General features: G+C 44.3%; 2 protein-coding genes across 2 annotated transcripts in view; one reads left to right on the top strand and one right to left on the bottom strand.

The window, feature by feature from the left end:
• Positions 1-1,669: 1,669 nt before the first annotated feature.
• On the bottom strand, positions 1,670-62,151 carry LOC102576134 (opsin-3). The gene is made up of 3 exons (XM_019478701.2): positions 61,791-62,151; positions 35,944-36,272; positions 1,670-1,936 (listed from the first exon to the last, which is right to left on the bottom strand). The coding sequence occupies exons 1-3, from the start codon at positions 62,149-62,151 to the stop codon at positions 1,670-1,672; spliced, it is 957 nt and encodes a 318-aa protein (XP_019334246.2).
• Positions 62,152-142,789: 80,638 nt separating this feature from the next.
• Positions 142,790-144,179, top strand: part of LOC109280967 (G-protein coupled receptor 35-like) — a 6,787-nt gene continuing 5,397 nt past the window's right edge. The window contains exon 1 of the mRNA XM_019478703.2: positions 142,790-142,980. The gene's annotated coding sequence lies outside the window, so the exon portion shown is untranslated. The remainder of the gene's footprint in view (positions 142,981-144,179) is intronic.

Consider the following 144,179-nt stretch of genomic DNA (forward strand, 5'->3'; position numbering starts at 1 on the left):
TTCCTATAATGTGTCTTGTTTTGGAACTTTGACTAATTTTCTAGCTGTCTTTTGAATCCTTTCCAACTTTTTAAACACTCTTTTGATAGTGTGAACACCAGAACTGAACACAGTTTTCCAGTAATGGTCTCAGGAGTGCCTGTCATAGGGCCAAAGGGCCAAGAGCATGCTAAGATATGCCCCTGTAGCATAAGGGCAAGTGCCATCAGAAAGATAACAACCTGGAAAATATCAGTACTTTGGAAAGATGTGGTTACCTACTCTATATACTAGGTGCGAGTAGTTCTACATTGTTAATATGTTGCTGAAGTGATTTTTTTTTGGCAGAAAACCATGATCAGTGTGGCAGAAGATGCATGTAGATGTGAACTCCTGACCTGTTATGCAACAGGGCCAGAATTACTGGGCCAGTGTTAGAGCAAAGCTGAATTGTCTGAATGGAGTGATATTTCTTTGCTAAATTTCCCAACAGCCAGCGAGATCCTTGTTGAATCAGTTGTATGCTACCACTTCTAATACTAATATGCTGCAATATTGTGTGATCTCAATTAAGTTATCACATGAAAATTGCCCCTCAGGGAAGGGGGACCCCTAGCATGCTGTATTACAAAGGTAATGCCACCCTGCTAATTTCCTTGTCATATGCATGCAAAGTTCACAGTCATTATCTTAGCTATTGCGTTATACTCAGAACTAATTTTCAGCTGCTTATTTACCATGATCTCAAAGGTTTTTTAAGTGTCCCTGAATACTGTCTCCCACCTTGCATTGATGATTTAGGTTCTTAGTTTCTTGTTTGTGTAATTTTTCCTTTGGCTGTATTAAAATGCATGTTGTTCAAATGAGCCCACTTTCCCAAGCAATCCAGATTGATCCCTATAACAGACCGTGTTATATTCCTTGCCACCCCTCCAATCTTTGCCCCACAGAAATTTTTCAGAAAATTTCTAGTGTCATTGAACAGTATTGAATGGAGGCACGGATGCTAGTAGGGCCTGACTAGAAATATCTCAACTGGATTATGATGCCTGATTTACAATTACTTTTGTAGAATGAGAAGTAGATGAAGACAAGAATGGATTTCAGAGGGTGCCTAGAAGCTTGTGGGAGAAATGAGCAAGCATATCATGAAGTGATTGATGAACAGTAGTTGGAATGGAGAAGGCAAGATTCTTTGCGTGATCTTGTAGACTCAATCAAGTTTTAGACTGAAGAGGAGTTCTGAAGAAGCTCATGTAGCTTTTCTTTGCTAAGAAAGATTGCCACTTGCTAATATCTAAATAAAACAAATTGAATTCAATATCAAATTATAATTGACTCAGAAAAAGTTCTAAGCTGTCTGTTATGGCATTTGTTCTCTTTTTAATACTTCCAAGTAATGCATTTCTTGAGGAAGCTGCACTTTACATTCCCTCTTGTACACTTCTGTTTCATGCATATTCCATTTATGACCTCAACATCTTCTCAAAGTTATTTTGTTTTTGCATATTTGGCATTGCTGAGCTGGCTTCTTAGCTGGTGTAGAAGACTAATTCCATTGACTTCACTGCACCTACAGTAGCCAAGTATCTGCTCCATTGTTTTATTCATTATATGGTTATAACCAAACTTCCTCCATTGAAATCCATTGAAAAAGCAGCTATGTCTACAATGGTACTGCACATATTAATTAGAACAAATTTAGGAATATAATTTTACTTACTTGTTTATTCAGAAATATGTAGATGATTGGATTATAGACAGTACTACTCTTGGCAAGGACTGATGGGATAATACTGGCTGATGGGGTAATTAGGCCAGGTTTTCCAAAAGTAGCTACCAGGGCCATTATCCCATATGGCAGCCAGCAAAGAAGGAAGCAAATCACCATCACGACTGCCATGATCAAGACACGTTGCTCCCTTTTGTGGCTCATCCTTTTAGCTATGCCATTCACCTGCAATAAAGAAGACGCATATGTGAAAGCAAGATTAACAAAACCCTCAGCTAGCCATGCAGTGCACAAAAGCATTTACTAGTTGGCATGTCTATACTAGTAGAAAGAAAGAGGAGTGCCCCCTGGGCCTAGTATCCCTGAGGAGCAGCTGTTCTGTAATTCAAATTTTTCTCTGAGCACTAGGCTGAATGAAGTCCTTGCAGGTCTGCTACTCCTCCCTGTTGAATACAGAGTGTGATCTCACCCTTTGGCGACTGAGACCCTCGCGTACCTCATCTCCTTGACAATATACTGCTGTTACTAAATACTTCAATAGAGAAGGGAAACGTATTTCCTGCTTTTCTGTGTAACACCAGGAAATGCAGTTTCTCACTGAGATAAGGACTGTTGTCAACTACTGACATTCATTCAGGCCAGTAAACTGGTTTCAGTTTCTGATGACACTGCTGGGTAATGCACATACTTCAATAAAATATTGTTCACTCTTCCTAATGGATATTATATGCCTCAGGACTGTGGCCCAGGCCCTCAAAATATTTTCGAAGCAGCGAGAATTAGATTCCTAAATACACTTGGAAACCTTGGCCTACATGGTTCAGTCATTTAGTTTTCAGCTGATTGATATAAAGAGTACTCAGTCATGGGCAACTGAGGTTGAAGATTATACAAATGTATTCTTCTTTGGCAATCCCTTCCAGTCAAGGAATATTGTCTTCCATGATTTTCTTACCTTTGTGTCTGAAGATGGCTGATGAGGCCTATCCGGGATCAACAGATTCTGCTGCAGCTTGGACATGTGTTTCCATGTGGGGTGGGTGGCTTGGTTGATTTGGTCCATGACATGCTGTTTCTGCCACTTCAATTTTTTCATCTCCTATTTTTGTTGTGAGGTTTCAAAGTACTGAGATTTCTGCAGCAAACTCTTCCTCCATTTGGGGCGGTACTGGTTGATATTCTCCTGTGAGTTGATATCAATGTTGAATTTTTTTAAGCTGGCCTTGAGGACATCCCTGAAGTGCTTTCTATGCACCCCTCTTAAGCAAGCACCTCGGCTGAGCCAGGAGACTAAAACTTGCTTCAGGAGTCTGGAGTCAGACATCCGGATGACATGGCCAGCCCAGTGAAGTTGATGTTGGATGATCATCACCTTAATATTCATGGTGTTTGCTTCCAGAAGGATGCTAATGTTGGTGTGTCTGTCTTCTCACTAGATTCAGAGGATCTTCTGCAGGCAACATTGATGATACTTCTAAAACAACTTGATGTGTCACCTGTATATTGTTCATGTCTCAGCTCTGTACAGCAAGGTGGAGATTGTGGCTGCTTGATAAATCATGAGCTTTGTTTCAGATCTCATGTCACAATCTTCGAACACCTGTTTCTTCAGGTGCAGAAAGGCTGCACTTGCACATCTGAGATATGATGTTTCTTTGTCAATGTCAGCCTTCTGTGAGAGGGAGCATCCTCTAGAGTCTCACTGTGGATTGGGATTACTGCAGCTGGGGACTGTTCATTAGGAGTTTGTTGATGGAGGACCTTAGTCTTCTGAATGTTAAGTATCAGTCCCATTTTCTTGTAAGCCTTGGTAGAGATGTCACTGATTGCCTGAAGGTCTGCTTCAGAGTGAGTACACACTACATCAGCATCTGCATACTGGATCTCAATGACTGAGGTTGGGGTGGTCTTGGTTTTGGCTCGGAGTTGGCTGAGGTTAAACAGTTTACCATCCATCTGGTAATTTAGCTCCATTCCAGCTGGAAGTTTGTTTGTGGCCAGGGCAAAGTTACTTCTTGTAGAGGGCTGTGCAGTAATGTAAGTTAAAGTGGCATACTTAATTTTGTACCAGTTTGCTCCCCTATCCAGTTTAATCTTGGGGTAGGCATTTGCTTCCTGTCACAAAGTGCTGTAATAGTGTCTACTGCAGAGTCAAGGTGGGCAAATTGATTGTATGTCCATTTTGTACTAAGGGGTAAACTTATTATGCAGTGAAATATGTGGTAAAGTACCTAACACTCTGTGTGTGTGTGTGTGTGTGTGTGTGTGTGTGTGTGTGTGTGTGTGCGCGCTCTCAGATAAATGTTCCATCTCTGTGAAAGCTACCTTATGATTGTTGAATTAAATGAAGACCCTTGATCAGAACCCTGAGTGAACCATGAATTTAGGGAGCAGTGTCAATTTAAGTCATTTCAAGATCTGGCCTCATCCATTTCTCTTTTAAAATGAATTCTATTAGTAACTTTCCTTTATTTTCCTCCTTTTATTTTTAAGCGATCACTTTATTGGGAAGTTAAACACATAATTTGTATGAATGCTGTTTGGTTTATGCTGATTAAGACTATGTGATGCAAGGGGTTAAGGATTCCCTTCCCCTTATTATCTTAAAAATGTACAAATGTTTCTCAATTTCAGGACTTGCATCAGCCTTTTTCCCAAAGTGCAAGACTATTGAGCTGAGAATTAGATTAGTATTGCTAATAAATGGCAAAGAACTGTGGCAGCTTGTTGGCTGTATAGTGCTCATTAACTCAAATTAGAGTGAGTAACACTGGTGGTGATTTTAATTGCTAGGATTTACAGTGTATAATACTTTAGTAACTGTATTGATTAGAACATGGTAAGGAGTTTGCTAAATTTGACTGAAGGATGTCAGACTTTCTCTTGAGTCCATGTTCATATGATACAACAAGTGAATCTTTATAACTGTTTACTATATGCAAGATTGAAAGCTTCATTTTAGCTCAGCTTTATCCCCTATCCTTTTCTGTGTTGAAAAATTACCAAATAATAACTGTGCTAAATTCAACATGTACATTCTTCTTTAACTGTCCCTGAGTAGTTAAGCATGAAGTAACAAAAAGATGTACATGTCCAGTCAGCTAGACCTTACGAGGCTGGGAGAAGCCAGAGCAATTTTTTTTACATAACTCTGGGTAGATTACTGGTGTTGTGGTCTGACCAGACTGGCTCAGAAGAGAATGGGAACCAAAGCTACAATCCCAGTAACGAAATAGGCCCAATATTGAAATGCAGGTCAGAATGAAGTGCATTTCTTTGGGGGATGTCTTTACTTCTGTGACATGCCCTCTGCCAGGGTGCACTGCAAGACTTCTGATAAGTACGGTCAGTCTTGCCCAAGTAGCATGGGGCACGGCACATCTTGAGAAATCCCTATTGCCATTTTGTGTGTCCTCCCAAGAACTGTGACCAGCAGCTAATGGTGCTTCTTTGCCATTGGCCATGTACACATACCAGCGTTTTATCTGTTGTGGGTACACCAGCCATAGTGGACAAGGCAGCTCCACCACACTATCTACCCTAGCAGGATGTAGTTTTAGGTCATTCCCCAGGACCAGGAACCTGCTCCATCCCTATAGTACCTACCCTTAACCACTAGGCATTCTGGGAGGAGCAGCTCTGGCTGGGCAATGTTATTCCAGCAGCATCCCTACAGCAACTGCTCAGCTCTGAAGGCCTGGATTTATATTGAGGCGGGTCAGCCCCATCCTCCAATTGGGGAGCTCTCCTGTGGTCATGTGACCACCTTGTTAGGCTGCATCACACCTGCCGGCTGCTCCACAGCCTGCTCAAACCTTTTAAAGTGTCAGGGAAAGCGGCAGGTAGCTTCTGGTGTCAGGGAGCATGTCCAGTTCTGGGTCCAGCACCCAGACGCTTCCTGCCAGGTTCCCAGCCTAAAGGCTACTTTTCAATGCGTGGCTGCTGGGCTGCATTCCAATCAGGGACCGGCCCTCTGGCCACGGAGCAGCAGCTGCGCCACTTGTGGCCTGGCCACCTGAGCTGCCACACTGAGGTAAACTGCGCGGAGGCCTGCCACAGCTTCATTTCAATCAAATTTTTCAATGTGGCTGAAAAAATTACAATTCGGAAATCTCATTCCCCAGAAAATTCAAATTATTTAAACTTCTTGTTCCATTTCAGAATGAAAACAAATATTGAAGAGTTTCATTTTTCTGTGGGACTGGAATTCTAACGTTTGCTCAGTCATGTCTTTATGGGAGGCCTGATGTTTGATTGCTGATAGTGATAATCTAATTGAAGGAATTACCCTCGTTACACATGGAAACTAAAATGCTTTGTAAGCCAGAACGTGGCAATCACCTGGTGGTTCCGTGACCATGCCCTGCTCCACACCTAGGGCATCTTCTTGTCTCATCTGCCACGCCGTGATGGAAATATAAATGAATAGGGAGGCTTCCCACAGGCCTTTGCAACACCTCAGGCCAACTGGACCCTGCTCTGTCTGTGCCCAGGCCCCTCACTGGGCTTCACTGGCCCTTAGGCCCCTTGCTGGGCCTCAGTTTGTAACTGTGCCACCGAAAGGCACCTCAAGCCTGCATGGCTCCAAATCCTCCCTTTTACCATGCCCCATGCTCCACAGGTGTTACTGCAGTGTTGTTCCCTGTGTGGGGCTTTGGCCTTCTCAGCCTCTGACCCTCTAACCTCACTAGGCCTTCTAGCCTGGGCCCACTGAATTGGACCTAGTTTTGAGGCTCTCTGTTTGTCCCTTCCATAATCAGGCCCCAGGCCCCTGTCATTCAGGCTTCTGACCTCTTTGTGGCTGCCCCTTCTCTGGTGCCGGGCCCCTGGCCCGTGTGGCTTCTTCTTGCACTTTCTGCCCACTATGGCCTCAATAAGTGCTTGAGCCTGCCCCTGGCAAGGCTCCAGGTGTTTGCATGCCCCTTGGGCACTAATGGGACCTCCTGCTGCCCCTATAGCCCCAACCCTAAACTGCCAGTACAAATATTAAAGTAAACATAAACCCTCAGCCTATAACATAACAGCAACAGAGAAAGCAGCCCTCTGTCCCTTTAAAAAGGCAAACCTTCTTTACTCTTGGGCTGGCATACCTCCAAACCAAGCTCCTTGTGTGCTCCCTGAACCTTGGTGTTCTCACAGGCAGCAAAGCCATCAAACAAGTGTCCCTAAGAGCCTCTCCTGGGCAGGAGGTCTCCTAGCCCTGGAGTGAGCAGGGCTAAACTGATTTTCCAGCCCAAGCCCCAGGTTTATGTACTCCCAGGGCTCTGCCTACTTCTGGTCATGTAAATGCCTGGGCTTGCTACTAATTGCCTCATTAGGCCTGTTGCCCTGGCAACTGGCAGCTGCTGCACCTGGCCGGCTCTGCAAAGCTAGCTGGCTGGGCTGCTTTTATCTTAATGTAACAGGGAGTCCCAAGCTTTCTGTTACGGGTCAGAATAAAAAGAACCCATTAGAGGATTATTGTAGGTTCAGCAAATGCATTCTCTCTTTCGAGTCCCAAAGAACATGGAAATGCAATGAGAAAGTGAGAAGTGAAATGCAGATGGGATAGCAAAAATGTTATTAGTTATGCTTTACGATGCAAGCTTTAATCAGAATTCAATATGTGGATTTACTGCAAATTTGTTGTCATTGAATTCAGTCTGCCATTAGGATGACCATTTGTCTAGCTTGATTAGGAAAAGATCGTGAAGAACTCCAGACAAGGTTCTTTGGGTAAATGTAATATCTTTTATTAGACGAACGAAATAGTTGGAAAAATTGTTCTTTGCAAGCTTTGTTATGCCCCTTGCACAAACACACTTCTTCAGGCATATGGAGAGTCTGCTGTTGTTTTGTGTTCTCCTGGAAGCCAATATGCAAAATTCAGGTCCGTGAAAATACAAGTGCATGGTAGTGAGGTTCAGAGGCCATGGGAGACAATAGGTGTGAGACAGGTAAGTGGGGGTGGGAGGGAAAGGAGAGAATGGTGACCTGGTGACAGAATGTAGGTAGTAAAATATAGGTAGGTTACTTGGGGTTATCAGAAGGCAGGCAGGTTATAATGTGCCATAAATCCAGTGTCTATATTTAGTCCATGATTTTTTGTATCCAGTAGATTTATGAAGTGAAATTCATAGGCTCGTCTAGGAAAGGTGTTTTGTAAATTCCCTTGGGAATCAGAACTGAGAGATTGGAGAGAGTGTGCACCCACAGGGAATTGGATATTTTTATCTTTGATAGATTTTTGGTGTGTGTTCATTCTGGTGCACATTTGTTATTGGTTTCTCCTACACATTTTCCATCAGGACATTTAGTGTGCTGGATGACATATTACATTTCTGGAGGTGCAGGTGTAAGATCCAGGGATGGTGATGGTTCTGTTGTGGGATGCGGTTTTTGTGGGAATGGTGGAGATATGTTGGCAGGTTTTACATTTCTTGTCCCGACATGGTCTGGAGCCATTCGGTGTGATTTGGGCCATAGGAAGCTTGGTTCTGGTGATGAGACTGGCGAGGTTCAGTGCTCATTTAAAGGTTAGGATAGGTGGTTCTGGGAAGATCTCTTTAAGAATTGGTCTCTTAGAATAGGTTGCAATTGTTTGAGGATTTTCCATATTGGTTCCAGGGAAGGATAGTATATAATAACTAATGGTGTGCAATTCGTGGGGTTTTTCTTTTTTGTACTGCAGCAATTCGTCATGTGGTATCCAGGTGACTCTTTCAAAAGTGCCATCTATCTTTCTAGAGGAGTGTCCTTGGAGGACATAGGACAATTTTTCCAACTATTTAGTCAGTCTAATAAAAGATATCGCAAATAATCTTATCCGCCTTTGTCCTTAGATGAACATGGCTACAGCCAACACCCCTGAAAGAGCTCCAGAGGAACTTAACTAATCGTGATAAATGTTATCACCTAACTGCTCCTCCCTTCCTCCCACCACCAATAAATATTTATTTAACACTGGTGCTTGACAGCATCTGTGTTACCCCATTCTTAATTGTTGTGATGAGAGTTAGAAAATGACTAGCCTGTAAGTTCTAAGGGCAATTCATAGTTCAGTACATATTTGTAAGCTGTATGACAAAAAGGGATTATTTAAATAAGAAACCCACTTATGAAAGGTTCCTCTACCTGTAATTACTTAATGAGGTCTATTGACTATAATGTTCGTTTATAAAAGTTTGATTGATGAACAGTATTCAGCATTGGCTTTTTATGATGTTCAAACATAATAATAAAAAATGCTGTAGGTCAGTTTTAGAAATGAACAGTGTAGGAAGCCAGTGTCTGGGAAGCCAGTGAATTTATCTTCCCATTTTTCTATTTCCCCTTTATGTTTGCTTATTTCCCAGTTACTAGGTTTCTTGTCTTATTTAGCCTTGACAACACAGTAAATTGGCTGTAGTTAAGCCTGAAATGGAACTCTTTTGCAAAAGTAATCAAATTCAGCAATCTTGAAGAAATGGGGCCAGTTAATATAGATTGGCGATACTGTAAGTCAGTGGAAATGGAGTTACATCAGCTAGGACCTGGCCCACACAATGTGAATTTACTGTCATTACAGAATCCCTGTATTGATTATTATTATTATTATTGATGTGCAAACTGACATAAAAATGGAGCAGTTCTAGGTGGGGAAATGACTTTTCAAATATGGCCTGGGGTTGCTTTAAGTTAATTGTTAGTCAGTGAGTTCCAGAGCAAATATGTTTTGTTAGTTTGTTTGCTAGCCCTGCAAAGCCAACCTAGAATTTGAAAATCAATCTGGGTTCTTTCTGGCATATGCATCACTAATGATGCAGATTCTGCAGCTGGAATTCACCTCATGGTTCTCTTCACAATGGATGAGCAGGTACAGAGTTGAGCTCACTGTCCCAAAGTGAAAAGAAATAAAAAAATGTGTTTTATGTCAGTCACTGGAGGTTTCTTGCATTCACAGGCCCCAAAAATGTAAGTTTTGTTTTCTCTACTGGAGGTTGAGAATTTGCTTTTCCAAAAAGTGCCCTTTCCCACCAGCTGTCTCATATAGTGTTTTATTGCTTTGCTTTGTTCCTGTTCTCCTAATTATAACCCTTATCTTCTAAGTTGCTGTGTATTCCACAAGTGATTTAATATGCTATTGGGTTTTGGGGGGGGGGGGGGGGGGGTTGTTCCTGCCACTACCAGGCCCTGAAATAGGATATCAGGTGATGACTTTTTACTCCAATTATATATAGAAACTCTTCCTTTGGTGTAATGGTGATAATATATGAATGTCATGGTTTCTAGCTGGATCTGTGGCCTTAAAATGCAACCCACTTTAAGGAAATGGGGGTGGGGGAAGGATGATGAAATGAAGGAAGTCAGCCACTGAAGGATAAAATAAGAAGTAAAAATAAAAATAAAAATAAATAAAGAGGAAGTAAATTAAAGAATATTTCAAGCTATAGTAAATTGGGGTATGGGAAGTGCTGGTCTTTCTTCCTAAGGTGGCTGGGAGGTGGGAGCAGTGAGGCAATGTGTTTTTAGGGGATCTACTTCCCCTGCCCCAGGAAGGAAGCCTTAGCTCATGGGGACCTGATTTGGCCCCCTACCTTGTTTCTTGACCCCCCCTCACCTTAACCCCCACCCCAGTCCTGAACCTGTCCATGCCCTGAGACATGGCTACTTGGCATGTGCTCTGCAAGTTGTTTGCAAGGGGTTGCATACCTGCAGGTAGGAAGTTCACATCCCTGGGGGCAGGAGGGAGAATTCGTTTGGTGCCAGCGTCATCCCTTGGACAGTAGAGTTCAGGAGCTGGAAAGTTTGTCCAAACAGAACAGGAGGGTGGGGGAAAGGACACTGCATCATGGGATGCTGGAGGACTACACTTGAGTGGCTAGTGACTACATATTAACGGAATATGAACTGGGTAACACAGGTCAGAGATAAAGTTGCCCTGGTGTAGCATACTTTTAAGCCACCTAAAATGTGCTTAAAACGTGTTTCAGATGTTAATGTGTGGACAATGTACGGTTAAGAGCTCCAGGAGCTGGCTAAAATGAATGTGTAACAAGGTCCTGAGCCACTCCATTGAAGATGGTGGGAATAGTTACCTCATTTGCCTAAAGCAATCTATGTCCTTTGCTGAACTACTCCAGAGTTTTCCACGCTTTTCAGGGCCAGGTGCTGAGTGCCTTTTGGACATGTCTCCCATTGTCGGTAATGGGAGTTCAGTAGGTAAAGCAGGGTGTAACAGGGCACCAATCCTGAGCCCTGTTATGGTCCAGAGAACCTCTCTGGATCTTAGTGTACTGGGAGACTCACTGAGAAGCAAAGGTATCATTGGTGTGACAGGGAGAGTGGAGACGCTGACACTCAGACATGGCAACCTCTGTGCCTGCCGCACAGAGAAACTAGGTCATGGGACCTTGGAGCTGTCTCCTGTTGGCCAAGGGGAGCCTGGCCAGAAGATGAGGCTGCACCAGTCCAGAGAGAGTTGCCCCGGAGAGGGGGAAGCACAAGCAAGAGAAAGTTAGTGTGAGCCATGTGGAGGCGCAGGACTGATAACCAGAGCCAGACTAGCAAACCGGAGATGAAGTGGAGATAAATGGGATGCCGAGGACTTGAAAACATCCCCTGGTAATGATGCTTGAAGTGTCAGCCATGGAAAAGACTTCCAGAACTGGTAAGGTGAGAAGTTTAAAGGGGTATATGCCTACGATACCAAACTTGACATTGAAGTATGGGCCAGTGAGTGGTAGGCTTCTGCTAGTTAGGGCCAGCCTCTGCCTAAGTCTACATAAGACCTACCAATTTGATGAGTAATACAGATTAATCCCAGCTGGTCAGCTGGTTAGTTGATTGGACTGTTAGATAATTGATAAGTAAAATGCAGATGGACTTTGTAGCTTGGCATTCATGGTATGAATCTCCTGAGAAGACGTTAATGACCGTAATGTGACTTGATTTAATTGATCAAACTGGGGAGGGAATATTGATTAATTAATGTAGTTCGAGAAAGAAAGGTGCTGCCACGATGAAGGAGTCCAATTAGAGGTGTGAGCCTTCAAGTGACTGCAGGAAAGAGTAAGCCAGGTAGCCACTAAGAAGACGGCTGGTTCGTGATCTAGCCTTAATATCATGTCCATGGGACAATGAGGCCCAGAGCTGGCCACAGGTCAACACCTAGCTGGATATGGTACAAACAGGGTATAAGGAAAGAGGAGCCCTGTAAAGGAGGATCGCAAGACACTCTACTCAGTACCAGTAATGCACATCTCACCTCCTCTTATTCTCCTTCTTCTGTTCAACATCAAGGCATGGTGGGCAAGCAATAATGGAGGTGATCATGAGTAAAGAGCAGGAGCAGCATGTGCCGATGCTGTGCCGGCTCTTAAAGAGTTTGTCAATCAAGTTCAGCAGCACCGGGCTGATGACGTCAGCCTCTTGTGCTGCTGTGGGGAGTTTAAAAGGCCTGGCTATTGCCAAGCAAGTGAAGAAGGGGATGCAGGGTGGATGGACCCTGGGAGTTGAACACCCTGGGATGCCGAAGCTGCAGAGCAAGTCCGGGAGAGCCAAGCCCTGTTGGAGCTGAAGCGGGGCCAGCATAAAGAAGCTGAGAGCACCCAGATGACAGGGCTGCTTCTGGCAGATTAGCTTCCTTTTACTTTAGTTTGCTTTTCCAGTTTTGGGTTATAGCCAAAGCAAAGGGAAAGCTATGGGGCGAAAAAGGGCTGGCTGGAGCCTTATAGCCAGACCCATGCCTCAGTGGTTTAAGGTTTAAATCACTTAAGGCTAAAGAGGGCCTAGAGTCCAGATCTGCTACTGCTTTAGTGAGTGCTTTTATCTCTATACCATTGGGCAAAGCATGGGTGCAATGGCCATCAAAGGCAACAATGCTGTTGATTTCACTCGGGTGTGGTATTCCTTTAGGCTGAGCCTTGGAGGGTCTTAAATGCCACCATTACCGGTTTGGATTGTCACAGACTTTCTGGTGATCCTAGGTGTTTTAGCTGGTCAAATTAATTTACCCTCTTGAACAAGGAGCCTGATACTTAGGCATTGTAATGCTTAATCATAGGCATATCACAAAACAATTTGAATCTAGGTCAATATTTTGTTGAAGCAGAGCACTACAAGAGAAGTCCAACTGTCACTAGGCGAGGAAACAGATGTCTTTTTTACTGGGAAATAATCTTGTGTTGATTTGTTCCATAATTTCTAACTGTGCTTCTCATTATCATCATCCTCTACTCATTCCTTCTGTGGTTATGCCCTCATCAGTTGCATTAATTGAAACTGGTTAATTTTAATCCAGTGTAGAAATGTGCAATCAGCTGTCAATTAGGAGCTCTTTCATTTTGTAATGAAAATTTCAAATAAATCTGATAACACATTCTTATTTCTTGCTGAGTCCTGCTTTTAACCTAGTAAAGATACCAGTGGCAAGTATCTGTGCATTTAGTATGGGATAGCATTCCTGATGTGATAAACCTACCTGTATACATGTAATACTAGATCCTAAGGGAGTTTAATCAAGTTAGATCGAAACAAAAGGTAGGTAAGTAAAGTACTCATCTGAGACAGTAATAAGTAAACTTTGAAAGTATATGTACAAAAACACAGGTAAAAGTCTTAAGGTCTTATTCAACAGTAGGCTTATAAGATGACAAGTATTTTGATTATAAAAGATTCAGGCAGTGAACTTGTTCCCCCTCTTAGTATCACTAGCATAACTCAGGCATGACAGCCAGGGCTGTTGGGATCCATGTAAAACCAGATTATAAGAGAAGAGAATCAGACCTCAATAATTATTAGGCAAAACACAGACGGCAAAGTAACAAAAACCATGGAAATAAAATTTAGAATAATCACCCTGGCTTTGCACTCTTTGTAGAGAAAAAAATCTCATGGACCAGACACCTTGCAGTTCTAAACCAGCAAAGCCATTTGAAGTAAATGCAGATATACCAACTTAAATTGGATAATATTCTTCATATTTTCAAATCTTATTTCTATCCAGGTTTTTGAAGCAAAACTGTTGAGTGTCTTGATGGTTTCATCAAGCTTTTTCTTTAAAAAAAGAATGCTCAAGGCATTTTTTTCAATGTTATCAATGTTTTTATATATATTGAGTTGGCTGTTAAAAAATCTTTCTTCAGATAAGCGTACAGGCAATGGGATATCATGGAAAATAAATGTTAGGAAATCATGTTATAAGTTTTTAAGAGGGCTCCAAATAGAAACAAAAATATAACATGGAAGAGGATATTTTATCCTTGGAGAGAACAGCAGATTCCAGATTTAAAAGCTTGTTGGTTTGTTCTGCTAGAATTGTGCCTTACTGTGGTTGTTCCTAGATTATTCAAGTTGTGTCTTTCAGCACCAAGGACAGTTCTCTCAAACTTTCTTCATCGCCACTTGTGACATGGGGTGTGGACACGGGTAAAATTAAAATATTTTAGGCTCTTGAAACATTTCAAAGGATCAGCTGTAGACATGTGCAAGCCCTTGAAACATTCTAAAATGGTTGAAACACTCCAAAACCACTTGCCTACCTTTTCTTCATGGTAAGGGTGGCCAAAATTTGGAATGGGCTTCCAAGGGAGGTGGTGCTGTCCCCTACCTCGGGGGTCTTCAAGAGAAGGCTGGATAGGCATCTGGCTGGGCTCATCTGACCCTAGCACTCTTTCCTACCTAGGCAGGGGGTCAGACTCGGTGATCTGTTGAGGTCCCTTCTGATCCTAGCATCTATGAATCTATAAAACAGTACCTCTTTAAAATAGGTGGTATTTTGGAGCATTTCACTTTTTGTTACATCTAGATGGAGGAAGGTGGGAGAGTGGGTAGACAGCCTGCCAGCTCACCAGGTCCAGTCACCGGGTCCCAGTCCAAGTCCTGGAGCACTGCTGGGTCCCCACTAGGACCCCCTACCATGGCTAGAGCCTGAACTGGGCTTACCCCCTACTCCTTACCAGACTGCTGCCAGAGCCAGGCCCTTCAGATCCAGTGCTCTTTACCTTTCTGTTGGGGGTGGGGCAGGGGGGATTGAAGGCAGAGTGCCAGATTTCCTGTGACAGGTCTAGGGAGTTCTTTCAACAATCCTGCTGCTGTTTATTTCTCTGCTGCACTCTTTCCCATCTCCCAAGTACATTATTTGTGGAATACTGTGTTTGATTGTGAAAACCTGCCCATTGAGCATCAGTGAGGATTATTTTTGAAGAATATTCCTTTTAATACAAGGAGGCAAAGTGGACAAGATTACTTGCCTAATACCATTTTGATAGCCATGCATAGCACACAGCACAATTAAAAAGGAATTTAGGGCTTGTGGAGTGTCTTTTCTCTCCTGTCCCTTTTTCATGGCATAGCTATGTCTGGCTGTAAGAGTGAGGTTCAAGGATTCTTCAAACAAATCCTAAATTCCATTGAATTGTCTTAAGGAACCCATCTGTAAAACCCCAGGTTCAATGCATTCCCCTCCAATTTCTGCCATACATGTTTTTCAGGTAGTTCAGTCTTAAAGTGAATGAGAAAGGAAAGGCTATTTAATATTAGATTTTCTCTGTGTTTTTTCCTGGAGGGAGGGAGGGAATAATGGATGGATATTGCCTCCTCAGCAGGAAGATAAAGATTCTGTGATGAAGTGAAAGTGATTAGATGTAGTGATTCTATGTAGCTGGAGATCAGGAAAGGAGTTAATTCAGGTCAAGAGGAAACAAAAGTGACCAGCTGAAGCCAACTATGTGTCATTACAGAGAGAGTTGGTTATTTGGTGTCTTCTCTGACTGCAGAGGGAAGGAGAGCTTTGTTAAAAGGACTAGAAATGATGGTATCACAGGATCTGACTAGTGGTATAGTCAGATGCTCAGAAGACTTGGTTTGGGCAAGTGAAGGCTTGATATGGAACTACTTTTCTTTTTGCAAGCCCTCCCCAGGTGAAAAGGTTCTTTTGTTAATAGTGAAGAGCTTTGAAAGGTCACTGCCATAATTATAAAGATCCTCAATTCCCATCTACTTCATTACGTTGTAGTGTGTTATAGACAAACTTGATTGAATGGCTTTAAGCTTCTGCAACTTGCTGTAATGCAAAACCCATTTCCATGCTTCCTTGCTATTATTTTTAAAAGCCTTTGGTCAAAATGCAACCTTTTATTAGAACACTTAATATGTTTAGGGTAGTTATAAACTGGCCTGAAAGTCCACTAGAAAACTCTAGAACTTCCTTGGAAGGAACCGGAATTAGATTTCCAAGTGGGAGCTGGGTAAAGGTCTGAGTGTATTTCAGGTTTGTCCGATACTTCATAGGAACATAATGTATGTTTTATATTGTACATACTTCTAACTATTAGAGAATCTAGTAAAAATAACTTGGGAAAACCACAACAGGTCATTATATTTTCAACACTGTGGATTCCTTTTTGAAGCCTCTGGGTTTATTTTGTGAATTATGGGTAGTTGTTTGCACATCTACCAGTACTACTGTTGCATGGTACCTTAAAAAAGGATCTTGTGGTACTCCAGGTTGCTACAGCATCCTGGTTGAAAATCACTGCCATAGAATCTTTATAAAGTCTCCATAGGCCATGGTGTCTTGGTGTTGCAGAAATTCTTGATTTTAAGTACTATTTTCAATGAGGAACTAGTACAGAGTGGGATCTGTACATCTAGAAGCTAAGGGTTATCTTTCTGGATTTAAGGGAAGATTTCAAAGGCATAAAACAGATGCCCATCTTTTACCTTTGTCTCAGAAAGTCTATTCGGTAGTTTAAGTATTTAATTTTAGATTTTTTTTCTATTAAATTATATGTCTTAAAGTCTCCAGATTCAATTACATCCAGTTTTAGATCTAATTATCTGTTGTTCCATTTCCTTCCAGTTAGTACCATGAAGGGATAAAGGTTATTTTTTATAGTGAAAACTCTCCAGACAGAGCATTGCATCTACCTTCTAAAATGAATGTTTATTATGATTGGAGGACAGTAAAAACAGCCAAAATGCTGAAATGACTTTCAGCATCTCATATAACGTTAAAGCAGGACATTTTGTTTTTGATATTTTTTTAAAATTGAAGTTTGCTATTCATTCTAATTTCAAATTTCATTTTGTGTCATGGGGAATATGCTTGTTAGGGGTACACCTGTGACATCAAAGATGATTTGCAAGGCGAAAACCGCCTGCCACTAATGCATTCTGTTCAAATGCCACTTAATATATTTTTATACATGAGTGTATAGATGAAACAGTTAGTTACATCTGAAAGGATTTTTATTATTTTATAGTACAACATAATCAGGTCCCTTCAAGGTTTTGTGCAGCTAAATTGATTTATTTAAACCACAAAAGAAGCTGACCTCAGCTCTGAGAATCTGACATCCTATAAGATACCATCCATAACAATAAAAACAAAGTAAACCAGCAGTAAATCTTGACTGAGCAAAGAAGCACTAAGAAACCAGACATTTACAAAAAACTCCCCTACACCTCAAAGTCCAACAAGCCCCCTGCTTCAGCCCCTCCCCAAATGCCTCCCCCTAAATAGCAGCCCTAAATAGATGAACCTGCATTTTGAAATGGGTGAAGTGGATGCTTCAGAACAGAAGACAGTAAACTATGAAGGTACATGCATCACATCTCATATTTCCATGTCTGCATGTACTGCTATATCAGTGCAAGTTACTATTTCTCTAAAACAGTGGTAACTGTTTGATGAAAGCACTAATATAGGATTTTTGTTACTTATGTTAATTGTCTAGGCAATAGAATGCCTGTAATAGCAATGATTCATTCCTAAATTTAGGGACTTTTTTTTCTATTTTATTAGACCAACTCAAATAGTTAGAAAAATTCTTCTTTGCAAGCTTTTGGGTACAGATACCCTTCATCAGGCTGAGGAAGTGATGAAGGATATTTGTATCTGAAAGCTTGCAAAGAAGAATTTTTCCAACAGTTTGAGTTGGTCTAATGAAAGATATCAGATTTACCCAAAGAACCTTGTCTGCCTATGTCCTTAGATAAACGCAACTACAATCTATGCCCACAATGAAGGCCTTCAACAGTGTTAGCTCATGGGGAGGGTGGACTTTTTATAGAACAGTATTTAATAATTCCTATATTATGAGCTGCATCTGACTGAAGGGCCTGGTGACAACATGGAAGAGCTGCTCATGGTGGGGTAGCTCTTATGAAACGCTACAATGTTGCAACCTCCAGAGTAAGGTGAGTACAGCGCGACTCAAAACCCTAGCCCCCCACTGCCTTGTGGGCACTCCTTGGAGAAAGGCTAAGGGACATCACCCTAAAAGACATACACACTCACTGAAGCTTTTGATCTGGCCTTTGGATTCGGTTTCAGTGGTCTAAAAGGGGGATGCTAAGTCTTGGGCAGCCTCCACTCCTCCATACTCATGCCTAAGTGTATGCGTCAAAGGCCTTGGTGTGATGGTCATAGACCTCTTACACGTATACCATGATCCAGAGGATCGATGGTGGCCTACGCTGCCACTCTTGGTACACAGATCAGCATATTGCTAAAGTGTAATTTTTTACTCTTTTCCTCTTAAAACTAAGATTATCAACTGTGTTGCATTATCAACTGTGCTGTCTCAATTAAAATACTTGTCAAGGAAGCAAACTGCTGGAATACCCCTTGGCTTCTGTAGAAAACTGTTGTCTTTGAGAGAGTAGAGTTAAACATGGATAGTGAACAGGAGGTCAAGCTGTTAGCTTGCCTGGTACATTTACTGAGCTACAATAAAGATGCCCATTTTAAGAGGATGGATATTGATTTTTCTGAAGATGGATGTTTAGCATTTTCTGAGAAAGTTGAAGATAGTTTAAGTAGGATAACAGGAATCAAGTTGCCAGAAATCCTAGCCACTTTTTAAAAAAGAAATCTGAGATTTGTGAGCTTATTTAATATTTTACAGTAGAAAAAAATGGAACTTATTGTTTGGCTTATGCTGATTTAAAATAAATGACTCCAGTGAATTTTTTTCCTTCATTGTAAAAGATCAGCACCAAACTGATGGCAACTTATTTATTTCAAGAGTACTACATCTTGATATAGTTCTTTCTTCTGAATCTGATTCAGTTCTTAATTTTCATGTTTGTATATAGACTTTATTTTAGCCCCAATAAATGTTTTATGTAGGTAGCAGGGAGAAAAAAGAGAAAAAGAAAAGACTTTATCTTTACACTTTGACAGTAATTTTGTCTGTATAAGAACTGCAATATCAAGTCATTTTTCTCTTGCCATTTTCTCTTGTCAAGAAAGACATTCTGGTCTGTTTTAGTGTTCCAGTAAGTTTTGCCCATCTGGCTTTTAAATTAATTCAAATGGATGAATGAATAAAAAGCTGAGTAATAAGTTTTAGTTGTATAACCCCATGCTATGTCAATGTGTCCCTGAAAATCTAAGGCTGTTTTCCTTCCTTCCTTTGCTGCTAGCAGGTTAGGTACTATAACATCCTTCCTGAATTTCTATCAATAATTTATAAGCCTCAAGGAAAAAAATACATTGAATATACCCCAATGGTCTTATACCAAGAGATCATAAATGTAAAGTGTGTGACACAATAATAGTGCGCAGGCCATAATCAATCTCCATAGAGTAATGCATGCAAAATTTATAAAGGAAAGGTGAGTATAAAGACATTTTTTAATTTAAGGTAACCCAACTTAATTGGACTGTTCTCTCATCCGTTTATAATTTCACTAAAATGATGTATTGTTGTTAACTATTTGAATCATTCCCATCCATTCTCATGTCTTTTACTTGTAATTCTGGTTTAATGTAACTGAAAAATAATCATGCATTTCTGCAGCATGTGACAGAAAAGAGAATGCACCTGGAGAAAGTTACAACTACCGAGTACTAAAACCCTGTTTAAAAAAGAATGTTGCCAGTTACAGAAACTGGTTTAAACCTGTAACAGAACAGACATTCAGCGCACGTAAACTAGTTTCAAAATGGCCAAAACCAGTGAGAGAGAAACCCGGTTGAATGTAGTATCAGACTTAACTGATTTGGCTCAAACTGGTTTATGCAATGTCTGTCCCAGGCCCCTTGCTAGTTTAAGATAAACCAGACATTCCCAGCATCCCAGCATACTCTCTGGGCTGGGCAAGGCTCTCTGCTTCAGCCCCAGGGCTGACCCTGCCCCTCTGCTGTCTAGCCAGAGCAGAGACCAGCCCTACTAGAGACACTAGCCGGCATGGCCCCGTAAAGGCAAAATAGATAGGGAAGAGGTTAATTCTTCCCTCCTTCCCCTCTTCCCCCACCGCACCCAGGGTCAGCCTGTCTGCCCGGGAGCAGAGAGGAAGGGGCTGCAGCAGTAGCCCCTGGAGCTGGTAGACCCAGGCTGCAGGGAAGGGACAGAGGGAGGAATTAACCCTTCTCCTTGCCCCCTTCACCTTAACAGGGCCATGCTGGGTTGGTTGTCCCACAGGGTGGGGAGGGGGGCTCTGTTACATGCTGGGGGAGTGGGGGTAACTCTTCCCCCTCCTCCTCCTCCCTATTGTGCTCCTTTCTCTTTGGGGGTGGGGAAAAGGACTACTGCATCTTTCATCAGCAAGGAGATTGCTGATGAAACCCTCATCTCCTCTTCTGTGTTATATTTGGCTTAGATGAAATGGGGAAAAAATATATGTCCATCTTTCTATCACTTGACTACGCTTTCCCAACAACAATGGAATTGAGCTGTCACATAGGCAACTCTGGCTGCTTATGTATTTTCCAACTTTTCTGCAGTTCCCTAGCTGAAAAAGGTCAAACTGGATTCAGAAGGGTTAGAAGCAGCTTTGCAATGAGGAGAAAGCTGTATGTAATTCTAGGAACTGCTGTGCTGAATCAAACTGGTCCATCCATCTCAACATCTAAAATTTAGGGAATTAATAAGTTACGTGCATGTGAATCTTATTTGCCATGTCCAAGGAACCTCTAATGAGCTTTAAAGGATTGTCCCATCAAGTAGTTGGACTTTTTTTAAGGCACTATTTTGTTAAGGAAAAGAATAACATTTTAATGAGAGAGAATGCAATAAAGTTAAAATGGCATATAATGCAAGTGTCTGAAAATAAAAGACAGTGACTTGCAGTTAATAGCAGCATGGGCATCTGATGTAGCTGGGATTTTAGAATCAAATGGACAAGGAATATATCAGCTTTAATGCTTGGTCCCCACCTCCTGGCCACTGAAATTAATGTACCTCAGAAACCTGGTTGGCAGGTCTGGAAGTTGGACCATTTACAAAAAGGGGTCTGTTTTTCTCAAATGCCTTCCCCCATAAACAGGGTTGTTTCGTAGCTGCCCCAGGATGTGCAGGTCTGGGTATATTCTGTAAATAGAACATGAAAGTAGCTAGACTTCTCTTGCTCCTTTTATAGTCATATAGTCATTGGCACATTTTGGATCTCAACCCAAAATGTTACTGAAGAATTTCAGCTTCCGTTAGTATTAACAATTGATTGCTGATAATCATACATCAATTATGAAACATTCACTTCTATAAAATCAGGTCAGTCCTAAATTTAAGTCAGGTGCTTAAATCCTTTTCAATACTTGTTCATCTCTCACCCTCATCTACTTTGGGGCAGGTAATCCTATTGTAAATATTAGATCATATTGGGCGCCCCTGACTGCGCATTTGGTACTGCACAGTCATTTAGTACTTGCTACACATTGAGTACTTGTAGATGCACTCCCCTACTGCGCAATCCCAATGGTGCATGGTTATTTCTAGATGCTACAAGCTGACTAGGAGATAGAAGGGAAAATGGAATGAAGAGTTTCACCAACATTTGTTTTGATGAAGAGCTGGAAGGCTTATCAGAAAGGGTCTGTCTGCTAGAAGCAAAGATATATGATGTAGACTTGAAGTGGAAAACCATCATGATGGGAGCGGGGAGGAGTCCACTGGTTATTCTTTGTTGGAACAAGTGTAAGTGTTATAGTCAGGTTCTCACTGATAGATCCAGCATGACCACACCAGGCTGGGGGAGATGTTCAAAGAAATGGATACTTAGTTGATCATTGGTTGGGTTCTTCCTGCCCTGATAGAGAGGTTGATGATCTTACAAGTTATGGAAATTAACAGATGCCTCTGAGTAAAGTGCCATGTCCTCACCTCTTCACCCTACCCAAAGACCAGCTCTTTCCTTTAGTGTGTTCTGGGTGCATGCAGATCTCCCAAATGGGGAAAGAGGAAGCTGTGTTTCCAGAGCAATTCTAACTGATGGTGTACCCTGCACTGCCTTTCAACAAATTTGTACCAACCCCAACACTAGCAACCTAGCTTAATCTTGGTCCCATAGTGTGATCTTCTAAACTGGAAAAGGATTGAAAGAAATGTGAAGCAAGGCAAGCAGAGCACATAACTCTAACACTTAATTTTGCTGAGTCTGTATGTGAATTTGCATATGCCTGCTCAAGGCAGAATGAATTACAAATGCTGAGTAAAAACTTTGAGCAGGAAAGATAACAGCATCTCTGCTGCAAGGGTAGGAAGTGGGAAGGGAATATTTTCAGGATTGCATTGGAAGTCAATAGTTCAGTGTATTCAGATAAACTTCCATGAGTGCATGGTGTTTGCAATTATTGATCTCTTTGACTGATTGAATACCTTGGAATGAATGAATAGCTCTGGTTAATTACAGCACAGCTTTAGGGCTTAGCTACAGCTTGAAATTTAATTTGTACCATTATATAAAGAGTTGATTTAAAGTACAATAAATTATTCCTGTATAATGCTGCAAGTTGAATATTCTTATTCTGAAATAAGAGCATCTCAGTCCTCGACATTCTTGTTTCAGAAAAAGCGAGGCATGTCCCCATGAGTGCTTGCATGCAGTTTGCAGCACCACAGACTTGTCTGCAGTGCTGTAAACCACATGTGCGACACATGCAGGTGTTCTCTGTGCTGCTAATTAATAGCATGGTGGGGTTTTTTGACACCAAGAGTCCTGGTATCAAAAAGCCTGTGCCAGAAAAAACGTGTGCACCACGAAAACCAGATCCTGGCTGGCCAGAGTCACACTCCAGCTGCTGGCTAGGTTCCACATGCCTGGAACGCCACTGCTGGAGCCTCAGGAGGCCCCCATGCTCCCAGGTAAGGTTTCTGGGGCCAGCTCAGGTGCTGGCCCCAGCCTTCCCTACCCCACCCAGGGCAACTTGCCGCATGAAAGAGCATGTGTGCAGGGGCATTCCCTGGGGAGAACTAGCAGTGGCACATATTTGTGTCACTGCTAATTGTCCCCAGGGAACACACGTTCCCAGTCTTGGGGATGCACCCATGGGGCATGTCCAGACAAGCGTGCACGTGCCTCTTGCCCTGTCTCAAACCCCTTTGAGGCGACGCAATAGGCATGTGCAGGAATGAAAAAATGTTACCTGCGCTGCATGTTTGCAGCACGGGGAGAAAATTAGACCCCTGGATATCGAGTGCCAGTGAGTAAGGGGTCAGGGGGCTGGATGAGGGGAGAGGGGACCATGGGGGGGACCCCTGACAGCCCCACACACTCCCCCAGCCCCCTGACTTCTGCCCTGGCCAGCCCTTCCCCCTGCCAGCTGCTTGAGACCCCCATTCACTTTTTTGCCCTGCCCCCCCCCATAGTTAAAAAAAACAAAAAAAAAAGCCCTGGCACTTACCGGCAGTTGGAACAGCTATCTGGCTGACTGGGGCCCTGCCTGCACACTGCCGGACAGAGGGACAGCCCCAATGGCCCCAGCCAAGGCCCTGCTGCCCCCCCCCACGCTGTCCTGTGCTGCATAGGGGGGCTCTGCCAGGAGGCCCTGGATCCCCCCCCAGCCCTGCTTCTAAAGATAAGCAGAGGCTTTTTTCCCCCATTTTTTTCCTTGTTTTTTTCTGGTTTTCTTTTTAAAGTGACGGTGCCTGGGGTTGTGGGGGCAGTCATGGGGGCCTGGGGGTGAGAGCTGGGGGGTGAGGATGGGTGGAGCAGCCATGGGGGGGGCTGCAGCAGCTGGTGGGGGATGGGGCCAGGTGGGGCAGCAATCAGGGGGCTGGGGTGGGGGCATGTGGGCTTTGAAGGGGGGGTGATAGCTTCTACAGGAGCCATTTGGCCCCTTGCATGGGGGGCTGAACTCCTTGTGTGGGGAGCCGAATCCCCTGTTGGGGGGCTATAACCCCTGTGTGGAGTCATCTCCCCTGTGGGAGGGCAGCAAAACATGTATTCATTAATTCATGAAACATGTATTTAGAGTTCACTTTATTATTATGATGAGACTTTCTTTAACACTGTAGATATATCAATAAAACATTGTCTGCTTGCTGTCTGTCTCTCTCTCTCTCTCTCTCTCTCTTTATAGTGGTCTTTTGTTTTACTTATGGAGGAACATGGTTTTGGGGGTATTTTACAGAGTGACTTTGGGATTTTTTTTTTATCAGGGATTTTTCAGTTTTCCAATAGGAAACACCAGAATTCCTGCCGGGGAGACCAGTGGCAGGACCCTGCCTGCTCAGAGCTGGCACCTTGGACCCAGCTGGCTGTGGCTGACCTCCTGGCCAAATGGGGCCAGGAGGACATGCTTTGACAGTTCAAAGCAGGACACCACAACCGGAACATCTTCCGGGTAATAGCTGCCCAGATGGCCGGGCAGGGGGCACACATGGCAGCAGTGCCGCACAGAGGCCAACCCTGCAACCACAGTCCACTTGCAGCTGGGCCAGAGGGGCAGATGCCTCTACTGGGTGTGCAGTCCCCATCCGGGTCTGGCAGGTGTGCAGCAGGTCACAGCCAGGCAGCAGCGCCCACTGCCAGGCTGCTGCAGTGGGTAGAGGGTGCAGGGAACTCTCTGGGCTGCTTCAGCAGTCCAGCTGGCACAAGGGGTAGTGTCCCCAGGTACCAAGTGCCTGGGCCCCAGAAGCTCCTGAGAGCTAGTAGCTCTGAGCTACTTGCCAGGGTGGCTTTTTATACTGCTGGGGCCAGGACGGGGAAGCTTTTTATACTGCTGGGGACAGCACAGGTGCTGGCCCCAGGCTCTAGCTTCCCCTGGCTGCAGATCCGGGAGGAGCCAGGCAGGGTTATTTTGCCCCAAGTGGCACAATTTGCTCCACAACAAAGTGCATGTCCAAGCACGTGTGCTGAGGCAAAAAGCCCTGGCTCAAATTTGCACTGCTTCTATTTGAGCTGCAGCAAGCTCACGTGCTTGTATGTGTGGATGCACCCATGGAGTGCATCAAAGAAAAGCAAAGAGCATGACTAGACTTGGTCTTCCTTGGATTGTTGGTCCATGGGTCAAGCACAACATGCTGCTTCCAAATAGTGGAACAGCACTGTACTGCAACTAGCAATGCTCTTGATCTTATTTTCTTCAAACTGGACAGGGAGCTTCAAGAAGAAGCTATGCCTGCATACCACCAGAGACTGGGTGTACAACTCTGCATGTTTGATCCTTCTTGCAAGAGTTTTATTCTAGGAATTAGTATCCTAACTTCTTCCATGCTATGTTTCAGTGCACAAGCCTTTCACTTCTTTTTTCATTAAATTTCTTTTCAAGACATATTCCTATCTAGATGAACCAAAGGGACACCATTCCTAACACACATCAATCAAATGCCTCCTCCAATATTATAAGATACATTTTGGTATAACGATTGATAAAAGGGTAACATTTTAAGTTAATATGGTCCTTTGGCTCTGGGTGCAACTTTTCTTTTCTCTGGCCATTATTGCTCTTTAGTGTACCTGTCAGTAAGCAATCTGAGGGGGACGTGCCTTGCTTTTCCACTCTGAGAGGCAAGGATTTCTTAGGGTGATTTCTTTTTATTGGAACAACTATGTAGTTAGAATAAAGTTAGAAAAGCTTTTAAATGGAAGACATTCCTCATCAGGTCTCCTGTCATAAGCAGTGGATTTCAGTATCATCCATGTTATGGTAGTGTAAGAATGAAGAGACCTGATGAATAATGTCTTGCATTCGAAAGCTTGTCTAACTTTATTCCAGCTACATAGCTGGTCCTAGAAAAGATATTGCTTTAAGCAATCCTAGCCTTTTGCATAATTTCTGGACCATTGTGGCTACAACATCATTCTTATATTCCCACTTAACAAATAATAAACATTAGGAGAAACAAAAAAGATGTGTTGTGAGCATTTGTTACATGCAAGGTTATTCATTTTGATTGCATTGTGAAGAGGAGGGAGAGCTTACCATTAAAGAATACATATTTACACAGGAAAAATATTAGGGCTTAAGTTTCATATGCAGGGTTTCCAGCTTGGCATCTGTTCATTACAATCTTACGTCTGTTAAGCTTCAGAAAATTTCTATAAGCTGGAAACAGTGTTTCAGCTTCAGGTAAGGGTTATTTTTATCTTTCTGTCAAATGCCTCTGTTAAGAGTGAATTGGGCTATTAAGATGCAGGACTTTTTGTGATTTCCATTTATTGGGCTGGCTGCATAGTTGGGAGAGTTGCTGGGCAAGATTTTGAGCAGCAGGTGCCTTCCTCAGGAAATTTCACACCCAGATTTAGCTCTATTTCCTGCTTCTGTTCTTCCTTTAATTTCTTCCTTTATATTATCATGCTGTACTGTGGTAGAACCTAAATACTTGAAGGGCCCATATGCTTAAAATTTGTATTGATTATTGTTATGTGAGATCCCTGATTTACTCCTGCTGTATTTACCAGTAGATACTGTGTTCTATATCTATATTCACTTGTCCAATTCTCTTTGCTTCATTTGCTAGTTGAATATACAAAGCTTCTGTATAATTTATTTTCACTTACAAGCGCTGTATCATCATTAGTATATATGAGGATGTTGTGCTCTCCATTCAGTTCAGCTCCACCCCACATGTTATTTATGTTCCTGATTACTTTACTTTTCCAATGCCAGGTTGAATAGAATTGGAGACAGGCCATCTCCTTGTCTCAGTCCAGTTTTAATTGGGAAGCGGTTCAGTTTTCTTCCATAGGCACTAATTCTGTTTCTTGATTCATGCATATAAACTTTTGAGTTCAGACACTTTGTTGGGAATTCCAAATTTAGTTAATACAGCCCACCGGCTTTCTCTGTGTATAGCTATCATAGGTTTTCTGGAAGTGGTATGAACAGAATACACATACTTTGATTATATTCCCAGTTTTTCTCAGTATTTGTCTTAGAAGGCTTGGTTTGTCATCAGTCTATTCATGTGGAATCCACACTGGTATTCTCCCAGAATGGTAGGTAGTAAGTGTTAATGGGCAATTAAGACAACTGATTAGCAGTTATCTAATTATCCCCAAATCACCAGAAGTGGTGGCCAGACAACTCTAACTAAGCATTGGCCTACAGCCTGGCCCCACTTATCATATAATAATTAACTGGGGAAGCCACACAGAACCACAAAGGACACAAGTAAGAAGGGTAATAATTAAGTATATTATGAACAACAAACCATTTTTAAGAAAAAATAAGAACAACTACATTCCCCTCCTACACCTACCATTTGTCCCACACTAACCATCTCAATTAGTCAGTGTCCCAGCTGAGTTTGGCTTCCCAGGGCCCTCCCTCTGCTTAGATGCACACAAGAGCACAGGAGAGCTCTCACCCAACAGGTTCATTCTGTGCATCCACTCCTGGCTTGGCAATGGCCTTTGGTTGCCCCATCCCTCAGACCCAATACACCGCAACCATTACCTCTGTCCTTCCCGGACGGGGATCACTCACTCACACCTCACACACGCTGCGGGCGAGATCAGCCACAGCCCTAGGCTCTCACTCAAACAGACGCAGAGGACAAAGAGACAGAATACGTAGGCAATGGAGATGAAGAAGGTGATGAAGAGCCAAGACCAACCAGAGCCCCTCACATTATCCGCTTTTATAGCCCTGGCGGACAGGTAACTGTCAATTGTACGAGGCACCAATCAAACACCGGTGCACATGACACCTCTCTGTGCACTTCCCTCTTTTCTTCAGTGCACTTGGCACTCTACTTGTCCTTAAAATTTATCACTTTTAAGTCACTCAAATCACCTCAGAGGCTTCCTGCCCTTTCTCTCTCTGCAAACAGTACCAATCGCTGCATACGACACACCATCTTTTGCTCTCCGCACATTGCTCATCCGTACAGAGCATGCTCACACCTAGGGGGTTCATAAGTTGAAGATGGCCAGAACCTTCCCTTGCATTAGTGCATTAACACATATAAACTGTTAACCAACGCACAACCCCCAGTATCCCAGGAGGTTATGGTTGCACTCAATGTGCCACTTACAGTAAATGCTGTAGTACTTACTGCTAGAAAAATACTTATAGCTAACTCTTAATAGGAGAATATTTCTGTAATTTTAACACTCTAGTTGGCTGCCTTTTTTGAAGATGGACCATATTGAGTTTTCTTTCCAATCATCAGGTAGAATTGATGGCTTCCAGATAAGGTGAACTAATTTATGGTTTTGTTTATAAAGCTTTCCCCTCCATATTTTATCATTTTGGCTGCACATCCATCAGTTCCTTCTGCCTTACTGGTCTTAAGTTCTGCTATATTTTTTTTTCCCACTTGATAAATACATTTTTCTGGCACTGTGTTGGGTAGTTTAATAGTTTTGCAAAATATTCTCTCCATCTCTGTGACTGGTATCTTGTCTGCTAGAAGCCTTCCATTTTTGTTGCTGATGAGATGCTTGATATCCTTGCTTATAGTTTCTGACTCCTTTATAGAAATGTCTTATATTATTTCTACTGTATTGTTTCTTAATATCCTGGAGTTGATTCATCAGTTATTGACACATTTTACTTTTTAGAACTTCCTTTATTTCTCAGTTTCCTTATATTGCTCCCACATTCTGGTTTGAGTTTTGCTGGAGGAGCTTCTGTCTTACCAATTTCAATTTTTGTTTGCCTGCATTCTTTATCATACCTCCTGTTTCTTCTGATTTTCTCTTCTATCGCTACTGTTGTTTCTGTATTCTCTGATGATGACTGCCTATAGTTCCATTGATTGTTGGTACTTAGGACCTGATTGCTATTTCCCTGCATTTCTTCATTCATTTCAAATAGCTCTCGAAGTACCTGTAACCTGTTTTCAGTTTTTACTTGTTATTGTTCACTGACCTTTACTTGTTTACTTTGTTCAGTATCAATTTTTTCTATGTTCTGCAGTACTGTATTTCCTCACATTTCAATCTTGCTACTATTCTTCCTCCAAAAAAAATCCATGTCTAGATTACTGCCTCTGAAACTTCTTATATTTCATATAGAAACAGTATAGGTATATGATCAATCTGATTTACTGATCTATCTTGAGACAACCACATTTTTGTGTGTGGTTTTTGAGCACCTATCAATGATTAATTCATTTTTGGGTCCCTTTGATCTTCAGTCTCTGTTGACACTGAAATTAGTAATTAAAAGTTTTGCCCCCAACCCCTGCCCTCACCTGTCCAATAGACTTTAGTCTATAAAGTAGGCTGGGTGATGGCTAGAAAGCTGTCTGCCGGTGAACTTTCTCTGAAGGGTCCTCTGGAATTCCTTCCTTGTTCCCCTTCTATCTTTTTACACCCACTTATTCCTACCATATTCAAAATCCTGTGAATCTTCCTCTGGCTCAGAAAATTGTCATCTCTGGAAAGATTCAGTAGTATAAGTATGGGCCACAAGGGTCAATCACAATTGACAAAGTACTTTACTCTCTTGTCCAAGAAAAACAGCAGCAGTTACAGCTCCTGAGGATGAACTGCAGAAGAGTGAAGGCAGTTCTTCATCTCAAACCCTTGGCAGCATGTCTGTTGACTACATAATTAATAAAACATTACATTAGGCTACTATTATAGTTTATAAAACTAAGGATTGCTTGCCAATGAACCTGGTGAATACCTACTGACTTAGACTTTCTGGCAACATATAATATAGCATGTAGTTGGGAGGACTCCTTTTGGATTCCCGTCACTGTGGTGTTGTTCATATACATTACCTCATTCTGGCTTTTTCTGTAGTAAGTTTTAGCAGTCATGCAATAAAAGTTACTCTGCATTGGGCTGTACCTACCCAAGCTCTAGGTTATACATAGGTTTGGCAGAACTCAATTTTTATTTTTTAATGATTTTGGTGGATACTAACCATGTGTATTTTTAAGCATTTATTTCAATTTGTATTGATTTGAATTAAATTAACAATATAAAGATCTTCTGCTCCTGTGGCAAAACAAACAAAAAATCAAAACAAAAAAACCAACCCCAAAATGAATAGGCCAAGAAAAGACTGAAACTTGTATCCTTTGTAAATGGAGTCTTTCTCTCCATATACCAATCTCATCAGTAGGCTGTTTCACCTTTTTTAGTGTCTCCCTAGTTCTCTACAGCTGAATTGTCCCACTCCAGCATCAGGAATTCACTACTGCTTCACCTGCCTTCCTCCACAGCCACTGCTTCTAGTCAAGCTAAAATACTCTTTCCATCCCGTACCCCTTCAGGTGGGGATTTAAGTAGCCCATTATATCCCTCCAGCCTGCTGCTCAGCACCTGTGAATGAGCAGCTAATTGCTTAATTAACAAGTCATTAGGTTGCCCACTGTTCTTCTCTTGAAAGAGACCAGCTCTCTATACTCCAGCCTGTGACTCCCTTCTGTTTCTATTTTTGATTATTAATGATGGAAATAATTTTTGTCAGTTATGTGAGTATGACATGCAATCAACATGTGCCAATAAAAATCAAATCCTGCCAAGCCTAGTTATACAGTAATAGTGAATTAATAACTAATATGTTTCAAGAGTTCAACATTTAGAAAGACAATATAATGATGCCAGATTACTTTTAGGGTACATACACTTTCTAATGGAAGCAGCTAGTAAAATAGACATCTAGCTATCTGGGCAATTCCCTCACATTGGATAAATGAGCCAGCCCTCTTATTTATTCATATTGTGGAAGCAACTGGAGTGGACCATGTCTACTAGACTTAGATACTGTATGAACACAGAACAATGGGTGGCCCCTATTTGTTCCCATCTGTTCCAGCACTTAACAACCTTCATAGATGCAAGGGAATTTTCTAACCTAAATCTCACATATTGCAGTTGAAAGCCACTACTTCTTCAGGTTAGATATGAAAAACAGCTGTAGGATTGCTTTCTAATTCAGATTGGGTAAGTGCTTAAACTGTTTACCTAGAGAAGTGGTCATATCTCTATCATGGAAGTTTTTAATTGCATGTTAGACAAACACTTCTGAGGTAGTTTATGTTGATCTTGCTTTGAGCAAGGGGTATGACTCCTGACCTCCTGAGAAACCTTCCATCCCTAACTTCCCATGGTTCTATTATCTAAATGAACAACATAAAGATTAGGCTTGATGTCTTTGTTCTGTCTTCTTTTCTGGGAATACTTCATGTTACATTTAGGTTGCTCATAGTCTTTACAGTTGACACTCCATTTGAGTTGGCTAGTGTCCATTACTGACTTCATCCAGTACACTTGAGGCCATGACTGGAAGCTTGTGGTACTTTAATGTAGACCATTTCTGAAACTGCTGGGCAGTAAAGAGAGGTCAATTTTGGTTTGTAAGTGTTTTAGTTGCCTGAAGACTACATCAAAGAACAACTGAGACTTGTTCAAAAGCATAAATCATAGTCCTTTCCCAAACAGAATATTTAGTCAAGCATGACTTGGAAAACCTATCTATGCATGTTTGAGAAGAGAGATCCTGGTTGGGAGAAACTAATTGAAATAGTCATGCTCAGATGTTTGTCAGAAACCCCCAAGCTATCTGGAATAAACCAGGTTTGCACCTTAAACTCCATACGCTGTGCACAGCTGCCTGCGTAAGAATTCTTGAGTTTGGTTATATTAATTTGTGTTTTCCCCAATGCAACATTTCTTTAATCCTATGGCTGGTTTCCATTCTAAGGTTCTGCCATGATCCAATAGCTGGGACATGGCTTTTACTTTGGTTTGTCAAGCTGAAAATACATTCTCATAAATATCTGATGCTGTCAGAAAAGGATTTTTTCTTGTTAAAAGAAACAGCACATCTTGCTGCTTCTCACTACACCAAAGTTTTAAAACATATATTAAACAATGGGTACCTGTCTAAATATATCAAATAGCTATGTCACGGGTGAGGGGGTGAGAAGGGGATAGGCTGCTTACAGGCATGAAAAAAAATAACTGCAGGACTTTTAACTCTGTGTGCCCCCACACTGAGTGCAGCACATGCCCAGAAGAGGCATTGTGTTAGTTTGACCTAGTTTGCCCAACATCTGTACAGATTGTGCATTTCAGCAGGGCTTTTTGGCACTTTTACCTAATGGCTGATTGAATCAGTTTTAGATAAAATTGCCAAAAAGCCCCAGTGAAATGCCCAGCTTATACAGATATTGGGGAGCTGGGTCAAACTAACGTGCTTCCTCTTCTGATAAAGCACTGGATTTTTTTTTTTTTCACATCTGTCAGCAGCCATAATTGCCAACCTACAATAATGAATTTTATGAATTGGAATGAATAATGAATCTATAATGAATTTTAAATCACAGTAGTTAGAAAACTGAGTAGAATGCACAAGCAGTCTTTGTTTTCTTTTGTCTATTCCAGATCACAAAATGCCAACCCCTTCTCTTTTATCTGTATGCATGCACAGGCCTGCAAACTCATTTCTCAGCCTGATACCCTTAAGTTATTGACGAGACCTTGGTTTATTGCCTTGCTCTCCAGTTTACTGCTGCAACTTCTAGATCTACCTGTACTAAACATCTAGTTTAGCTTCAATGAACTAAATTGATCCATTTCAATAAAATGAAAATTGAACTATTGGCCACTTCCCAGTGAGCACCCTTTCATCTTAAGCAATCATTTTAAGTATCCCCAAAATGTCTGGTATTGTTTCGTTTGATGTGCGTTCCGAGACCACTTCTACTAAGGACTTGTTTTTCTTCCTTCAGGAAATTCTTGAGAGCAACCACTGCATTGCTCTCAAGAACATTATTACTCAACCACAGTAATATTACTGCTGCCCACAATGCATGTCCTTATTGAATCAATGTTTCTTAGTTTTATTTTTTTAAGGGGAAAAATGAATAGGATTCTGCTTGAAAGTATTTAGAATGCAGTAAAGCCAGAGTGTTTCACTAGAATGACTTTTAGTTCATTTGCTTACCTCTTAAAGAGATCCAAATTTGAATTCGTTTTAAAATGCAAACCCTCTCAGCCACCAGGCAGTTTTCCAGCAGTATAATTTAAATGATGGAAAGCTGAACTAACACAGTGCCTGAAAGTTTTCCAGTTCATACAGCAGAAGGGGCCAATATAATCACTGTAAAAATTTTTTTTTTTTCCAGAATGAAGAGAAATGGAAATGCAAATAGCAATCTGTTAAATGGGATTTTCACTGAGAGTTGTTTTAATATCACTAGACTAACTAGGTTTTTATACGCAGTTCAAATACAGGTAGACTCTGTGTTTAAGGAAAAATACCTTTGTGAATATATTCACATAACCTGATGGTATTTCATGTCAACTTCAGGGGTTTACACTGGTTTATAATGGCTACACTAGACTAGCCTCAAATGAAATCCTGAGGAATTTCAAAGCAAAAGGTATATGGGGGGAGTTTAGAGCTTAGTTTTGACTTGGTACCTACAGGTTTGAATCCCTGGCATTCTAGTTGGTCAGTGTGGCATTATGGAGACTAGATCTTCAGTTCAAAAGGATGGAAGGGAATTTATATCAGCCAGGAGGATGACAGCATTGAAGAATCCTGGGAGGATGTTGGTACTCACCTGATTAGTATCTTCCAGCTGCTGAGACATCCTTTTGTTTCAGTTTTTGTGGATTTGAGAGCAGTATATGTCTTCTACTGTGTTTCCTGCTTTTGTTTCTCTCTCTCCCATTGAATGATCTATCAAGTTTAAGTACCACCTCTTTTTTGCAGCAGCAGTGAGTGTGCTTTGCCTTCATTCTCTCTGGTAGCTAAGCCTGTAAGATCTCTTAATTATAGTTTTCTCTGATAATGTGTTGAATGTGTATGTTACATATATTTTGGGCATATAGAATTTTCCTAAGGCATCTAAAAATTGAGCTGCGGCTTGCCTCTTGTTATCTGTGGTTTGCCACAGTCCTTGTGCAATGCTGTATCCTGCATAGCTGTTCTGTTTGTCATGCCTTCTATCTCCAGTCTTACAGCTACACTGGAGGCCCTAAAGAAGTTCCATTTTCCTAGGCCTTCCCATATTTCTCTTAACTAGGTACCAGAATAAAAGAGCTGATTACGCTAAGTGAAGGTACTGACTTACAGGACACAGCTTGGAATCAGAAATATAAGGCTGGAAGGAACCTAAGAGGCCTCTGATTTGAAGCAGGATCATATGTGTCCAAACCATTCCAGGCAAGTGTTTACCTAACCTGCTCTTAAGGGCTAAGTACAGACAGTCAAGGGCTGCATCTATTCAATTTTCGCAGGTTAGTCTAACCTGAGTAGGTTGAATCAATAAGCAAGTGAACAGATGTTCAGTTTTGATTCTGGAAATGCAGCCACTTACCTGCTGTGGCACAGGCCAGAAGCCAGGGGATGCTAGAGCACACCTCCCTGCTCTTCTGGAGCAGACAGCTTAGGCCAAGGCTTGCCCACCCAGCCTGCAAGGGGGGCTTTGCAAAGAAGGTGAAAAGCATCCTGGAATGCTGGGAGAGTGTGACTTAATTTGAATCTGGAGGGGATATGAGAGAGATGTTCAATAAACAGATTTAACCTAAATCAGTAAGTCTTTTACTACATCCATCCAGGATTATCTTAAATGGTTTTGGTCATTTTGAAAGTGGTTTATGTGCACTGAACTTCTGTTGTGTTACAGATTTGAATTGGTTTCTGATCACTTATACTGGTTTATATGTAATATCTGTCCCTAGCCCAGAACTTACAAGGGTAGTGATTTCACATCCTCTTTAGGTTGTTTTTTCCAATGCTTAACCACAGTCAGAGTTTGAAAGTTCCTCCTGATATTCTAAATCCCCCTTGTTGCAACATACACTAATACCCAGAAATTATGTTTCACTTCTCTTGTAATGTGACTCACAGGGACAGCTATGTATTTTGGAGTTTGAAGGAAGCAAGAAGTTGAAGAGGTTTTAAACCTCCAGGAGGGCTCTTCCTTTAAAGCCTTCCCTTTCAGCAAGTAGTGCATAAGAATTTTATTTATTCTTATCTTCCCCAACCAGTGGGGATCCTCTTTCCTAGTATAAATTTCAATTTAAGGTTAAATACAAAGCTCTTGAGTGCTGGTTGTAGAGGTTCTTTCTGTAGTTGGCTTTCAGACTATGTAGGCTTTTTGGTTTGTTGCAGAAACCTCAGTTAGTGTATCTTCTTGCATCGTCCTTTCATCTTGTCTGCCCTACTGAAAGGTCAACCCAAGAACACTAAAAATAACATAGCATAAACGTCTGCATGTGTGGAGACCAGAAAATGAATTGATTTGATCAGAAATCAAGATAAAGCAATGTATTAGTTTACCAAGAAGGCTTTGCACAACAATGAGGAAAAAATTTCTTCAAACCAGTTTTCTTTATCTTCCGTTCAAAAAAGGTTTGCTAATAAGAAGCTTGATTTTGCTTCCTGGCTTAAATTGCATTTTGGAAGGTGTTTTCATCTTCACAGTTCCCACTAAAGAGAGGTTTACTTGAGAAATTGGAAAGTCTTTATATAAACTGAGACATCCTTGTCTTGTTCATTCTTTGTTTTTATCTTACTTTAAATTGCTTTTCACATTTTCACCCTAACTCTTTGGACTGCAGCTCATGTACCCACATACAAGTTAGCTTTGAACTAACTGTTGCCATAGCATTCATAGCAAACTAACTTCCTGAGTGTTTACTCAGCTTTCTGTCACAACTGCTAGCAGTGCCTGAACCAGCTAGTTCAAATCTAGGGAATATATTCAGTTGGCATTGCCTCAATCAGTAATATTTACAAGATGGAAAGTAGTAGATTTGAGCCACTGGGACTGTTCAAATGCTTAAAATTAAACTTAAGTGCTTTGGTGGATGAAATCACAGGAAGAGGATGTTTGAGAGGAGAGAATTTGACTTTCTGATCTTTCTCAGAGGCAAAGGAAATATGTCCAGGGGACACTCAAGTTCTAAATTATGAACATATGCTTGAGTCCTTCGATAAATCAGGGCTCACTGCCAAAAAAAAGGAGTTAAACTGGACTTTATGTGTAATCATAAAATGATGTCACCCACCAACTGCTGTAAAGTTTGACACTGGTCACTTCTTATTTTTGACATTTTAAATAATGTATTTTGGCTTCTGCTCTGACCACAGTGTTATAAATAGTTGTTAAAAATCTACTTACCTGCCTTATAGCACACAACAGCTTCCCATAACAGTAAACAATAATGAAAAAAGGAATCACAAGGCAAAAGATGAAAAGACATATGATGTAGGATACATTATTTGCATCCCTTGAATGCCAGTTGACTGAACATGTTGTCCCTGGTCCTTCTGGTCCATAGCTGCTCCATCCAAAAAGGGGTGGTAAGGTCCAGACTAAAGAGTATATCCATGACCAGAGGATTCCCATCCAGACTTTTCTATAGTTTGTGGTATCTGCTTCTGTAGTTCTCATCATTGTACAGTACCGCTCATAAGAGAGTATGGCCAAAGATGTAAGTGATATGGTACCTGTAATAAGATGCATTCATTTTAATGCCAAGAATGGTTTGATTATTTTTAAATTTTTGCTACTATTACAGCACTGAAAGATAAATCAATGGTTAAATTGGTCTCTGAGAAGAACAGTGTTCTCTGAGCTAGGATTCTTCAAATATAATGGGAGAGTACTGTGAAAGTGTCTCTGTTATAGGGAAGAGGATCATCCTCCTGAGACGTGCAGAAGGGATAATGGAATCATAATGGAATCGCTCCTACACTTAAGTTGGATAACTCATAGTTGGTCTCGAGCTGTACTTTGGTTGTCCGCTATCTGAAATAGATTCTGCCCTCAAGCTTAAATCCTAGTCCCAAGTAAATAAAGGTAAATAAAATCTCCTGTTTGGAGATCACCACAACTTTAACTCTCCTATGAAATGTGAACTTTCATTTCGACCTAGGAGAAAAGATTGTAAAAGTTCTCCTATGCCTGAAGAAGGGTGCTTGTGCCCCAAAGCTTTCAATTAAAGATTTTTTTTTGCAAAATCTAGTTGGTCTAATAAAATATCACCTCTACCACGAGTTCTGATTCCTTTTGCCTCTAGACTAATACAGCTCAAACCTGGATACTTTACAGAAGTAGATGCATTAATGGATTTTCAGGACTTGAACAGGCTTGAATAGAATTGCTCTCATGTGTCCAAGGCCACTTACATGCCTAATAGGCGTGATACAGTCTGGTCCTAAGCAAGATGTCATATTGATTGAAGATCTCATAGAAGTTGAGAGAGAAATTGTGCCACTAACAGCTGTGGGAGCAGGAGCAGATCCCAGATCTGAAGTTTCAGTTTTCTGCCTCTGCCTCTGCTTGTGCTTGTGCTTTGAAAAAAGTATCCCCCATCCACTCCTCTTCCCCACCCTCCTTCTTGAGCATGAACAAACCCCCTAGCTCTTTTCACATGCCCTTCCAACAGTCTCTCACTTTTGTGTGCACGGACACTGTACCATTTACACTTGGAGCCCAAGGGGTCCAAAGCAATTATGTGTACCATTTACAGGGTACCTACAGGGCTGCTTAAAAGTTCATAGATGCAATGTACTCAAAATATCAAAGCTTCTTTAGAAAACTCAGAGGCAGATAATGATTTCAAAAGATACATAAGCAAAGTCTTTACAAAAGATATTTTCATAATCCTTGTACTGTCTGCTGGTGTTCTTGACTGCATTTCAGAGTTAACACAAGTAAAAAGAATAAATCCAACATCCTATCTACCATGAAATAAATATCATTCCTGAGAGAGAAATTCTTTAAAATTTGTTCTATTGACCGCTTAAAAAGAGACATATTGGCCATGTTAGTGAATGCTATGGTGACAATATACTTGCATCACAATGCTCCCTGTTATTTTCATACTTCCGGAGAGTGCCAGATTGACCTTTGAACACTAAATCCTCCATTTATGTTTTTGCCAGAGAAAGGGACACTTGTTCATCTGGTTTCTCCTGTTTACTCTGAGCACGTGGATAAAGTGTAGGTGCCCAACATATTTGAAATGCTAAACTCTTGCTATGGGATTGTGGTTCAAAGCCTTTAAGTCAGTGACCGTCTTTCTCTTAACTTCAACACTCAGGTTTTGTGGCCAGAAAAGTCACTGTCAGTGAGGTAAGAAGAACAGCTAAGAAGGAAATAGGGTTAGGCCTAAATAGGATTCTTGTGCTGGGTGAGACAATTCCATGCTTAACCACATCCATTGCCCTTATTTCTCTCACACATACTGCTTCTCTTGCTTTTTCTGCTGCTCCATGCTGTAAACAGAAGCACCAAGTAAAGGTCTTTAGAAACACCTTTATTGCAGAAGTAGCTTCTGTGGGTGTTAGAGACATCTTGTTAAAAGCTTTTACACTGTTACTTGCATGGAATAATAATCTTCACCAAGGTATGATAGCGTACACCTTTCACTTAGGGTGCCTGTACACATGCGGGACGCTGTCTCCGATGCATCCTAATTAATATGTGTCAGAGCAGCCTCAATTTGAATCGGCTCATGCGTCCTAATTAGAATGCTCCAGCAGCCTCGCTGTTGCATGTATTCAGTGTCCCCACATTTCCAAATGGTGGCAGGGGTGCTTTACTAAAGTTTATCAAATGAGCTTTAGTTAAAGCACCCCTACCATCATTTTGAAGAGCAGGGCACTGAATACACGAGACACTGCAGGCATTTTAACTCTCAAGAGCCACTCTAATTAAAACACCCCTCCTCCCACCCTGGAGCATGTGTGTAGTTGCCCTTAGTGATCTCTACAAAGCTGGGGAAATGTTATTGTCTCCATTTTACAGATAGGATATCTGAAATACAGTGATGTGAAGCGACTTGCTCAAGCTTACCCAGTGAGTCAAAGTCAGGCCTTCAGCTCAGGATTTATTTTACAACAGAGCATTTGCCCTTAGTTCTTCTGAATCTCTCACATACTCAAACTACTAGATAACTGGTTTTGAGAGGAGCAGAACTGGGGAGGGGGGCAAAGGGGGAAGGAAAAGGAAGGGGGAGGGGGGAAGTTAGTTATACTGCATGTTAACAAGTTTGAGGTCTAATCTTTTTCAGCTATGCAAAAATACTCCTCCTCCTCTTTCCCTGCAGTTATGTTGGCCCCTTCCAGTAGGCGTTCCATTATATTTAGCAAACTGTTTTCTTTTTTTTAAGGAGGGCATCAGAATTCTAAGACAGCTGAATGATCTTGTAAGCTAAACATTTTGGGGTGCTTTATCAAAGCCTTTGATAAGGCTTGAAGCACTTCCTCTGCTTCTTTTTGAAAGAAGAATTTAGCAATAGGTAGGTAATAAAACATATGGAACAACTAACCATTCAAAACCTAAAATGTAACTAACCATGATATACTGTGCTCACAGAAAAATTGTATATTTATGTAAAAGAAACCTATGAAGGACAACAGACCTCTTTTTAGTGACTTAAATGGCCTTGAATAAGTTTTTTGGCCGTTTGGAATCTTCATGGCATATCATAAAGGGTTTTTTTACCTTTACCTTTTTAGGGTTCTAATTTAAGGGAAAGGGACACACAAGAACCCAAACATACTCCTACTTTGCCTGCTGCTATAAATGGGTCTTCTATATGTAGGACTATTGACTCAGGACCAAAGATGGTAAACCAAAGGGAAAATGAAAGAGATAAGTGATTGAAAATGCAAATACCTGATCAAAATACTGTATGTTCTCATGTATAACACATACCCTTTTCCCAAATATTATTCTGTGAAAATTAGCATGCGCATTAAGCAAGTAAATATGGTAATAACAGTATCTGTAGCATAAGCCTCCACTTGAGGGAAAGTGAAAGTGCTTCACAGGGCTTAGCATAGTAAGCATGCTAGAATAGGTGCTGACTTCTTTTTTTTGGCAGGGGGGGGAGGTTACCTAAGATGATGCCCCCTCCACCCCATGGCATGGCCAAAGTGAGCCCGTAGCAGGGTGGAGGTGAATGTGGGCTGCCCGCTGCAAGCTTTGGTTTCCCTGCCCTGCCTTTGGGAGCCCCATGCTGGCATCCCACCATGGTGTGGTACCCTCTGCCTGCCCAGTAGTAGCAGGAGACATAACTCTGCATCGCCACCCCTGCTACTGCCATAACGGCACAGTTGGTACAGGGCTCCTGGGGGGAGGACAGCAGGATGCGGAGCCCACATCTACCCCTACCCTGAGCACAAATCTTGGGGACATGTGCCTCCCCATGTCTTCTTCCTCCTCAGGAGCATGCAGAGCAGCAGGGAGTGGCCCCCGCTCCCCACCCCTTGGACAAGCAGCCTGTGATTCTGTCCCACACCCCACCCTGGCCCCAGGTCCCATGCACCACCCTGACAGTGCTCCTAGGCCCAGCCCCTACCCCACTCCTCCCTCACTCACTGTGGGGACCTCAATCTGCTCCAACCCATGGACTTACTTGTAGGTAGCTGGGGGAGCTGCTCTCCATAGCTGCCTGGGGCTGTATTTCTGGCCACATGCATCTGTACACACATGCGCACACATACACATATTGCCCCTGCATCCTGCTCCCTGCAACCCCTTGCAGGCTGGAACTGCCCGTCTGCAAAGGGAAACCGACTGTTTCCACATTTTTCTTTGGTGAATGGAGAATGTATCCCCACTGCATGATACTGGGAATCCAGGACGGATGTAGTCCTGCAGTCATGCAGCCTGGGACCAGGACTTGATGTTCCCATTTTGGGGCTGTCCTGCCCAATTAGGGATGGGTAGTCACCCTACCCTCTTTTTTATGTTTTCAAAAACACATTCTTTTTTCTGGACTTCTGATCTTTTTGCAGTGCAGAACTTATTTTCTTTTTTTTCTCTGTCTTGTTTTCAACAGATGATTGTTGAAATTAGGTGGATGTTGAAAGTCCTTTAATGCAGATTGCTGTGGAGTTTTCATAGACCTTATGCTCTCCATCGGTTGTTGTTTTTTTTCAAATTTTCCAAATATTTCTCGCACCCAATCATGTCTAGTAGGCAAAAATGATTATTTGTCTCAGGTCTGAGAGGTTGTTTACTGTGACTTGTCAGTGCAGTTATTATTGGCAGTTAAAGATTTGGCAATTTTTAGAAACTAATGTGAAGTTACTTAATTATCTTCCTAGTCATATATCTCCTCTGAGAGGGGGAGAAGCCCTGCTCCGAGAACAATAAGCAAGGACTTGCATAGTATTTCTTCTGTGTGGATTTGTGAGAGGTTTTTCATTTTCCTGCTTGGGGAGTTTTGTGAGTCTCCAGTGCTGCATTTCAGGTTTTAGCTTTCTGGACTTCTGAACAAGATGGGTCACTGTACCCCAAGACTAAAAAAAAATCCCTTCAGGCCAATCTGATTTAATTTTTGACAGGGAGACTGGTTTGGTGGATAATGTGAATGTCATAGACATCATAGATGTGGCTTTTAGAAAGGCTGTTGACCGTGTCTCTCATTCCATCTTCATATGTATAGTGGAACACTGTGGCTAAATAGAATGATCATTAGGTGGAAAATAATTTGTTGAATAGTCATAGGTATGTCAGATCAATAGCAGACTGGTGGGAGAGGACAACTTGTATTTCTAAGGGTCTCTTTTAAAACAATTACTATTTACTATATAACATCTCCCCACATATAACACACCCCAGTTTTTGAAAGGCTCCAAGAAAGAAAAAAAAAATACCTTGCAGGTCTGTGGGGCTGGGGGCTGGATACCAGGGCTGGGGGCCATACACCAGAACTGGCCTGATCTGGCACGCTGGCACTAAGGCAACTGCAGCCACCGCTGGGGCCAGCATGCTAGTGCTGGGGCCATGTGCTGGGTTGGACCTAGTATGCCAAGTTGGGCCACAGACCAACCCCGCACACCATCCTGGTTGGGGATAAGGAGTACCCATAGGTCTGGAAATTTGGTGCAGTGGGTGGGGGAAGGGAGTGGTGGCGCCATTAATTCCTGTAGTTCCTAAACTGCAGCAATTAATGCTGCCACCACTCCCCCCTCCTCCCCTCCGCAATTCTATATCCACAAGGAGCCCTTTTCCTTTCATATAATGCCCCAATTTTCCCTAGTTAGTTTTGGGGGCAAAGGTGTGAATTATATGTGAGAAAAAGAGGTAGTATTTTATTAGCATCTTGGAAGCAGTAATAGAGTGGATAAGGAAGAAAAATATTTGCATTGTTACTGCATTTGCCAGCACCTGTAGAGGAAGCTATTACTAGAACTGAAACCAACCAGCCATAGCCTCAGATAAATAAAACTGCTAGGGATATGTAGAAAACAGTTGATTCGTTTATGTACCAATTTATCCTAGATGAAAAAGCGACTCAGCATACATTGGGACAGCAGCTAAGGATGATAGACTACTAGGCATAATAGAAAAGTTACTATATGTCACTCTCACTCTGCTGACCTACTTATTAATTGATGGGAATTTATTATTGCATAAAAAGATTTCACTACTAAAAAAAAAAAAAAGGATGTGAATCATATATAGTTTCATGGTTGGTAGGATCGGAAGGGACCTGAGCAGATCATCAAGTCCGACCGCCTGCCGTGGGCAGGAAAGAATGCTGGGGTCAAATGACCCCGGCTAGGTGATTGTCCAGCCTCCTTTTGAAAACCCCCAGGGTAGGAGCCAGCACCACTTCCCTTGGAAGTTGGTTCCAGATCCTGTCTGCCCTGACTGTGAAGGAGTGCCTCCTGATATCTAGCCTGAATCAACTCTCAGTCAACTTATTCCTTGTTACTCCTGGTAGTGCCGGGGGAACAGGGACTCTCCCATAGCCTGCTGGTCCCACATGGCCAGTTTGTAGATGGCCACCAGATCCCCCCTCAGCCTTCTGTTGTGGAGGCTGAACAGGTTCAGGTCCCATAGCCTCTGCTTGTAGGGCCTGCCTTGCTGCCCCCTGATATGAATCCTAGCTTTCTGAAGAGAAGAGAAACCTTTATGAACTTTTAAAATAAGATCCATAAGAAGAGGCACTAGGGAACCTGCCAAATACCTGTTCAAAGAAAGCGGGAAAACTAGCAATGCCTGGTACTGTGATTCATAACTCCAATCTATATGACAAAACAAATATCTTTAGCAACAGCCCTACAAAGGAAATTAGGTAGATTGTATGGAGCACTTTTTCCTTGGTTTCAGACCTAGCTTAATGTCTGACAGTGAGAACTGTGGCTATTCATGCAATGCTTTACTATACATATCATAGCAATAATGATTTAGATGAGCTAAAACTATTTCCCACTCATGGCTCAACCTCACTTCTTCTGTGCTCTAACAATGCAGAGGTCTTGATCAGCTAGCTAGAAAGTGCAGAAATGTTAAAACAACCCATTTGACTTAGACCTTGAAGCAGCACAGAAGACAAAGTTACAGAATTCATGAAGATCTGCTGCTGTGCTGCAGCTGAAAACATAGAATACAGCAATATTCCAGTATCTGCGAAGCTACTGGCATGCTTCATTGCAGACATAAATAGATATAGGTAATCATTAAACTCTGCACAGAGCGTTTTATAGTAAGATTGTAGTTCAGCCAATGTGCACTGTTTATACCAGGGGTGGGCAAAATATGGCCTGCGGGCCAGATCTGTCCCGTCAGGCATTTTCATCTGGCCTCTGGCATCCCCCAATGAATTGTGCCCCACCCAGCCCTTAGGCTGGCAAAGGTGGGGGTGAGCTGCCCATGTGTCCGACATACCCTATTGTGCCATGCTCTCACCCCCGTGGGTTGAAGGGTCTGGCGTGGCTGGCAGCAGCTTCTGGGCAGGGCTCCTGCTGCAGCCACCCCATGGGAACCTGCTAGCCTTCCTGGAGGTCCAGTTCGCTCAGGGCAGCAGGTAAGGAAGCAGCGGGGCTGGTGCCGGGGCAGAGTGGAGTTGCAGCTGGGTGAAGTGCACAGCACAGTGCAGAGCCCGCACTCAGGGGGGCAGCAAGAGCATGGAGCTCAGCTGGGCAGAGTATGGGTGTGAGGGGGGGGTATGGGGAGCCTCCATATGCTCCCCCAATGGTGTGCACCCCATGCTGCCATCAGCAGGCATGAGGGCTCAGGGCACTCGTGCCTGTCACAGGTGCTGGTGCCCAGCATGACAGAGCTCTGGCCAGTGCTGAGCAGGTGAGGAGAGCAGCCTCCCCCCGCCACTCCATGCACTCCTGCAGCTCCCATGCTCATACTGCAGGAAGCCCCATGCTGGAGCCAGCTGCCTTTCCCCGCCCCCTGTTGCGTAGGTCTGCAGACTCTGCCAGGAGTGCAGGGAGCCCAGCCCCCTGCTTCCCTGTGGAGTCCAGTGTGGGGCTTCCCTGGTGTGAGTGAGCAAGCTGCAGGCTTGCCACACTGAGCCCCTGTGATAAAGGTGGCTGGGCACCCTCCCCCCCCCACCAAACACACACACGCAAGCAATGGCCAGAACTGCACCCAACCAAGCACCACCACCTGAGCCAGGCACAAGTACCCTGAGCCCCCTACCTGCTGCTGCTGCTGCTGCAGCGGGTGCCGTCCGCCATGGGGGGAATGTGTGTGTGGGGGGGGTCCCCACAACCCCCACCCTCTTGTCACAACCCAAAGTTGTGATTTTTTGTTTGTGTGTGCTTTGGCACTGTTAAATTATTTTTTCACTAAATTGCAGCTTCTTTATACGGTGGAGTTTTTTGCTGCAAAAGAGAACCCCGGTGCAACGGAGAATTTTCCGCCAATTTGTAGCTTTTTTTGTATTGTGCATTTTTTTTTTGCATCTAAGAAATGCTCAGTGTAAAGAGTTTCCGCCATTTGTATTCAAATTCGAGCCACATTACTGGTTTACATTAAATTATGTACACGTGGCGGCTAGCGATTGGCTTGCTAGCCGTATAAGAAGCTTGTGTGGTTTCCGCCCAAGTTGGAGGACTCCACGAACACCAGGAGGAGGAGACTTCACGCTGTGTGAAGATCTTTAAGCACTGCGGATTCTCACGGACCCAACGCATTTCTTAAAAGGCAATAGAGGCCTAACTAGCCTCTGGCCTCTCCCCGTCGCCGATAGATTCCTAGACGTATCTCTTCCTGTACAAGAAACAACCAAACCCATGGAGCTTTAACAACTCCTTGGGAAAGAACAAACTTGTCGTAGTCCTCTACGGCTTTAAACTAGGCTTGTCGGGGGGAGGGGAAGATGAGGGCAGGGGAAGCTGTGGACCACCAAACCATGTGGCATCCACAAGGACAGCCCAGCCTGAAGAAAGAGAGCATTGGGAACCTGAAAGCCATGGGGAGGCCAGTACTACGGCACAGGTAAGAAACGAGAAGGTAAGAAACAATGGGCCCCTTGGGACTCGGAGCAGGGAGGCAGCAAAGGCACCAGTCGCAGGGCTCAAGTGCCTATATACTAATGCTAGGAGCATGGGGAACAAGCAGGATGAACTAGCGCTCCTGCTTGCACTAAACACCTATGACTTAGTGGGGCTAACAGAAACCTGGTGGGATTCATCCCACGACTGGGCAGTACATATTGAGGGCTATAGATTGTATAGAAAGGACAGGGAGGGGAAGAAAGGGGGAGGGGTTGCGCTCTATGTCAGTGAGCAATATACATCAACCCTCATCAAGACAGAATCCAAGGATGAGGAAGTAGAAGGATTGTGGGTTAGGCTACATGGGGGGCAAGGAGAAAGGGATTTGGTGGTAGGGGTCTGCTACAGACCCCCACATCAAGGGGAAGAAAGAGATTCGGGGCTCCTGAGGCAACTCTCAGAGACCATAAAAGCTAAAGAGGCGGTAGTCATGGGGGACCTAAACTACCCGGACATCTGCTGGGAGTCACAGACAGCAAAGTCCCACCGCTCACGCAGGTTTCTAACCTGTGTACAGGACCTCCACCTGACACAGGAGGTACACGGTCCCACTAGGGGGAATGCCATACTGGATCTGGTATTGACAACGGGGGATGACATGGTAGGGGACCTCCAGATCGGTAGCCATCTGGGGGACAGTGATCACCTAATAATAGAATTCACCATAAGACATCGAGTGGGTAAGGTAACTAGTAGGGTGAAAGTGCTAGACTTTAGGAAAGCTGATCTCAATGAACTCAGGCAATTAGTCAAGGACACACTGCAGAGTAGGAGTTTTGAAGGGATGGGAGCCCAAGAAGGGAGGCTGTGCCTTAAGGAAACGATCCTTCGGGCACAAAGCAAGATGATCCCTGAGCATGGCAAAAGAGGGAAAGGGGCCAGGAGGCTTCCCTGGCTGACCACAGAAATCCAGGGCAGCATAAGGGCCAAAAGGGGAGCACATAACAAGTGGAAACAGGGAGAGATCACCAAAGATGAATATACCTCCTCTGCTCGTGCTTGTAGGGATGCAGTTAGACGGGCCAAAGCTACCATGGAGCTGAGGATGGCAACCCAAGTAAAAGACAACAAGAAATTGTTTTTTAGATATATAGGGAGTAAAAGGAAGACCCAGGGAGGAATAGGACCCCTGCTAAATGGGCAGAAACAATTGGTGACGGACAGGGGGGACAAGGCTGAACTCCTCAACGAGTTCCTTGCCTCAGTGTTCCTAAGTGAGGGACACGACAAGTCTCTCACTGGGGTTGTAGAGAGGCAGCAGCAAGGCGCCAGACTGCCATGCGTAGACCCTGAGATGGTGCAGAGTCACTTGGAAGAACTGGATGCCTTTAAGTCGGCAGGCCCGGATGAGCTCCATCTGAGGGTGCTGAAGGCACTGGCTGACATCATTGCAGAGCCACTGGCGGGAATATTCGAACTCTTGTGGCGCACAGGCCAAGTCCCGGAGGACTGGAAAAGGGCCAACGTGGTCCCTATTTTCAAAAAGGGGAGGATGGAGGACCCGGGCAACTATAGGCCAGTCAGTCTCACCTCCATCCTTGGCAAAGTCTTTGAAAAAATTATCAAGGCTCACATTTGTGAGAGCCCGGCAGGACAAATTATGCTGAGGGGAAACCAGCATGGGTTCGTGGCAGGCAGATCACGCCTGACCAATCTAGTATCTTTTTATGACCAGGTTACGAAATGCCTGGACACAGGAGGAGGGGTGGATGTCGTATACTTAGACTTCAGGAAGGCCTTCGATACAGTATCCCACCCCATACTGGTGAACAAGTTAAGAGGCTGTGATGTGGATGACTACACAGTCCAGTGGGTGGCGAACTGGCTGGAGGGTCGCACCCAGAGAGTCGTGGTGGATGGGTCGGTTTCGACCTGGAAGGGTGTGGGCAGTGGGGTCCCGCAGGGCTCGGTCCTTGGACCAATACTCTTTAATGTCTTCATCAGCGACTTGGACGAGGGAGTGAAATGTACTCTGTCCAAGTTTGCAGATGACACAAAGCTATGGGGAGATGTAGACACGCCGGAGGGCAGGGAACAGCTGCAGGCAGACCTGGACAGGTTGCACAAGTGGGCAGAAAACAATAGAATGCAGTTCAACAAGGAGAAATGCAAAGTGCTGCACCTAGGGAGGAAAAATGTCCAGCACACCTACAGCCTAGGGAATGACCTGCTGGGTGGCACAGAGGTGGAAAGGGATCTTGGAGTCCTAGTGGACTCCAAGATGAACATGAATCGGCAGTGTGACGAAGCCATCAAAAAAGCCAATGGCACCTTATCGTGCATCAGCAGATGCATGACGAATAGGTCCAAGGAGGTGATACTTCCCCTCTATTGGGTGCTGGTCAGACCGCAGTTGGAGTACTGCGTGCAATTCTGGGCGACACACTTCAAGAAGAATGCGGATAACCTGGAGAGGGTCCAGAGAAGGGCCACTTGTATGGTTAAGGGCCTGCAGACCAAGCCCTACGAGGAGAGACTAGAGAAACTGGACCTTTTCAGCCTCTGCAAGAGAAGGTTGAGAGGCGACCTTGTGGCTGCCTATAAGTTCATCACGGGGGCACAGAAGGGAATTGGTGAGTATTTATTCACCAAGGCGCCCCCGGGGGTCACAAGAAACAATGGCCACAAGCTAGCAGAGAGCAGATTTAGATTGGACATTAGGAAGAACTTCACAGTTCGAGTAGCCAAGGTCTGGAACGGGCTCCCAAGGGAGGTGGTGCTATCCCCTACCCTGGAGGTCTTCAAGAGGAGGTTAGATGAGTATCTAGCTGGGGTCATCTAGACCCAGCACTCTTTCCTGCTTCTGCAGGGGGTCGGACTTGATGATCTATTGAGGTCCCTTCCAACCCTAACATCTATGAATCTATGAATCTAACGAGGATTTAAGCAGAGCTGTGCCTGAAAACTCTCCAGCCTACACCACGACCACCTTTGGTGTAAGTAAACAATCTTTAAATCAACCACTACGCGTCCGTGACTAATTCTAGCTCGCCCCCGGGCTTCTCCGACCCCGCGTGCCCGGGCTGCTGGCCACGGCCCGCGTGCACAAAAGGGCCCGGATCACTCCCGGCCCGCACATGGCGATGAGGATGGGATCAGGAGAGGACACGTTAGAGCTAGAATTGGTTAAGAACTGCCCTTGGCGCGATAACCAACGCCAAGTAAAAAGCTTTGAAGAACTGGAGGCGCATATCGCTTACCACCAGGCGGGCGGAACAGGTGAGAGATTTGTCAGCGGACACCTGTAGCTAAAGGGAAAAAAGGGAGTCTCCGAAGACGGAGCCCCAAGAGAGAGGGAAGTGTATTTGCTCTCTGCGGCATTCGGGTGTATAATGAGAGACAAGTGGGTCCTCTTCAGGCCCCTCGATACTGTGTCCCTCGCCGGAGTCAACCCGGCGTGCGAAGCGAACCCGACCTTCACCCAAGAGTGTGCCCAATGCCTACAATATGCTCGGGAGAGTGAAGAACCGGTGCCAATCGGCCGGTTCCCTCCCCTCATGGTGGCTAGATTAAGGGGTCGCGAGCTTCCATCCGAGCTCTGCGAAGATCTAGAGATGGAGGAACGCGCCGCAGATGAGAGGGTGGCCCCGCGGTACGACAAGGGGGGAGAGTTAAGTGCAACTTTTCGTACTATTACTAATTTAATACACAAAAATTTAAGTTTAAAAACCCAGCTACAGATGGCTATTCAAGCGGTCAAAGAAGCGGCTGAGAGAAAGGAGACTAAAACGCCAGCCCAAGATGGCGCCGAGCAAGAGGAAGACCGCGTGAAAGAACTGGAAAAGAAGGGTGGAGCTTCGGAGGAACCCGCGAGAGTTCAGTCAGCGACTCCACCCATCGACGCAGCGTCGTCTCCGGCAACACCGCCTAGCAATGCAGCAACGCCCCTACCAACCATGCCTTCCTGCCGATTAAGGAGAGAGTCAAGCGGAGGAGTACATCCGCCCCTCCTGCCTGAAGCAACAACAGCAACAGTGACTCCCGTGGCAGCAGTTCAGCCTATAAGAACATCAACTCCTGAAAGAGCAGCTTTCCCTACAACAATGACTAATCGAATTGCTACTGCCTACTATGCTCACACCATAGCTGAGTTGCAGGATTTGTGTAGAGTATCAAAAATCCAGCCTAAAGAGACTCTAGCTATATGGTTAGGACGTTTGGTCATAGAACTTGGATCCGACCTGCTGAACCAAAAAGAAGCAAGCTTCCTAGTTAGACAAGCTTCATCGAGTAGAGGACATGTCACTGACATCGACATGATAACGGTCAACGTTCACTGGCCTATTCCACTGCCAGCGCTTGTTACAGAACTAATTAGTCAAAAAGCCCACGTATGGCATGAAGGACGGCCAGAATATACCGGCGCAGAGCATCTCATGCTAACAATTATTGGAGTCTCATACTGTGCCTGGAACCCCAGAACATGTGCGCTGGGACTGACATCACTCCAGCGAATAAGACCATGGCCTCACCATCATCTATGGGATCCTGGGACCGTTCCAATAACCATTCACAACTTAGACAGTTGCCTCGAGATTTATGGGTGAAAAAACATCGTCGTCCTCCGAATTCTGCTCAGCCCAATGGTAAACCAACCTATAAACAATCTTCTTTGTCAGTTGTCACGACTGCGTATCCTGATGGAGCCAAGATTATCTCTTGATCGGGACTGTTGACACCCGACTGGACTTCAAGGCACCAGACGTCGTGAATCCGATCTTCCACCACTGCCACCAAAAACCCTAGAGGAGCGATACATGTTTGGATTTCTCCTACAGCGTTCTGGACTCAACTAAGCGGCAGCTTCGGATTTTAGGGGATGCAGGCGCCTATGAGTTAGGTTTCCATTATTTAGAGGAGCCAGATAATGGATCCTCAACAATTTCATCCAATTGAGAATATAAGCCATAAAAATTTTATAAATCTGTTAAAGATGTGTTAACCTATTTTTTTTTGAGAGTTTTTGTTTACAGATCCGAGATTCAGAGTGCATGGCGAAAAGGAGCCCTAAAAGGGATGACATCACCGAAAGAAGTGAGGGCCTAACATACGACTTCGCCATGACGCCCACTGAAGCCCTGATCGTGCAGTTTTGTTATGAATCAGATTATATGTTTGTGTTGATTATTGTTTCTTGATTATTATATAACTCAATCCCAGGACAGCGAATTTTATGTTTGTTTATTGGTTTGTTTGCTTATCTGTTCGTTTGACATCTTACGACAAAGCTCTAGATATAAGTGTATAACATAATTTAGCTATGCCCTCAGCAAGGGGGGATGTCACAACCCAAAGTTGTGATTTTTTGTTTGTGCGCGCTTTGGCACTGCTAAATTATTTTCCCGCTAAATTGCAGCTTCTTTACACAGTGGAGTTTTCTGCTGCAAGAGAGAACCCTGGTGCAACAGAGAATTTCCCGCCAATTTGTAGCTTTCTTTGCATGGTGCATTTCTTTTTGCATCTAAGAAATGCTCGGTGCAAAGAGTTCCCTCCATTTGTATTCAAATTGGAGCCACATTACTGGTTCACATTAAATTATGCACATGTGGCGGCTAGCGATTGGCTTGCTAGCCGTATAAGAAGCTTGTGTGGTTTCCGCCCAAGTTGGAGGACTCCACGAACACCAGGAGGAGGAGACTTCACGCTGTGTGAAGATCTCTAAGTGCTGCGGATCCTCACGGACCCAACACATTTCTTAAAAGGCAATAGAGGCCTAACCAGCCTCTGGCCTCTCCCCATCGCCGATAGATTCCTAGACGTATCTCTTCCTGCAAGAGAAACAACCGAACCCACGGAGCTTCAACAACTCCGAGGGAAAGAACGAACGTGTCGTAGTCCTCTAACGAGGATTTAAGCAGAGCTGTGCCTGAAAACTCTCCAGCCTACACCACAACCACCTTTGGTGTAAGTAAAGAATCTTTAAATCAACCACTACGTGTCCGTGACTAATTCTAGCTCGCCCCTGGTCCTCTCCGACCCCGTGTGCCCAGGCTACTGGCCACGGCCCGTGTGCACAAAAGGGCCCGGATCGCTCCTGGCCCGCACACCTATCACACCCCACAACCCCCCACATATATACACACACCCCAACATATATACACACACCCCAACATGACCTGTGTCCCCCCCACACCCCCCACAAACACAATTTAAAGGAGTGATACTTTATTTTTGAGTTATTATGCAAGCCCTTCTATATAGAACACACAAACACAAATCATGACAAATTTTTTTTGTAATAAAATTAAAATATGTTATAGTAGGTAATTGAGTTCTAGTGTATGATTTCTTTTGTTTTTTTCTTGTGCTAAGATGGCAACCCTCCCCTCCCAAAAAGAGTACTGGGGGGGCGCAAAGGGCAGGACTTCTGGTGACAAAGGTCAGGGGTTAGGGGATGGGACTTCCAGTCCCAATATGGCAGCCAGGGGGCAGACCAGCTGTCAAGGGGCAGGGCTACCAATATGACCCACAACAGCTCACCAAAACTTGTTAAGTGGCCCTCCAGCCAAAATAATTGCCTGCCTCTGGTTTATATAGATGTTTGAAATTGGGGAATAACAGCTAGGCTATAAATAAAGCATATGCTTATTATTATTTGGATTTTACTATGTATATTACCCTGTGAAAGTTAATCAACTGTAAAGCAAAAATGAAATTTTTCAGTGTTGTAACTCAGATGTAACTGAGAGCATAATTGATGTACTGGATAAACACAGATAAGTAGTACTGAGACATCTGCGTTTATATCTTTCTCTGGATTATAATTCTATACACATTTTAAGTATATTTTATTTCCTGGAAAAGCTACAATGAACAACACCTGTAATCCAAACTGAATTTACTGTCTTCCAAAAGGATATGACCAAACCCCTATTTCAGAACATTTCTCAACCTGGATATTCACAGCCTGTATCTGATTTGGTTGGATCATTTGCCTCGGGCCTTTATTCCAGCACTGCCATAGTAATACCACTGTTATGCTGGTACCCAAAGAACATACAAACTACATGCTCTTTGTAGATCTAACCTCCTGATCAGGGGAAAAGGGAAACCTGCTTCCTCTAAATAACTGTATGATAAAAACATGTTAGGAGATATTTTTAGTAGATAATTTTGCAATTGAAAGATATAACTCAGTGGGTTTTTTTAAGTTTTACCAGTATTGCATTTTTTTTTTTTTTACACCACTTTCATGATGCAGGAAATACCTACTTGATTGCCCTGTTGGCTGCAAGAAGGCGAAGTTCAGGATATCAGCCCAGAGGTTCCAGAGTGTTGACTGTTCAATGTTTCACAGGCCTACAGCTGTGTTTGGCTTCCTACTATTCTCTAACCTTGTCTCCTTGCTTTGTTTTATACTGGCTTGCCCCTTTTGTCTGGCTTTCCCTGGTTACTGCTTCATATCTTGAGTCTCTGCTCCTGCTCTGAACCTACCACAATCTGGTTCCTCAGGCCCTTCCTTGGCTTATGCTTTTTCCTTAGTTCCTGTTCTTGTCTTTGACTCTGCCCCTGCCTTTGGTCTCAACTTCATAGCTTCTGATTCCTAACAAAGTGTTTTTTTTACTAGAGTTTCTGGCTCCAAGTTCTTGGATTCATTCTTGATGCTGCCTCTTAGCCCTGTTTGCCAGGTTTGTGATTTGTCTTGGGGATGCCCTTGTTGGTAAAGAGGATACCTGGCTGAGGTACCTAGGTGTGATGGTGGTACCATTACTCCTTTCTATGCTTTTGAGTGTGGAAATGGCTGTGTCTGCATTTTGCTAGTCTGATGACTGTGTGGCTCAGGTAGAACTTGGACTTTGATATAATTCTCTAGATGTTCAAACATAGAGTAACCTTCACAGAAAAGACATTTAAAAAAATCCGTGTTAGGGATTGTGATTGCTGTGGACTGTTCCCACTCTCTGTGGAGTAGCTTAAAGCTGACGCTAGTCATTTAAAGTTTGCACTGTGTTTAGCAGGAGTTGGGGTGTCCATTCCCTTTCAACATGTGCATGACCAACCCTACAACTTGGCTCAGAGTTAGGAATGCTGGCTGCCAATAGCTGAGAGATTTTTCAAGTTGGAAACTACTTGCTGGGAAGGTGGTGAATTGAATGTATTTTTCAAATAAACCCCAGTAATCGGTTAGCTTTTAACAAACTGCATCCCTGCAGCTGTCATGGACCAACTGAGCAATACTGAGTTTGCTAGAACCATACCAGTTTACAGTAGCTGATGTTCTGGTACTTCACTCCCCTCTCTTCCCCCTTATGATAATTAAGTCTCCAGCAGAACTTCATAGCCTGAAACTGTTACTACAAGCCAAAACCCTTTGCAAATAACTTAATCTTACCATCTGGCCTTATTAGGAATATCACTAAGCAATCTTTTCAAGGGCTTCAGATCTGCTTTATTTGCTAGGCCAAGGTGCTTCTGAGATGAAATGCAACCAAAGGCATACTAGGGGAATTTTTAAAAAACAATTTACTTCTACTTCATATCACCAGCAGTAGCTTGTCTGATTTACCTCTACCAGTTCAAAATCATTTCCCCAAAAATTTATGCAGAACCTTAAGCACAGACATTTTGAGAGACATTAGTATGCAGGGGTGGGTGAGGTAGAAAGGAAAGGAGGGTAAAATCTGGCACATTCACACATCCTGAAATACTAGTTATATGTGATCTATAGTATATTTGTAATAGCTTTTAGAGGCTTCAGCTGAGATCAGAGCCCCATTAACTTAGACACCTCATATATACTGGGTGTGTCTACAGCTGCATTTAAGCTTGCTGAAATTTAATGTGCATTAAGTTAATGCACATTAAGTGATTTTTTTTTTTTTTTTTTTTGGCAGATGTCTACAAGTGAAGGGACTTGGCACTAAAGTTACTGCCAAGTCCCTGCAGCCCTGCCACGTGCCCCTAGTGGCTGGGCAGACCCGACACTAAAGTTAGTGCCAGGTCATGTCTACACGTGTGTTAATGTGCTTTACATAATCATTTGCAAGTATCAAATTTTACGTGCGATTAGCCTAATTTCACCATTTGTATACACATTAAAGGCACGTACATGTAGACACGCACCCATCATACGCATTAAAATAATGCACATTAATGTGTCTCATGTATAATGTGCCCACATAGTGAGAGGCCAAATCTGATACCAAGAATTTACAATCTACATAGACTAGGTTGATTTAAAGAAAATATCCCCATTTTACAGTTCAGGGAACTAAGATGATGATTTAGTAACTCACCCAAGCTCTCACCGGAAGTCTGTGACAGAAAAAGGAATGTAATTTGGAGATCCTGATTTGTAGACCTGTGGGCTAGGTACAGGCATTCCAAAAGCCTGACATGGAATTGATTTAAGTTACACTTTTTTTGTAAGTGGTATACTTTAGATCAGTAGCAAACACAATATACATTGGCCCTTGTTGGGAGGGAGGGGGGCAATACTTAGACTGGGTTCCACCATTTTTAAACCAGTCTATGCATGCCAAACTTTTGTTCTGTTACAGGTATAGACTGGTTTTGTGTGCTGAACTTCTGTCCTGTTACTGATATATAGACCAGTTTCCAATCACTTATACTGATAAAAATGTAATATCTGTCCCTGGTCATGCAGAAGTTGTTTGCTCTGTAATGGCACCACTGTTGTTTTTTTTAGTCATGCAAATTATTGTTTTTCACCAAAGATTTTTCTCATTGGCACAGTTATCCAGTGTATTCTATAGCAGTTGCCTTTTTCCCTGTGCATCAGAGCTTGTTGCACTTTAATGGTGCTGTAGACCTGTAACCTGTAAAATGCTTTAGAATACATTGGGATGAGAAGCAGTGCAGAAATATAAAATATATCTTTTTCAGTGCAAAGACTTGGACAAGAACAAATCAATTTGTATCTTAATTTCCTTTTGCTTGTCATACACAAGCATAGGCTCTGTGCATTCCTTTTATTCTCCTTTTATTCTCCTCCCCCCATTCCACCTCCCCCCCCCCCCAAGATTTTGTTATTGATTGAAAGGACCAAGAACAGTCTGGATGGCTTTAGGCACGCTGGGTTTAAAACAAGAATGAATACAATCTGAGAACCTAACTCTCATTCACTATAGGCATGTAGACTCTCTCTCTCCCAGTACAACTGAAGCTAGCCTATTAGCTAGAAACTTAAACAGACCTCCTTTTGCAACACGTCTTGAGATCTGTACAGCCTGTATGCTGCTCCAGGCTCAGACTCCAAGAATATGAAGCATTTCTAGTGCATAGCTAATTCTAGGGCTTCAGAGAATTCCTTCCCCTGTGATGAGCAACTGAGTGTGAGATCTATTTTAGCACAGAAAACGGAGCTGTGACTGATGGATTATGTCAGTCCCATTACTGACCCTTCCCACCAACTGCACCTTGTAGAAATGGTTGTGTTGTAGTTCCATGAAGCAGTGGCTTCATTTCAGAGTCCTGACCTGGAAGAAGGTCAGTGAAACTGGGGCATTGGTTGTCTCTACAGTATCATTAACTGCTGTGCCAGTGGCTTACTGTTCATTCTTTCTTGAAGCAGTATGTAACAACATTTCTCTGGAAGAAACTCCTGAACTGACATAAGATTTTAGGCCATGCCTAGGTAGCAACCAAGGGTTTGATTACAGCAATAGGTATAGTTATAGCTATCTCAGCTTAAAAGCAATGTGGCTACAGCTGCATGAACTCAAGCACAGGTTATGTAAGCTCTCTGGTGCCAGTGTATGTCAGTATGTGGTGCAATCATACTGCCTGTCACTGTTTGTATACACTATAACCAAGTGCCTGAATAAGTTGAGCTATTAGAAAGGAGCCAGACCTCCTTGTGAATCCCATTGCCTTCAATGTTTTTGTATTTCCTTTGCAGGCTACCATGAGTTTGGACTTAGAAGTTGCATACCTGGTCCCCTGCATCCCAGTGCCTCTCCCACCTCCAGGGATGATGTATAAACAACTCCATTCTCATGGCAGTTTCTGGACTTGCTTTCTGGCAGGGAACCATCCAACCCAGCCTTAGTCTTAGGGCTCCAAACATTTTGCGACAAAATAAGAGATTAGGCCAGTTAATCACCTTTTTTCCCATAAAGTCTCACTAACAAGCATCTCTTTCAATAAGAAGGTATACACTAGAACCTGGATTTTTTCATACAGGAATGTTTTTTAACCTGCTTCGTTAGCAGTCAGTTTTTGAATTAAGAACAAGATGCTCAGCTGATTGCTGCAGTGTTTGCTTCAAAGGGCAGCACTTCTCCACTCAGCTGGAGCCCAGCAACAGTCCTGCACAGCTGATCAGAGAAGCAAAAGTTGCAATAGTCAGCTGGAGCACTTTAGCAGTCCTGCACAACTGTTTGTGATTGTATATACCTTCAGCTACTTTGCAAATGCTTATCTTCACAAGGGGCTATGGAAGCTGACCTTGAGAAGAACCCAGGTTCTACTGTTTTACTGTTTCCTCCCAGCATGGAGTTGAGTAAAGCTTATGGTATTAAATAACAACACTCTGTTATATGCTAAGGAGGTGAAGCACTCAGAAAACAACTAAACCTGGAATTCATGTGATGCTGAATTGACCTCACTGAGACTGTGCCTTAGCAAGGTGTTAGGTTTTGGTCATAAGCTACAATAAAAGTCTGAGAGGAAAATGAAGATGTAAAAGCAACAAGAGGTAAAGCATTGAAATAGAAATTTGATGTCTGAATTTTTGCCAGAGTTGCTGGATCAGGAATTGGGTCTGGTATAACTTCCTTCATTTTGTCCACACTATACTACCTGAATCTGACTTCAGTGGGTGCCTGTACACACCGTTTTAATCCTTATTAAATTAAATAGGTTTATAAAATTTAAACTTGTTTATTTTGGAGCATTGCATCTGTGTTTACACACAGTAGGTTTTAAAACGCATTAAGCTGAGTCCCTAGCCAGCACCGCAAGAGAGTGGGATGGTCCAGTGCTGCCCCCCTGGCCTGAGGCCCCTTAACCACCCTGTTCCCATGCCCTGCCATGCAGCTGCGGGAGCAGGGAGCCAGCAAACACCACACATATGCACACGCGCATGCACACGCATGCGCACACACACAAAGGGAGCAATTCAAAAGCTAACGCAATTTGAAGGGGTGAACTACAAAAAAGTCAGTGCACCATCTGGTGGACAAAGAGGCTCATTACACATCTTTGAATGCCTTTGTTTTTGCACTCAATGAATACATGGACGTGACGCTTTAATTCGCAGTGAGCCAAACTAAACTATGCCCGAGGAGTTTTAGTTTAATGCACAAGAAAGACTTTTAAAACATTGGGAAATCCCACTTATGCAAATGGACACACAGTTGCAATGAAAGAAAGGGCAAAAATCGTGGCATGTACATGAGCCCAGTGGGTCCAGGCGCTCAAGATAGAGCCAGTTCAAGGAACTGGGAAAATTAAGAAAAGTAGATCCAGACAATAAATAGAAGTGCCTGAAACAAGTCCAATATAAATATCAGTCAGAAGCTTCAGTGTAAAATATTTTAAGACAATAGGCTTAAGATGATACCTTTGAGTCTCAGCCCCTGCTGACAGACAATGCCAAAGGGTTCTGTAGTGGCAGCAGCCCAGGGGGATTTCTGGCAAAGCCAGCATGAGTTCCTTTTGTTGTACTTGGGAAATATACATGGAGGCAGAGGGAGAGAGGCATGAGAGGTGTCCACCTTGGAAGGAGATGGGTAGTATAAACGAGGCATAGCTCAGCTATGCTGTGGTTGGTGAGACTGGCTTTGCTTTTCCTTTTCTCAGAATGTTCCTTTCCTTCTTTCTCTTCTTGCTCTACCACTTTTCTCTTCAATTAACTCTTATTCTGACTATTCCTCCATATTTCCTCCCAGCTCTATCCCTTGCTGCTCCATTCCTTTAGCTGCTTGTGTTTCTCTCTATGGCAGCACACCTTTGGGTGCTTGCCACTTTAAGGACTGAGGAACATCCTAGAGGTAAGCACAGGAGCTATGGGGATGGCATGGAGGCTCCTGGTCCTGGGCATGATCTAAAACTGCACCCTACCAGGGTAGGGAAGGCTGGTGGGACTGCCTGTGGTGGGGCAGTCTCAACTAAATGCCAGGACTGCTAACCTCCCTGGTGAAAGACGGGTAGGGGTACCTTAACCTTGGCCCTCATCATCTTGTGGGTAATAGTGAGAACTGTGGGAGTAGTGGGGCCAAGTGTACCCATTAGTAGGCAACCAAGCCCAGCAGTGACAGAGGGTCCCAGAGGCCCCAGAGTGGGTAGTGTTGTTGGGAAAAGTTATGGTGAAGGGGGCTCAGAGTAGGGTGCAATAAGGGGCACCTTAGATTCATAGATTCATAGATGTTAGGGTCGGAAGGGACCTCAATAGATCATCGAGTCCGACCCCCTGCATAAGCAGGAAAGAGTGCTGGGTCTAGATGACCCCAGCTAGATACTCATCTAACCTCCTCTTGAAGACCTCCAGGGTAGGGGAGAGCACCACCTCCCTCGGGAGCCCGTTCCAGACCTTGGCCACTCAAACTGTGAAGAAGTTCTTCCTAATGTCCAATCTAAATCTGCTCTCTGCTAGCTTGTGGCCATTGTTTCTTGTAACCCCCGGGGGCGCCTTGGTGAATAAATACTCACCAACTCCCTTCTGTGCCCCCGTGATGAACTTAAAGGCAGCCACAAGGTCGCCTCTCAACCTTCTCTTGTGGAGGCTGAAAAGGTCCAGTTTCTCTAGTCTCTCCTCGTAGGGCTTGGTCTGCAGGCCCTTGACCATACGAGTTGCCCTTCTCTGGACGCTCTCCAGGTTATCCGCATCCTTCTTGAAGTGTGGCGCCCAGAATTGCACGCAGTACTCCAACTGCGGTCTGACCAGCACCCGATAGAGGGGAAGTATCACCTCCTTGGACCTATTTGCCATGCATCTGCTGATGCACGATAAAGTGCCATTGGCTTTTCTGATGGCTTCGTCACACTGCCGACTCATGTTCATCTTGGAGTCCACTAGGACTCCAAGATCCCTTTCCACCTCTGTGCCTTCCAGCAGGTCATTCCCTAGGCTGTAGGTGTGCTGGACATTTTTCCTCCCTAGGTGCAGCACTTTGCATTTCTCCTTGTTGAACTGCATCCTGTTGTTTTCTGCCCACTTGTGCAACCTGTCCAGGTCTGCCTGCAGCTGTTCCCTGCCCTCCGGTGTGTCCACTTCTCCCCATAGCTTTGTGTCATCTGCAAACTTGGACAGAGTACATCTGACTCCCTCGTCCAAGTCACTGATGAAGACATTAAAGAGTATCGGTCCAAGGACCGAGCCCTGCGGGACCCCACTGCCCACACCCTTCCAGGTCGAGACCGACCCATCCACCACAACTCTCTGGGTGCGACCCTCTAGCCAATTTGCCACCCACCGGACTGTGTAGTCATCCACATCACAGCCTCTTAACTTGTTCACCAGTATGAGGTGGGATACCGTATCGAAGGCCTTCCTGAAGTCTAAGTATACAACATCCACCCCTCCTCCTGTGTCCAGGCTTTTCGTAACCTGGTCATAGAAAGAGACTAGATTGGTCAGGCACGATCTGCCCGCCACAAACCCGTGCTGGTTTCCCCTCAGCATAATTTGCCCTGCCGGGCTCTCACAAATGTGAGCCTTGATAATTTTTTCAAAGACTTTACCAAGGATGGAGGTGAGACTGACTGGCCTATAGTTGCCCGGGTCCTCCTTCCTCCCCTTTTTGAAAATGGGGACCACGTTAGCCCTTTTCCAGTCCTCCGGGACTGGAAGGTGTGCCTCCGGCACACCTGAAGGACTCAGCATGTGGGGGTGCAGAGTAGGGCTGCTGAGGGTGGCCTGAAGGGCTGTATCAGGGGGTGTACTGAGTAGGGCTGCTCAAGTGTCTTGAAGGGCGGTATATGGGCCAACCCCAAGTGCGTGTTGGTGAAATTAGTTGCCCGGGGAGGGGCTTGGGGCAGATGCAGCCTAGCACTGGTCTAAGGCTATGCCACATAGAGTAGGGGAGCTCACAGGAACTGAAGTTGCTGTGTGGAGGTACCAGTGAGGGAGTAGCTAAGCCCAAAAGCCCATGAGGAGTTGCTCAAGAGGAGCTAGGGCAATGGAGTGTGGCCTGGGATGGGTGGTGTGAAGAGGCTCCTGTGAGAGTGGGCCAGAGTGCAAGAGGCCCCCTGTGGAGGGGTGGGGGGTGAAGTGAGTGTGAATGGATTCTCTTCTTTTTTTCTCTTTGTTCTACTTTTCACCAATTTCTTCCATGCCACCTTCAGATACTCCAGAGCCCCTTCATCCACCCTTGTGACACCCTCAGGCATGTAGAGTTGCGCAGTCCTATTCCACACACACCCATCACAGTTCACTCAGACTTGCAAACACATACTTTTCCTGCTCTGCACCTCACTTCTGCCAACCCCAAAGAAACAAAAAAAACAAACAATAAGGTCTAATTTTTAAAAATTAAAATAATAAATTTGGAGTTATTTGCTTGCATATTTGCGAATTTCTCTCCATAACCACAATGGTCAGAAATTTCCCTTTTATAAAGTGAAATTGAAGATTTTTAATGGCATAGTTCTGGAACTGTGACTTTAAGGAAAACCCCAAGTGCTGTGAAACTTGTTATCAAATTGTGAGAATTGGAAAAATACTGTTTAGTTTCCTTATATGTGCATATCCACAGCCTTTCTCTCCCTCCCAACACAGTCATATGCAGTTACATGGCTCTTTGCACCCCACCCCAAATATACAGCGAAGCACACAAGTCCCAGAGTTTGTCAGTACTTCTTCCACATGTATATGGTCTAATAGCCTTCTATCCTCCTTCACACACACAGTTATATATGGTATAATAGCTCTTACACTGTACCACACACACAAACATGAAGTCCCACAGACTCTTATATTTCCTGCATCCACACACAGTCTTAAAGGTTTTAGACTCTCCACTTCATCCCACAGTCCTTAATTTTCTCCACCATGTGCATACAATCCCATAGTTTTCCACCCCTGCCACTTACAACTTTATAATTCTCCATTCCTCTACACAATGCATGTACAAACCCACAACATTCACACAGACATATAGTCTAATAACTCTTTACCCCACCTCAAACACAGTTCTGCAGCTCTCTACTTCCTCAAAGATGAACACAGCCTTTCAGATATACTGTATACAGACACAGATAGTCCCACAGCCCTTCAGTTCCTTTAGACATCCTGTTTCATCTATATTCAAGCACACACAGTGCTTCATCCTCTATACACACACTCTCCAGTCCTTCACTTCTCACCTCACTCCACGTATACTCTTAGCCTTTCATGCCCTATGCCCAGACACAACCTTGTAGTTTTCCTGCAGCCACCCTTTGTGGGGTGTCCAGGGAGTCTGCATTCTTTTGCTTCCTTTTCACTCTGCATCAAAGGGCTTGAAGTCAGGTAAGAAGACAACTTGCTGGGAAAGAGATGGAAAATAGACTCACTACCATTTTCCGTTCTAAGTGAGGGCAGCAGCTTGGCAAACCAATTTGTTAGGAACAAGCATGATAGAATTTTTATTTAAGAAAAATACAGCTTAATGCCACTGGATTTGCTAGGGAGGTTGTAGGGGGAACTAAGCTGCAATGTGTCCTAGCACCTCCCTATGTGGCCAAAGGCCAAGACAGGTTCTAAACTAAGCAGAAGTAGAGGGAAGGTGCTGGGGACATGCAGGTGCAGCAGGTTAAACTTACCAAAGAGGGTATTGACGAAGCCGTACCACACGCAGCCTACCGGTCCAATGAGCCAGCGGCCCTGAGTGCTGGCAACAAAGCTGAATGGGGTTCCTACGATGCACACCATCAAGTCACTCACAGAAATGTTCATTAGCAGTAGGTTAATTGGAGATCGTAGCACTTTGTTCTGACAAAAAACTATCAGAACCAAAACGTTGTTGAAGAATCCCAGGCTCCCGATGATAGCAAGGCAGATGGCTGCAATCAAGTGGCCAATGGGGCTCAGACTGTGCTGTTGTCCATGTTGGTGGTCGCTGCTGCTGCTGCACAGAATGCTGTCAACCCCACTGCAAGGTGGGCTGATGCTAGGCACAGTCATGTCAGCGAGGCTGTTTCCAGTCTACTCCAGCTGCTTGGCTAAGCATCGCATTATCAGCAAAGTAAAATCTATTGTGCACAGACCGACATACACACGACACACTGAAGAGCCCTCACTTTTTTTTTTTCTTATTTTGGTAATGTTTTTTGCTTAGGTAAACTGTGCCATCAATGAGTTAAATGTGTCAAACATTTGTTTCTTTAATGCTCCACCATGTGGCCACTGGGAGTTGACTCTTTCTCCCTTCCTCACTTGTGCCTCATTCACCCTGTGAAATCAAAAGCATAACCAGTGCAACCTAATCATAAAAGTAGGTCAGAAATGTGTGCACAGAACCTAAGAAAGGAAAGCAATGGATTATATACTATGCTACAATGAGAGGAGTGAAGGAGGAGTCTATTTTCTTTTGTATGTGGAGATTTTGATTTAATCATAATAGGGAGGTGATAATATTCTGGCTCGCTGCACTACTGGGCAACTTTTAGAGAGTTTTAGAAATTGCTGCATCTGAGGATGTAGTGAAAATGAACAAGTGAATTTTAACTGTCCTAAAGAACAGGGAGTCTACAGGCGTTTTGAATTAAGTTTTAAAATGTAGTGAAAGCTTGTTAGCTGCAGTATCTAAAGACATACATTCATATAAATAGTAACTAGGCAAGTACAGGGACTAATTTTACATCCTCACTTATGAAAAAGAAGGTATTACTTATGAACATGGGTAAAAGTCTCCAAGGCCAGGTCCACATGAACATGGACGTTGGGTTCTCCAGGAACAATTAACAGTGGGACACCTTGTGCTACTGCTAACTGGACCTGGGGAATGCCTGTGCCATGAGCCCTCTGGCACATGACAGGTTACCCCGGGTGGGGTAGGGGAAGCTAGGGCCAGCATCAGGCTGCCCCCAGCAGCTTTACCTAGGGTCCTGGGGGATTCCTGGGGCTGCAGCAGCAGTGATCCTGCTGCCTGGAGCCTGGCTGCCAGCTGTTCCCTGCGCTCCTCCCTTGCAGCGTGGGACTTGAATGTACAATATGTGGTGCTGCAAACGTGTCTGCAGCACCACATTCCACATGGCTGCACTCTTCTGGATGCAGCCTAAAAGACTAATTTCTGTCCATCACCTCACAGGGAATAACTGGCTAGCTACTAACAGTAGAAAGACTTAAATCAAGATCATTAAAATATTTTTTTTGTCTGGATTATGATTTCTTTTTCCTAAAGGCCCAGTCCTGCAAAGGCTAACACTTACAAATAGCTCACATGAATTGCCCAACAGATATCTGCTAACTGTATCTGCTGATCACTTGTTTTCTGTTGTTGATAAATCTCTTCTTAGCCAGCAGAAAGTGCTTGTCTGGGACTTTCTGCTAGTGCTGTCTATTTCATTAGAAGTAGCACTTGCTTTCATAGGTAAAGCAAAGGGCATACAATATGAGTCTTTGTAGACAGGAAGGGATCTATGAGGGCAAAGACCCATAAGGCAGATTTGCTTGTTTGCTCATTGCTCATGAGTAGTGGATAATTTGCCAGCATGGTTTAAACATATAAAACTCAGTACTGATGCATGTATTTAAAAAAATCATATAAACTTGGCATCAAATTAAAAGATGATGCTTACATTGACAGTGGTACCAAAATCAATGGGAATATTTCCATTGCCTTCAAAAGTATTTTGCTTAATAAGCAGACACACATAATAATTTTTTTTATTGAAAAGGAGTTGCAATCTAGTAATGTGTAATTTCTCTGAAATTTCCATTTAATGTCTTTGAGAGAGAAGGACAAAAGAGAGTTCTGGGTAGTAGGATGGCGGACTGGGAGCTTTTATTCCTAATAAAATGGAACTCAGCATCAGAATATATTAAAGTGCAATTATTATCTGAAAAGTAAGCCTGTAAAATGATAGCCTGGGATTCTTGGTTTTTCTCAGTAATTTCTCTCTATTCAGATTTAAGGGAAAATATTTCTAGTTGTCCTTACAAACTCAGCTTGGGATCTGGCTATCTAAATAAAGGACTATACTTCTGTATAATTGCCTTCACACGGTGTCCCAAATCCCTTAGTTGAATGAAATAATGAACAGAAAAAGAAGCAAAAAATGAAGATCTCTAGGCAAGAGTCAGACAAGAACAATAATGAAGAGTTAGTGAGGTGGAAAGAAAAGAAGACTGTAGTAAAGACAGGAGATATGAATGAAGGGTTGGTCGCTCACACAAACTTGTGGTTTATGCTATAAGGAACACAGAGTGGCCAGTTGTCATCCCCCTTGCCCTCCACCCCCTTCCACCATATATAGTTGTTGGCAAAGTGGATTTTAAACCCTTTCTAATCAGAATGGCAGCATTTTACAATCAGTTTGCCTAGCTGGAAATCGGGCCTGCTGGACCAGAGGTAAATGCTATACTTCCAGAACCATGTGTCTGAATAACCTGGTACACTGATGCACCTTTCTACAGGGTTACATCTGCATCCTGTGTTATGAGAGCCCAAGCCTCCTTGTCAGCACATACAACATAGAGGGGCTAGGACTACTGTTCCTTGTTAGTGTAGACCAAGCCCTGCAATTCAGGAGCTGCATTCTTAGTATGATGCTAGACTTCGGTGCAGCGATTTGTGCAAAGTGTGGATGGACTACTATATTTACAATCCAGATTTATTAAGACTAAAATTATTTAATTATCTGTCTGGGTCCTGGCTTCTCTTACAATAGAAACTTTAATGGCTGTGAAGGTGTGAAACAAATTTAAATATTAGAAGTCCATTAAGAGAATGTAGCAATGTCATTTATCATTTACCTGTAGCATAACCTCAGTATTTTAAAGAACATTTTCAAAAGTGCCTAAGTGACTTAGGAGAGACTTAGGGCCTGCACTGGAAAGATTAAATCGGATCTATCTACTCAAATCAAAATGATCCCATTATTAATTATATCTTAATCTTTTCCCTCTCCTTTTCTTTCCCTAATCATTTTTGAAAATGTAACTTAGGCTCTTAACCATGTAGGCTACTTCCACAAGTTTTAGCCAAAGCGACTTAAGCTCTTAAATCTCATTCTGGTTTAGTCCTAGTTGCAGAGTCTAATTACTAGGGATAGTAGACCTACCTATTTGGAGGCATGAAGGGGTCCAATTTCTGAAGACCTGCTTACTGTATTTCAGGGCCCTGATTCATGCCTAGAGCAGGTTCATTCATGGCATGAACGATCTATGGGTCCTATTGCAACTGTGCAGTTGTGTAGTGACTGCATTATTATGTCTGTACATAAGAATAAATTTAGATTTTACAGGAAGCCAAACTTTGTAGCATGTGAGTGTGTGAGAGCGAGAGAGAGAGATGTATATAATTGTTCTTTTTTTGTGTGTGTGTAGGTATAAGTACCTGATTGCTGTTAATCTCTTTTCACTTCATAGGTGTTAACCCTTTTGAATGGGCTTGATCTGCCACTAAGCAAGCTCTTTCTTCTACAATTTTCTTGCTTATTAACTATTCCCAGTAATGTCTCTCTTCTCCTGTTTCACAGCCCAGCAGACTGCTTTTATTTAGTTATATAATTTTACACAGACCTTAGTTCAAGCTGTGCCTTAGTTCAGCTGTGCTACCCTTCCCCCCCCCCCCCTTATTATAGTACAACCTGATAAGATTGATCACCTAGTAAAAGGATCACCTGACAGAGGGAACTGGAAGTTATACAGGAAAAGCTTGTTCACTTGGTATATGTATGCACGATGATAGCTAATGTTAGCAATTGTAGGAGAGATGTGTGCTTTTTTATTTGAAAGATAAGCTATGTTTTAAAGGGTGCTCTTGGGGTGAAATAACTCTTAGAGGTAGGGTTCTTTCCTTCCTATGGCCTAAAGTGTAAAATGTAACTTCATTCTTGGCCACCAATTAGGACTTGGCCTAAATAAAAAAGTAGTGATAAAGCTGAGGCAGAGAATGTTGGATAGGGACTTCTTTTGTTTTTAATGGGATCTGTCCACCTCTTGTGCAAACTGAGTAAAGAGCAAGATGTCAGAAACAGACACTTTTGTGAAGTCTGTGTGGTATCTGCTTTAGCTGTTTCCTAGGGAAGTGAATGTAACTGCCAAGGCACTGGCAGACTATCAATGTGTTGGTCCAGGAGACTTGAACTGTTGAGGTTTCTTGCAAGGAGGAGGTGTCAGTGCAGGTCCTGAGAACCTTAAACAACCAGAGCATGTGGTTCTGCCTACCAATGTCTGTGCATGGGAGATGTGCAAAAGATGCCTAGGAAAGAGAAAATGCTATGCCAAGGAAAAGAAATTTAAGAGTACATGCATGGCTCATGGAAACCAAGCTTAGCAGCTGGGTAAGTGCTGAAAAGGGGGAGCTTAACTAGGGTTGTTATGACATTTCAAACAGTAGGGGAACAAAAACCTGGAAAAAAATTTTGGTGTATATTGGCCCCCTATCCTTTTCATGAATCCTCCTTTTCCAGCTGTATAAATTATGGATTTCAAGTTCATGATGCATTCACTTGGCCCCTGAAAGAGCTTGAAAGAAGAAGAATCCTTGAGAGGCAATTCAGAAGGCAGCTATGTAACGTTGCTGGTTGGAGTGATGAAAACTGGCAAAAGCTGTGGTTCACCTGGTTGTTTGGAAGTTTCACACAACTCAGCTTCTATCTAAATCATTCTGCTCTTGGCTAAGCAGGGTTCTTTCCTAAAGCACTCATGAAGATGCCACAAGGAGTGCTTGGGCAGAGTGAACAAGGGTTTTGTTGTACAGTATCACTAGATGCTTACAAGTAGCCAGCAGGTCAAATAAAAGCATTAGCTGTCTGGCAAGGCGCTCTCTCTCTCTCTCTCTCTCTCTCTCTCTCTCCCCTTGTGAATCTAGCAAGCAAGGCTTGTGCAACTTGCAAATTTTGCTTCCTAAGCGTGAGAAAAGGGAAGAAGTAGTGTCAAAAGGGCATTTGGAGATACACTTTGCCCCCCTGGAGTATGTTGTGGCATTGAGCAGTGTGATACTCATGGGGCCAGAGAGGGAGCATGGCTATGTATTCTAATAGTTATGGCACACAGTGGGGAGGAATGAGTCTTGGGTTCCTGCTCCCAGGACTCTTCATATAGTTTGTTTACAGAGTCACTGGATGAAATACAGAAGCATCCCTGAGGTCATTTATGTTTTATTCTTCCATATAAACAATGTACTTCAATATTTAATACCCAAGACCTTCCTTATTTGCTATGACAGGTCAGGTTTATGTTACAAGATTTTTATCTGCCTGTGCAAGGAGGCATATTTGTTATCTTCAATGGATGTTCAGGTATTGTGTGTGTGATTTATCATTCTCTAGTAGCTGGCTGACATGGAATGACAGATACATTTAGGTTGTTAGTTAGAAGAACTATCTTATAGCTCAAATTAAGTGCCAGTGACTTGTGGTTTTGGTCCCAAGGTGTCAGATCCGGGCTCTGCAGATGTGTGTGTTGTTATACCTGGTAACAGTCTTTATTGTGTATATCTGGATTTGTTGTGGAATCCCATGATGGACTGCTTCCATTGCACTATATTTCTCTGCCAGATGGATGTAGAGTGAGTAACATTAACCTTCCCCACATTATAATAAGAGTGAGAATTTTGATTTATAAAAGTTTTACCATCATTCCTACAGCAGTCTTCAGTGTTTAGATGAGGAAAAATGATTTGGTATGGATTAGCTATTCAACTCACAGACTAACAGTACAGTCTGAAATCTGTCTGTCTGCCTTGGTTTCATAACCAGGTATTAATATTCCTGGATAGAACTGATTTAGGTGAAGCTTAAGCAGCAAGGGCAGAATAGTATCTATTTGTGCAGGTACATTGTCAAGCAGCATTTAACTAACATATGGAGCAGAACATGTAGATCTATAGTGAGCAGAAGTGAGTAGGTTGTGATGGTGATACCTATCCTGCTGCACCTGTAATTTTCAGAGACACCAGTGTGAATTTACATGAGTAAAGGCTGCAGGAGGATTGGAGGAAATTCCTGCCTTCAAATATTTGTACTTAACCAAACTGCATCAGGGAAGTAAATTGCAACTGTATAATACAACCTGATTTGCAGTAACCGATGACTTCATTAGAGACAAACTGCTCTTCTCCTAGGCCCCTCTCGTGGTCTGCGTGGACATCCCTTATATATGCTGTTCCCCATGTCCCTGAAGGGAACTCTGGCTGTTTACATGTGTTTTATATCACTCTTGAATATGCAGAAGCTGTGAGTTCTGAAAGCACAGCCATCTGACAGTCTCATGGAGTAATACCCAGATGTGTTACAAACAAGCTGACACAACACAAAACATTTTTCTTGCCTGGCAATTGCTCTCCAAATGATGAAGTAGCAGAGGCTTGAAATTATGCACATTTTGTGGAAGTTGAGAGTTGTGTGGTTTCAAGAGAACTGTAAATTAAATCAGTAGGTGAAGCTACGTGCATTTATTTTGTGAGATCCCTTATGTGCGCGCCGGGTCTGACCCCGGGTCGCTGTGGCCAGCAGCCCGGGCAGGCTGGGTCGGAAAGGGCGGGCGCTGAGCTAGAATTAGGCACAGACACGTAACGGTTGATTTAAGATTATTTTACTTACACCGAGATGGTCGTGGTGTAGGCTGAGAACTTGCTTGAGTTGCGGTTACAACAAAAAACACGAACACACGTGGAGGTTGCAAGGCTCCACGCAGACAGAACACGAACAATCACATGGAGGTTGCTAGGCTCCACGCAGACAAACTCTGGATGTCCAGGACAAGCGCGCATTAAACTCGTCGTTACGTCTTATAGTAGGCTCCGTTCGAAGACGGGAAGAGGTGGGCGGTGGATCAGGCCGCCAAACTCCTCCGAGCGACACACAGGGTTTCTATTATCCTGCCGTGCACACCCAGAGTCCCCACGAGATGGATGCAGAGTCCTCTTCGGCTTGGGCGGAAACTGCTCAAGCCTCTTATACGGCTAGCAGGCCAATCGCTAGCCGCCACGTGTGAATAATTTAGCACTAGCCAATTGCGGGGCACAAATTTGCATACGACGAGCGGGAAATCTTTGCACCGTGCATTTCTGTGCTGCAAAGGAAATGCACCCTGCAAAGATCGCTGCAAAGTGGCAGGAACACTTCCCTGCACGCGGGTTCTCTGCGTAGTAGAACTCCTCCGTGCAACGAAGCTGTAAACCCACGGGGATAATTCTTAGTGCCGAAGCACACACAAAAAAATCAGACCTTTGGGTCATGACATCCCCCCTTGCTGAAGGCACAATAGAATTATACTTCAAACCTATCATCCGGGTTATTCACTGCTCTGTCAATGGTTCGCGAAACTAAACGAGCAAAAATAAAATCAGTTAACAATAAAAGTTCGTCCTCAAGGGATTGAATCAAATAATAGCCGGCACACACACATATACATAAAATCACATTCATAACAAAAAACTGAACGATCATGACTTCGGTGGGCGTCATGGTGGAATCGCGCGTCAGGCCTTTGTTCCTCTCGGTGATGTTGTCCCTCTCGAGACCTCTCTCCACCACGCACTCCGAATCCCTGATCTGTAAAAGAATGCTCTTAAAATGGTTATTCAATACTATCTATAAAATCACACAGGACCGCACGATAATGCAGTCAATTAAACTTATCAGTACTATTAAATACAAATACATAAACACGATTTTATACTGGACAGCTCTCTTCTCTTTTCTGACTCAGCAACTCGACGAAATCGTCGATGAGTCATCGTCACCTTCCTCTAGATAGTGAAAACCTAACTCGTAGGCTAGCTGCCGTTGTCCCGCGTCTCCTAAAATCCGAAGCTGTCTCTTATTAAGTCCAGAACACTGCAGGAGGTATCCAAACATTTATCTCTCCTCCTGTGTTCTCTGGTGTAATACTGGACGCTCTGATTCACGGTGTTTTGTGTTCTGAGCCTCAGTTGGGCGTTGACACTCCCGATCACTGGATAGTCTTGGCTCCATTAGGACGCACAGTCTTGACAACTGATGAAGGAGACTACTCACAGGATGATTGACCAGTGGGTTCAGCACAATTCGCAGAACCACGATGTTTCTTTGCCCGTAAACTTTAAGGCAACTATCTATGCTGTCGAGAGTCACTGGAACGGTTCCAGGGTCTCGCAGGTGACGATGAGGCCATGGTCGCATTCGTTGGAGCGGTGTTAGTCCCAACGTGCATTCTCTTGGTTTCCAGGCACAGTACGAAACTCCGATGATCGCCAGTACAAGCTGTTCTGCACCGGTGTGCTCTGGTTGGTTGTCGTGCCATGCATGGGCCTTCTGTTCAATCACTCCTGCCACAAGCGCTGGAATCGGAATAGGCCAATGGACGCTAAATGCCACCATGTCGATGTCAGTGACATGTCCCCTACTCCATGAAGCTTGTCTCACCAAGAGGCTTGCTTCTTCCTGGTCCAGGAGGTCGGACCCAAGTTCCACGACCAGACGTTCTAACCACACAGCCAGAGTTTCATCGGATCGGATCCTGGATTCTCTACACAAATTCTGCAGTTCGGCTCTGGAACGAGCATAATAGGTGGTAGCTTGAACTGCACTCTGCGGACCGATGACTGGGCTGCTTGATACTGCTGGCTGATCAATCTCCTCATGAGTTGTCGTTGCTGTTGCTGTTTCTGCCGGAGCTGCAGTCATTGTTACAGTGGGAGTCGTTGCTGTCTCAGGCGGGAGGGGTGGATGCACTCCTCCACTTGACTCCCCCTCCCTTCGGCAAAGGGGCGTGGTCGGCGGAACCGACGCTGCGTCGCTGGGCGGAGTTACTGGCCGAACCCTCGCGGGCTCTCCCGAAGCTCCATCCCTCTCTTCCAGCTCCTCCACGCGGTCTTCCCTTTGCTCGGCGCCATCTTGTTGGGGCTTTTCAAGATCCCCTTTCTCAGCCGCTTCTCCGACCGCTCGAATGGCCATATGCAGCTGGGTCTTCAAACTTAAAGTTTCAGTCATTAAATCAGCCATAGTTTGAAAAGCTGTGTTCAGTTTTCCCCCCTTGTCGTACCGTAGGACCACTCTCTCATCTACGGCGCGATCCTCCGTCTCTGGGTCTTCACGGAGCTCGGACGGACGCTCACGACACCTCAGTCTAGGCACCACCATACACGGGGAAAACCAGCCAATTGGCATCGTCTCTCCCATCTCTCGGGCACACCGTGAGCAACGGACACACTCCCGGGTGGGGGTCAGGCTTACTGCACTCGCTGGGTCAACTTTGGCAAGGGTCACAGCTTCGAGGGGCCTATACAGGACCCGCTTATCGCCCATGATACACCCGAACGCCGCGGGGTGAAGATATATCTCTTTCCCTTCCAGGGCTCCGACTTCTGGAGTTCCCTCTTCTCCCCTTAATGAAAGGTGTCCACGGACACATCTCCGGCCCGTTCCGCCCGCCTGGTGGTACGCGAGGTGCGTCTCCAGTTCTCCGACGCTTGCTACGCTGCGTCTCCCACTTCTCCAAGGGCAGTTCTCAACTAATTCTAACTCTAGTGAGCCCTCTCCCGATCCCATCATGGGTCGCAGAGATCCCGATCCCATCCTCGTCGCCATGTGCGCTCCGGGTCTGACCCCGGGTCGCTTTCGTCGCTCTGCATTTCTGTGCTGCAAAGGAAATGCACCCTGCGAAGATCGCTGCAAAGTGGCGGGAACACTTCCCTGCACGCGGGTTCTCTGCGCAGCAGAACTCCTCCGTGCAATGAAGCTGTATACCCACGGGGATAATTCTTAGTGCCGAAGCACACACAAAAAAATCAGACCTTTGGGTCATGACACCTTACAATCTGATAAAAGTTTTTGAATGTGTAGTAGTTTGTGATGGGGAATTTCTTACTTAGTGTAATTAACAAGTTCTGTTCCCTGGACAAAACCCTGCTGGACAGTAGGAGGTGGGGGACATCTCTGTTGCTGCTGATATAGCAGCATTGCAGGGCAACTGTTATGGCACTGACTCCTGGGATGAGAGGGTGCCCCATTTTGGCACCCTCTCTAAGTTGGCCTCCAGGGGGGCTGGTGCTCCACTTGCCCACCCCTAGTTTTTCTACTGAAACAGGCAAGCATCGATTGTGATCTCTTTGTTGGATATCTGTATTGGAGAGTAGTAGCCCAAACATGCTGTTTTTCTACCATGATATGTATTATATATATATCTTTCCTTTTAACTATAGAAATGAAGTAACTAATGACCACAGTTTTTCCACAGTTTTTTTTTTTTTTTTTTTTTAATGCTCTGAAGGTATCTTTCTGCTTTTGTTTAAGTTCTGTGACAAAACTCCTATTATTTCAGTAGGCGCAGGACTGGGCCCTACTTTTGTTTTACCATGTTTACTCAAACATAATAGGAGGTGTTTTCCTCCCCAAATCAGCTTGGGTAAAAAGCTCCTTATCTTACTTTTTGCATACCAGGAAACCTCATTAAATATATTGCCTATTATTAAATTGCTGCCAAAAGCAGCACGTTCTCAGTAATGGAAACCTTTGATTGATTAATGTAGCCAACATTGAACATGACTACAAAGCTCATGGTTCATATTGGGTAAACATGCTGATAAAAACCTCCCACAGGATAGGTTAGTACATCCCATGTGAATAAGATATGAATAAGATTGTGCTCAGCTGCCCTCAGTGCCAACTCTTTTTCACGTCATGGTGAGCCATTACATTGAATACATTTTTCCTCTCCACTCCCACAGCTGAGCTATGACTTTCTTTACCATTCCCAGTGATTCCTGTTTCTTCATCAGCCTTAAATGTCTGGCAAACATCACCAAACAGGGCCTGTAACAGGAAGGCAGAGGCTCCTGTTACTTTAGGAGGAGAAGCAGCAGCAGGGAGGCCCCCACTGCCCATTATGGGCTGGCTGCAGGGGAGTAGGCAGTCAGGGATCAACAGGTTACAAATGCCTATTTCAGAGCTAGCGACCCAGAAATAAGACAGTAGGGCAGAGCCATGCTGGGGCAACAAGGGCACTGCTAAGGCAGTAAGGGTAGCTGTTGTAAGCTGCCCTGAAAGCTAGCAGTCAGGCCCTCAATGGAAACCCCTGTGGATGGCTGGGGAGCCTCCTGATCAGAAGGGGCAGAGTTTAGGAAGCATATAAGCCCACAGACTGAGCCGGGGCAGGCAGTCTGGCCCTGTGGGCTGCAGGGGTAAGAGCTTTTGAGCAAGACAGCTGCCAGAGGGGAACTGGCTAGCACTAAAGCTGCCCTAGGAACTGAACGTTAAAGGGTTTATATCTTTCAGGGTAATTCTACCTAGGGTGATGATGGTTTTAGTTACAGCCAGTGTGCTGGTATTTTTTGCTTTATACAGGTGGAGTGGGAATAGCTACAAGGGGTGAAGAGAAGCCACAGGGGTGCTTGAGGGACACATGAGGTCTTGAGTCCTTCTAGGGGCAGGAGCATAAGCTAGAGGGGTGCCTCAGGAGCATGTGAAGATTTGGAATTCTGCCAGGGATCAGAGCTCAAAACACAGATAGGTGGAAGCCAGAAGAGTTGAAGCTAAAACCTGAAAAGGTGATAGTGGTGGCCTGAACTCAGGAGGCCCATAGCCCAAGAGAGGCAGACCTAGGACCAGAGTCCCATAGCCCAAGGGGCAGAGCCAGGGCCAGGGGCTCATAGCCTGAGGGGTGGGACAGGGGCTGAAGTCCATAAGCCAAGGCTCAGTACAGTGGGCTTTGGCTAACAGGCCCAGCTAGAGAAAAGTGGGTAGAGGCCAGGAAGGATGAGGGCTTAACAAGAGCATGGAGGCCTGACATGATACTGGGGGCAAGATGTCCCATGGAAGTGAATAATTGATAACATCCACAAGGCATGGGCATAGCTGTAGCAGGCCACAAATAGTCCTTAAGGCAACAGGTGCTGTGGGGCATGGATGGGTCAGGAGGGCCCACTTAGTGCTTGTGAGGCAGCATGGAAATTGGTTGGGTTTGGAAGGGACAGGGGCTTACTTTGGGACCCTGTGGCAGCCTTCTTTTTCATAAACAAATTATTTCAAGAAAGGCATGGCAGGTGAGAGAGAAAAAGGAGGCTTTGGAGCAGGCTACCCCCACAGATGCCAGTCCTGTTACAGGGCCCCAAACAGTCCACCTAGAATCTGTGTCACCCTCTTTCACCCTGTTGCATATGATTAGTTTGGCCCTGCCTTCCATGAGGTGGAGTCGGATCAGGTTGCCCTGTGCCTCATCTAAATATAAATCCCGGGACTCTTGATAACAACACCTGGTTCCAGTCATAAGTAATGGATTAAATAACACATGAATCCTTTATGGTTGGGATATTTGGAGGTACACACACTTACTGAGTAGTGCTGAGGTCATCATGGCTTGAAAAGCTGTTAACTCTGCTGCAGCCCAGCCCAATGAACTATGTGGTAAATCATGAGCCTTTTGGCTTTGGACTAATATCATGAATAATTTATATTATAAATAAATAGGTAAAAAAATGCTGCTTAAAAGTGTATTTATGGAGTACCTGTGCTAAAACTTGTAGCAGTTTTAAAAAAAAAAGGTAAAATGCATCAATTCTGGATGAACTAGGTTTATGGGTACCATAGTAAATTGCATGAATGTGAATTATTACAGATATGTTTCTTTCAAAGTCAGTGTTTTCAAATTTACCTCTCACTTCCATGTGCTTAGAGAAAGTAAGGAGGTGGGAGAAGGGACTGCAGAGGGAAGAAGCTAGGGGGCAGAAGGCAAGGGGCCCCCCGAACCCCCAAATTTATTTTCCCTGCTGTAGCAGTGGAAAGGGGACAAGTTCAAGGCAGTTGTCCAATAATTTGATTTTATACCTGGAAAATTATAACAAATTTATTTTTTTTCCATATATAGAATATAAATATTGGGGATTGTCTTACATTCAGGTTTGTCTTGTATCCAAGCAGATGTGGTACTTTGATTAAAAACCTGTGATCATTTTTTCTCTTGCATATGGTGTATCCAGGTATATTTTATATATGTAGCTCTGGTCTGCAGGGATGTAGTTCTAAGAAAGCAGATGTCATACTGATCGTAGAGAAGAGCATTGCAATTTGACTGTTGTTCTGCTGCTGTTTTGCTCTCCAAAAAGTACACGTGTTAAACTTTTTTTGCCTTTTCCAGAAGCATTGAGCTGTTGGGCACATCCTGAGGTTGGGGCTTTTGGCTGAAGTGTACCAATGTTTCTACTGTATCTTAGAAAACCCAGAAGTTTCTGGCTTAAAAGTCTTGCTCTTTGACTCAGGGTCAGGTCAGTTGCCAAATTTGAGATAATAAAGGATTTTTTTTTTCCCCCTGGACCAGATTAGTATGGATTATTGGGGAAGCAAAGGGCATGCCTTGATCAACAAGTCCTTTCCCTAGAATCTTCTGAGTACTTATTAACTAACTACTTCCTTGTAATTACAGTTCCACAAATCTATTTATTCATTGAATGCCTCTTAGCATATTGTGCCTATATCTATTTGTACAGATTCACAAATGTCAAAAGTATCTGAAGATCTTTCTCCTGTGGCTGGGGGAACGACCTACTGGTGGGCCAAACAATACCTGAACTGCAGGAGGCCCTGGACTCTCTCTCCATGGCAGCGACACTGCCCTGGGCAGCACCCACCCACTAGCACCCCGCCTGGGCATTCTTGGGGGGGTGCTGCCACTGCAGTGGGAAGCACCGGGGCCCCCCACATCTCAAGGCCTACTCAGCCTTCCAGCAGCTCGCCCCCTGCCATGGGAGATGCAGGCAGGCTCTGGGAGAAAAAACAAAAAAATAAACCAGGTCCCTTACCACTTTTTTTTTCTTTTTTTTTCCTCAGTGGAGCCTGTCCACGTGAGCTGCCACTGGGTCATGCAGCCCCTGAGTGAGGGGGGAGGGTGGTGCTCCCCTCCACAGTGGCAGTACCCCCCGAACCACCTGGGTGGGGTACCACTGGGTGGGTCCCACCTGGGGGGCTCCGCCACTATGTGAGGAAGAACGGGGGCCCCATGTGGCTCAGGGCCTGCCAGCAGGTCGGGCCTCTGGCCACAGGAGAGATGTGCAGGCTCTAGGGGGGGAAAAAAGGATTGGGCCCCTCACCGCTTTTTTTTCTGGCGGAGCCTGCCCATGGCAGTGAGGGGGAGGGATGAGCTGATGGGGGGGCTGTCAGTGTTCCATCACAGTGACAGAAGCCCCTAAATTGAAACACTGGGTTTTTAATCAACACAATTAAACCCACCGTTTCAATTTAAGGAGAACTAAACCCCTGTCACATATACAAGCAGCCTTGAAAGCTAGTTAGGATTCAAGGAACATGTGGATAGGTGTGAATTAAAGGAATGGTAGTCACTGTGGATTAATTCCTTGTATGGACTGCCTTATTATGAAGGAAAAGTGTTTTTCTGTCTCTCTGCCCCCAGTTAAACTTACTCCTTTTGCCCTTTGCAACATTCTGGCTTCCTTCAGGGCGTCCTGATGTTCCTCCAGGTCAGGGATAAGGGTCATAGTCCTCTTGCAATTCACTGGATGTGTCTATATGTTCATTAATGTGTTTTAGGCACAGTAAATCTAATACTTCCATTGTGAGGTACTAGAAAAATGTGCATTAGCTTATTTTAATGCGCATTAGCTGAAGAGCATGGGTTTTTTGGTGACACTTAAATGCACATTAAAATAGGCTGCTGTGCATTAAACTGCATGTGTAGACATGCCCACTGTGATCTCTTATCAGATCTGGCTTTAATTTTGTACTGCAGTTCTTGGTCTCTCTTGGGGACAGCAGTGTAGTTAACCAGTGGCCTGGCAGCCTTCTCAGTGCCCAGTGCTACTTTATTTTAGCTCAAAAACATTGCAGAGAACATGTATCAGAAAATGGCAAAGAATCTGTTAGCATGTTAACTGAGCAGGTGGGGCCCCAGTGGATTCTGACCCAAGCTTCTCAGTTTGTTGTTTCTCTCCATGTCTATGGAAGATTCATTCTCCCCAGATCAGGACTGTCTTTTAATCCCTTCAACTTCTAGGTGAAGAGCTGAACAAAGACCAAACTAATATGTGTGCTTCATTCAGGTGGGGGAAGGTTTTCAGTCTTGTTTTACCTGCCGTGGAATTCACATTATTCCCTACTCCTCCTCCTTCTCCCCTCTTTTTCAAGGATTCATCCCTATTGCTTCTGTGATGCTTCCAAGAAGTGAACCCAAAAGCATGCTCCAGGCACCCACTCCTGCTTCACATGTGGCAACCCCTCCCGTAAAAGGCAGCAAAGTCACCCTGGGTGCACCCCGACCTTTGCTCCTGCAGTACTATGTATGTTCTCTCCTGCTGTGAATTTATAAATATTTATAATGCAATTTCTTTATATAATTGAAGGACATTGACTTGTATGTATTCTGTTAACTGAGTCACTTAAATGATTTGGCATTTGCTTGGATATTAGACAAAAGATGCCAAATCCAAGGCATGACCACTCTGCAGCAACTTTCAGATCTAATTTGATAGGACAAATAATACAGGCTGTGTCTACATGAGATGCTGACTGCACAGTAGCCTGATACTACTGCACAGTAGTGCTGTGTGGCAAAAACTGTGATGTGACACTACTACATGGTATTAGGCTACTGGACAGTACTGTCATAAAAAACTCAGGTTACTGCAATAATTGCTCAGTAATGACTGTACAGTACCATTTCGTGTAGACATGCCCACAGGGTACTTCCTCTCTTGAGGAAAGTGGCTGGGGGTGATGACATTTTGAGAGGGGAAGCCACAAGATTTCATGTCACGAAATGGCATGGGCTCTGGCTTCCCAAAACGCAAAACTATGAACAACCACTAAAGAAAGAAGTTGAAAGGTTTGGTGTTGCTCAGCAACTGTGGCACTAGACAATGGGTGGAAACAGACATCATTTTTCCTCACCTCTGTGCCACTATAAAACCTTTTGTAGCAGCACAAAGGTGAAGATGTCCTACCCCTTGCTCTACTACAAATGCCCCAAATTTGTGGCTGTTACCATGGTGGTAATAAGAGTGTGCTGCTTTATTACTCCAGATGTCTGTTTGCTTTGTGACAGGAAAGCACACAGAATTGGAGCTTCCTGCCCTCTCCAGCCACCCAGGGTAGCTGCTCTGGAGACTTGAGGGGCCTGATCCTCTGCACCCCAGAAAGTCCCTGGGCAGGATCAGGCCCCTTAAACTCCAGGAGCACCTACCTGGCTTTCCTCTCTTACAGAGATATGCCACAGAGAAATTCGGAGATGTGCCCCTGGGATCTCCCAGGTGTGTGTCCATAAGTGGGGAAAGCCTGGTATTCCCTGCTTATGGAGATGCACCTCCAGGATCTCCCCAGCATGTATCCTTAAACAAGGAACTCATCTTTCTCTACTTCTGGAGACATGTGTGCTTGGGCATTGCAGTGCCTCCACAGGGTTGCAGGCAGACCTGTGTTTCACACAAAGGCATGGGTCACCATGTCCCAGGAGTGCAGGATTCTCTAGCTCCTGGGCCTCTGTACCTCCATATGAAGCATGGGTCAGCAGAGATCCCAGCATGGATGCATGAGGATGAGGAGCTGGTTATTCCCCAGTTTCTGCACTGTTCTGCACCTCCTTGCTGGGACCTATGCCTATTTATGCTTTACATAGAGGGAGGGATGGTACGGGGCAGTGAGGGAAGTGGGGAATTCCTTTCCAAGGGGAAGTCACCCCTTATCCTGCAGTGGGCCAGTGAGAGACAATGGGAGCTGTGTAAATCTAGGGGATTTTAGGAGATGTGGCTTCTAGTGCTGGCTTTGCCATTGGTACATTGTGTGACCCTGAACTAATAACTTCTTACCCAATATTATTTTTGCTTAGGGCAGGCACTGTTTCTTTCACTGTGTGTTAAGCACATTAGGGCCCCAACTTTTGGTTGCAGTCAAAAGGGTGCTTCTGTAATGCAGACATTAATAATGAAATTATTACCATCTCCAGATACTAAAAATGACTGTGAATGTGTAGACTAGGTTGGGCCCAAGATGCTCTTCTAGTCGTAGGATCCAATGCTCTATTTTCTATTCAAAATCCAGGCACTGTTTTAAAAATCTCCCAGCTAGAATGTCTGGCAAGGGGGTAGTTTCAGTTCATGCTGTATTTCATCCCACCCTATATATACTACTGTGCTCTTGGATTTCGCGATAGAAACATGCTCTTGGAAGTAGACTTTTTAATGTAGTGCTCATTAAATGCCTAGTTGTCAGGGGTGGCAGTCCCTTAATGTGAGGATGATAGTCTTCCAGTAAGTGGAGAAAGCACTGGTGAGTCTGTAGATGACAGAGGAGGCTGATCCAAGATCCCCATGTTCAATTGCAGATGTGACAAGTAGTTCTGGAAGGAAAAAGTAGATCCTAGTGATGTTGGGTCACAGGTCTTTCCCTTTTTGTCTCTCATCTCACTGCATCCATAGCAAGGTGAGTTTGCTCAAAATGTTCAATGCTTTGGTGTCAATTGTGGTGCCATTGGGAATGATTAAGTGCTTGAGTTTCCCAGGCATTGATGTTAATATTACATTTCTTCAGACTGACCTCCAAAGTATCCTTGAATATTTTCTTTTTTCCCCATTTCTACAGCAGTGACCATTGTTGAGTTGGGAGTATAGGATCTCTTTTAGGATCTGACTGTTGGACATCCTTATGACATCTCCTGTCCAATGGAGCTCATGCCATAAAAATATGGCTTTGGTGCTGGTGGTGCTGTTTACTTGAGCCAGAATGCTGGCATTCATTTTTCTGTCCTTCCAATTGATATGGAAGATTTTCTGAAGACATTGCTTACGGTAACTGTCCAAAACTTTAATGTGTTTCCAGTAAATTGTCCAAATTTCACACCCATGCAACAAGGTAGCAATGACAACAGCCTGGTAAATGAGAGGTTTGGCTTGGGCCCTGATGTCATGTTCATTGAAGACATGATTCTGGAGGTGTCCAAAGGCAGCACTGGCAGATTTTTATCTGGTGTTGAATATTATTTTCTGTGTTTACTTTTTGGGAGATGTGGCTACCAAGGAAGGGAAAACGCTCAACAGTCTCCAAGGATTGCCCTCTAATTGTAATGCATAGGGGAGCACATGATTGATTTGGGGTGAATTGGTGAAATATCTTAGTTGTCATGAAGTTGACAATGAATCTAGGCATTGCATACACATTGCAGAAGTAATCAAGAGTGCCTTGGATCAGTGTATTGAAGATCAGTAATGTAGGTAGGTGTTGGTTTTCTTGGATTTGGAACCTAACCAGTTGATGTTAAAGAGATTACTATCCATGAAATATTGGGTACTAACTAGATGGAAGTCTATCAGTCTATCACAGCAAAAGATTCTGAAAGACTCAAATCCCTGTTTGTACTAAGGTATAACCTGGTTCCCAGGCAGATGTGTTGGTAGAGTAGAAAACAACTGTGAAAACTCAATCTGTTTGTTACGAGTTTCCTAGAAAGTTTTGGTGCATGCTTCCATCTACATCAGCCATACAAGTCTATATTTATAACTATATTGTATAGCAACATGCATGATTTTTGTGGAAAATTATGTCAGTGCTGTAGTATTGCTTGCTAAGCTATATTGGGAATGAATACAAAATGGTAATTGTGTGTCTGATTTCCCTCTTGCAGACTAGCAAGTCTACAGGAAGTGTGTGTGTAACAACCCAGATGGCAGATGTAGAATTGAACCATGCATTTCTAGAATTAAAAGCATGAATCTGTACTTCTTAAGTAAATAGTTTTTCAGGTGAACAATGTTAATAGCCTTCTGCTCTGTTGATTAGAGCAGAGACAAATATTGATCAATGTGTCATGGTCTAAATTACACAAATTAATTCTGGCAAGCCCGGGGGAATGTGAGGGAATGCAAAATAGTGCTAGGTTTGCCTTTCCCAGACACCCACTTAATGCTGCTAAGGGCACATTAGCATCAGCTAAGGATCTAGCCTCAGTGTAAAAATCTCTGTGTACCAGCCCCCTCGTCTCTGCACAAGCAATCTGTGCGCTCTCTCACTGTTGCCAGTTTTACTGTATGTGACACCACTGACTTTAAACTTGCCCATCTAGAAGTGAAACTAAATGAAACTAATCAGACCCCATGTATTAGTCTGACAAGATGTTGTTATCACTCTTTCTGCTATTTTTGTTTTACTGTCCTAATTCTGTTCCTTATCAGTAGTCATAGCATTCACAACCCATGGAAGTAAAAGAAACAGAAGCATTTTTAATAAAATGTAGTATGTCAATGAGCAGCAGAAAGTGAAAGTCAATGACAGTGGCAATTATCTTTTCTGTTTCATTAACTGGAAATAACTGTCCCATTGTACTAATAAGAGCTAATTAAATCAGCTTTCAGTGTCAGCATTAAAGAATTACAATCACTTAAGAAAAGGTGTTTCTATGCATGCTGACTTTTATGCAGTGCTTTTTCATTCTATTCATTCTAATCTTGGTTAATGTCAAAGTAATTAAGCATAGCTGAATAAATGACTTGGCACAAGGCATGGGGGCTCTTGCAGTGATAAAGCTGTGGTTGGTCTTGATGGTACAATATATTTGAGCCATCATTCACAGACCATTTTCCACTCCCCAACATGTTTTCTAGCAGATAAACTGTTCTAAGCAGATTCATTTAAATGATAAATGTGTAGGTAATGAAGGACTGGAATACAGCAGTGTCTCAGGGTTTATAGGAAACTATAAGAAAGAAAATCCCCCAAGCACTTAAAGTCAGATATTTAGGGTGCATCTACCTGTGCCAATTTAAGGCACATTAGCCATTTTTAAGGTGCATTAAGGGTGCAGGTCTACACATGCATGCAATTAATGTGCCTTAAAATGGCAATTTTAGGCTATTTACACCTAAACTTGGTACTTTCAAAAGTAGGTATCAAATTTAGGTGCCAATAGCTAAAGTACCATAGCACATTAATGCTGTGTATATTGACTGACTTGGGACTGTCTTTAGTCCCAAGTCGGTCTGCATACTGTGTTAATGTGCTTTAGTGCATGCACTTGTACACGCGCACCTAAATTGCCATAATGTTCATTATGCAAATGTGTATTAAGTTTAGGCACACACAAAAGCACATATAGACACCCTCAGAGATATTTTTAGAATTGGGGTCTATACCTATATCTTCCACTTCTGATCGTAGCTATATATTTAAAAATCAAACTGTAAAGCTCTGAAAGAACAAATGCTTATGAATAACCTTAGGCTAAGTGCAGATGTTCAAAAACCCTGAGGTGGAAGCGGTCTAAGTTTTGCACTTTAAGTGCCCTAGCTTATGTTAGGAATGAACAAAACAGACATTCACTCTGTTTGGGGAAGGAGGCATGCAGGCTGCCTGTACTGGCCAAAGCCAGCAGGTTGAGGGCACTCATGCACTCCTCCCAGCAGTCTGCTGAAGAATGCCAAGCCCAGCAGAGCAGTTGGCTACCCCCGATTGTATAGTATACTCCAGTATAAGTGGAGGAAGAAAACGTTTTTGACCGCAACTAGACCCTTTTTCTCTGTATATCATTTTGGTGACTCCAAAATAAGCCTGCACCTTCTGTCTGTCCTACTTTTTTCCTTATGCTTCTATAACAATCATTAGCACAGTAAAAGGGTTGATTACACTGAGTCTTAGCTGGAAATACAGATTGTTTAAGGAAAAAAAAGTATTTTCTTCATTGTGTGCACATTTCAGAAGCACGTTTTGCTGACTGTTTTCAAACATATTTATGGTAATTGCACAGTAAAATGTATACATATAAGAAGTGTTGATTGTTCAGGGTACAGCTGCCTGGAAGAATTCAATACATTTCCATAGAGAAACTTCAAACAAAGAAAATTATAATGTGTGGTGTTTTCAGCCTTTCTATTATCCAGAAGGCACAACACTTCATTTTTAATTTGAAAAGAAATTCATAATTTCAATATTTCTGTCAGAAAGACTAGGAATTTTTTTTTTGCAAGAACTTAATTCAAAGCATTTTGTCAAACATGTCGAGTGGAAGGGAGGGAAGGAATCTTGTTCACATTTTCTTCAGTAAGCTCTCTATTCTTTTTCCTCTTCTTAAATTTGATTTATCCTCACCCACCAAAAATAATGTTTCATGAGCTCCAAGATTTTGATTCATATTTCACATGCTCTCTCACACCCAAGGAATTGCAAAGTAGCACAGTGATGCCAAGCCCAAAATCTTAAAATCATTACTTATATCCCCATTCTAGAGATTTGTCCCTAAACATTGTAATTCACAAACAGTATATTCTAGTATGTTTTTTGATTTCTGAACTTCCCCTGCCCATCAATAGTGTCTGTTTTCCCAGCTTTCGCAGCTCTACTGGATAATGTGCCTCTCCCTTTCAGAAGCCCTTTCTGGTGGTCTGAGATGGGGAAAAAGAGAAAGCAGAAGCTCCAAATATTCTAAATCTTACTACTATCTCTCCTCCCCTCCCTTCCCATCCCCTACTTTCCCACTACCCACCAGCACCACACACAAACACACAGGGATGTCAGTTGATTGTTACAGTTTGTTATAAGTGCATTGAAAATGTTTCCAAACCCTGAAATTTATGCAAAATTGCTGTGGGGCAATGGGGTCTAAAGTTAGAAGGCTGTGACTATAGTACAATAGTTTAAGTTTGTGCTTAAAGTTAGGATCTTAAGTATGATGGGCTAGAAATTATGCAACTGCTCAAGTTACTTCTAAAATTTTGCAGATGCAACTCCCACTGAAGTAACCGAAACATCACTTTAGGATTATACAACAAACTAAATCATCTGTGTCCTTTAAGTTGGCCTTTTACCATAGAAACAATTGAGCATTGAATAAAGGACCAAGAAGGGAAGAGAGAACAATAGATTAGTGATTCTCAGCCAGGGTGTTACAGTTGAGAAACCAGCAAGCAATTAACATCAAAGGAATTTAGAATTGGAAGATTTGTACTGGAATGGGGAACAATCCATTGTTCTTGAGTGGTAAAGAACCTTTTCCTTAATTGTGACAATACAAGTGATTATCTTTGACACTCATAGATCAAACTTTTGTTCCACATATTTGCCCTAAAATTGAAATTTGCATTCTACTAGGGCTGTCAAACAATTTAAAAATTTGATCATGATTACTTGTGCAAATAAAATTAGCTGCAAATAATTGCAATTTTAATCACACAGCTAAAACTCAAAATTACGCACAGAAAAACTCAGTTACGTAAAATTTATGTAGGTACTTTGTATGAGTGGGGGGTATTTGAGAAGGTGTGGGGGGGCTGAGTGAGGGGGTATGGAGTCCTGGGAAGGGGGTTCCCCTATACCTTGGCAGGATGTGGGGTACTGTGGGTCAGGAAGGAGGGGCAGCAGCAGGGCTAGCATGGCTGTGGCTTGGGAAGGGAGGGGCAGATGGACACACACAGACACCTGCTGAGAAGTGTCTGTAAGTGTGTGTGTGGGGGGGAAGGGGCACAGGGGAGGGAAAGGGGGCAGATTGAGGCCCCAACAGTGAGGGAAAGAGTGGAGCAGATGCAGGGGTCGGGGTTGGGGTGAGTGGGGTCCCAGGGCAGAGTGGGTTGTGGGATGGAGCTGTGAGTGGTTTGTCCAGGGGCATGGAAGGGAGCTACTCCTGCTGCTGCATGCACCCCCAGGGGATGTATGGAGGGGCATGTGCCCCCTTGATTTGTGCGCAGGGCAAAGGTGGGCTGCTGCTTTGCCCTGGGCTCTGTGCCCTGCTACTATTGCCCCAGGAGCTGCACAATGTCATGCTGTGTCTCCCACTACTAGGCGGGCAGCCTGCCTCCATGCCGCACACAAATCCAGGGGGCTCATGTCCCCCATACCTCCCCTGGGGTGTGCTACATACCCCTGGATGAGCCATCTGTGGCTCCATCTCATGACAAACCCTGGCCCCAGGGCCCCATTCACCCCAGCCTCACTCCCTCCCTCACCATGGGAAGCCTCCATCTGCCCTGGCACACCTTCCCTCCCCCACACCCTTCCCTTTCATGGACTTGCCTGCTAGGCGCTGCTCCACATGCCAGGCTATGTTCCTGGCCACTTGCATGCTGCAGCTGCTGGTCTGTGCACACTTTCCTAATATATTATGAACAATAATCAAGAAGTCAGTTTTCTAGTATTTTTTTTAAGATGCTTTTAATATTGCATGGTGTGACAGCATCACTGATAATTAAAGGCTGTGGGCGGGAAGGATGATCTAATCTTCGTCCCTCCTTTATACCCACCCGCCACAACTTGGACTGTAAAGAAAAGAAGAGATCAGTGCTCTCTGTGCTTGTGAGACAGATAAATGCCACCCTGAAATCAATTGCTCACATTGTTAGTTTATTTTTCACTTAACAGTGCTATAGATACAATATCCTCACCAGTTACTTCATTGGTGAGGGTAGTCTGTGTTGCAGTGAGGAAATCCCCATGCTTGATACTCTGTAGATATTTTGATCCAAAGGTTATCACCGCCAATTGCCTCGTTATCAGCGTGTGCTCTCTGCATCTCATTCTCTGCTGGTGCATGCTGAGAGCAGCCTCCTGCTTTCTCTCAGTCTGCCTTCCCGCCCTCTAAATGAACAGTCCCAACAGAGGCCAGGCTTGGAGTGAGCTCTCTCTCCCTTATCTTGAGGGATGCACTCCCTCTTTCTCTGAGCCACCAGCGGTTCTGCCTCCCAGTGTCTCCGTATCTCCCCGCACTCACCAGTGCCTCAGGGATTCGCAGGGAGGTAATGCCCTTCACAGCAGACCTGCTGTGTATCTTGAAGTTTAGCTCTCCTGGCATCCTTCTGTATGCAGGTATGGCTTCTTCTTTCTTCTTGGATATCTCCATCCCTCCCTCCGTCTTCTGATGGCCAAAGGCAATCAGTCCATGTCCCACCACCAGTCATGCCAGTTTGGCAGGCTAATCACCCAATCTTGTCTCGGGTGCGTAATTCTTCCCACCTGGCAGAGTTCATTGTCGGGTCAGTCTGGCCTGGCTTTGCCTAAATAACAGGGCTCCTGCCTGGGTCCCTGTTACAAAGGCAATCGGCCTATTCTTCCTGAGTTATCTGGGTGACAGCCTGCTGTCACAATCCCTCTTTCCCTGGCTTAACCTCTTTTCTTTCCTGCCTAGCCTTGGCCTTTTTCTTTAGTTTCAGGAAGCAGGGAGTAGGGTTGGGGGTTGCCCTTGCTGGATATGTTGTTCACTGGGTTTTCTCTCTTAGCATTCTCCATATTAGTTCTGGGTTAGGAGAACTACTCTGTTACTCTTCCTCTTCTCCCCTCAGCAGCTAACCTTTTCCACAGGAGCCAAGCCTGGCTAATAATTTCTCCTATATGCATATAGCTCTTTATTCTCACAATGGAGTCATGAGTTCAAATTCCATGAGCTTCTATCCCATAATCTGTGTCTTCAGCCCCTTTTACTACCCCTCACAGGCAAGTGGCTTCTCTGTCCGCACCTCTGCCTTGTTCAAGTGCTTCTGGGACCTCCTTCCTCCCATCACTGTCCCACCACAAACCACTGGGTTTTTTTCTTCAAAAATATCCAAAGAAAAAAGTGACATCAGTGTCTGCTTAACAAGAAAAAGGATCTTCTGCCCTCAATATGGTGGCACCAAAAAAGAAAGGAAAAGGATCCATGAAATCATACTCCTTCCACTTAGTCTTTATCTCTTCCTCAGAGAGAGTCTCCATCTCATCCTGTCCAATAAGTCTCTAAACAAAATCTCCCCAGTAGGCTGCTTCACCCTTTTTTCTGTCTCTTCTGAACCCTTTACAGATGAGTTATCCTGCTTTAGTGCCAGGAACTCTTTCCTGCCACTCAGCATGCTTTTTTCCCAGACAGTAACTCTAGTCTTACTCACAAACTCTTTTCTCTCCCTTTCAAGTCCTCTGGAAGTGGTTTAAGTAGCCAGGTAACTCCCCTCCTCCTCTGCACTTCCCAGCACCTGTGAAGCAGCTACTTAATTGGTGAGTCACTTAATTGGTGAGTCATTAAACTATCCCTCCATTTTCTCTGTGAGAATACAGGCCCTCTGTATTCCCACCTGTTATTTCCTTCTGTTCTTCCCTTCTCTTTAACCAATAAGGTCTGTCCTTCTCTGCCTCTTTCTCCCTTTTCTAGTAACAGGGTCAAGGTTCCCTGTTATACATGGCCATAAAGAATGTATCCAGCGCACTAATAATGATGATACCAAATACTTAATAAAGTGAGAAATATAACTGGCTAGTAAAAATATGCATCTATTCATAAAATAGATCTCCAAGTATCTCCTCCCTCTCCACTATCATATTTTAAATATTGCAGTATTTGTAGCAAGATTCTGCCCCCTGCATCTATTCTAAGTAATTCTATTGGTTGTTTTTTAATGGGTTTGGTAATGACTTCCCCCTTGTATGATTCCTCAGCATAGTTCCTTTTTTTTTTTTTATCTCAGCCACTTTCTATCCTCTGAACTACGCTCTTTCTCACCCCATGACTGCTTTCAGCACTAACAAGATTTGTCAGGCTTTTCATGTCAAAAAGGCCAACACTTGGACTAAGTGGGTGTATCTATACATACATTTAATGTGAAGCAATAAACATTGGAGCAGTCTGAGCTGGAGTAAACTACACCTGGGCACAGCATCTACATGTGCACCCAGGACAGCAGCAGATTGAGCTGGGGCAGAGCAGGCCCAGTCTGGCAGGGAGTACGGGGTGGGGGAGGCATCCATGCTCTGGGTGGTGGTATCGGGTGGCTGAGGGGCTGGCTGGGGCATGAGGGTGCTGAAATTGTAGAACTGTATGGCTAGGCAGCAGGCAGGAGTTTGGCTACAGCTGGCTGAGTTGACCAGGTACAATTTATGCCTGTGGTCAGCATCTACAGTTGCTGTAAATCATACCTGTATAAGATAGTACTGTCTCTGACAGTACTATCTTACTGACAGTACTATCTTACTACACTGTTGTTTAGTTTCCTGTGGCCTAATACTATTGCATGTGTAGACAGTGTTGCTTTACTGTGCAGATAATTAGTCTAGTCCTCAATTAAGCACATGTGTAGATGTGGCCAGTATATATCACTGGAAATTTTCAAGGTTTGTTTGAGGTTTTTTTGTGAGCCTCTTTAAGTGTATCTTGAACTGATGATACCAAATTCTGCTCTTGCTAATTTTGAAGCGCCTACTTGAAAGGTAAAAGTACAGACTGAGAATGTTAATGATTTAAGGGAAAATATTGCTTCAAATGTCTAGGCTGAGAATCCTCATCATAGACAGGGCACAATATAGACAGACATGGAAAGACATCCTCTAATATATGAAATATGTTGTTCAACATTTGAACAGCTGCAATTGGCCATTAGTCAAATAAAGCACTGTAGAATTCATAGTAGCAGTATTGCTGTGTTTTTTGATCCTTGCAAAGATGGTCCTTGCAAGTAAGAATTGTTGATCCAGGTTAACAAGACAAGTGATAGTAGAGAACTGTTATCCCCACTTGACAGATGACATAATGAGCGCAGAAGAAGACAGGTTAAGGGACTTGCATGGGATCTTCTGTGACAGAGCAGAAATTGAATCCAGATGTGAACCTGCAGCAAATCTTTTGACCACCACAGAAAACTTCTGCACATTACTAGGTAAAAAGGTAACAGCAATCCCTATTGCAGTTCAATTTATTTCAGTGGAGTTATGTTAGATAAGGGAATTTTACCCACTGCATGAGGAAAGGGGAACATTCCATTCTGTTATGCCAGTCCAAGTATCTCCACTGATGGTTGCAAGACATGATGCAATTAATTGCAAGACTACAGGACAGAAGTACAAATACCCAAGTGCTGTACTGTGTGAGGCTCAATGGAGAAGATGCTGCCATGGTGGAGAAAGACTGCATTGTAGAACCTATAAAAATGCCGTGAAAAGAGCATATTTTGATAGACCTTTTGAAAATGACTGTACATCAAGGGTGAGCAAAATATGGCCTGTGTGCTGCATCCAGCCCACCAGGCCATTCTATCCAGCCTGTGGGGCCCCTAAAAATTTAGAAAAGTAATTATTATCTGCCCCTAGCTGCCTGTCAAAGATGACAAGGCACCAGCGGCAGTAGAACTCAGGGGAACTGGTGACAGGACCCAGCAGCCGCAGCAGCAAGGCCTGCCTGGCTTCACCCCACCCCCAGCCTTTCCTATCCCCAGACCTCAACTGGAAGCCTCTGCCTAGCAGAGACCCAGATTCAGCTCCCTTCTCATCCACAGAGGATTCAGACCTAGATCTCCCGTTTGCCAGGAGAGTGGTCTAGCTCAGAGGTTCCCAACCACCGGGTTGACTGCCAGGTCATCCATCTGCCCAGGTTAAAGCTGGAAGGTGGGGCAGCCCAGGGAGAGAGGCAGCCAGCGCCATGCACCCTGTCCTGCTCCTGCCACCATGGCTGTGCCCAGTGAGGCGCTGCCCACGGCTAGGAGTTGGGGGGCTGCAGGCAGGGAAATGCCCAGAGGGGAGGGCAGGGAGGCAGCTCCCCTGCTTGCTCCTAAGCAAGGCAGCAGAGCCCCTTCTTCCTGGGCAGCCCCAACTGGGTCCCCCTGGACCACCACCTGTGCAGCCCCCTCCTCTGCAGGGTCCTCTGGTGCCCGTGGCTGCAGTGCCCCAACCTGATCTGATCCTCACAACTCCCCCCATGTAAAAAATTAAATTTAAATAGGTAAATTATGTTGCTTCTATATCCAGTCCACCAAAATTCTTTGAGTGAGTTTGCCGGTCTGCAGTGTTTTAAAAAAAAAAAAAAAAAAAGTTGATCTCTAGCTGTTAGCAGGCAGACTGTGTGCTATACTGGGTGGGGGGACATCCTCCATCCCTGGTACTGAAGCTGTGCTACTGGATATAGAATTAGGACACGTTTATAGAACACTCAGATTGCTTGAGCTACACAGAACAGGAGTGTTGATAACTGTGTAGCCTAGGGATTAGGGCGCTTATTATCAGACACGTGGGGTACCTGGGCTTCCAGTTCATGTTAATGTCATTTGAATTAAACAGGCCTGCCTTAGGCAGTGACATTGTCTGTGGTTCAAACGGATCAAGAGGCAGCCAGAAGGGGGGGAAGTCCTTTTCAGTAACTTGCAAGGAAATGGAATGGTGTGTTACATGGACAGGAGTGGGGGTATCTGAAACCAAATGGATAGAAGCAACTACAAAGTCTTTCATCTCCAGGCACACATGGGAGGAAGGCAAGTATGAACAAGCTAGAATTATTGTATAGGATAATCAAATTGTTATGTGTTATCTATCAAGCAGTTCTACAGATTGGAATAGGGAAAGGGTGGTATAAGTACATCTGTATGGGAACATCGAGCTAGTGTAGGATGCAAGGAATACATTAGTGGCAATGGTGTAAAGCAAATTTACAGACCTGAGAATTCTTGAGGAAAAACATTTTTTCTCCTCCTTTCTCCCCTGAAATATGAGTTGAGGGCAGTGGTAGTCAAACTAGCGTATTTGTTTTTGTACCATACATTTGACAGTGGTGATGCAACTAGTGCAGTGGGCTGTGCTGGCTGGTCTTTGTGGCTGCTTCTCACCCCATCTGAATGCATCTACCTGATTCATTTTACATTTGGGTTGTATCTTTATGAAATTGTTAATTGTTTTCAGAACGGGGGGAGCTGCATCTTGGTTGGGTTGGCATGAAGCTGGTTAGTGCTATAGTAATTTGAGAGGTTGCTCAGTACACATGTCAGTCTGTTCTCAATAGTGGCAAAATCCTTCTCCTGCAGTGTGATGCATAGATCATCAGCATATATGAAGTTCCTTGTATTACTCTGTATGGGCTAGTCATTGTTGATATATATCCATGATGGCCAAATCATAGCTTGTGAGCCACACATGGCTTGCTGGCACAGTACTTGCAGCTCTCTGGAAATTGGCCAAAGCCCCACCCACTTCTCCCCAAGGTGGCTCTGGGAAATAGTGTAGCCCAGCACCTCCTGCCTCTCTGGTTTTCTTTGCAGGGAATGCGCCCCCGAGCCCACCCTCCTTCCTCTTTCTCTTCCTCTGGGACTGCCGGCTTAGGTGGTGGGCTGCCAGGGCGGGGTTTGCAGCCACGCTACTTACCCCAGGGCATACTCCCCACAGGGAAAGCCGAAGCATCTTGGCGGTGCAGGAGGGTGGGGTGGTCACCTCCACTCTGGGTTGCTCAGCACCCTTTTCCTCCCACCCTGCTCTCCGGCTCTTGAACTTCAGTGGAGGATCAGATGTAGCTCCCAAGATGAGTACCTCTGGCCACCCTGGTATATATGCTAAAAAGGATCGGTGCTAGTACAGTACCTTGTGGGAGGCTGTTCTGTTATCATCCCCAGCAGCTCCATTTCTTGTGCAATTCTACGTTCTCCAAAAGAGGTCAGATGAGCTGCACTAGGTGGTAGCTGTGTGTCATATTGTAGACTTGGGCAAGCAGAAGCAGATTTCAGTGGTTGACTGTGTCATATGCCGTTTATAGTTCTATAAACACAGCACCTGTTACCATCCCTTTCTTGAACCAGTTACTAAATAGGGGGAAATTTTATTTGCTCTATGTTCCAAGACACTGGAGAAAGGAAATCAGGGGTACTAACTCAGTTGTGTCCTTGATACTTTGTGTATATATTTACTTCTTTTTTTTTTAAATATCATTGGAGCAACAGTTTCATAACATTCAAAGTCATAAACCTTTGACCATATAGATTCTGTCAGGAGGCTTATAGTCAGTTTGTGGAACAGGGAATGCCCTGTCCTAATTCTGCAATGGTTAGAATGTATGCATAGGCTGTCCTGCATACAAGCACAGAGGCAGATCTCACAAGTATGGTGCAGTGACTGGTACTGAAGGTCTCCTTGCAGCCTTCTTAAGTTAATGTCTTTCTGGTGCCCCTTCAGAATACTACTGAAGCTAAATACTCTTTGTTCATGCTAGTGTACTCTTGTGGGTGACAGGATTTCTCTTGATTGTGGATCATTGAATTTCCAAGGTTAGGCAAAAACCTTTTCGGGCTTAGTATTTGAAAGGAAAAAAATCAAATGGACCGTCTATGTGAAAATATGATCCCTGGGATGAGGTCAAGGTCAGCAGGCTTGGTCCATGCTGACTAAGTGTTGCCTGTGCAACTCAAAGTTTTAGTGCTTGGTTGTTTGTCTAATCTGAAACACCTCTTATGCCACCAGTACATGCTCTCATTTCAGAGTTTGTATAGCAAGATGACTGCACAATCAAGTGCGTCTGTCCACATAAAGTTCTGAAGATTTTAATTCTGACTGCAAGGCTTTTGCTGAACTCTATACTCCCAACAGCTATTGCATTCTATTCTGTTTAGCTCTTCATACTGTGCTCCTTACTCTGGTTTCTAATCACCTTCCAGGAATGCAGTAGTGGCTTGATTCAATAATATATTTCGGTGCAAGCCTAAGAGCTTTGCTGACCCTTGGGCTTATGTGTTGCAGCTGGCATCTGTCATTCATTATCTATCTCACTCTTTCTCTCCCTAGTTCATAAAAATGTGTAGAGTTAATTTTAAAAAAATGCATCTGAAAGCAGGGTGGAAAAATGAATGTGGCAAGATTTCTGGTAATACCCTGTAGGGGGATATCTGTACTTTTTGGCCTGGGTTTCAGTCTTCTGAATAAGGGAGCTTTATCTATTTGAAAGATAAAACAATTAATTCTGATATTCTGCAGTGAAGAATCATTCACTAGATAAGCATGACCCATTTTCCTTTACCTCCAAAGGCAAAAGATGGCATTCATATTAGCAGTTTCTCGGGTTTAGCAACTTAATAGCCTGAAGTTTTATTAACACATGTTTGTTACTAGCACTGTGCGAAATGGCACTGTTTTGTTTCAATTTCTGTTTGTCTGTTTCAAAGGGACAGTGTTTCATTTCGTTGTTTTGAAACACTGTTCCGTTTTGTTTCGTCAAAACTGTTTCACTCTTTCAACACATTTTGGCGTACCGCCCACAGGCTGTATTGGAGAATCATGAAAATGCCTATAACTTTGTCATTTCATGCTTGATTCAGATGAAAGTTACTGAGATGGTAGCTCCTTCTGAGGGCACAAAGCTTGCCAAGTTTCAAGGAGATAGGTGCAAGTGTTTCTGGGAAACTGCACCTCAAACTGTTCAAAGAAAATCTTATCACTTGCTGACAGTGGCAGCCCCCTGTCATCCCACATGCAGATCTGGGGGCCCTCACCCCCCAGGAGGGCTGCAGGGCTGTATCAGACTCTTCCTGGGGGGTGCAGGCCCCTAGATCTGTGTGTGGGATGACAGCAAGCTGCCACTGCTGGCTGGGGTTGGTGCTTGGCACAGCCTATACTGAGTGCCAGGAAGATTGGTGCTGGCAGTGGCTCCAGCTAGTAGAGGCAGCCTTCTGTCAACTTATGCACAGATGTGTGGGCCTACACCCCCTGGGAGGGCTGTGAGGTGGTGCTCAACTTTTCCTCCGGGGTGAGGGCCCCTGAACCTGCACGCAAGACTATTGCAGGCTGCTGCTGCTGACTGGGGCCAGTGCCAGCATTGGGTTCTTCCCAGCACTCGGTGCAGGCTGTGCTGGGCAGACTCGGGTGCTGGTGCCAGCTGGCACCGGCAGCATGCTGTCATCCTGTGTGCAGATCTGGGGGCCTGTGCCCCCTCAGAAAGAGCTTCAGCAGGTTGCTGCTGCCAGCTAGGGAAATTGCCAGCTGGTGATGGTGGTGGCTCTGGGCTGTGGCAGCCTGCTGTCATCCCACATCATCCAGGGGCCTGTACCCCCTGGGAAGAGCTGGGGGAAGGAATCAGAAAGCTGGGGGAAAGATCAGGGAGCTGGGGAGTCCAACTGGGAACTGTTACACCACCTCTCTGTAACCTGTTCCAGTGTTTTACTACTGTTCTAGTGAGAATATTTTGTTAATATCTAACCTACACTTCCCTTGCTGCAACTTGAGACCATTGCTGCTGCTTCTGTCATCTGCCATCACTGAGAACAATCTAGCTCCATCCTCTTTCAAACCCTCCTTCTGGTAGTTGAAGGCTGCTATTAAGTCCCCTCTCAGTCTCCTCTTCTCTAGACTAAATAAGCTGAGTTTCCCCAGTCTTTCCTTATAAGTCATAGTTTCATAGGGTCAGGAGGGACCTGATCAGATCATCTAGCCTGACTCCCTGCCACAGGCAGGAATGAAAGCTGAGTTCACAAGACCCCATACAGGTGATCATCTAACCTCTTTTTGAATTTGCCCAAGGTAGGGGTGATGACCACTTCCCTAGGAAGTTGGTTCCAGATTCTGGCCACCCTAACTGTAAAATATTGCCTTCTGATCTCTAACCTAAATCTATTCTCCATCAGCTTATTACCATTGCTCCTCATCACCCCAGCTGGTGCTGGGGAGAATAGGGCTCTTCCTATTTGCTGATGATCTCCCCTGATGAGTTTATAGGCAGCCACCAGGTCCCCCCTTAGCCTCCTGTCATGTGCCCAAGCCTGCTAACCATTTTTGTTTCCCTCCACTCGATGCTCTCCAATTTGTCCACTTCCTTTCTGTGGGGGGGGGGGGGCACGCAAAACTGAGCACAGTACTCCAGATGTGGCCTCACCAGTGCTGAATAGAGGGGAATAATCACTTCCCTTGACCTGCTGGCAACACTCCTGCCAGTGCCGCCCAGTCTTCTTGGCAACAAGAGCACACTGTCAGCTTATATTCAGCTTATTGTCCACTGTAATCTCCAGGTCCTTTTCTGCAGAGCTGCTGCCCAGACAGTCAGCCCCCAGCCTGTACTGGTGCATGGGACCATTCTGTCCTAAGTGCAGGACTTGTCCTTGTTGAACCTCATGAGATGTCACTCGGAAAAAAATTGCACCCAGTAGTTTCAGCCTCCTAGGACTATGAATTAATTTGCGGAAAGGGATTTTCAGGTTTAATTACTTATTTTTGATTTGTTACATAACTTCCTGGGGAGTATTCCTCTGATTTTCAGAAGATGAAAAATTTAAACTAATTGCAATGGTCAGAAACAATTTTAGCTAGTGGCACATGAAACAGTTCACATTATAATTGCAGGTTTTCCAGAATGAATTTGATGTCACATTAAAGAATTGTTGTTAGTAGTGCTAAAGCAGGTACATGCTCTAGGACACCTATGATTTTTTCTTCTTGCTTTTTAGTAACACTGGAAAATAATACAGAAATGAAATGCAGTTATCAGGGAGTGCAAGCTCACCAATTCTTCTGTTCTTCATAATTCTAAAGTGATCTTCCCTCATATTGACCCCAGTTTAAGGTATGTCCATGTCAGGGGTCGGCAAAATGTGGCCGGGGGCTGGATGTGGCCCACCAGGCCATTCTATCTGGCCTGCGGGGCCACTAAAAATTTTAGAAAATTTAATATTAATCTGCCCCTGGCTGCCTATCATGCGGCCCTCGATGGCTTGCCAAAACTCGGTAAGCGGCCCTCCACCCAAAATAATTGCCCACCCCTGGTCTATGTGGTGCAAGGCAATGTGCTGTTCTGATCATCTCTGCATGTCTGCTCATTAACCAGAAGCAGAAGGACAGGGTCAGTGCATGCAAGCTAACCAGCTCTGCCTCTCAGCACTGCTCTAACATAGCTGTGCTTCCTCTGATTAAAACACAGTGTGCACAGAGCTGACACAGGGTATCTCTACAGCACTACCATAAGATATGTCGCTTTGTATTTCAGAAAATCGTAAATGAGTTCTGTCAGATTTGTCCTTCAAGCATTTGTTATTTGACAATGAATGCCACGACAGAATTGTAGAGTTGGAAGGGACACAAAGAGGTGGGAACATTCATGTTCAAACCATCCCAGACAAACATTTATCTAACTTGCACTTCAAAATTTCCAAAGACCAAAGGTTCCATAATCTCTCTAGGCAATCTGTTCAGGTACCCAATCACCCTTTTTGTTAGAAAGTTCTTTTTAAATCCAACCTAAATCTCCTTTCTTGCAATTTAAACCCATTATATCGTATCCTGTCCCTTGTGAACAATGAGAACAGTTGATTTCCATCCCCTTCAAAATAACCATTTTTGTGTATATGAAGCCTTAAGGCCAGTAGTACCTGAAACCGAAGAAGTGGGAGCTCTCAGTGTAAAGAAGTAACCTTTACAACAGTAACATGTCCTTTGCCATGAACATGATATGGAAAGCAAACTGCTGACAGAAAATGAGTGGCACATAGAACTAAATTCTTTCAGTCAGTCAATGTACTATTGAGTATATGCTGTCTCTTTTTCCTGTTCTTTCTTAACCTTAGATTATATCTTAAATTATATATGTTGATAAAAAAATTGACCCTGACATTTATTTTAAAATGATATTCTACCTTGCTTCTGAAGATTTCAAAATGATATAATGCTATTAAATACGCTCCAGAACAGAACAATGGGAAATATTGTTTTTGGTCCTCTAATGTTCATACTAGCCCCATGGATTTTGCTTCACATTTTTTTGTTTTATAATATTTAGTCACTAAAAATGTTTGATAGAAGAAAAAATAAGCTATTTACTTTTATTTCTTTTCTGATTTATTTATATCCCAAGAGTTTTGATTAGCTTATTTTATATTTTATTTCTACTTCTCAGTATCTTTAAGCTACTACTGCTCTGTTGTAACCATTTTGCCCATGAGCAAGGTGAGATGTAGAGATCTTAAGTGACTATCCAAGCTTAAACCAGAAGTTGATGACAGCTAGGAATAAAAACTTGATTTTTTTTTAATTTTTTTTTTATAGTCAGTATGTTGACACATTGATATTCTTTAACCCTGGAAAGCTAAGTATAAAGAAACAGCTTAGTCAGGATTCTGGTTGTCTATTAGATTGCTGTGCTAGTCTAAAATATGCTTTTTTATGTGGAATGGTTGACTGACAATGGAGTCTAAATCATAAATCATTCCCATTGTACAGTTCCATTACATTAATGACCTGAAAACCATAGAAGGCCTGGATTTCTATTAGCTTGGCTCCCACTAGCAGTCTTGTGCTGGTTGTGGCCTTCTCTGTGTGGGATTTAAAAGGGATCTGTTGGACCTGTACATAGGAAAGCAGAATACTATTGAGGTTAGCTTGTCACCAGATGACTGGAAGGGAGAATAAGGAAGAAGGCTAGAAACGTACTTGTTGTTTAAGGAGTGTTTCAGTCTCCGGCTGTTTTGCTTATTATTTTAATTCAAAGGAAAGTTTCTATTAGCCTGTGGGCTGCAGGGAGTGCAGCCAGGTCACCTAGGATGTTTCAAATATCCCCAGCAGAGTGTGGGACGACATCCAATTAGTGACTCACTTCAGTATGACTCATGTTTACAGACATGAGTCATACTGTCACCTCTGTTGGCGCTGAATTTAAGACACAGATACCTTGTTTGGAGCACATCCAAACCCTCAGACTGACCATGACCTCTCCATTTGATAACAGGCAAATTTTATTGATACAAAGTCATAGCGGATAAGAATAATGCAAACAATTCTGTATCTCAGCAGGTACCAGGAGTCTTCTCAGACATTATATATACACTGCTTAAGCCTCAGTTAGGTTGAAAATTGCAATCAGGTGATATGATTAAGTAGTATCTGAGATGGGATAACAAGAGATGCTTAGGGAGAAATTTCTCTGGTCTACTTCACTTGTGCACAGGTAGTGAAAGCAGGAAGATTTAAGGGCATGCAGACCAGAGGAGAAAGGAGAGACCAACGTCAACATTTACATCCCTACCTCCACAAGCCACCTGCATCTTCAGTGATGAGGTTTCGCGAGTGTACAGTCACCTGCCTCTTACCCACAAAGACACTTGAGAAAAAGACTGTTGCAGTTCCCCCTCAAGTTTCTTTTGGGCAACACAATATAAGGAAGTGGTTCAGTGCCACAACTGGGTGTCCTTCAGTACTAACAGTTACTGTGACTTTTCCATTTGGCAGTCAAAGGATATTAAAAAAAGAAAAGAAAAAAGGTGTGTGCTACATCAGATCTGCAGGCAGAACTTCCATTTAATAGTCTTTAAACAGTAGTTGTAAGACAAAGCTTGCTCTCTGGTTTATTCTATTTTGAGACAGTATTAGTGAAAATGTAGCTTTTAGGAACCAAATGTTAGCATGCATGCTGAAGTTTTGGTAAAGTTAGTGTCGTCTTGCAGTTTCCAAGGTACTGGATTCAGAACTGTTGTATTTTATGTATATAAGTTATACTGAGGGAATAGACTCACAAACCAGCCACCACAATGTATGAACTTACTGCAGAATAGCTGATGTACTGTAACTGCCTTTATACAAGATTTAATAGATTTTTTTGGATCAGTCCTTATAAGATACGAATCAAGGTCAGTTCTTTGTATGTGAATGAACATGAGTTTTTAAAATTACGACTATTTAGAGAAAGGGTTGGGGGCTGACAATAGAGAAAGAAGAGGAAATTGCAAATATCTGGAGAAATGACAGTCAGGCCAGGGGTGCATACCATACATCCCATGCAGGTTTCCTAATGGGGGGATAATACAGTGTTGACCTGGTATCTTTTAAATCCCACACAGAGGAGGCCACAACCAGCCCAAGACTGCTAGTGGGAGCCAAGCTAATAGAAATCCAGGCCTTCTATGGTTTTCATGTCATTAATGTAATGGAACTGTACAATGGGAATGATTTATGATTTAGACTCCACTGTCAGTCAAACATTCCACATAAGGAAGCATATTTAAAGTCTCCACATACCCATCTTTTTAATTTACATATTTATTTTTTACAATTGATATTGTAGACATATCCCATTCATACTTTGAAAGGTAGCCTTTTAGTTGAATGCCTTCTCTTCCTAGGTGGTCCAATTCCACATCTGCCTTGTCAGGCAGGCTGTAAGGGACTGGGTTTGCTTTGTGAAACTTGGCCTGGGTGTTTTCATCTATCATTATCCTATCAATGTGTGTTTAAAGTTCCTGTGCCTTTCATGAACACTTCGGAGGCCTGGTTCAATACCCCTTCTAATCGTTGTTTAACTGTTTCTTCAGGGACCTTTGAAAGTGCCTGGAGCATCTTTATCCAATTCCACTCAAAGGGAATCTCTTTTAACCATTCCTGATACCAAAAATGGGTCCCCCTTTTTCAATGCTATATAAGGCACTGCTTTCTATATTCTATGGCCCTAGCATCACCCCATGTGGCACAGTCCGCTCTCCTTCGTATGTTTTTTAACAACACCAGGGTCTCTTTTAATTTACTATTTTAAAGTATTTTTTTATATTCAGAATATTAGATACCAGACACTGCAGAAGCTGTATCAAACTCCATTTTAAGGTTTCTTCTAGCAACCCTTGTCCCATCTCACACTAGCTCCTCCATTCTTGTTGAGCCCCAGCTCAAGTCTGGGATCGTGCCCGGTATGCAAAGGCCAATAAAGATACCAGGGGTGAAAGTACAAAGAAGGTTTATTGCTAGCAATAAAAGGTGCGAGCGGAATAATTTCACGTAACAAGCACACTAGATTACTAGTTCTAAGCATCTTTTATACAGGAGTTTTGGAGCCTTCATAAGCATCCTAGTTTGCTGATTGGTTATAAAGGAGTGATGCAAGAAGTTCTTTACTGAGCATGTCTCTATACCTGTGTTTTAGCCATGTATCTCATTTGCATACATGTGTGTTTCATTAGCATACTTTTTCCCCACCTAGGGGCGTGATTTTTAGTATTTTAATGAGCCCTTTAACCCAGTACCCTGGCTTCTGCTTTTGTTTTCAAGCCCCCTTTATCTAGGACTGTCTCCTCCTTATCATTGCAGATGGGCATTCATCACATAACGTTCTCTTCTGCTTCGTCTCTGAGTAGTGGTTTCTAGGTCACTCCTTACATTCTCACTACCTGTGTCACTGCTGTCCCTATCAATTACATATACTTTTTAAATTACATATACCTTTTTAATCCCTTTTCTGTTAACTTACTGAACTCTATTTCTCTTAGCTTAGTACGCTGCCTGCATACGTCCTTTTTTACTACAACTTTGGCAGTAGTGTTCTTTAAAACAGCAATTACCTGGAGTGTGAGACCCTGAAGGAATCTGCAAGTCAAAGGATTTATATAAACATGGACAGTAAGAAAACCAGCCTTGATAGGAACTTCTTGCCCAAGGTGTAAGGCAAAAAAAAAAAAAAAAATCTACCTAAGTACTGGGAGCCACTTATTTCTGTCTGCTAATACCGAAGGTTTGAACAGCATGAATTTGGCATTGGGTCAACCATACCTTTCCTACTACATTTCTTGGCTCCCATGCAGCCTGTACTCTGCATACACTGCATGCGTCAGAAAAGTGCATACCTTCTCTCAGTGTTCTGCTTAATACTCCCAGACATTAGGAGGTGGACTCCCTTAGTAGCTCTTCCTGCAAGGAGTTAGACCCTAATGCTAAAAAACATCTTCAGCAAAGTGAAGGCTGAGCTGAACAAGCTGGTCAGCAACCTGGAAAGGAAGCAAATGTACTTATCTTGGAAACACTGGAGTTCTTGCCACACAGGACCAAGAATGGTTTTCTCTAAAACTGGATCCTCTTGTAGTGAGACTTTGAAAGATTAGTAAGTCTTGGGTCTCAGGCCTCCACAATGACAAGAAGCAAAACAGATGACTCCACAGAAGTTATCAAGAAGACAACAGATGGGGCAAACTTTCCTACTTGTACACCAACCTATAGAATCATAGAAAATTAGGGTTGGAAGGGATCTCAGGAGGTCATCTACTCCAACCGCCTGCTCAAAGCAGGACCAACCCCAACTAGATCATCCCAAGCAAAGCTTTGTCTACACAGGTTTTGAAAATCTCCAAGGATGGAGCTTCCACCACCTGTCTTGGTAACCTGTTCCAGTGTTTTACTACCCTCCTAGTAAGAAAATTCTTCCTAATATCTTATCTAATCTAATCTAAACTTCCCTTGCTGCAACTTGAGACCATTACTCCTTCTCCTTTCATCTGCTACCATGAAAACATCTAGCTTCATCCTCTTTTGAGCTCCCCTTCAGGTAGTTGAAGGCTGCTATTAAGTCCCCTTTCATTCTATTCTTCTCTAGACTAAATAAGCCCAGTTCTCTCAGTCTTTCCTCATAAGTTATGTGCCCCAGCCCCCTCACCATTTTTTGTTGCCCTCTGCTGGACTCTCTCCAATTTGTCCACATCCTTTCTGCAGTGGAGGACCCAAAACTTAACACTGTACTCCAGATGTGGCCTCACCAGTGCTGAACAGGGGGAATGATCACTTCGCTTGACCTACTGGCAACACAACTATCAGTGCAGCCCAGGATGCCATTAGCCTTCTGGGCAACTAGGGCACACTTCTGGCTCATATTCAGTTTATTGTCCACTGTAAACCCCAGGCCCCTTTCTACAGAGCAGCTGCCCAGCCAGTCAGCCCCCTGCCTGTACTGGTGCATGGGATTTTTCTGTCCTAAGTACAGGGCTTTGCACTTGTCCTTGTTGAACCTCCCTTTTGGCCCAATCCTCCAATTTGTCTAGGTGACTCTGAATCCTAGCCCTACCCTTCAGCATATCTCCTATTCCCCCCAGCTTGGAGTCATCTGCATGCTTGCTGAAGGTGCACTCTATGCCATCTTCCAGGTCATTGATAAAGACATTGAATAAAACCAGCCCCAGGACTGACCCCTGGGGCATACCACTTGATACTGGCTGCCAACTAGACATCCCAGTAGCAAATTTTGCCCCTGTGCTGCAAATTTGCAGGTGGGACACTTTTTAGCATTCCAGGTCTGCAGTTTGTGGTGCTACAAAGATGTGCCTGCATGTCTGGGACGTTGTCAGTGCAGCTACAGAAGCAAAAGCTTTCTAGTGCAGGTGAGGATTTAGTCCTTTCATGCCTCAGTTCCCTCTCTGTTGAAAGACAGCAAGATCTCTCTCTTCCACATGTCTTGTCTATTTAGACTGGTAATCTCTTTACCTCAGGAACTATCTCTTCCTACATCCACCTCTAGCACTTCATCTGATGTGGTACTGAACTTAGGAGAAGCCACTATGATTGAATTTGGCAGCAGGTGAGGTAGGGGAGGGCCTGAGTGGCAGCAGTGCTGACCCTGAATTTCAGAGCCATGCAGAAGTGGTGGCTCTGGCAGGAGCCATCTGATGAGCTGGTAAGCTAAGAGAGTTCTCTGTGCATGTGCCACACATCCAAAGGTGGAGAGTGCAAGCACACTTCCTGCCACTCCTGGATCCACCCCTGGACAAGTCTAGCAGCCTGAAGGAGCCAGCTGGACTGTTCATGCTAATGTTCTGCAAAACTGCCTTGACAAGAATGCTCCTGCAGGAGTGATCAGTTGGCATTTGAAAGTGTGTTGGCCAGGTTTCAACTTCAGGTAACAGCTAGTAGGAACTCTGAAAAAAAATCATGTTTGCTTTTTCATTCTGCACACTTAGAATGCCAGTCGGCCATTGTTGATTGTTTCCCATAGGCAGTTTTGTACTATCTTTGTTGTCAAAGAACTCTTGAAAGCTATAGTCATTACGTTCAGGGGAACAACTGGGACTCCAGTTGGAAATAAAGGCACAGGACACAGAGATCTCTATAGTTAGTAGACTTGTCAGCAGTGACAGTAAGACTCAAAGACACTGGGCTAGATGGATCATTTATCTGACCCAGTATGACACTTACTATGTTCTAGGTCACTCCGAATCTGAATCTCATTCCCCAGAGCATCTGCAGCACCACTAACACTGGTGTCATTTGCAAATTATCTCCCTTTTCCAAAGTTTTGGATGGTAAGTAGCACTAGGGGGTTCAACTATATGACATGCAAGAATAAATCTGTCCCTGTATTGTAATCTGTTCATTTGGGTTTTTTTCTTTGTAGATTATTGACTATGCCTACAAGCATGATCTTCCTTCCTGGTACCCAGAACCCAAAGACAAGGAAGCCTTTGTCAGGAATCTCAACCTGGAATTTCTGGTAAAATCTGAGCCTTAATTGCTCAGGTTTCTTTCTGTCCCATTAATATAAATGAATATTCAGGCTTGCAAAATCTTAACCTGTAAATGGATTCAAGCACTTTATTACTTTCTTTTTGACTACCTGAATAGGCAAAAGTACAGAATCAACATGAGATTCTCAGTGCTACAGTGGCAGGGACATAACATGCTTACTCTAGTAGACTCTGCACTGCACATGCCCCATTCATTTAAAGCACTCCACCTCAGTCTCCAATACACAGCATCTTGCTTCTGGACAAAATAATATCATAGATTCTAGACTGTAGAATATCAAATATGCATTGAAATGCAGCTCCTCAGAAGTGGCTGGGGTCTTTTCTTCTCCAAAGTGAGGGTAGAGGCTGAAAATATCCTTATTGCTCTAACCTATGTAGTTCTTCAGTGATTTCTTCATAAAAAGATACAAATAATAACCCAGTATACCACAGCATCACTCTTATTTTGAATATCTGTTCTCCTGTCAGCTACTGATATATGTCAGAGTATCTGCACCAAAGCCAGTGGAGTCCTGCAATGGAAATCCTTTCCAAAAAGTCCAGTTTGACAGTGTCCTTTAACAATCAGTTCATACTAACTGGTGAGGAGCATCCCCCTGCTGTCTTGTTTTCCAGTCAGAACTCCTCTAAAAGGGGATGTTATCAGCAAAGCTGGAAGATTTGATTTTTTTTTTTTTTTTTTGCAAGAAACTTGATGTTCAGTGTCCTTTTTAAAGGACTGATCCAGTAGATAGGACTATTCAGGTACTCACAAGGTGTCTCAAAAATATAAATACAATTTTGTCCTCAGTAATCAGTGGCAGAGCTAGGGGTGGGTGAGAGGGATGCCAGAATTGCCCCCCACACCTGTGGTGTCTGTACCTCAGCTCATTCTAGGAACTCCAAAAGTCCCTGGTTCCTGCTGCTTTAAAAGCAACAACTAGGGCAGGCAGTAGCAGCTGAAGGAGAGATCATTTAGGAGTTCCTGGCATGAGTAAGACTGCTGTGCCCCCCTCCTCCTCCCACCCAATCCCTGCTCTTAGAACCTGCATGCTCTCCCATCATTCAGAACTACTCACACTCCCTTCCACACTTGGAGCCCACCTGCTCTTACCACCATCCCCTCCATAGGGTTTGCCACAGGCACCAACTCTGCTTGTTATCCCACTGTCAGCAATACAGAAGTGTGTTGATAGAACCACAGTAAATTGTCCTCCATTATTCACTTGACCTATCAATATGGGAGAGTGTGTCTATTGCTCAGTTAGCAAAAGAAAGTTTTAAAACAGCACTGAGAATTGTAGGAAGAAGGGAGAGGTTCAGCGACCTTAATAAATGAGTATAGAACAACACTGCTGTTATAATGATTTCTGGGATGTCAAGGAGGGGAGGGGGCATTTTGAATACTCACATTGTAAGTCATGTTGTTTTCTTTACAAGGAAACCAGTAGCAGGTCTGTTAATCAGAAGAGCCTGTACCCCTGACAATTAAAGTTAATATGTATTTATATATTCACTTTAATTGTCAGGAATATAGACCCTACTGATAAACAGAGCTGATACCGATTTCCTTGGAAAGAAGAAAACATGATTTACAGGCTAGGGACAGACATTACACATAAACCAGTTTAAGTCAGGGGGTACTTGGAAAGGTGCTAGGGGGTACATACAGGTGGGCAGGGACAGAGAGCCACTGCTCTGCACTGCTATCGCCCAGGAGCAGGGCCGGGGGGTGGGGGGTGGGCGGGCTGAGGGCAGCGGCTCCCCTCTACAAGCCACACAGGAACCGCCTGGCTGGCCAGATGCAGAGAGGGGTGGGGGGGAGACAGTGGTGGCACTCTATCCCTGCCCCCACAACCATATTTGTGAGACAGATTAGTATTTATTAAATTTGCTAGATTCCCAGTACAAATCAAAGAAGTTAGCAATGCGGTTTGGAGTCAGGTTGATTAAAACTTGCCATGCCATTGTGATGTTTGCAGAGGGGTTTCAATTCCACAGAGGAAAGAATGAGGACCCTCAATGAGGCAAAGTACTACCTGGCTGAACTGTGAGCAGACAGCAAGTTTGAGACAGGATTACTTTAATCCCTTACTTTGTTTTAAGCTCAATGAGGAAAAAGGCATTTGGAAATAAAAGCTGCCATGCGGACCTAATCAGAAATAGTTATTCTGTTTCAAATTCTGAATTAATTTCCTAGTATAGATAAGCCTGAAGTCTAGGAACAGACATTATACATAAACTGGTGTAAGTGATCAGAAACTGGTGTAAACCTGTAACAGAACATAAGTTCCATGCACATAAACCAGTTTCAAAATGGCTGAAACTTTTTAAAAATAAACGTGGTTATATGTAGTATCAGATTTAACTGATTTGGGTCAAACTGGTTTATGCAATGTCTGTTCCAGACCCCTTCCTGGTTTAAGTTAAACCAGAGTCCCCCAGCATTCCCAGATACTTTGCAGCCCTGGGCTGGGCTGTGCTGTGCTCTCTGATCTACAGAGTAGGGCTGGCCCTACCCCTCTGCCCCCTAGCCAGAGCTCCGGTGGAGACTGCAGACACAGTAGGGCTTCCCCCTGCCCCCTGCACTTGCTGCTCATGCAGAGATCCCCACCTTCCTCCCTCTTTGTTATCTCGCACAGCATAGACCCCAGCCTCACAGACTCTAGGCATGTGGTATGCCAGCTAATGCTGAAAGGTGTTTGTGTGTATGTTACTTTAAATTTCAACACCCCATGTTCTTTACCTGTCTCTGTTCATCTTTTGTCTGACAGTTGGGCTAGGGACAGACATTCAAAAAGCCTGTGCCTGAATTGATACAATCTTTGCAGGTTAGTCTAACCTGCCTAGGTTGAACTGGTTTGCAAGCATACAGACATTCTCTCTGGACTGAGGAAGTGCAGGCACATGCCTGCAATGGCTCAGGATAGAAGCTATGGGGCACTAGAGCAGCCACCTCTGCCTTTCCAGGGTGCTAAGCTGAGAGGCGGTGTGGCCAGGCCTCAGCAAGACACTCTGATTAGGGAGGGGTTTAAACCCCCATCCTGCCTGCACAGTCCCAGGCTTTTCCCCACTTGCTGCTCAAGGGGCAGGAGTATTGCCAGATCCCAGCCCCCTGCAAGCACTCTGAGGCAAAGGGAGGTTGCAGTGCATGCATCTGTTGATGATACTGAGCTTTTCAATCTCCTTCTCCCTGCTTCTTCATACTGTCTGCAGCAAACCTGACAGACAAGGGAGCCAGCAGGGTGCTGATAGCACAGCATTTGTCAGCCCATCAAGAAAACAAAAGCCTCTCTCATTAGTGCAAGCTCTTCTTAAATATTTTTTTTTCCAAGGAAGGAATGGAGGGACCTGATGATTAGCTCCAAAAAACCCTAAGTGGACACTTTTTTCTGTCTGTCTTTTGTCTTGTTCCAGTGAAATTGGAGACACACACGCAGGCACCTCTCAGCATTAGCTAGCATACTACATACTGGCTAGGGTCCATGGGGTTGAGGTCCATGTTGTGGGAGATGGGAAGGAGGGAGAGGGGGTATCCCTGCTTGCTCAGTGAGTGGCGAGGGGGAGGGGGGGCAGGGTGAAGCCAGGCAGACCCTACTGTATCTGCAGTTTCCACCAGACCTCTGGCTAGGGAGCAGAGGGGTGGGGCCAGCCCTGCTCTGTAGAGCAGAGAGCACAGCCCAGCCCAGCCCAGAGCTGCAAAGCATCTGGGATGCTGGGGGACTCTGGTTTAACTTAAACTAGGAAGGGGTCTGGAATAGACATTACATACACTGGTTTGACCCAAATCAGTTAAGTCTGATACTACATTCAACCAGATTTATCTTAAACCTGTTTCAGCCATTTTGAAACTGGTTTATGTGCACAGAATTTATGTTCTGTTACAAGTTTAAACCAGTTTCTGATCACTTAAACCAGTTTGTGTAATGTCTGTCCCCAGCCTTCAGGCTTATCTACAGTAGGAAATTAATTCAGAATTTGAAACAGAATAACTATTTCTGATTAGGTCTGCATGGCAGCTTTTATTTCCAAATGCCTTTTTCCTCGTTGAGCTTAAAACAAAGTAAGGGATTAAAGTAATCCTGTCTCAAACTTGCTGTCTGCTCACAGTTCAGCCAGGTAGTACTTTGCCTCATTGAGGGTCCTCATTCTTTCCTCTGTGGAATTGAAACCCCTCTGCAAACATCACAATAGCATGGCAAGTTTTAATTAACCTGACTCCAAGCTGCATTGCTAACTTCTTTGATTTGTACTGGGACTCTAGCAATTTTAGTAAATCCTTATCTGTCTCACAAATATATGATGAAAACTTGCCATAGTCACTATTTCTATTGTCTATGGGCAGAAGTCAGCAAGGTGGCTGCTGCTATAGGCCAGTGACTTTCAACCAGGATGTCACAGCACCCTGGTGCGCCTTGAAATCCTTTCAAAGGTGACACAGGGTGTCACTCAGTGTTAGTACTGGTAGGTGTGCAGACCCAATTCACAAGATAAAACCAGAGATTTCAAATAGGAATCCACAGTGTTAAAAACATTCTGACCTTTTGTGATCTTTCTGAATTCTTTGCAACTGAAGAATTTCTCTATTTTTCTGCACTCTAAAAAAAGAGTGAAAACTAAGAGCTGGCATTTGCTGAGGGTGCCTCCAGCTGAATGAGAGGTACCTTGATTCTAAAAAAGTTGAGTACCACTGCCCTAGATGGTATGTCATGCCTGTGATAAAAGTGACTGCCTCTCTAACCCATCCACTGTTTTTAGTTATTTACTTTTAAAGTCATATGACCGGGAACAGGGGTGTCATTGTATACTAATAGGGCATAGACACTGAGAGATGATGGAGCTTCTGTGTAAGTTGCAGGTGATAAATGAAGGGACCAGGGCACCATGGGCAGCAGGTAGCTTGTGAGGGTCATAAATCTCCTGTCCAGGTGTGGCTGCTGAACTCAGACTGGTGGGGCAGTGGAGTGTCCCATGGGAGTGGGAGGGGGGAGGTTTGCAGCCAGCCAGAAGCAGTGGGGGAGCAGTTTACAGCCAGCCAGGAGCGGGGGGAGGTTTGCAGCCTCCCCGCTACTAGCTGGAGTGCCCAGCTGGCTGCAAGCCCTCCCTCCCCCCTTTCAGCCGGCTGCAAACCCCACCCCGCTCCCCGCCACCTGCAACATGCCTCCTGCTCCTGTGGGACACTCCACTGCCCCACCTGTCTGAGTTCACCATCTGCACCTGTCCCTGTTGAGAAATAGTGCAGAGTTAAAGAAGCCCCATTCCAAACTGCTGGTTTAAAGCAATATTGACATCTCCTGTGAACTGACTGTGAGCCAGGGGATTTTGATGCCTATAGGAAGAGCTCTTTCAATTTTAATGCAAGAAATTCCTCTGGTCCTACAATTTAAAGTTTTGTTCATGCAAGTAGTGTGATAGCCTTCACCCTGGAGTCAAACGGTTTAGTTTTGTTTTCTGCACTTTTAATTTCTGTTTATAAGCAAACAGCAGCTTTTCTGCAACTTCCTTTCCACTGATTCTACCAATATCCAGGTAGAAAAGAGGTCCTGGGGCAGTCAGGTGAGGGTGGGGAACTTTACATAACACTCTGGTTCAGCTTGCGTGGTAGTTTCCAAACTCTGATAGATTGCACACCACCATTTTAAAACCATACAACCTTAAGTACTGACAGCAAATTTGCAAGCATTGAGCAAAGTTGTTAATGTTTAAAGACACCCTTACTCATAAAGATCTCTGTAGCCCATAAATCTTAATTGAACCATATTTTAAAAACCAGATCCGTATGAAAAGTGTCTGTGTATCTTCAGTATCCATTGTTTTTCTGCTTAGGTTAATAGGCCTCATACAGAAATGGAATATGGGAAAAAGACATAAAATTAGAAGCAATTGAAGTGAAGACAGTGATGCAAACAGATGATACTGCCCTCTGTTAGCAGTGTGTGATGGAGTCTGCTTTTTGAGCATCCATACATTTGTGGATGCATTTAGGCTCATTTGCTTGATTTTACTTTTTACTTCTCATCCAACTCCTCTCTCCTTAACAATATTTGAACACCAAAGGGTAAGAGGTGATTGATCTGAGTAATTAGCTTAACAGAATTTCTTACATTGAGCATGCCTTGCTATAAAAATAAGTCTGTATTCTCTCTGCTGCAAGTGCTTTCATTTCTTGACAAAAGAAAGTAATTGAATGCTTTAGCTATTTCTGACTTGATGATGACTGACACTTTTTTCATTTGACAGATTTTTGGTGTGCATTCATTCTGGTACAAAGTTGTTGTTTGGTTTCTCCTGTCTTCATTTTACCAACTATATGCTATCACCAGTCTAATATTCTCCCTTTCCCCCACCTCCTGCCACACCTATTGTCTCCTATTCCATCTGACCCTCACTGCCACACATTTGCATTTAAACAGACTTGTATTTTGCATATAGGCTTCTGTTCTACCCAGGAGAACACACACAAGTCCACCAGACTCTTCCCATGCTTGAAGAAGGGTGTTTATGCCTGAAAGCTTGCAAAGAACAATTTTCCCAACTATTTAGTTGGTCTAATAAATGATATCTTATTTACCCAAAGAACCTTGTCTGCCTAAGGTTTTTAGTGACTCATAACACAATTGAAATGGTGTGTATATATTCACTTTCACTTTTTTTTTTTTTTTTTAAAGATGTCTCTGTATTCCTCCGGGGTGACGTGTAAGGGGTATACAGGGATGCACGTGCACCCCCTGAGAGCGCCGGTGCACCACATCAGGCCATGCTCCCTGTGTAGCCGGCGGGCAGGTGGGAGCACCAGTGTGCCCCCTGTGAGAGCCAGTTGGGGAGCGGGGCCACCAGCAAAAGCAGCTGTGCCACTTCTGGAAGTGGCCGCAGAGCTCCAGAAGCAGCACAGCTGCTTTTACGGTGAGTGAGATCAGGGGGTATAATCACCAGGCTACCAGGGGACCCCCTCGGTCACTGACTGGTGTCGGGGGGGTGGCATGTGCCCCCCTCCTGACTCAAGAGGCACCAGACACCCACAGTATTAGCTGGACCATAATGGGATGGTCAGTCTCATTAAAAGATCTTATGACAGTCAGTGTCCATATTTATTATTCTACTCTCTTCATGAAGATTCGGTGTTATGGTGATGAAGACTTTCAGTGGGTTTTCTTAACTGTTTTTTCAAAGTTAAAAGGAACATGCACTTTAGCAACAGAAGAAATTAAAGCTAAGGTTGCTGTTACCTCTGATATCCCAGCCTCAATACCATATTCCTAGTGCTTGTCTATTGATTGTATTGTCTTTCAAACTGAGATGTTGTATACTAGTCCTGTAGGTATTTCAGAATATAGGGGAAAATGTTGTTCAATAGATTGAATATGTCCATGTTGAACATCATAAAATATATTATCAAAGTAAAATTTGTCATCACTTGAAGACAACTGGAAACACAAATTAAAGACAATAAAAGTATTTTTTTTAGGTGTGTAGGGAGTAAAAGGAAGGCATGGGGCAGCATAGGACCCCTACTGAACAAGCAGGAGAAATTAGTGACAGACAGGGGGCACAAGGCTGAGCTCTTCAATGAGTTTTTTGCCTGAGTGTTCTTGAACAACGGTCAAGATAAATCTCCGAATGGGTTTTTAGATGGGCATCAGAAGGACACCTGCCTACCAACTGTTGATGCCGACTTGGTGCAGAGTTACTTGGATGGACTGGATGTGTTTAAGTCAGCAGGCCCAGTTGAGCTGCATCCAAGAGTACTGAAGGAATTGGCTGGTGTCATAGCAGAACCACTGGCATGGCTGTTTGAGCACTCGTGGCACTTGGGTCAAGTCATGGAGGACTGGAAAAGGGCCAGCGTGATCCCTATTTTCAAGTAGGGGAGGAAGGAGGATCCAAATAATTATAGGCCAGTCAGTCTCACCTTTATCCTTGGAAAAGTCTTTGAAAAGATTATTAAGGATCACATCTGTGGGAGCCCAGGAGGAAAAATAATGCAGCAGGGCAACCAGCGTGGATTCGTAGCATATAGATCATGCCTGACTAATCTGATTTCCTTTCATAACCAGGTCACAAAACACTTAGATGCGGGAGTAGAGGTGGATGTTGTTTTCTTGGATTTTAGGAAGGCCTTTGATATGGTATCTCATCCCATTCTCATAAATAAATTAAGAAGCTGAGACTTAGATGTTTACATGGTCCAGTGGGTGGCAAATTGGCTTGGAGGTCTCACCCAGGGAGTGGTAGTAGATGGGTCAGTATCAACCTGGAAGGTTGTGGGTAGTGGGGTCCTGCAGGGCTCAGTCTTTGGACCTGTGCTCTTCAATGTCTTCATCAGTGACTTGGATGTGGGCGTGAATGTACTCTGTCCAAGTTTGCAGATGATACTAATTTGTGGCATGAAGTGAACACTCTGGAGGGTAGGGAACGATTGCAGGCAGACCTGGATGGGACGGAAAAAGTAGGCAGAACACAATAGGATGTAATACAACAAGGACAACTGCAGAGTGCTGCACCTAGGGTGTAAAAATATCCAGCACACATACTGGCTAGGAAATGATCCTCTCAGCAGCACAGAAGTGGAAAAGGGATCTTGGAGTCATAGAAGACTCCAAGATGAACAAGAGTCATCAGTGTGATGAAATCATCAGGAAAGCTAACCACACTTTGTCATTCATCTGTTGGTGCATGACAAATGGAACCAAGAAGGTGATACTTTCCCTGTATGCGGCATTGGTCAGACGGCAGTTGGACTACTGCATCCAGTTTTGGGTGCTATACTTTAAGAAGGATGTAGATAACTTCAAGAGGGTCCAGAGGAGGGCCACTCATGGTTAAGGGTTTACAGGCCAAGCCCTATGAGCAGCACTCTTTCCTGACCAGGTGGGGGTCAGACTCAATGATGTGTTAAGGTCTCTTCTGACCCTAGCATCTATGAATTTATGAGTTATGCAGGTTAGGTTTTGCAAAGGAAATTGACCAAGTGTTGAGTAATAACTGTAACCCAGTTTGTTTTCTTCTTTGAATTGACATGAGGTAAAAGAGGTTATCAGGGAAATTATCAGTAGCAACAAGAAAATGCATACACAGATTAAAAATGCAACAATGTTCACTGCCTGGGCTCACTCTATTTTAACCTTTCTTGCCCAACATGAAACTGCTGGCTTTGTAAATAACCTAATATTTTGCTTTCTCTTCCTTTCTTCTTTAAATATTAACAGAGATCTCTTTGATCTTCCAAGCATCTAGGTGAGAGGAACTTTACTGAAACTCATTGTTATGGCAGGTATCATCTTTCAAGTTTAGTTATTTCTTTTACTTACTCTGTAAGCAAATGCTCAGACTTCAATTATCTCAATAAAACCCAAGATTGGAGTTTGCTACTGTCTTGAAATCACCATAGCCTCATTGGGTGCATCCCCCACAAGTGAAAATGGGTGTTTCCCTGGGTACAAATAGTAGCGGCACATATTTGTGTGCTGCTACATGTCACTGGGGAACACCCCTGTACACATGCTCTGGTGCATGGCAAATTCCCCCGGATGGGGTAGGGGAGGCTGGAATCAGCATATGGGCTGGCTTCAACAGCATTGCCTGGAGGCTTCTTGGGGCTGCAGTTGTGGCAATCTGGGCATGTAGAGCCTGGCTGGGAGCCAGAGTGTGGCTCTGATCAGCCAGGATCTGGTTTTGGGTAGTGCATGCTGAAGCTGTATGCACCACACCACACGACTTTTTTTACAGAGGTTTTTTATGACCATGAACTATATAGCTGAGGACAGGCATTAAAGAAGCTCAAGGTGAAAGTACTCTAAGTCTTGAGCTTTACTCTAAGTGCCTAAAGTTAGGTCATGAATAGAACAGATATTAGCCCTTCCGTGGAGGGAGGGACTCAGAACCTGCCTGCAGTAGCTGAGACCAGCAGGTATGGCGGGCTTTTGCACACAACCCAGTGTGCCCCACAGGCTCCCCAGGCTGCCAAGGACTCCTGAATGTAGCCAAATGGGCAAGCCACCACTGACTAGCTGCTGGACACAGGCCACCATGCCACCAGCCCCCTGCTGTCATGACTTCATAGATTCATAGATGTTAGGGTCGGAAGGGACCTCAATAGATCATTGAGTCCGACCCCCTGCATAGGCAGGAAAGAGTGCTGGGTCTAGATGACCCCAGCTAGATGCATATCCAACCTCCTCTTGAAGACCCCCCAGGGTAGGGGAGAGCACCACCTCCCTTGGGAGCCTGTTCCAGACCTTGGCCACTCTAACTGTGAAGAAGTTCTTCCTAATGTCCAGTCTAAATCTGCTCTCTGCTAGCTTGTGGCCATTATTTCTTGTAACCCCCGGGGACGCCTTGGTGAATAAAACGTCACCAATTCCCTTCTGTGCCCCCGTGATGAATTTATAGGCAGCCACAATGTTGCCTTTCAACCTTCTCTTGCGGAGGCTGAAAAGGTCCAGGTGCTCTAGTCTCTCCTCGTAGGGCTTGGTCTGCAAGCCCTTAACCATACGAGTGGCCCTTCTCTGGACCCTCTCCAGGTTATCCACATCCCTCTTGAAGTGCGATGCCCAGAATTGCATGCAGTACTCCAACTGCGGTCTGACCAGCGCCCGATAGAGGGGAAGTATCACCTCTTTGGATCTATTCGTCATGCATCTGCTGATGCACGATAAAGTGCCATTAACTTTTCTGATGGCTTCGCCACACTGCCAACTCATGTTCATCTTGGAGTCCACTAGGACTCCAAGTTCTCTTTCCACTTCCGTGCCACCCAGCAGGTCATTTCCTAGGCAGTAGGTGTGCTGGACATTTTTCCTCCCTATGTGCAGCACTTTGCATTTCTCCTTGTTGAACTGCATTCTGTTGTTTTCTGCCCACTTGTCCAACCTGTCCAGGTCCGCTTGTAGTTGTTCCCTGCCCTCCGGCGTGTCCACTTCTCCCCATAGCTTTGTGTCATCCGCAGACTTGGACAGAGTACACTTCACTCCCTCGTCCAAGTCTCTGATGAAGACATTAAAGAGTATCGGTCCAAGGACCGAGCCCTGCGGGACCCCACTGCCCACACCCTTCCAGGTCGAAACCGACCCATCCACCACGACTCTCTGGGTGCGACCCTCTAGCCAATTCGCCACCCACTGGACTGTGTAGTCATCCAAGTCACAGCCTCTTAACTTGTTCACCAGTATGGGGTGGGATACTGTATTGAAGGCCTTCCTGAAGTCTAAGTATATGACATCCACCCCTACTCCTGTGTCCAGGCGTTTCGTAACCTGGTCATAAAAAGAGACTAGATTAGTCAGGCATGATCTGCCTGCTACGAACCCGTGCTGGTTTCCCCTCAGCATAATTTGCCCTGCCGGGCTCTCGCAAATGTGAGCCTTGATAATTTTTTCAAAGACTTTGCCAAGGATGGAGGTGAGACTGACTGGCCTATAGTTGCCCGGGTCCTCCTTCCTCCCCTTCTTGAAAATGGGGACCACATTGGCCCTTTTCCAGTCCTCTGGGACTTGGCCCGTGCACCACGAGCGTTCAAATATTCCTGCCAGTGGCTGTGCAATGATGTCGGCCAGTGCCTTCAGTACCCTTGGATGGAGCTCATCTGGGCCTGCCGACTTAAAGGTATCCAGTTCTTCCAAGTGACTCTGCACCATCTCAGGGTCTATGCATGGTAGTCTGGTGCCTTGCTGCTGCCTCTCTACAACCCCAGTGCGAGACTTGTCTTGCCCCTCTCTTAGGAACACTTGTCGGGACCCAGGGCAGCCGGCCAGCAGCTCTCCCTGACTCCCACCCGGGCAGATAAAGGTCCGGGGCCTTAGAAGGTCGTCAGGCAGGTACTTGTGATGCTTGGAGTGGAATTAATTAGGCAGACGTTTATCGGTTGCAAAGCAAGATTGTTTACTCACCTCAAGGTGGTGTAAGACGGAGGTCAGAGATACTTAGTTACAGCTTAGAGATCGTCGTTCAGTCGTTCTGCAGATATATATATATATACGGGCCGGCGGTCGGCTTATCGGGCATGCGGGGCAAGGGTACGCCAGGGAGGTCGCGGCAGGAAGACGCTGACAACTGATCAAATTGTCAGATTTACTCCAAGGTGTGGGCAGAGTTGTCTTCGACTTTGCGAAAAATGTAAGCGGGTTTTGTTTGTATGATAGCCAATTGTTTTTCTCCATGTCATAAATCTAATTAGAATCGCCAATTATCTAGCGGTCTTTGCTAGGGTGTTATTTTCACAGGGTTACTCCTTGTTTTCTTTGACCAATTATAATGATTTATATAAAGCAAAGAAGGCAAAAGTTTTTATCTCTGTTAGTGGCGCAGCAATAAATTTCTTTTTGACATGCGCAGAAAAAAGCGGTTACTATCATTATTGTTAACCCTTAGTTAACCTAGTGCAGAAAAAACTGTTTTAAATGGTTATTACTTGTTTGTGACATGGGCACTACTTAATTTGGTTGTGACAACACTGAGGCAAAGAACTCGTTGAGGAGTTCAGCCTTGTCCCCCCTGTCTGTCACCAATTGCTTCTGCCCATTCAGCAGGGGTCCTATTCCTCCCTGGGCCTTCCTTTTACTCCCCATATATCTAAAAAACAATTTCTTGTTATGACTTGCACATGATTCTGTGTCCCAGCCTGTGTGCACCCTGTCATGGTGTCCCATCACCCATATTCTGCTGGTTGCCCTGTGTGAGTCATGTTGAAGGCTGTAGGACATCATGGTTGCCCACCTGGACCTAAAGAGGCAGCAGCTTGCCATGGCATGCATCCTCATAGCCATGAGCCACTGGTCAGTCATCCCGCACATGGCCACGCAGAGCACTCTGAGCCCAAATATCCTGGACTGGGCCACTGACTTTTATATGGCTGATGAGAACTAAGCCTGCATTTTGCTCAACTCCCTGTTCCCCAGGCTGATGGAGAGTGGGTGCTATGCTCCCAGAATCTGTGATTTTTGTAATTGACAATGTCATCATCCCTCCCCAGTCTGCATCAGGGGCACAGTCTACCCTCTCCTGCCCTAGCTGATGAAGCCCTGTGGAAGGTAACTGGACCACCACAAGGCAATTCAGTGCCTTTGGCCACTTCAAGGAGTGTTGGCAAGCTCTCAGCATGCACCTCCAAGTGGACAAAGAGACCCAGACATGACTGATCGCAGCTGTATGCATCCTTCACAACATCTGTGAGATGAATGGAGAAGTCACCAGCCCCGCCCCCTGATCCCAGGCACATGATGCGTGACATCAGCAACGCTACCCCTGTGCCCAGTCGCGTGGTGTGTGATATCAGCAACTCCACTCCCACCCCCCAGTCACATGGTGTGTGGCATCAGCAACTCTGCCCCACCCCCCAGTCACGTGGTGTGTGACATCAACAACTCCGCCCCCACCCCCAGTCACGTGGTGTGCAACACCACCACCACCACATGGTCCATGACATCAGAAAGACAGCCCACGCAAACCCCCCAAAGCCCAACCCCGCATGCTGCAAGAACCACCCTAGATCACGTGGTACAGTTAGGACCTATCAGATCCCAGACTGCTCTAGCCCCTGGAGCACAGGCATGGCCTATGGGGTGGCAGGGTGGTGGTGTGACCCTCTCTAACAACCCACCCCACCCCACCCCCAATTGGCAGGTGTTTCAGAGGCCTCAGACCTCTCAAAAATGATGCTGAGCCAATTGGAACGAGTAGAGGGGGTGGGATTTAGGTTGCAAGCCCCACCAGGTCTATCTGTTTTCCCAAATGACCCCTCTGTTTATCTGAGACCGTGCTAAGGCAAGCAGGGGCAGATATGGATTCTTTCACAATGCCTGTAGGCCCACTCACCACAACCCCAAGACGGCCTCATAGAAAGCATTACCGTAGAAATAGTTTTGAGGAGGAGTTTCATGCTCCTAGCCCAAAGACTCTTTGAGATGCCTGACCCTGTTCGGGAAGATCCAATGAACAGGAAAATGGAGGAGGCCCAGGCCCCCAAAGCAGACATTGAGCATTTGGAAGATGGCATCTTTGTGCCAGAGCCTGCATGTGAAGTAGAGCTCATCGCAGAGGAGAGACCGGTAAGAGACTTGGAGCATGGTTGTGGGGGCACTTAGATTTTGAGGGTAGTGGTGTGGGTTCACTTCATGGCATGTGTGTGTTTGGTAGTAGCTAAGGACTGATTAAACAGCAGCTAACTAAGTCCTTTATTTGAACTTCTTTGCAGTTAGATGAAGCCTTTTTAATGACTCCAGAAAACCTACTCACCGGTACACCAGAAGGGAGTGTATGCTTCTGCAGAGAACAAAGACCAGATGAGGCTGAAGAGTTCAGAAGACAATTAGGCATTGAATCAACAGGTCCTGTTTCGAATCATGAACGGAAAATCTTCATGAAGTCTCTTGTGCGCGTTCCTTTTATGGCATAATGAAATACTGCTTGAGGAAGAGACTTTTTCACCTATGCTGAGGGTGCACATTTGACCTAGTGGGTCAAGAAGCCCATGATTGTGTTACTTGGTTAGATGAAGACATAAATCAAATTATTCAGGAACTTTGCCAGGAAATATGTCTTGATAGCATTTTCAATTCTGTTATAACCATTGCGTTTGCCAGGACCATTCTCAGAATTACTGCAAAACATTTAATTCAGGTTAGAGAACTTCTAAACACTGTGTATTCTACAGAAGATCCTAATGCTGCCCGTCATGATTTGATCACTGAGGAAGATAAAACTCTCATACCCCATATTGAGTGCTTAATCAGTACTAGAGATTATAAAACCCTGCTTAAGAGAAGGGCTTAGCAAAAACAGTTTAAAATGGGAAGGTTTATATCTTTTGCTGATCTTCATGGGAGGTTGGGGATGTGGAGTCATAAGGCACATCAACAGTTTTCTACATCTAATGTAGATTAGCATTTGCTTTAGTGTCTTGGATCTCTAATCACATACATATAGGGTTTTTTGTAAAGATAAAACCAATGGGACTTAATGGTCACTAGAAATTATTTAAAAAACCCTTCTTAGGAGAAGGGGTAACAAAATAAACTAGTAAATATTGTAAAAGTTTTTGTTGGAAATAAAGACTGAATTTAAAAATATATATTCTCACAGTTTTTGTATGGGATGGGGTGTGTTATAAAGATAAACCAGACCACAAAAAAGATGACCAGTGTGTTCAGAGCGCTGCATATTTTAAGACTAAAGGAGTTATCTTTTACCAAAAGGCCTGTTGTAAAGATAAGGCTGATAAGGCTTAATGGTCACAGGCAATGATAAAAACCCCCCCACTTCTTAGAAGGAGGTTTAACAAAATAAATCAATAAATATTGTCAAAGTTTTTGATGGAAATAAAGACTGAATTTAAAAATATATTCTAACAGATTGTGTATGGTATGGGGTGGTGATGTTGGAGGGTTATAAACGTAAACCAGACCACAAAAAAAAAAAAGCTGACCTGTGTTTTCAGACTCTGCATATTCTCACAGATTTTTGTATGGTATGGGGTGGAAGGTGTATACTGTAAAGATAAACCAGATAAAAAAAAAAAAGCTGACAAGTTGACCTGTGTGTTCAGATGTCCACATATTTTAAGACTAAAGGGGTGGAGTTGTCTTTTAGTGGTGACTATTTTAAAACAGTTATATTTTACTTTATACATACACTATTTTCCTTACCATATTATTTAATTTTTAATGCAAAGGACTTATTTATTGTATCATTTCATTTATATTACAGAGAGCTTATCAAGTGGGGAAGTCCCATGCAATTTTACCACAGCAAAGTAAAAATTATTTTAAAATGGTTGGTTATTTGTGGCTGTGTTTATATAATCACACTAAGTTATAACAACTGTTTGTAACTGTTTGTTTTCAAACAGAACCTCTTCTTCTAAAATAGAAAAACAGAACAAACACATACAGTCATGTTTTTATCCAGTAGTAAAAGGTAATTTTTCTGAAATCAGCTTTTGAAACGTTATGTTTCTTGTGGGAGGAGAAGTTGTGTGTAGGGGTTAAGCAAATTTTAAATTTGTAGCGTGTGAGGAAAGTGAATTCTCAATGCTGAGATGTAAATTTTATATTTCCTAAGTGATCACATGCACCACTCCCGAAGAAGAGCGGGGACCTGGGCAGAGACCTCTAAAAGCACAAGCAAAAAACCCCAGAAATGCTCAGCCTGCAGAACATAACACCCAAGGATCAGAAGACCATCGGGACAAAACAGAAGGGCATGGTTCCTCAAAGGAAAACAAGCCACATACCTCTGAGAAAACCATATGTATAAAGACAAGGATTCGCATCCCCAAAACAGGTGATCTGGACCCCATGAATAAGAAACCCAGGAATGATTGCTCACACAACTTAGAGAAAGAGGAAAGTCTTTCTCCTTTTTTGAAAGATCATGATTACTGTGAAAAAAGAGGATGGGTTTTCAGGGTGGGTGTAACCATCTTGTCTTGAAAGATCATGATTATTGTGAAAAAAAGAGGTGGGGTTTGGGGTGGTGCTGGCAGGCGTATACATCTCAGAAAGAGTGTGCAGAGTACTTTGAAAGATCATGATTACTACCAGAGCAAAGGGTAAATTTTACTCAGAGAGGAGGTAGTCTGTGTAACTCAGACAGCAGTCATGGCCTATATCATAAGGGGAGAGTCATGGTAAATGCGGGGGTAAGAATTGGTGGCAAACCAGCAAGTGGCTCGCAGGGCAAAAAGTAAGGGCCTGGTTAAAGAACAGCATGGGGAAGGCTAAACACTGGTTAAGAAAAAATAAGAGATCCCCTAGTAATGGCACTTTAGAAGGCCCCTCAAATGCTTCCCCTCCTCCCAGGCCTGACCCTTCACCGGGACCCATGGTGCCTGAGAGAGGGGGTGAAGAATATGATTTAGGAAGCCCTTTAAAGGGCCCCTCAAATGTTCCCAGGCCTCCCAGGCCTCCCCCACTACCAAGACCTGAAGGGTCAGAAAGTTGGGATAACGAATCTGGTGTAGAAGACAGTTTAGAGGACCCCTCAAGCACCCTCTGGTCTCCTGAGTCAGCGGAGGATGTTTTACCGGACATACATATGGTGTGGGTGAGAAAGCAAGAGTGGTCTGTAGCCAGGTTTGGAAGCATGAGGTACACTGAGGAGTTCCATTTTGTGAATCTGGAGCATGTGCCATTACAGGTGGCATATGAAGCCATAAGCAGAGGGGTAGAAGAAATTGTAGCAGAACTCCGCCAGAGATTCACAGGCAATGCCCAGTTACGTATTCAGGCAGATAGCATGGCAAACTGTTTATACTCTCGAGCTATTAATTTAAACCAGATGACCCCATAGCTGTTTTTAGAGTGGTTCAGTAACCTGTTACAAAGCCAGAGAGAAATATTGCTTGATTCAACATTTCAGCCAGTTGTGGTTGTTGTGAGAGGCCGGGCGGTGGGAGCCATAGAGTTATAAGCTCTATCCCCTATTCCCAGATCATTGCTAAAAAGAGGAAGTATTTAATCGACTTGAATACCTATGATACTAACCTGTGCCTTGCAGGCAGTCTATTGGCTGTTACAAAACAGAGGGGGCCAGAGATGTCGAACTGCTAGATGGTGCCAAAGAACTGCATAGGAAATTAGGCATGTCTATATATCAAAAGGTTATGCTCCATCAAGTACCTTTGTTTGAAGACCTTGAACAGGTTAACATTCACATAGTGATGCATAAGGAAAAAATTGGGTGGAGTTTATTTAAAACACAGGATGCATCCAGATACCCCGACACCTGTTTTCTTCTGCTGCATGGTGAACATTATTATGGTATTTTGAATGTGAAAAAGGTGTTTGGCATGAGAAATTATTGTGATTTTTGTCAGACGTTGTACAGCTATAGCCACACATGCAGGTTCCGATGTTGTCTTTACCTGAGCCCAAACTGCTCTGAAAACGTGGGCAGGACACAGAGGTGCCCTAATTCTGTCGTTCCAAAGAGTGCTTAGAAAGGCACGTGGCCCTGGCCTCTGAAAATTGGATTGAATGTCTGACTAAAATTCTGTGCTACGAGTGTAAATCTTACTTGGACAAAAAGCACAAGTGCAAAGGGCGGCAGTGCAAACAGTGTTATGGGAAAATCATGGATGTAAACAAGCACTGGTGCTTTATGCGTCAGATTAAAGAGCCTGAAGAAGGTGAGGGGTACATTTTTTATAATTTTGAATGTGTGCAGGAGATGGGGATGCATGTGCCCAACTACATTTTTGCAATGAAGCTAAAGACAGGGGAAAAAAACCCTCAAAAAGCTGCAGGCAAGAACCCCAAAAAGGCTGGTAAAGCTAAGCCCAAAAAGCCAGAAAGCACTTGGGAGTTTAAGGATGAAGAGTGTCTGTCTGATTTTATTAAGGTCTTGATGGATAAAAAGTTCAAGGACTACATCTTCATAGCTCACAAAGCCAAAGGCTTTGATGGTTACTTCATTGTCAGCCAGTTATTGAAGGAAAAAATGGGTGTGAAACTAATCACTCAGGGTGGTATACTCATGTGCACTGAAGTGACCAGGCTAGGTATCCGTTTCATAGATTCTTTAAACTTTTTGCCAATGAAACTTAGCAGACTTCCACAGGCAATGGGGTTTGAAGGATGCAAAGGTTATTTCCCACAATTTTTTTAACACGGCAGAAAACCAAAATTATGTGGGGCCTCTCCCAAAGATGGAGTACTACGGCGTTGAAAATATGATGTCCGGTGAGAAAGGGCAGTTTTTAGAACGGTATCAGAATAACCGCAATAAGACCTTTGACATGCAAAAGGAGCTGGCCTATTATTGCCAGCGGGATGTAAAAATTTTGAAAGAGGCCTGCTGCCTCTACAGGGATGAGATTATGAAAATGACACAGTGGGTAGGTAGACTGAGTGAAAGTAGATGGTGAACTTCAAAATGTAGAACTCTGCATAGATCCTTTCCAATACATCACGCTGGCCTCTGTCTGCATGGCCATGTACAGGTTTATGTTTTTGGAACTGCAGACCGTAGCGCTTCTCCCCCCAGATAACTATCACAGACAGAAAAAGAGGTTTTCAACCCCATCTATCCAGTGGCTAATGTACATTTCAGAGAAAGAAAATATTCAAATTCAACATGCCTTACAGGGTGGGAAATTTCAGGTAGGCCCCTATTTTTTAGACGGTTATGCCAACTTTGATGGGGAACCTACAGCGTTTGAATTTAATGGATGTTTTTTCCACAGTTGTGTCACTTGCTACAATGAGAGAGACCAGAACCCATTAATGGGGACCACCTACAGGTTTCTGAATTATCAGGCATTGCACAAGACCGATTATCTCTAGAGAGAGAGGTTTACAATTAGGACCATTTGGGAGCATGAGTGGAGGCCTCTGTTAGAAACAGATGGGGAGCTGTAGATTTTTTAAACAGAACCCTGCTGCCTTCTCCATTGGTACCTAGGGATACTCTTTTTGTGGGGAGAACTAATGCCATCTGTCTATATTACCAAACTAAACCCTGATGAGGACATGCCAATACCCATGTGCTGCCAGTGCAATGTCCGTAGCTCCTGACGATAGCTGCAGCATCAGTGTAATGGTAAGTTTTTTGCAAGTAGTTTGAAACTTTGGAGGGAGTGAGTAATTACATTACTTTCTTCAATACTGCTAACCTTCTGAACTTCATCACATTTCATTTCAGAGCCACAACCAAAAGTCCAAGAGCAGCAGGACACTACCTGCCAGACCCAACACTCAGGGTATGCAGCGTCTTGGGTGATATTTAGGTAATATGTCCCACTGACCTTGTGTGGGGGGAGGGGGTGGCAAAAGTCCGATTTTCGACTGTGTGCCAAACACCCCTCCTTTTCCTCTTTTTGCCTTTTCCTCCCTCCTCACAGAAAACTTTCATGGGCGGAACTCATCAGGGACGGCAACCAGCCCATACGTTACCAGATTTGCCCATCACTTTGGGGAGTGCTCATTTATTAGGGGTATGTTTCTGGGAGTCTCTCTAATTCTATCAATGTGTGCGGCTTGTGTTGCTTGTGTTTCTATATGGAGCTGTATCTCTCCCTTTTGCAAGTCCTCACCCCAGTGGAGCTATCTTGCAGGACTCATTTCCAATGGGGCTGGGTTCCTCCAGCCACCAAATCAGTCAAACACATGTACGCACATACACACACACAGGTCAACAAGTTATGCCTGAGCCAGGCTGCGTTATTTAGCATTGACAGGCTAACACCCTCATGTGCCTTGAATTCAGTTCATTAAGGTAACAACAAAGTGCAATCAGACACAAGCACACAGGTAAACAGAATACCTCTGAATCCAGCTGGGTGTCCAGTTGACACCCTCATGGGCCAGCATTCAGTTCATTAGGGCACGTCTGGGCCAAACTGGGTCAATCAGCCTGTACAAGCTGATCCCCTTATGTGTCTCAAACTCAGCACGTCCCAATGTTTTGCCGTAACTGCCCTAGTAGTAACCCCCTTGATAAGAGGACCCCACTGTGGTTTTGGGCATTACAGGGATCTTTGGCTTAGGTAAAAGAAGTGTTACTGCAAAAGCAAATGGCAAGGTTGAGGGGAAGAAAGAGTAGGTTAGGTTCATAGAAAAAGTATAGCAACCAGCTTGACCATAAAAGTTATTTATTGCCAGATATATGAACTTATGATGATACCAGTAATAATAATTATACGAGAGACAACTAAACAGTTAAAATATTACAGTTTCAATTAGGGTTTTGGGGAAGTCTAGCTTGAGTTTGATTAGCAAAAGTCAGGTTTAGAAAGCTGTGCCTGGAGTAAGAGGATAAAAGTCAGGTTCCTGGAGTCAGAGAGAGAGAGAGAGAGAGTTGGGGGTCTCACCACTCAGCAAAGCTTGAGCCAGTCAAGGTTCCCAGGTGTTGTTGGAGCTGGCAGACAGGCAGAGTCCTCAGCACAATCAATGGAGAGATTCCAGGCAGAAAAGGAGTGGAACTGGTGCAGCTTTGGATCCAAGCACCAGGACAGGGACTTGATCTTGTGTAGGGGTTTTTGTAGACAACTAACAATGGCTCAAGGGAGAACACTAGGTTTGTTTAGGGGTAAACAATAGTTCATATGCTGGATAATAGGAACTGATCACTGCTGGCTATAGGTGGCATTACTCTGAGGGAGCTCACAATACAGGCAGGAAAATTCAGTTTTTTTGGATACCAATAGAGGAGTCATTACTAGAATTGGTCTGATAAATGCTAACTGGGTGTATGTAGATATGGGTTGATTAGCATTTGGAGCAAGGATTCCCCACCATGCAGTGCTCCCCTGCTTTTCTGATCCCAGAATTCAGTGCAGTCCTTGCCTTGGAATCTCTGTTCTCCATCATGAATGCTAATGAAGGTGCATTCCTGTCCCATCTCTCATTTAAATGAATTGTCATCTGGTTCCATCTTGGATGCAAATGAGGCCAGGGGAGTTGCTTCACTCTTATCACCCTTGTCTGGAGGGCTTTAGGTGTGTCTCCTACTGCATCTTCTTTGTCTTCTGTAAGTCCTTCCTCTAATCAGTTCTTGTTCAGACAGAGGTGGGGAGGGGGAGAGTTCTTTGTGAGTCAGACAGGCTGTGTCCTGTGCCAGGGATCCCCAAGAACATGGAGCTGAGAGGTACCATATAGCCAAATGAAGAGCATGGAGTGCTGAACCCACCTGTCTTTTTTTTCCACATTTTGTGCATGGCCCATGAGATGCTCTGTAGCACATTAATGTACCCCACAAGATCTGGCAACACCAACACCAGGAGCAGTAGCCTGAACAGAATATTGGGAACAGACTGTGATAGGAGGTTGTCTCAGGAGATCTTTCAAAATGTTGGCCCATCCCCTGTCTAGGGCAGTCAGCCCACCTGACTCTTCTGCCATACCTTTGATGTAATTGATAAGTTGTTTCTAAGGTGGGAGGCTGCCCATTTAATGTCCAATGCCAGGGGCATAATACACTGCTCCAACCTCTCCTTTACTGTGCCCCATACCTTGCAGATGGCATCCAAATTACTTCCCCCAGTCCCATTGCTGGGCCACACTGGGCCTCTGACCCAAACTTGGCCTCAGGTGTCCAGAGACTTATCTTGGCCGCATGCCCTCCTCATTGGGGCCTCAACACATGGCCCCTCACTGGGTCCTCAACACATGCCTTGCTGGGATAACTACTCTACCCCCTCACTGGGGCTTACTCTGTCAAACTACTGGGGCCAGCCTACGTACAGTTCTTCAGGCCCCTCACACAGACCCCACTCCATGCAGCCCCTGTGCAGCTCTTCAGGCCCACCTGTGTGGACCCTACTCTACGCAATCTATGCACAGCCCTTCAGGCCCCCATATGGACCCCACTCTAAGCAGCTTACAGCTCAGATGTTTTCAAACATGTCCCCCTACTGAGACCACTACACCGCCCCCCACCCCCCCCCCAGGGCTTCTGGGCCTTACAGCCCTTAGGCCTCAAGAGTCTGCTGACATACCTGGGCCCCAAACCTGCCCCTTCTACAGGGTTACCCAACAGGTTGTGGGGGCTGAGGATATAAGGCACCCCATACTCACTAGGGAGGCACTGGTGTGGCATTTCCTGGGGACCACCCTACCATACCATCCATCCCTAGCAGGGTGTAGTTTTAGGTCATTCCTCAGGAACCTTCTCCATCCCCATAGATCCTACCCTGAACCTCCAGATGTTCTCTCTCTAGGTCCCTAGATGTAACTACCAACTCAGCTCTGAGTGCCTGGGTTTATATTGAGGCTGCTCCGCCCCATCCTCCAATCCAGGAGCCCTCCCATGGTCATGTGATTGCCTCGTTAAGCTGCATCATACCTGCTAGGCTGCTCCACAGCTTGCTCAAACCTTTTAAAGTGGCAGGCACCAAAGGTGCCCTGCCACACAGACCATATAGAAAGGATGGACTAGAGACACAACAAAGAAGAAAAGGAAGTTCTAGTAATATTGTATTAGATAAAGCTGAATGTATGTATTTTGGCTTTCCCAGCTATTCATTATGCCAAGTCCAATTAAGGTGCGTTCCTCATTATGCTGTGGAATTGCCTGTGGGCAGGAGCCAATGTAAACTAGACAACTCTCCTCCATGGGTACTGTATTGTTCCATTTTGGGGACAGGCTGCGGAGAAGAAGGATCAAGGGTAGGTAATGCATACTGGTGACCTCTTGTGAGGGGTGGCTGCACCCTCTACATTAGCCTTGCTGTTCTGTGCGTTCCACAGGAGAGAATTTCAGGTGCCAGAGGAAACTGTACTTTCAGCATTTTTAGCTCCCTGCCAATTTCTGCACGCCAGGTACAAGGGCTAAGTTTTGACCGACAGACAGTTTAAACAAAGCATATCCATGTTATGGAATAAACAGCAATCTAGATGAAATGCGTATGCAGTCATAAATTACCAAAAACTTCTGCTTTGAGCATACAGAGTAAATACTAAATGTGCCATGAGGATCCATGCAAGTCGCAATAAAACAAGATAGTCTTTCTGGAAGAAGATGAACCCAGAGCAAAGATGAAGGTGTTTGAGAGCTTTGAACAGATGGAGGAAGCCCTGATCTGTGCTAGGGACTCTTTAATGATAAAATGGCAATGATCAGACAGAATTGCTCAGGTGAGAGGGGAAACAGTATAAATATGACCTTAAAAACAGGGCTTGTTTAGCAAAGCTGAACAGATACATTATGGGGTAAATACCGGAGAGAGAGGGAAACCTATTTAAGCCAAAGGACAAAGTTAGCGCAAGAACAGATGAGTATAAACTGGCCATAGGTTAATTAAGCTGGAAATGAGAAGAAGGTATGGTTTCTAGTGATAGCAGGGACTTGGACTTGATGCCCCACCTAGGGGGTCCTTTCCAGATCTATGTTCTTAATGTAATTGCAAACATCTGCCTTTACAGTCAAGAGGATTCTTCTACACGTAAAATGGGCAAATACACAAGAAAGAAAATGTCAGCTGCTTTCACTTATACACACTGCAGTCTTAACAACCAAATATCAACCTCTTGCAGCTGTGATCAAAAAGATACCTTTGTACTCAAAGATTAAAGGGCTGTGCAGTTTTGTTTAATACCGTTGATATCCCACTGGGGCCAAAGGAAACAAGGCAGGTGGAACAGAGGATAAATGCCCAGCTTATTCAGTGCCAGGAGTGTATCTTTTTTTGTGCTGGGGCACTGCCAATGCGCACCGCGAGAAATATTTTAATCAAACCATAAATACACAATTATAATCAATCATTTAAACCATGGAAATATGTGAGATGGGTGATACCTGTGTTACTTTCACCTGTATTATATGGCCACATCTATGATTATTGCTCTGTCACTTGCTGTATGGATAACACAGCCAGGTCTCATTGCACTTGATCTAGAGTATGTCATGACCCAATGATTGTGTGTGCGCTTCGGCACTGCAGAATTATTTCCCACCACATGGAGCTTTCTTTGCATGGTGCAATTCTCAGCTGCAGAGAGAAAACCCCAGTGCAAAGGAGTTCCCGCCACCCGTATGTAAATTTGTTTCCCATTATTGGCTGTTTCTAAATTATTCCCACGTGGCGGCTAGCAATTGGCTTGCTAGTCATATAAGAGGTTTGAGCAGTTTCCGCCCAAGTGATAGAGGACTCCACAACCATCTCGTGGGGACTCTGAGCACGCGGTAGAGTAATAAAAACTTTGTGTGCGTCTCAGAGGAGTTCAGCGACCTGATCAACCACCAACCTCTTCCCGTCTCGTTTGTTAAATTCTTAATACGTATCTATAGTTTTGCGCCCTCGTCAAGGGTATCCAGAGCTCTGTTGTGTTTGTTTTCATGGAGCCTAGCAAACTCCGTGTGTGTGTCTTCAGTGGAGCCTAGCAAACTCCACTTGTGTTTCTCTGTAACTGCAACTCAAGAAAGTTTTCCTGCCTGCACCGCGACCACCTACGGTGTAAGTAAAACAATCTTTAATTAACTGCTACGAGTCCGTGCCTAATTCTAGTCCATCGTGCAAAAGTACCCGCCCTACCATTGCGGGCTCCCAGCCACAGCCCGCCGCGCGCCCCTGAAAGCCTCGGATCACTCCCGGCCCACACATGGCGACGAGGATGGGATCCGGGGAAGGCACAATTGAACTAGAATTAGTTAAGAACTGCCCTTGGCGCAGTGGAAAACGCCAAGTAGAAAACATCATGGAACTGGAGGTGCATATCGCTTACCACCAGGCGGGTGGAACGGGTGAAAGGTTTATCAGCGGACATCTTTCGCTGAAGGGAGAAGAGGGAGCTTCTGAAGACGGAGCCCCAAGAGAGAGGGAAGTGTATCTTCACCCCGCGGCATTCGGGTGTATAATGAATAATAAGCGGGTCCTGTTTAGGCCCCTCGAGACTGTGTCCCTCACCAGAGTCAACCCGGCAGGTGCAGTAAACCCGACCCTCACCCAGGAGTGTGCCCATTGCCTAAGATGTGCATGAGAGAGTGAGGAACCGGTACGGATTGACTGGTTCAGTCCCCTCACGGTGGCATCTAAATTGAGGAGTCGCGAGCTTCCATCCGAGCTCCGTGAAGATTTGGAGATGGAGGAACACGCCGCAGATGGAAGGGTAGCCCCGAGGTACGACAAGGGGAAAATGTTAACTGCAATGTTTCGTATAGTAACCGATTTAGTACAGAAAAATGCAAGTTTGAGAGCCCAGCTGCGTATGGCCGTTCAAGCGGTCAAAGAGATGGCTGTGAAAGAAAATCTTGAGACGCCACTCCAAGATGGCGCCGAACAAGAGGGAGACCGCGTGGAAGAACCGGAAGAGAAGGGTGGAGCTTTGGAGGAACATAGATTCATAGATGTTAGGGTCGGAAGGGACCTCAATAGATCATCGAGTCCGACCCCCTGCATAAGCAGGAAAGAGTGCTGGGTCTAGATGACCCCAGCTAGATGCTCATCTAACCTCCTCTTGAAGACCCCCAGGGTAGGGGAGAGCACCACCTCCCTTGGGAGCCCGTTCCAGACCTTGGCCACTCGAACTGTGAAGTTCTTCCTAATGTCCAATCTAATGCGAGAGTTCAGCCGGCGACCCCGCCCACCGACGCAGCATCGCTTCCGGCGACCCCGCCTTCTTGCCGACGGAAGGGAGAATCGAGCGGAGGAGTGCATCCGCCCCTCCTGCCTGAAACAATAACAGCACTGACTCCCAAAGTAACAGCTCGTCCTGTAGCCACGATCAACCCAGTGACTGATGCACAGGGTGCAGTTTGCGCTGTCACCTGTCACACTCATGTTTGGGTGGAGCTACAAGAGCTTTACGGAGAATCTGGGATGGAATCCGACGAGGCTCTAGCCTCATGGCTAGGACTCATATCTATGGAGTTTGAGTAATCTTCTTCGTCAGGTGTCACGACTGCGTATCCTGATGGAGCCAAGAATATCCAGCGATCGGGAACATCGACACCCAACTGAGGCTCAAAGCGCAAAACATTGCAAATCCAATCTCCCACTGTTGCCACAGAGAACACCAGAGGAGCGATTCATGTTTGGATTTCTCCTACAGCGTTCTGGACTCAATAAGCAGCAACTTCAGATTTTAGGGGACGCAGGCCAATGGCAACTGGCGTATGAGTTAGGTTTTCATTATTTAGAAGAACTGGATGACAAATCCTCAACGCTTTCATCTTGTTGAGTGTACAAGAGAGGGTTGTCCAGAGTAGAGTCGTGTTCAAACACCTGTATTATATGTTCTGGGAGTGATAGTGAGTTTAATTGACCGCCTTGTCATGAGGTTCCATGTGAATTTTGTAGTATTAGTGAAATAACTGTTTTAAAAGAATTCTTTTCACAGATCCGGAATTCAGAGTGCATGGCAGAGAGAAGCCCCAAGAAGGACAACATCATCGAAGAAGTGAGGGCTTGACGCGCAAGTTCGCCATGACGCCCACTGAAGCCCTAATAGTTCAATTCTTTATTATGAATATAATTATGTATGTATTTGTGCCGGCTATTATTTGATTCGATCCCTGGAGGACGAATTTATTATGTTGTCTGATTTTGTGTTTACCCGTTTAGGTCAACAACCCGTTGTAAGAGCTACTGGCGACCCGAGTGACGAGCATGTGGTATAATTCAGCTGTGCCTTCAGTAAGGGGGGATGTCATGACCCAATGATTGTGTGTGTGCTTCGGCACTGCAGAATTATTTCCCACTACATGGAGCTTTCTTTGCATGGTGCAATTCTCAGCTGCAGAGAGAAAACCCCGGTGCAAAGGAGTTCCCGCCACCCGTATGTAAATTTGTTTCCCATTATTGGCTGTTTCTAAATTATTCCCACGTGGCGGCTAGCGATTGGCTTGCTAGTCGTATAAGAGGTTTGAGCAGTTTCCGCCCAAGTGATAGAGGACTCCACAACCATTTCGTGGGAACTCTGAGCACGCGGCAGAGTAATAGAAACTTTGTGTGTGTCTCAGAGGAGTTCGGTGACCTGATCAACCACCAACCTCTTCCCGTCTCGTTCGTTAAATTCTTAATACGTATCTACGGTTTTGCGCCCTCGTCAAGGGTATCCAGAGCTCTGTCATGTTTGTTTTCACGGAGCCTAGCAAACTCCGTGTGTGTGTCTTCAGTGGAGCCTAGCAAACTCCACTTGTGTTTGTCTGTAACTGCAACTCAAGAAAGTTTTCCTGCCTGCACCACGACCACCTACGGTGTAAGTAAAACAATCTTTAATTAACTGCTACGAGTCCGTGCCTAATTCTAGTCAGTCGTGCAAAAGTACCCGCCCTACCGTTGCGGGCTCCCGGCCACAGCCCACTGCGCGCCCCCGAAAGCCTTGGACCGCTCCCGGCCCGCACAGAATAGTTTCAGATTAGTTCTATAGTCAGTACTTTGCAAGGCAATATGGATGTCATTGCCTTCTGAAACTAAGCCTTTTCTCAAATGCTCTACAGCAGTGCCAGGGGAGGCAGAAGATTGTGGCAGGGAACAAAGGAAAGAGCTTTGGGGAAGATCTGAAAAGGATTATAAACAGGTGGTATCAAACAGGGAAGAGATTCTGGGAGATGGCAGGTCTGGACAGATCCAAGTTGATCCTCTGGCTCAGATAAGGAAACTTTAAAGTAAAGATAAAGTTTTTAGTAAGAGGAGGTAAATACAGGCAACTTCTGTTCCAAAACTATTTTTCTCTGGCTGTTACAATTTATTTGTTCACAGAAATCTGGTCATGTTTAAAGCTGAATACCTGAGACTTGTTGATCAAAGGCTATGAGAGAGGAAAGTTTTCCATTAGCAATAATCATGCCTTGGATTAACCTCATTGGCTATGACTATAGTTATACTCGAACCCTCCTGGGCCAACTAAGGTACACAGGTTTTGTTTGTCACTTGCTGATCCAGTCTAAAGTGGAGTGAACTGAAGGATTCTGCACCAGGCAGAGGCTTGTTATTCTGAAAGAGTGACCACAGAGAGGAATCATAGACATGAAGCCCATTCCTGACCAAAACAGTCTTCTTTTGGCTTTCTGACTGCACACACAAACAATGTGTTTGATGTTCTGCTGAATCCATATAAAAGAATTCACGGGAAAGATATTTTGAAACTTTCCCTTCCCTATATTCTTCTTTCACTAGCTTGGTAAGAATGGCAATATGTTTCCTCAATCAGTTACCAAAAGTCACGGAGGACATTGAGGTGTTCAAGGCTCTATGGTTATTTTTGTTAACATTTAGAATATCTGGAATCATGGTTTTCACTTTCATCCTGTTTCTACATTTTCATCTAAATTGTGGGTCAGCAACATTTTTGGGCAGAGTGCCAAAAACACCCCAGCCTCAATGTGTAAAATGTTGGTATACTGGGGTGGATGGCAGGGAAGCCACAAGGGGCCAGATCCTTGTTGTATCAGCAAAGCCTCAGCCCCTTCCCCACCATCTGCCTAGAGGGGTGTGTGCACCCACCACTGGCAGCAAGCTGGGCCTGGGCTCTACAGAGCCTGATGAAGTGGCTTGCAGCCTCCCCACTGCTTGCTGCGAACAGCCTGTTTTCTGTGGTGGGAGGCAGGGGCCTGACCAGATCCTGGGCCAGCTGTGGCAGGCAGCTGGGAGGCCGCAAGCACCTGCAGCAAGGTCTACGGAACCCCAGCCTGGATCACTGCTTGCAGTGGGTGTATGTCTCTAGGTGGATGGTGGAGGAGCTGTGAGGGGCCCAATCCTTGTTGTGGCAGCACAGCCCTGGATCCTTCCCCGCCATCTGCCCTGAAACCTACATGCCAAGCAAAATGCCTTCTCACACCATGCTCTGGCACACGTGCTGGAGGTTGCCAGCCTCTGATCTAAACTGTCTGCTGGGGATGAATGTGGTTCTTATTCCACGTCTAATCATTATTGCTCTGTGCCCACCTGTGCTCTATTAGGTGTTCCCGAGCAGCCTTTGCCCGAGTAGTTGATCTGGTTTGTGCCGGACCTGCGGGTGGGCCCCAGAGGGTACCTTGGCTGATGTCAGGAGACCCCCTTAACTCATCTGCTGCGACTTTGGATGGAGGGGGTCTCCTCAGTGGAGGGGGTCTCCTTCGAGGGAGCCTACAAGGTCGTCATGCCTCTTGGCAGGCACTCATGGGGCTTCGACCTCCCCTACACCCCAGCCAAATGCCACCTTCAGCCGCGGGTCTTCAAGGTTTGCTTTACCACTGGCCGCTACTTGTTTCTTCACCTGGACTTCCCGTTGTTCACCGGCAGCAGGACCTGGTGTCCTGGGCCGGGCTCCGGTGCAAGGCTGAAAGGCTCTTAATTTCCGCCTCCTTCACCCCTATTCTAACACCCTCTGTGACACCACGTGAAATACCCACCACCGTGATTGCCTGAGGGGTGCAACTGTCAGGCCAGAAGGGGTCTAGAAGGAAAGCAGAGTGACTCAACCCGTGGGGCCCTGTGCTTCCCCGGTGCCCTCAGCTCCTGGCTTCCCCGTAGGTCCTTCCTCTGCTGTCCTCACTACCGGCTTCACTGCTGGCTTTCTGGCCGGCTCCTTCAGCGGTTTCTTCACCAGCTTCTCTGTCAGCTCCTCTGCTGGCTCTGCTGCCGGCTCCTCTGCTGGCTCTCTCACCAGCTTCACTGCCGGATCCTTTGCTGGCTCCTCTGCTGGCTTCGCTGCTGGGTCCTTTGCAGGCTCCTCTGCTGGCTTCACTGCTGGCTCTCTCGCCAGCTCCACTGCCGGCTCCACTGCCGGCTTTGCTGCTGGCTCTCTTACTGGCTTCATTGCTGGCTCCTTTGCCAGCTTCGCTGCTGGCTCCTTTGCCGGCTTCTCTGCCGCTGCCACTGTCAGCTCCCTCACCGGCTCCTTTGCCAGCTTCTCTGCCGCTGCTGCTGCCACAGCTGCAGCAGCAGCTGCTTTCACCGTCCCGGGCAGTCAGAACATTAATGAGATTGGAGGAAATTTAGCCTTCAGTCTTTTACTAGTTAGAACCAATTTATTTTATTTTTAAGGTCTCTTAATTCCCTATGAATAGAGAATGAGGAGGTTACAGAGAATGGTATTACTGAGCATCTACATGTTTGCATAATAAAAATCAGTGAGTTAATTTACTTTACCTTCTAGAGGATATGAAACATCTTTAGAGAACTTGGTTAGCTAACATGCTCATATCAGATATACTTTTCGTAAAGAAACAAGTGTTTCTCCCCAAGGTACTTGCTTTCTTCATACTAGTTTAGATTTTGTATTATGGAATCTAAGAGATTCTAATAAGGTGCACAAGAAATGTGTGCCTTGAATTCAAATTATTTCTATAGTTGCTGTGAATACAAAGAAATCCACTGCACAAACACATTAGTTCTACCTAGAAAAAACATCGCATGATGCTGTAGTTGGTGCAAAAATGAAGTTTGGCCAGAGGCAGCAAATAGCACTCTGGAATTGGTAATAACTGGTGGTAGTTCTATCACTAGAAATTGATTCAGCACCATTCTTTACAGGAAATGGAAATATGAGTCTGGAAGTATTTAAAGGAAAATGTCTCAATTTACTGAAGTGGCAGCTTGCTGCTTCATCAAGCATTTTTATTTAATACTGTAACAGGGAACCCTAGCCCTGTCACTAGAAAGCAGACCCGCCCCTTTAAGGCCAGAACTTTCTGGGTCTGAAGTACTGGTGTGGAAGGGGATAAAGACTGGTCCCAGCCCACTAGTCAGCTGACCGGAAGGGGCAGGACTATAAGAACCCGGGGCAGAACGGCAGAAGGGGGGACAGCAGCCAAAGGGGAAGGAGTGCCTCTGAGAGCTCCACAGGGAAGCTGGGTGAGCGATCCAAAGGCAAGAACTACAAAGCTGTGGAGAGATGGCAGCCACACCACAACAAGGATGGTAACCAACGGTCGGGAGCTGAAGCAAGAAGCCTGCAAATGTAAGTTGGCTGGCTGCTTTGCTTCATCATAGTGACTAGGGGCAATTATTATTTTTTCCTTTTTGATTATTGACTAAGACCAGTGGCTTGGGTAAGGCTATTAGGAGATGGAGGAGGCCTCATAGGGGACCCACGGTAGCCTGGGGACCCCAGCCCCAGAGAGGGGGCGGAGAGAAGCCCCAGAGAGAGGGTGGTGAGAGAAGCCCCGGGTGGGGGGGGGCAGAGAAGGTGTAGTGCGAGACAGGGCTGCTGAGAGCCTGAGGATCAGGGGGCCAAATTGTAACAAGGCCCGACACCGTAAAAGGCTAGAGCCTCGGAGTCCAACCCTGTTTCGTGGGTTTTGGACAGGAAGACCTAGCTAGAAAAATACAGGGGTCAGGCCCATGTAGATGAAAGACCCCAACATATAAAATACAACAGGCAATCCCCCGCTCACAAGAATATCAACAATAATTTCCATCAAGACGTGGCAGGAGAGTAGAGGGTGGGACATAAGAGCTCCAAATCAGACTCCAGGGGCACTCCGCGTAAGGCACACATGACCAGAAGGATGGCACCAGGGAGGGCGACCTGTGACAAATACCTTGCTGTGAAAGCAAGCCAAAATATATGCAGGATAAAGGCAGTGCCAAGAGAAAGATTGTGAGGAGAGTAGCTATGTAGGGCAACATACAAAAACAGGTCAAGATTGTTTCCTGTCTCTGTAAAACCTATATAGGTGGCAGAAGGCTCTGCAGTGCTCCCATCAGAAATATCTCAGAATCGCCCCCACGGAGTTTGAAGCCAACCTCCCTGCCCTCCAACACCCCAATTAGCAAAATGTTTTTCCCCCCTTACTCCATTGGGAATCCATTTTGAAGCCCTGTCCATTCACATTGTCCAAGAGCTCAGCACCATGCAGTCATAATTTCAGGGTTTCCCCAGCTGGGTGCTGTAGGGCCTACAACATAGAGAAAGGGTCTATGTAAATAACTGCAAGGGGTGGGTCTCTCTCACTCCCCCACTGAAGCTCTTTCACATTAGCCAAAATAAGTAAATATTCATTAGAGCAAGAATTAAAACTCAGGTCCCCAGCATCCAGCAAGTATCCTGCCCACTGGATGGCAGGGGGTTTCAGCCTTTTTTGGCCGGTGCACCTCAGCAGCTGGTCAAGAAGCGGGGAGTCCCCTGGTGGCTGGTCAATGAGCAGGGGATGGGGAATCCCCCAGCGGCTGATTAATGAGTGGTGGAGGGAGAGGGGGAGGGGGTGTCCCTGCACATGCCTGCGGCAGTGAAACTGGAAGAGGTGGTGGTGCACGGCAGCCACACAGAGAAAAGCACCAGTAGCGTGTGGTGCACAGCAGTGCAAAGTGCTGGCGACCCCATGCCCCGCTTCTCCGTGCCACTACTGCATACCCCCTGGGGCCTTCCCAAGTACCCTGGTTGACAACCCCTGGGCTATGGTATCACTCATTCCCTCCACTCCATGGCCTATGAATTATTTTGTATAAAGTAGAACAGCTTCAACAAGGAACCTTAGGAGAAATATGACCCAGAATACCTCACAACTGGAGGTTAGAGCACTCTCCTGGCAAATGTCCCTCAAGATTTCTCAGGCAGAGTAGAAATAGAAACCTGGATTTCCCATATTCTAGGTGAGTTCTCTGCCTAAATTACTGGATCCAAGGAAGGAAATCCTTTCCACTGTCTTGAGAAGCACACATAAGCTAGTCTTAACTCCAGTAGGCAAGTCCCAGTTGTGAATACTGAACAGAAGTTAGACGCTTCCCTGAAATCAGAAGTCAGGGGAGGGAGACATCGCACCCCAAGCCTTCCCCAGTACCACCATCATGAGCCCCACACAGTCCATGGCTCCCCCTGGGTGCTAGCCCAGGGACTGGCAGGAGCACCAGGCCAGGAGATAGTTGGCTTAATGTCTAGTTGGCAGCCGGTATCAAGTGGAGTGCCCCAGGGGTCAGTCTCGAGGCTGGTTTTGTTCAATATATTCATTTATACATGCATTTGATCCAGGATCAGTTTACTCATGAGTAAACTACTCATGAGTAAACACTCCTGGGCAGGCATCTACACATGCAGGAAAATGGGAGCAGATATGCTGCTAATGGCAGCAAACTGCTCCTAATTCCTGAGTAAAGTTATTCAGAGGATAGAATGCCCTTGGAAATAAAATGAATCTGTTTGACTATTTGACGTAGGAGTGTGCTACTACAGTTACATTTAAACCAGACATGACTTTTTCCTCAAAATGTTGTTTATTAGGGCTGCGCGAAGCTTCAGGTGGTGATGTGATTCAGAGAAGATTTGGCCCAATTTAGTGGCCGAATCTCCAAAGCCAAATCAAATCAGGGGACCAATTAAAAGGTCCAAATTGATTTGAAGCTCTCCGAATCTTTGCTGATTCGGACAGTCCCCAGTGGCTGCAGAAGGGAGCTGCAGCCGGACTTGGAGCAGGTAACTAGGGGATGGAGGAAGGGGCTGGGGGAGGGGACCATGGAGGGACCCCTACCAGCCCCTATTCCCTGCCTGCTCCCCCAGGCCCCTCTCCCCACTTCCACCCCCCCAGCCCACCCATGGCTGCCCCACCCACTCCAGCTCCTGGCCCTTTAAAGAAAAGCCCTGGTGCTCACTGGGTGCTGCTAGGTGGGGGGCGCCGATCCCCGCTGCCCTCCACTGCCCTACACTGCATGGACAGGGCTCTGCCATGAGCCCCGCAACCCCCCCTCACTCCCCCAGCCCGCCCCCATGGCTGCCCCACCCGCCACGTCTCTGGCCCTTTAAGAAAAAATAAAAAGGAGAAAAGCCCCGGGACTCACCACTCCTGCAGCAGCCTCAAGGCTTTGGGGGGCTTGTGCAGATCCCCCCACATGGTGTAAGGCAGCGGGGGGCAGTGGGGATCTCTCCACGCCAGCAGGAGCAGTGAGTGCAGGGGTTTTCTCTTTTTTTTTTTTCTTAAAGGGCCAGAGCCACCGTGGGCAGGGCAGCCATGGGGGGCCCGGGACCGCAGGAAGGGTTGTGGGGGGCTCGTGACAGAGCTCACCATGTAGCATGGGGCAATGGAGGGCAGCAGGGATTGCCCCCCTGTCAAGGAGTATCCGGTGAGTGGGCCTTTTTTTTTCAAAGTGCCAGGAGCACTGTTGCCGGGCCGGGAGAGCGGATGTAGGATGGGCCTGGGTGATTCAGAGATTTGGCAGCAGCTGAATCCCTGAATCGGAGTCGGCCAGATTAATTCAGGACACTGATTTGAATCACCGAATCGAATCACTGTCCCCCGAATCGGCTGAATCCGAATCCGAAGTAATACTAGCCACTTCGCACAGTCCTATTGTTTATAATGTGGTAATTACATCCTTTCACAACATTGATGAGAAATGAAAGGGATGTATAATGCATGGCAGAAGCTTGTGTATCATCCAGCTGCTGTGATAAATGAAATTCCCAGATTTTTTTAACAGTTCGTAATTACTGTTTATCAGAATGATTTTTTATACTGATAAAGGAATAACCTAGATTTATCTTAAACTGGGTTCAGCCATCTTGAAACCAGTTTGTGTGTGCTAAGCTTCTGTTTTGTAACAGGTTTAAATTGATTTCTGATTACTTATACTGGTTTATGTGTAACTTTTGTTCTTAGCCAATAACTTTCCCATAATCTTCCGGACCAGTCTACCATAGCTCCTCATCTTCCCTCCACAGCAGACTTCCCTAGAAGAGAAAAGGTATCCTGTGCACTGAATGCTATGCTAGGTTCCCTATATTAGATGCACCGGGGTGCTCAACCTCTGGCCCATAGACTAGGTCTGGCCTACAGAGCCATGTCATCCAGCTTGTGGGGCCCCCCATGCTGCCCTGATGGCAAGAATCAGCAGCTGATACTCAATTGTGGGCAGAGTGCAATATCCCTAAAATTTTGGATTTAAACTTCATTCCTGAACAACAAGAAAGATTCCTATACCTCCCTGCCTTTCTGCCATCTGACACCATCAGGGAAGGAATCCTGTTTCATGTGCACATCAAAGAACAACTCTCAAAGACATTCTTATGGGCCCAGGGGAGCAGACTTCCATCTTCAGCTTCCTCTGTGCAAAAATGAAGTTTATTTTCTACCCATGGGGACTTTTTACCATCTTTAATTTTTTCTGAGCCCAAGGAAGGGCATGTATGTCTGAAAGCTTTCAGAAAAAGATTTTTTTTTTTTTGCAATTTCTTAATTGATTTAATAAAAGGTATCATCTCTGAACCAAGAATTCTAGAGTTTTGCATATCCCTAAAATGACCAATCACAATGCATCCAGTCTATAACTTGGGGACCTTTATTGATACACTGCACAGTAGCAGCATATAACAACTAGCAAGCACACACAGGCTTTCACCATACACTGTGCTCCAGGGATCACACAGGAAGACAGATGTCTGACCAGCCTGGAATCATCTTCTGCAGGTCTCTTGCTTCAGTTTGTGGTGGTCTCACCTGGAGGAAATTGCCAAGAGATGAACACACCCTCTCTTTGTTCCTGTCCTTCTCAAGTGTTATACCTTGAGTCTACTCATTGTGTACCTAGCTGGTGCTCATTCATTAGTGTTCCAGTCCAACATACCTTGTCCAGCCAATGCAGGTACTGTCCACATGCGTTTCATGCACCAGGTGTTTGGTAAGATGTGATCCTATAGCTGGAATCTTTCCATCCATAACTGGGCCTTTTAAGTACCAGGAAGTACCAGGACAGATTAATCCTTGCAGCTGAACTTTTATCTTTTGCATACGTATGAGGTGGGGCTATTTCTCTTCTCACGGCTCATTAGACACTTTCTACTTCCACCCAAAAACCCATCTCTGTCTTCGGAATATATGAGAACTGCCTTGTTACAGAGCAGCTAGGCCATGAGAGCCTGATTTTGGGGGTGGTATATAGAGCTGATCCCAGCATACAAGGCCAGGTGAAGATGGCACAGAACCCAACCCTGGCACGTGGGGCCCAATCCAGCCTGTAGTTCACTCCTACACTACTGATTTGGCCCACAGGTCCAAGAGGCTGGGGACCACTGATGCACACTGCACTCTCCCCCAGCTGACAATAGCTAGCAGAATGAGGATAGTGTCACATGTTCAACTTAACACTTACTAAGGGCAGTTAAAATGCAAGCCTACATGCGTTCAAGCAGTTTAGCATGTGTTAAATACTCTCGTGGCCTTGCAAACTCATTCTGTTTCAGGCAAGGGCTATCTTCCAACACCTACTAAGTTTAATAGACCACTACATTGCAATGATTGCAACTATTCCAAGTGAATGTGCAACAAGGCCCTGAAAATATATCAGGAAAGCATAACAGCTCCATGACATACTATAATTTTTTATCATGATGCCATTCACAGGTCATCTCACAGGAGATTCAGTTCTGTCCCACAGTTAAATTGTAAATCTTTCCAGGCTCCTGTGCCAGTGAGGAAGCTGCCATAGGTGTGGGAGGGATGAGCCTTCCAAGGGATGCCCCCACTTTCCTGCAAAAGTGGTAGGGAGCAGATGGGATCCCTGTTTCTACCAATAATGCAACAGCCATTTTTTCTGGTTCACCCAGAAAATCAAAGTGAGGAACTAGAGCTCAGGTCCTCCCAGGTATTTCCATTAATAGGCAGAGGGAACTGAACGGCAACCTTCTGACTCTGCTCTGAAGATGCTATAACTATGCACTGATTTTTTTTGGAGGGGTTGTGACAAAGCCAAAAGAGCAGCTCAGAGGTGGAATATGTGAGACCTCACATCTTTTCACCACAAGAAACTGACTGTTAAGGGGGTGTGTGTGTGCGCGCGTGTGTGTGCGCGTGTGTGTGTACACATATATTTAAATAAATGACCTTGCTGATGTCATTGCAATACGGTAATAGGGGAAATGGTATCAGCAACAGTGTAAAATGTGGTTGTGTAAAGGAAAAAATGCATGATAAACATCTTGCTATTTTCATCCAACGCAGTTTGTGGTCACAGAAAAAATACTTGCAACTAAATTTATTTGAAAGGGTGTCACCTAAAAGTTTACCAGTTTTCCATTGCATGGTAAGTAATATATATTCAAGCACTTAATTTGCCAGAGCTAATTGACCTTCCAAACTTGACATGAAATAGCTTTAAAAGCAATGTACCTGCTAATGATAAAGTTCTGTTTTTGTAAATCTACCTTTACTCCATTCTCCACTTATGATGTTGGTTATTTGTATTTGTTTAAATATTCTGTTTCTTAAACTTTACAACAGAGCTCAATACTATTATCCCCAACTTGCAGATGATGAAACTGAGGCATGAGTATGTGAAATTATTTGCCTACTATCATCCATCAGGCCATGACAGAGGCAGGACAAGGAACCAGATCTGGTATGCTGTGTCAAAAAGGTCACATTGTAACCAATAAGCGTGGCCGTGTGGTATGTGGCACTGCAGCCATGTCTGTGGTGCCACATACTGCATGTTCAGTGGTTCTCCATGCTGCAAGGGCCCCATGGAGGAAAAAAGGGCAGGGCATGTTGCTCAAAAGTGGAGCCAGGCCACCTGGAGCCATGCTGAAGCTGTCAGACAGGCTCCGTGCAGCAGAATCACCACTGCTGCATCCTCAGGAGGCCCCCAGGACCCCAAGTAAAGCTGCTGGAGCCAGCCCAGTGCTGGCCCCAGCCTCCCCTACCACCGCCAGGGTAACTTGCCAAGCACCGGAGCATGGTTGGAATGGGTGTTCCCCATGGACAACTAGCAGCAGTGTAAGGTGCGCTGCTGCTAGTTGTCCTCAGGGAACCAAACATCCACTCTATGTGCTGATGCCACCATTGTGAGCTTTCTGTGTAACCTCGGAACCCATGCAGAGCTGCAGCACCCCAGTGGGAGATAGAACCAGTACCTCCGGGAGGCTCCGCTGTAGCATATCCAGATGTGTAACATAAGGCCCAAAGGCATAAGGACCAAAGAGGGAAATAAGTCAGTTTGGTAGAAAAATTTCTATCAAGCCCCATTTTTGGTAGAAAATTGAGTTTTCAATTAACATTTTGTTTTTAAAATTGTCTGCTTTCTATAGAAGACATCTTGTCCTTAAAAAAATAAAAGTGCCTCTTTTACCAAAACCCAGGTATTTTTATTTTTTGATGAAAAGTTGAAATTTTGGAATAGAAAAAAATGATTCTGTCCAAATACTTTTCCTTCCCATTTTCATAGCAATCTTTTGCTTCCCTCTATAACTTCCTCATTTTACCTGCAGCTCTTGTAACCATGATGGTTTGTACAAACTCCCAGAAAGGGAGAGATCTTTCAAGGTGACTAGGTATAGCACTAGTTAGATCAAAAGCATGTATTGCTGGAGTGAGAACAGGTAATAGTTGTGCAGAAATGTGTGGATTTACTCATAGATAGTACATCACTTTGGAACTAGGTCTTCCTGTGATCTTTTATCTGACCATTGAAAGAACAAGTTAATTCTTTGATACAGCAATCCAAAAGTGCCAGAAATTATCTGAACCTTTTACCAGTGCATGCAGTGATGATGTAGGTGGTTTCCATACCACTCACATTGCACCTCTCATCTTAGAGGCTGATAAGGATGAAGAAAAGACCTTGCTTTACCAGTCTCCTGCTCACAGATGTCACCTTGAGGGCTATACCCACTTGGTGTACCTCAGAAGGGCCTGGGCAGGGTTTCCAAGGTGGCACTCCAATATGCTTTATGACAGGACTTGGTTTGGTATAGAACTGGTCCTGTATCAGGTAACCACAACTGACTCCTTTGCCTGTACTTCAGTGACCCTACGTGAGAAAGCTTATCATTTTGTAATTTCAGCTTTTCTGTATCTTATCAGATGGTAATGCATGTCACTCATTTCCTTTTACTTTTATGTCAAAAAGCATAAGATCAGTTCTGTTTATCTCATGAAAAAAATGAGTCAATTTGAAACAAGGACTGATAATGCCTGCTTTTATACAATAATGGTTAATATTTTTTTTCTAAATACATATTCTGTAAGCTGATAACAGTAAAAAAAAGTATTGCCTAAGTAATGCATTGATTGCTTTGTATATTGCTTGAGTATTATCCAGCCAGATGATTGAAAAAATGCAAAAAAAGGTGAATGGTGGTATAATTTACATGGCAGATGTTATCTGTCAAGTACATGATTGCCAATGTGCTGTTGTCCATACTGGGCTCTGATCATGCACCCAAGTCAATGGCATTCGTTCCAATTAATTCACCAAAAGTTGGATCTGAAGCACTAGATCTTTTGACCCTATTGGTCAATCACCAATGCTTTAAGCTATTTAGGATTTGCTGGGCTAGTGTGGGATATGCAGAATTATCTAAGCAATTTAGGAGATAAGTGTCATTTGCTTAAAAAAAACAAGCGTATGGAAAAAGTTATCAAGAATTTCCATTAGCAGGCAATAGGAGCACACCACAGGGGGCACTACAAAAAGATGAGAAACTAAAGAGACTGCAGGAGAAAAAGGCAAAATGCTCCAGGCAAGTCAGAGTCACTACTAACCCAGAAACTTTTTTTCTGTGCTCTGCATACTTGGCAGCATCACTTGAAACGAAGTCCAGGCTCCTAATTGTCATGTTGAAGCTTTTATTGTGAACTGAAATGCTCATATTTTTTTGTGGAGGCTAAGCAAACAGGTAACTTTTTGTTTTCTTTTTACTTCAACTTTACCAGAAAGTGCATTTTTGCCCTGCTGTTCTTTTCTTTGATGTTTGCTATTAATGGAAGGAACTAGACAGAAAGGAAAGTAAAGAGCTCATTTGGGGAGAATTGAATGATCAAGGCAAGAAGTAAAAAGAAATCTATATGAATTTCACTGAGATTTTCTGATTCTGCTCAGGGTTTGTCATAATTATATTTCCTCTGTAACTATACGATGTGTGTTTATCATTTCAAATATTATCTAGAGACTAGACTAGTTTGAGAACCTACAACAAACAGTTTTCTATCAATAGTCAACAGTTGACCTGGTTGAGAATCTTGGCAGGTTTATTTATCAGAACTAAAGATTGTTCATGAGAAAGTGTTGGATATGACACAGCTCCATGGTTTAAAAAAATGTGAAGAAATAGTTTTGAAATCTTTCTTTCAAGATTTTACTTCATGTATATTAAAAATAATTGACTAATCAGGTGAAATCTAAATGAAAATTTTCTTTTGACTCAGTCCATTTTTTTCAGATTACTAATGCACAACACTTCTTAACATTCCAGGTTCTGATCACGTTTGGTATGGGAAAATATCTTAAAATATGAGACTCTCATGAATAGAAATTATTTCTTGATCAACTGTATTCAATAGGATTATTAATACCTCATTCGTGTTTGATCCACTCTAGTGCCTTCCTGCCCTTTCTATCCATCTAGGTTTAATAGCTGAAGATATTCCTGGAGAATTAATTGTTAATTCACTTTCATGAGTATTCAGCCTATAAATCTAACTGAAAATGCTATTCTTTTTTGTAAGCAGGGTATAAAACAATCACAGCTATACAACAGGATTAGGTTTACAAATTTTAATAGCAAGCAAGGGTATAAACAATATTAATAAAATGCCAAATAATTTTGAATAATGAATATACATGAGAAAACTACAGACTACTGGTAGGCATTTTATGGACAAACATGTAGTACAATTATTAGAACAAATTAATAACCATAATTTATTCACTAAGATGTACCTAATTCAGTATTAAACCAGACTCTTACAGGTCAAATTGCTATTTTATTCTGAATATGACTAGATCAGGAAGGGAAAAGATTTAAGGTTACAAATAAAAAAAAATCAGAACTGTGAAGCATAGCTATATGACGAACACTAAGTGATAGAATCTAAC

This window comes from Alligator mississippiensis, chromosome 7, assembly GCF_030867095.1.
Source record: "Alligator mississippiensis isolate rAllMis1 chromosome 7, rAllMis1, whole genome shotgun sequence".
In the NCBI taxonomy this organism is placed as follows: domain Eukaryota; kingdom Metazoa; phylum Chordata; order Crocodylia; family Alligatoridae; genus Alligator; species Alligator mississippiensis.

Bases quoted from the DNA above. Each gene is read 5' to 3' on its own strand.
- LOC102576134 (XM_019478701.2), bottom strand. From the start codon at position 62,151: ATGACTGTGCCTAGCATCAGCCCACCTTGCAGTGGGGTTGACAGCATT. The intron at 36,273-61,790 runs GTAAGTTTAACC...ATCTTATTACAG, and splicing joins CTTCGTCAATACCCTCTTTG to GTACCATATCACTTACATCT. The intron at 1,937-35,943 runs GTAAGTAGATTT...TCTTTATTGCAG, and splicing joins TGTTGTGTGCTATAAGGCAG to GTGAATGGCATAGCTAAAAG.